The sequence below is a fragment of the Oenanthe melanoleuca genome, chromosome 4 (assembly GCF_029582105.1).
Source record: "Oenanthe melanoleuca isolate GR-GAL-2019-014 chromosome 4, OMel1.0, whole genome shotgun sequence".
Taxonomy (NCBI): domain Eukaryota; kingdom Metazoa; phylum Chordata; class Aves; order Passeriformes; family Muscicapidae; genus Oenanthe; species Oenanthe melanoleuca.
The window spans coordinates 52,220,380-52,322,898 of record NC_079337.1 but is presented as its reverse complement, the minus strand read 5'-3'; the positions used below and the strand labels follow the sequence as shown (position 1 = coordinate 52,322,898).

At 38.9% G+C, this 102,519-nt stretch overlaps 2 protein-coding genes across 5 annotated transcripts; one reads left to right on the top strand and one right to left on the bottom strand.

Moving 5' to 3' along the window:
- The first annotated feature begins 37,870 nt into the window (after positions 1-37,870).
- Positions 37,871-39,312, top strand: SOD3 (superoxide dismutase 3). Its single transcript, XM_056490037.1, has 2 exons — positions 37,871-38,030; positions 38,404-39,312. Exon 2 carries the CDS (start codon positions 38,420-38,422, stop codon positions 39,143-39,145), a length of 726 nt encoding a protein of 241 aa, XP_056346012.1. The 5' UTR covers positions 37,871-38,030; positions 38,404-38,419; the 3' UTR covers positions 39,146-39,312.
- A 679-nt stretch (positions 39,313-39,991) lies between these two features.
- Positions 39,992-91,367, bottom strand: CCDC149 (coiled-coil domain containing 149). Of its 4 annotated transcripts, XM_056490035.1 has the most exons (15): positions 91,209-91,294; positions 90,419-90,466; positions 90,209-90,295; positions 82,866-83,027; positions 82,305-82,343; positions 71,463-71,570; positions 65,992-66,108; positions 64,536-64,708; positions 63,018-63,090; positions 61,658-61,742; positions 60,318-60,462; positions 53,775-53,851; positions 48,637-48,744; positions 43,494-44,078; positions 39,992-42,872 (listed from the first exon to the last, which is right to left on the bottom strand). In XM_056490035.1, the coding sequence occupies exons 3-14, from the start codon at positions 90,239-90,241 to the stop codon at positions 43,495-43,497; spliced, it is 1,704 nt and encodes a 567-aa protein (XP_056346010.1). In that variant the 5' UTR covers positions 90,242-90,295; positions 90,419-90,466; positions 91,209-91,294; the 3' UTR covers positions 39,992-42,872; position 43,494. The 4 variants fall into 4 exon arrangements, with proteins under 4 accessions (XP_056346010.1, XP_056346011.1, XP_056346008.1 ...); XM_056490036.1 differs by lacking the exon at positions 90,209-90,295; XM_056490033.1 differs by lacking the exons at positions 90,209-90,295; positions 90,419-90,466 and having other exon boundaries at positions 91,209-91,367.
- Between the last annotated feature and the right edge of the window lie 11,152 nt (positions 91,368-102,519).

The following is a 102,519-nucleotide window of genomic DNA, read 5'->3' as shown; positions in this document are numbered from 1 at the left end:
GCACCCTGACACTGAAAGATTTTTTCTGTATCTGATGTGAATCTGCCTTGTCTCGGCTTGAGCAGATTTCCTCTGGCTGTCCCGCTGCAGGCACAGACCAGGTCCCGCAATCTCCTGTCAGGAGCCGTGAGGAGCCGTGGGCTTCCCCCGGGCCTCCTCTGCCCCCGGCAGAGCCGCCCCAGCTCCCCGAGCCCTTCTCAGAAATCGTGTTCTCTACACCTTTCACAAGGTTTCTGCCCATCTCCCATCACACTCCAGCACCTCACACACTACTTGAGGTGCAGCCTCACCAATACTTGCTCCCTGTCCCTCTTCACAGTCCTTCTGCTCGAGAATCCAACTTTGGCTCGGCTACTTTGAATGAGCTCCTGCTACCTGTCTGTTGGAGCAAGAGTGCATTCGCATGAATGGCTCAGCTAACAAACACGAAATCAGTCAGGAAACATCACCCAGAAGCAGTGACCTGTTCTGCAAGTACAGCCAGCGCAGCAAGTGGGGCTTTGTCCATACATTCCCATTCCAAAGATTTGCTGAAATTACTTTAATATAGCTATTAAAATATTTAATGTAGGTCACTCCATAGGTTATTTTCTTTAACAGAAGAACATTTCTGTCCCTTGTTTTAGATAATATAACAAAATGGCACACACAGCTCTACTAGAGTTCTAGATGTTACTGTAATAAAAATAAGATTTTTCTGTTTAGTGTTATCAACCAAAACAAATATTCCTGGAAACTGGAGTTTGAACTTTTCCTGTGAAGCTGGAAGTAATTTTAAAAGTTACACTACAAAAAAAAACCTGGAATATCTATGGCAGCTGTTTCCAGAGGATAAACACTGCAGAGTAATTCTCTCTATCCCAAATATCAAGCTCACTTGTTATGTTGGGGTAGTCTACACAAAGCTGCATTGGCTGAATGCAGCTAAGGGAAGACTTTCTACACATCTTTGCAAGTGAGTTTTAAATTATGTGTATCTTAAACAAAAGCAAGTGTTTATTGAAATAGAGTACTTGAATAGGACACATTTAGGAAGGAAAAATAGCGGCTAGGTCACCCTGGAAGGTGGGAAGAATGGGAAGAATATAAATGCATTACATGCATTAGTTGGGATGAGAAGCTAGTGCTAGGATGTGCTAAGAAGGCAGTAAGGGTGCAACAATAAAGCCTGGAGAACTCTGCAGCTCTGTTTCAGATCTTTATTTCTGCTCCCTGTGCACACCAGCATAAATCTACTTATGGTCGTGCTCTAGATTACCCATCCTATGGCCAATATCAGGGAAGTTTCTGCTTTAGGACATAAGAAAAAAGTAGGTGTCTCAGCTGGTATGAAATCTGAGGCTATGGCTCAGCATCAAATGCAGAAAGGAGGGTAAGAAGATTGTGTGCTAGTTGGAGTGAACAACTGTGTGCTGTTCCCCAGGCATATCCCACAAACCAGTTCACTCTGTTAACAATTGTTAACTTCACAAACTTTTGAACTCATCTTCCACCCGACCGTGCTTTGAGCTATCTGCATAATAACTGATCTGGTCCCACCCCAAAGGGTTTACAATGTAAGAACTTCCTTCTGAAAGCACACACATGCCTTATTTTGCTAATGCAAATAATCCTTTTAACTTCAAAGGGATTAACAAGGAAGGAGTAGCAAAATTAAGCATGTAGGTAAGTGTTTGCAGGATCACAGCCTAAATATAAGATGAGACAAGAGAAGAAAAAAGACTGGTAAGCACAAATTGACATAATGGCAAAGTGATAACCATTACGTCAAAAGCCTAAAGGATGAAAGGAATATATAAAATAGGGCACATTTAAGCACATTTTCTGCCTTTTCAAAGGTATTTGTTAAAGAAGGTTTTTATTACCACCCCCCTTCAAAGCCTTTTATATTCATCTATAAAAGTAAAAATCTTAGGTTACTGAAACAGGACACATTTGTATGAGCTTCCACTTGATTATCTAATCTTCTACCCTCTATTTCTTACCCTAGTTTTAAAATCACTAGTATCAAAATTCTCTTAGCTAACTTCCAGTGAATACTTCTTTACATTTGGCATGGCCATATTTATTATGCTATTTGGGTTGAAAGGAGCATTAACAGTTAAAACTGAAACAATGGCTTAGGGGAATAACATAATGTCTATTTTTTCCCTGATTGTGCATTGCCTTCTCCCTTAAAGCATCAGGCTAGCTGTAATTCAAAGACCCTGGAACCCTCACCTGAGCGGTGTGAGGTTTCTGACAGAGAAGTCTAGTGTCACAGTGTCACAGTTTAGGTTATTATTGCCTGAGGCTAATTGCTTCACCCCTTTCTAGAGATTACTGAGTCTATAAAGCATGTGAGATCCATCCAGTCTAGCTTCTTAGTTAAAACTCACCTACTTCACCAGCTTAAGCTAAAACAGGGGATGGTGAAGTAAAACCACAAACCTCTGTTGCATGAAAGCCATAATACTGAGATATTGTTAAGACAGACAGCTAAAAAAGGTTAAATCTTCTAAAAATTGTGCATTAGAGCCCTAAAGTAGTATGTATTTCTTTTATGGCTGGCTGGCTTGCAGAATACCCTAATTTACAACCTACATATGTTTCCAATGCCATGGACACACTTGTGCTTCCACCTTTTTTAAAATTTTTTTAAATAGTTTCCTTTCTAAAAACAAGTGTAACTCCTTTTGTAAAGTAGATATATAAAACATTATATTAAAAAATTCCTGCAAATTAATTAAAAATATTAAAATGAAATACTTATGATCATTATAATTGCAATCACTGTTTAAAAAAATTATATGTATATAAAAATGGGTAATATCTTTAGAAAATTATCCAGGAGTCTTAAATACAAATGCTTATCTCAGACAAGCTCTCATTCTATCCTCCCCCACCAAGCCCATGTGAATAAATGGATATTATCCTCATGTTCTGTCATATCATCAGGGAAAGAATCCTTGAGACAAGAACCCACAATCAGAGCATGTTTAAGGAGTCAGACTTCCACATCCTTCCAATTAAAAATAAGAAGATGAATACATGAACTGATCTCAATTTCTGCAGTGAAGAAAAGAGGCAGCTTCTCTGTAATTACAGAAGCTAAACTTTGCAACACTTCAAGTATATATAAATCAGGGCTTTGAATTGCTCTGGGAAGTATGCTGTAGGAAGATAGCATGGCAACAGCACTATTGCCACGACAGCAAACTTTATCAGCCTTATAGACACACATCTGAATTTTGTGAGTGGTTATTAAATGTTATCCCATATAGAACACACCACTGTGACTGAATCTGCAGGTCAGAAAGGTCTGAATAACTTCAGTAAAGTTTCATGAAGAAGAAGAAAAAAGAGAAAGAGAGAGAGGAAGAGAGAGAAGAAGAGATATTGCAGCTTTTGTATCTACTAGAACATTAACTAGAGCAAAAAATCACTTTTTAAAACAAACCCCATTCTGTAGAAGGAAACATATTGTAGACAACCAGCTGCTATTCTGAGCCCCTCAGTCACCTGTTAAGGCCTTATTATCACCTTTAATCCCCTCAGAGAAACCCTGCAAGAGCAGGTATTCATTATGTGCTTTGAATAAAAATCAAAGAAATAGTGTAAAAGCAAACTATCACCCCCAAGCATTTAAATTATATGTCTAATTTATGTGAGTTACATAGAATTCAAGCACTGTTCTCACAACTTCCTGGCCTACATGGTTAAAGTGGCATTCTTTAATGCCTTCTGCATTCAGAAACACCTGAAATTAAAAGCTAATATGTTGCATGTAAGGGCAGTTGATCTTTTAAATTCCTTAAAATCGAATCATTTTCTACGGCAAGTCTGAAATCTCATGAGAAGCTCTCTAAATATAAGGTGGTTTTAGGAAGTAGTAGCTATTTCACAAAGAACTGTTTAAAGCCTGAGAAGAACATAATTTCAAGCATATTGTTTGATCTTGTGCTAGAATATTAAAAGAAGAGCCTATGCAATTTTTTCAGTTGGCACTTTTTTGCAAAGTTCTGATTCTTTCTTGAATTTTCTTTATAAATTTTTTACCTTAGCAGAAGGGAAAATGACTTCATTAGTATACATTTTTCATTCCTTTTGTGTTGAGTACAATGATCTCTTTCTTATTCACTATTTCATTAGCTCTTTAAGACTATTTTTTAAAAAGTTCTGTCTTTAATACAATCTGTAAAACATTCATGTTCATGTCTAAGATTAGCCATGCTGGATCTACTAGGGGTACCTGTTCACTATGAGTACGTGCTAAATTATTAGGAAATTTATATACTTAGTTCCTGCTATCTATGTAGAGCATTCACAGTTTCAACAAGCTAAGATTACAAAAACCTAATGAGCAGTGAGACAGGTGATCTAATCTCATAGGCTGCTAGCATCTAAAGTGGTAAATACTAATCCTTATTTTCAAAATTAGTTCCAGACTAAATTAAAAATAATAGCCATAGAAAATTAAGCACACTAAAAATCCATCATATCCTGGAACTGTAACAAACCTAAATATTAACAATCATACCTTAACCCAGCTGGGTGCAATTTTAAACAAATGGCCTTTACTTATTATTTTCCTATATGATGAAGTCTTTTTCTTCCTACTGTATTAAAAGTCCACTTTCAGAAACATCCTCAGCAGTGAGTGAGAACACTGAAAGTGCACTTCAACTTCTGCAGCTGTGTAACCTTCTTCTTTACAGCTTCTCATCATAAACCCCCAGCCTAGCAGAAGTGAGGTTATTTTATTAGTGTGCATTATTTTTCTACTGTCAGCTTCCATCTGGGAGTAACAACCTTAGTATCATCTGAAAAGCAGTGTAAGTCTCCTAAAGGAGCTGAAAGAAGACACTGAGATTTTGAGGCGAACATGGGGATTAATAAAATATTGCCTTGTGAATGTAATGATGTCCTCTCTAAGGAGCAAGACTGTTCCCAAAGGTGGAGAAGGAGAAGCAGCTGCTAGAGCTGCTCCTTGCAAACATGAAAGAACCAACACAATGCTCTGGTGAGCAATCTTTGTAGATGGAATAACTTGGTCTCTCAGCTGCAAAACCAGAGAATGCTATACCTGCAGCATTTACTAAAATTATAACAGTCATATCTAGGTTGAAAGAAGAATTTTCGTATGTGCCCTTAGGCTTACTTTTGTAATTAGAGTAGTGGTGACCTTGTCTTCTGCATATTCTGCCTTTGCAAAGGTAAGCTATATGCATGGTCTCTTTCTTCTTGAAACTGGGCCTCCCATAGGCACACAGGACAGCTGATCTATACATATCTATGTATACATATACATATCTATAGTCTATCCATATGCAGGCTGGATTTATTGTGTAAGTGTTGCTTCCTGCCCAGATCTGGAAAGTACCGGGAAAGAGGATGGTGGGGAATAGGTTGTTGCCAAAGTCTTGCTCAGACTCTTTGGACCTGGACTGCAAAGCAGATAATTCATTCTGAAGGCAGCACCTTGCTTCCAGACTTCATTTTCTTGGGTCCTATCTTGATCGTAAGTGAACATTTCCATATTGTAAGAGATTCCTCCGGAAAAGAGAACGGCTGGGACTCATCTGTGCTTCTTGGATGTTATTCAGACTACATGACCGAAATAAAGCAATGCTGACTCAAATTTGGTTTTGTGTTCCATGAATGTGTAATACCACTCTGTTGTGTATAGTCTCCTATAGCATCATGTGGAGTATTTTCATGTACTATATGAATGTGAAATTCCACTAAGATAGCAGCACTTTACTATTACTGTAATCCTACTGCAATCAGAAGGGAGGTAGAATTAAGGGTATCACAGGTAAAGAAGTGATTACTTTTGCAACTTAAACATTTTCTTTTAAGTACCTTTTGTCTATGCAACAGTATCTAACACACAGACCATTCTTACATTATCTTTAACATGAAGCAAGTAGTTCCCTGAGTAAATGAGGCTTTTCAAGATTGTGCTGTAGCATGATGTAATCAGACCCTGACCTTCCTGATGCTGACTGCTCTGCAGTACCCTCTCCCTTACTATGGGCACAGTTGTTTGGATAATCATGCAGTGCATCAGGCTGTGAAACCAATATGGCCAAAAAGCCAACCTAGCAACAGCAACATAGAGTTTCTTAGCCTGTTTGCTTTCCCAGCAAGGACAACAGATGGAGTAGCATGGGGACACAGACAAGCAACTGGAGACAGGACACTGTCAACTGCCAGATCACCTAAAAAAGTCCATGACATAGCAATCTGACACCACTTATAGTGAATAAAGTTCAGTACTTGAATATGTCTTTGGAGAATCAGGACCAAAGAACTGTATTTACAAATTTTTTTGTAAAAGCAATTTTTAATATGCATTTTTACGTACCAGAAGACTGGTCCTACGTTAAAGTGACATCTTGATTGATTTGGATACATTTACATAAATCAGATTAACTCCACTCATTTTTTGCAGAAATATTCAGATGTCTGACATTAGCTTAATTTTCATAGATTCCAGTGGAAACTAATAAATGGAAGCAAATTCATGCTGGAGAATACTAGAGAATGTAATTTCCTTTTAAAGAAGGCAGTGCTGCTTAGCACCATGTGTGGGAGAGTGATGGGGTAAGGACTGAATCTTCAGTACAAATATCCTCTGAAAAGTGTTCATGTTCTATGAAAATCATGCAGTATCCTAGTGAAGCATGTTGATCTGGGAACAGTAAAGTAGGAAAAAACAAATCCTCCAAGACATAGCTAAAACACTGTGGACCTTGTAGAGGATTTTAAAACAAATGAGACTCTATGCACTCATGTTTTTAACAGTGTATCTATTTGGACACTCAAAAAATCCCCTAAAATAAACAGAACAAGAACCAGATTGTCCATTGATAGATATTCATACTGAAGAAAGCTCTAATATCCCTCCTACACATCCTTTAACTCTAAAGTTCTCCCATAGGTGTAGTTTTTATAAGCTTTTTGACCTACTTTTGTCAAATAAACTGCATTAACACATACCTGATTTTTGCATTGGTTTAAGTTAACCTTTCTAATCTGGACAGAAATTACTTAGGAAACACTTACTTAAATTGCTTTCTTGGAAGATTATGGTAGCAGGAAACTATTAACAGTCCAGCAGAGGGACATTGCTAGGAAGCTGATGGTCATAATGTCTTCTAATCCCCAGGATGGGTCTAGAAGAGGTCTGCTGCTTTGTGATTTATGAATACCACTGCACAACAACCAGTATGGATTCTGCAGGTGGTCTGCTGTAGCTTTATTTGTAACCACTGCACCTACTGTCTCTATTGTGATTGAGAGTAAATGACAGCCTGCTTTAATGCCATGGTGATTAATACTTTTGAATTAAAATGTTCTCAGGAGCTAATACTAAGAAATAGCCAAGAGACATGTCCATAGTCTACTTTGTTCTATCTTAAAAACAGACCACATTCCTGTGCTAATTCCACAATAGTTAAGACTGAGATTGGTGTCACTGCTTCCAAAAATGTCTTCTGACTTGATCAAAAAATTGTGCTATTTCATAGGGTCAGTATGTGAAATCCTAATTTATTTCAGCAGGAAGTTGTAGTTTGTCCTATGCACACTTGCATTCACAAAATCATCCAGTTCTGTTCATGGCTATCATCTGGATGCTTCCCAGAGGAACACTACTTCTCTAGGTCTATCTCAGTTCCAATATTGTGTTCCCCCAGGGGGAAGGAAAAAGAGCAGAGTGTATAAAAGATGAGAATGCCAAGGGAAAAAACAGTAGTGGCAAAGAAAAAGAACATAAGAGATGAGGTGGACAAGAGAAGCAGGAAAAAAAAAAAGAAATCCAGCCTTCGGAACAAAGCCTCTTCTCAGATTTTCTAAAGGGATAAAGATTTAAAGTAAAGACAAAGAGTCACAAAAAGTAAGATTGAAAGACAAATCACTTAAGGAAAAGGAAAGCTAGCACCATTTTTTGGCTTAAAGCCCCCATCAAGTATTTAATGTGGAAGCTTGTGTGTTTTCACCTCTGATATGAAATTGCAAACCTCAGACAAATTTATTTTCCATTGTTTCTCTGTTATCCTAGTGTTCTAAAATACATATAGATGGTGGCTCTGCCTTGTCCTCAGCAGTCCTCCTCTCTGCTGTGCCCAGGCTGTGTAGGTACACCCACAAACCAGCATTTACTTTCAATTACAAGTAATTTGCAAGCTCCCAACTCTAAATGACACAGGAGGGAGGAACAGACTTAATATTTCATTGGATGGAAAAGAAGAATATAGAACAAATTTAGAAGGAAGGTAGCAGATGAAACTTTGGTCAGGGAAAGAGCAAAGTGGCCATATGTTCTAGGTACAACACCACAGATCTCCCAGGAGATGAGCCCAGATGCTATGTGGAATGCAGCTCTGACTTTGTCATTGAGGCAAGTGAGGATAAGAAAGAAAGAAGAAACAGGAAAAGAAAGACTCCTAGTCTTAAATGCCACCTAAATCTAATTGCTCTAAACTGAGGCAAGATCAGAAAGCACTATCCTGAACTCCAACCTTGCTGTTGTTCAGTGAATGCAGCTTTCTGAGTTTCATCATATTTTCTTTTGAGATGCCTGTGATGCAATAGATCCCAGTCTTCAGTAATGCTGCTCTTGGTGCTTCTTCCTTCCTGCCCATTTCTCAGTGTGGTGTGTCACACTGAGCTTCTGCACTGTATTTTTTATTTCTTCCATCAGCTTTCATCTCAGTTTAAATAGATCTGCTGCTGTTGTCAGCAGCTTCATAAACCAGGGCTATGCTGGAATATTACAGCACTTTTAATTATGAAGAGGAGATAAGTAGGGGTTTCTTATTACACTGGTTTTGTACCTGTGAGATTAAAGCTTCCTCCCAGCATGCATTCTGTATTTCTGGATAGGTCTCCAGTGAGAAAAATATGTTTTAAAAAATTGCCACGTAATTAAATTTAGGTCTTGCAACCAACATTACAAACAGCCCTTCCCACAAGAAAAATTACCCAAACTTTCAGCTCTTTCCCATCCCCATCAAAGAAGTTATTAAGGAAAACAAAAACTAGACTTTATATTTGCTTGATATTTATTTGAAATATGCTCAGCTGGTAGTGCCTTGGCCTGCAAATTGACTATATTACCTTCTTTGCTTAGCTTAGAGAACTGTGGACAATATATTCATAAACTTCCTACAGATAAACTTCCTACAGGAATGATCTTCCTGAAACAGTAAGCAGCCCCAATACAGTCCAACACAGTACTAAAAGTTATGCATTCCACAATAGTATGCTAAGAACTAAAGGTATTTATGTTTCAAAGTCCTAACACAGGAAAACTACTGCAGGAACTCATTAGCTAACAGTATTAAATAGTGCCAGTTCTCCTAAGCCAGCTGTGAAAAGTGTGATTCATTCAGACACTGTCAGTGAGGTACACTGGCCAGGGCATCTCTATAGTCTGTGTCCAGCTTTGAAGGGGAAGTGGACAAAGTAGAGAGGATCCATCCATCTGAGGGTCACCAAGACAGTTGTGGCATCACAGAGGAGTGCTCTGCCATTAGGAATGAGGGAGGTGGGCCTGCTCACTCTGCCAAGGAAGAGCTAAGCAGTAATCTATTAGCAGCCTACAATACCTGAAGGGGAGTCACAAGGGTGACGAGGCAAAACTGTCCTCCATATTAACAGACAGTGTAACAAGGATCTCAGCTAGGGAAGTTTGGACTTGGCTAGGAGGACACTACAGCACTGGAGCAGGTTCATACAATTATTTCCCCAGGGAGACTGTGAAATCTCCATCATTCAGGGGCTTTTCAAGACTTACACAGATAAAGCCACAACTAACCTAATCTAGCTCTGGCAAGAGTCCCAAGTCACACAGGAGGTTAGACCAGATGATCTCCAAAGGTCCCTTCTGACCAATATTTTTATGACTCTGTGAACTAAAAATAAAACAAAAAGTCAGGAGTGCTTCAAGATCAGTTCAGCAAATTAAGCAACATCATCGAATTATTGCTTGGCTGGTGTCACTGACATTTGTAGTGAAGTAACTATATTTGAATTGCATAATTCAGAATCTTCAATGGCAGTTTCAGTAAGAGTTCTAGTAATGTAAAGTACATGGATTTTAAATCACATTACCCTTTCAACTCTAGAGATGTAAATTGCCGAGGAGTACTAGTGGATAAATTCCATCAGTGATGTCCAGGCCAAGTTTCATTTATACAGAGACTGCATTCTTGATCAGTTTTATCATGCCAGCACTGTTCCTTAAAGCTAAATTTATTTTTAAATAAAAGCACCAAGCAGATTGAAAAATTTATCTCCTTCTAAAAACAAGGCTTTCCAAAGAAATTCTCCATAAGTGAACAGAAAGGAAAAGCAACCAAGGAAAAAAAAAAAGGAAAACACTGATTAATGAGATTTGTTTGTTCTGGGGTATGATCAAACAGGCCAGCACTACAGTGAGTGATAAAAGAAGGCAAAGTGCTGCACAGACTGCTATATTCATCTGCTTAAAATTCACATGGTCTGAGTTCTAGAATAATTTGCTCCACACCATCTGGCAGACATAAGAAGTATGAATATATAGTGGAGGGTGGGCATGAGGAAATTTTCTGCATTTCAGTAGCATGTAGAAATACTGTATTGGGATTTGCAATTTATGCTCAATACAATAAGTGCATAGATAAGCTGTAAACAGTCCAACAATCCTAATTTTTAAAACACTTAGAAACAAACTTACTACAGTAGTATAATTCCATTCTTTGTACCTTATATTTAGACTCAAAATGTACCACAAGCTCTGAAATGCAATGAAGCAAGTCAGTACAAGTATTACTCAGTGGTCAGTATGAATTGTACAATGTCATCCATACCCAAACCAGAGACTATGACTGTTGCAGCTCTCAGTTAAACCTCTTAGCTTCACTTGTAAGCTCAGATTTTAAAAACTTCTGCTTGCAACAGTGAAAACCTTCTGCATGGATCAGGGAGACACCACAGAAGAAAATACTACTGGTAGATTCAAGCTCCTGTGGGATAGAGATATGTAGAATGACCATGCAGGAAGAAAATATGAAAGCCACTTTTCTAAATGTGTTTCTGCATTGTCACTCCAGAGAGAATACTATTTTCATACATTTAATTTTCATAGTTTGCTGTGCAGGCTAGGTAGTTTTTTCTAGTTTTGCATAAGGACCAAACTGTTTTCAGCCAAAATGATGGCTGTTTGACAAGGGTATACAATTTATCCATCAGCTATTTCTTTTACACTGTAGAAACCATTTTATTGCTATATTTTTAATTATAATGATTTTTGTGACTGCATGCAAGTTTATTCCCATGGAATAGAATGTCAGTTGTCAGACTGAGCAGTTCCCAAAGTTTGTCCTGTCCTTTAGCCACCAAGGAATTCTTAGAGAGCACAGAAGCTCATATTGCATATGGATATGTACCTGTTGTTCTCAAATTTGTGCTTAAAAACCTGTAGCTAATAAGATGGAGAGGAGCAGCTGAGTAGCAGATTTCTCTAATGTGAAGTGTCTGTGGTGCTGAGATCCTGACAGAAGGGCTCAAGAGAATTCATTTGGGACAATTTTGGATGTTCCTGGTCTGCCAGCTTTTCCATCCCATCTAAGAGGCTGCTTATATCCCATGGGAATCCTCTGTATGTCTCTCCCACCCACCTGCCCCAGGTGTATTGTAGCTGCTGTCTTGACTATGTGATCCCATCCTACTGTCTCTGCCCTTGGAGTGTAACCACAGCACTGTAAGGAGAGGAACAGTCTCAACTGACTGAAGCTAGCTATCCTGAATCACTTACCAGACAGCTTTAAGAATTTCATCCTCCACAAATACAAAAAATTTGGACCAATAAAATGTACAAATCCAGTTGTTATATGAATACAAGCTTATTGGCTGAGCCATATGTGTGGGAGCTGATGCTGCCACATTCCAAAAAGAAAGAGTTAACCCTTATAAACATCTCTGTCCCAGGGTGATACTCAGCTGCACATCCAGAGTGTTTCTGTTTCTCCAGGCTGCTGTGAAGGGTATTTAATTACAGTGATACTGCTGTCCCAGTGCTATTACAGCATTGCAAGGCAGTCATAAAGGCTGAGAAAGCATTCTCCTTCCAAGCTTCTGATGTTAAGTGGCTTATAAAGTTTCCAAAATGTGACCTTTAGAGCTGAAATTTATTATGCTTGCATTATACCAAGACAAACTTAATTAGGCAGTTTAGAAGAAAACCTGTTTACCAAATGTTAAGTCATCCACGTGGTAAAGAAGTGTTTTTTAATTGCTAAAATAATTCTTCAAATGCAGGGGGAAATTGTACAAATATAATTTTTTTTCACTTTAGGCATGCTGCATGCTGAAGAGTAATTTCATTTTGTGCAACCCTTTTTCAGATTTCTCTGTGTTGCTTGCAGTCAGTTTTCTCTCTCAGAACAGTCTCTGATGGTAATTTCTACATGTTTGCTGTTACTGTTTCAAGCTAGTGTCTGCAACTTACTCTTGCTATGAAGAAGAACTATGACAACAGCAAGTGGTGGCCAAATAGCATTCTTGCAGTGAATAGCATTCACTTCAGCTTAGAGGTGGAAGAATGTCAATATCTCTGCAAGGTCAGCTTGTTTGTTCTTATTAGAAAGCTGGCTTAAGTTTTTTCTGTAGGGAAAGATGACATTTCAGTGCTTAATAAACTCTCCTTTAAAACCTATGTCAAGACAGTCATGCAGGAAACTAGTAATACACATAACCATGCTTTGATTTTTATTACTGATCAAGTAAAATAAAGAGTTCATGGCCTTTTTATGGCATTTTGTTGGCATGTGTGATACAGGCGTGTGCATTTAGCCAGTAGAAGCACTATTGCCTCCCAAGATGGCAAACAAGAAGGGAAAATGGAGCTGGGGAGAAACTGATTCTGCAGTGCCACAAGGCACGGCTAGCTGGACACTTGGGGTGAAGGACTAAAAGGCAGATGGAGGACATGGAGCAGTAGCTCCTGATGGTTTGAACAGGATAGGGCTGTGCCCATGAGCCTAAACATCACCTCTACTGATGGACCAAATGCCAAGAATGACAGGGAAGTTTATAGGAGAGGGGTGGCTGGTAACAGAGGTCCTGGAGACAAAGAACTCTGAGGGTAGTGCACTGTGGAGTCAAGATGAAACCTAGTCACTCAGCACATTTTTATCTGCAATTGTTATTAATAGTTTCTAGGCTGTTTTCAAAAGTCTTACAAAACAAAAACCTAGGGCCTGAAAAGCCTATTATGGCAAGACTTATTTACTTCTGAAATGCCATTCCTTATCACAGTACTGAGTGTCTGGGGACTGGTGTCCCACCCTTCTGTGAGATCAGGTGCAATAGCAGTTTCATTCAGTCTCTCTGTGAAAGCAAGGGACCACTACTGGAATGGCCAGCCAGGTTGTAAGACAACTGCTCAGGATCTGTACCTCGTGGAAGAGGATGGAGTTCAGTAAAATGAAGAAACAAGAGGGCAGATGAAGATTAAAAAAGGGAGTAAGAAAGCAAAGGAAAGAAAAAGGAGTAAGGAAAGCATGATAAAGGATAAGGATGTTTCTGTCAAGGAAAAAAGAGAATGGAGAAGGCTAAAATGAGTCAAAAGAAACATTAAAGATAACAAAGTGGGTCAGGGAAAGAAGATGCAGAATGTCAGGCTGTGTTTTGTGTAGCTCTGTGTGTATGTTATGCAAATAGACTTTTTTATATAAGAATAATTACAGACATCAGTTTAAAAATAAATTAGTATCAATTATAAGTATTAGCTAATAGCTCTTTGGAATTAAATCCTTTGTTTATCTACAAGGAAAGTTTTCCACAGATACAACTACGTCTGTATTGCTCCTCCCCAGTCTAAGAAGGATGTGCCTCCTGGGAACAACTGATTGGCCTCCAGGACTGATGCAATTTGCAGCCTTCTTGATGAGCTTGCAAATTATTCCATAGTATAATAACAGCATGATTTAGGAGCAGGAATAATTCAAGTAAGGGTTTCATGGATGGGTCTAATGGCTTATGTACACACAAACTTACACACAAAATTACTCCAGGACAGACTAAGGCACAAGCTTAAATAAAGAGCAGCTCTTGTACAATGATTCCTGGTATAAAAACATCCCCTCTAGCTGAAGCAATTCCTTTTCCAATTCTTAGTTTAAAGTGCTTCCAGAGTGTTTAGTGTAACAATACCTGTATTAGTCCCTTCACACAGGAGCGCTTAGAGATTAATTTTTAATCATTGTTCATTTGAGCTGGTTTTGGCTTGTGACCTTGTAGGTGGAAAAATCCGTGTCCAAAATGTCACACCTGCCTCAGCATATGTCACCAGACTTGCCTGGCTGGCATTGCTTTCAAACATGAATAGTTAGTGCAGGGGTAGAGAGAGTAGGGAGGACCAGAAAACTGGGATAAATTGAGGGAGCCAATGGTACACAGTGGAGAAGGAGGTGCAAGGAGCAGCTCTCAGAGATTTCTCTGCTGAAGGTTTGCATGTTTTTCAATTGCACCAAATTATAATCTTGAAACTCATGTGTTCTGGATTCCAGATATTTAAAGAAAAAAAATTAAGTGGTAAAGAACATAAGTTACTCACTTGGTGATTGCTTGGTAACTGGACTCTAATTACATATAGATTAAAGAAGCAAACAGCTCTGGTAACAGCACAGTAAGGTACCACAAAAAACAACTGTCTCAACACCCCCTATTGAGGTCTTGTACTGAAGGCTGTTGCATGATTGACCCCTAACTTGACATTTCCTGGAATTTAGTAGTCTTCCTACAATTTTAGCACTATTATTATGGATCTTTGATCTTTGGAACTATCTGTAACATATTTAACAGAGTTATCTTTTATTTAAATAATTTAAAAACCAACATGCAGCAGGACTCAAGGTCATTCTTTGGAATACTTCTAGGAGGTATTTTTAAGGGCAGCAGGCATATTTACCTATCCATGTAATACAGACAGATAAAGTATCCATGGCTGCAGTATTCACAGTTTACTGGTAAATTTGAAAGCAATTCATGTTGAACAAATATGTAATCCAATTTCTTTCCAACAGAAGCCCCTCAAAATTAAATAATGCTTTGTCTTTCCTCATAATTATTCACAATTTTACTATCTTTAGGTAGTTACAAGCTTATAGCATTGCTGGGATTTCTATTCCTATTATACTTAATAAAATTATCATTGACTGTAATGGATTTTTTCCTTGTCTCTTGTTTTTCTTGTTAATTTGTGTGCTTGTAACATTCAGTCTATTTGTATCACACTTCCCATTTGTTATGACTCCCAATGTTATTTATTATACTTGCAACTAATATATGTGATTTTTAATTGCTACATGTATTTTATTACTCAATCAGGATGGCTTTTAGCCAAATATTTTCTTGATTGTGAAAGTAATTTCTTTGATCTAATCCTGAAATATGCATCTATATTTAGAAGAGCAGCAGTAGGTTTTAAAGAAAACCTCATTTACACAAACAAAAATATTACAAAACGTTATCCAAGAATAAATAGAAGAAAAATGTATTTTCCTGTTTTGTACAATGTGTCTACATCCTGTTACATCAGAATACTACATCTAGAAAAATAAATTTATGGGTGAAAATATTTAATTGCATGTTAAATACAGTTTGTATTATTCTAAGTGTAAAATATGAAACCAAGTAATTAAGAATCATTAGTGATATGTGATAATTAAAGTCTAAATGTAGCTGAGGATTTATTATCTGCAAGTTTAATGTAGAGAGCTCATTGGATTTCTGAGACCAGTCGTCGGGGGCTGGACAAATGATATTTGCACTCTTAATTATCTGGTGAGATTAGAGTTTGTGGTCTCTGTAAGTAGGTCACAAACAGCAATGAAAATTAATTATGCTACAGAATAGCAATGATTCATATGTTTTCTAATAATATTTCTAGTAGTAATTTAAAGATAAGCCTCCTTAAATATTTGATTTTTGAGAAGATCCATTGACAACATTCAAAGGATACTTTCAAAACAGAACAAAACACCCCTCTCAGTGGAAGTAATTTCTCTGCATTTATCTGGTGTTGCTTTGCAGTACAATTACTTCAATTTTCAGAGATATGCAGAGTCAGCACTCCATCACTTGTGCTGTCTGTCAAAAATACACGTCCCCAACACAACTGTGTTACTTTTTAAATATAGCAAATGGGAAGATACAGTGTCACCAAGAAAAAAATTCTGAGCCTATTTTTTAAATCAGCTATGGTGCCAATTTCAATAGAAATATGCTGGGCTTTATGTACACATATGTAATTGTTTCTCACTATGCTTCAGAGCTCATTACTCTGTGATGTTCTTGCTCTTAGACACTCCTTATAACACTGCTGGCACAACATGAAGCTTTGCAAATGTCAGCAAAGACTCCTGCCACATGCTGTAGCTGCTGACTTTTTTCTTCATTTGCTCCATAAACTTTAGTCTCAAAATCACAACATTTTAAGGCATTACCAGCCTCCATGGGTTTATTCTTTCATTACACCCATTCGTTTTAGTTATTACATGAGTTCAATTTCCACAGTCATAGTTACACTAGTATATCAGCATTTCCCACTTCAGTTGTTTTCAGTGCATTAAAAATTAGTCATAAATACTTTTTCATGATCAAATTTGGCATAACTTGCTTTACAGGTCAAGCAAACACGTTTTTCTTTCACAGATTAAAAGCAAAATCTGTTTGATCATATTCAAGCCATTTCATTAGTTAGAAAACATTTAGGTTTATTAATTTGGAAACACCATGACAAGTTCTGCTGTTATTTAGACTACTTTAGTCCAGAGTAACTCAACTGTATTCAGTAGATTAGTCTGAATTTGTACCTGTTTTTATAAAAAGGGTCAGAAACTGGCCTCTTCTAACTTGTATAAATAATGGATAGGGGGAAAAAAATAAATGGAAGGAAAAGAAACAGATTGATTAGAAAAAAAATTGCCTGCTCATTGAATGGTCAAAATGAGTGGTGCTTTGATTGAAATACTTGCCCCAGGAAGGAAGGAAGGCAATTGCAAATGCAATAGTTCTTATAGTTCTGCATTTCCAGATCAGATGGGGATTCCATTTATTTTTACTAGAATTACTGGATACCAAGAGGAAACCAGTGTCTTGAGGAGCAAAGCTGCCTTTCCTGAATAAGCATTTACTTCTTTCATATATGGAAAGAGTGATCAATATACAAAGAGGGTTTCTGCACTATGTCTAGTCACAAACCATTCAGATCACCAGAAAACCTTGAAAGTAAATATTTTAAAGCTCAATAACTTTCATTGGTGCTAAAGGCATTTTATAAGATCAAGAGCTGCCATGGAGAATCTTCTCAAGTGCATCTATTGCTCACGAACACAATGCTGTGACAGCTACAATGACATTTTAGATAACTTTTGATCCAGGTTGCTTATTTTAAAGCTAAGTTTTCTGGAAAAGGTGGATCAGACTCCTCATGTTGGAATTGCTCCTCTGTAAGTTTTTAATGTGGCAAATATTGGAGTGCCATTTGTTACCAGGAGTGTCTCAGACCACTGCACATTACTCAGAGGATTTCAGAATTCCACAGCTGTATAAATCCTTGAATTAAAATTCCTGTAAGGTAGGCTATGGCAGTCTTGATGTAGGTGGATGGGTTAAATGTTCCTTCTATCTCCTAAAACCCAACAGCTTTGCCAGGGGACAGTAGCTACCTCTGCTACTGAGCTGCACTTCTTGGCACCTTTTGGAATTTCTGCACAGCCATATATCTCTCTGACAAGGATATACCTGCTGCCTTCTGTTTGATGGCTGTGCCACTGATGGATTCCTTCTCCAAAATCCAGCAAGGAAACCCTTCCAACCCAAATGAAGATCAATCGCACTGCATCTGAAGTTTTGATAAATACTTTGATCATCCAATAATGACTAATTGCTTTAGGGGAGTGCAGTAATTCTGATGACAGTCATTTATCAAACAAGGGAGAAGAGAAACTTGGACCTTTATAGTGAAGTTAGCCATCCCACTTTACTAACTGTGTTTTGTTTTATACAGTGTAGGGCAGCAAAGTGAGCCTCTCCTACCCTCTTCAAATTAATGAGTAAGCCTCTCTGAAGCCTAAGAAGGAGCACAGTTGCTGAAAATGATGTTCCTTGTCTACACAGTCTCTGTCCTTACCCAGTTTGTTTGATTTCTGAAGGAGATTATCAAAGTACATTAGTAAGAAATGGCCAAAGTGCATTGTCACTTACAGAAATGGTTTCCACATCTGTAAATGGTGAGCTCCTCCAGCTTTTTGCTGTCTTCTGAAACCCACCTGGCTAAAATAACCATGAGTACTTCATGTTATGCCCATGAGAAGATGAATCCAGATGTGAGGGATGCAGACCAGGAGCTGCACTTTCCTCCTGTGCTGAAATGGTTGTGTCTCACATATGGACCCTCTCACCAGCTGTCCCTGACTCTGGGGACCTTGCCAAAGTAAAGCCAGAGTTCTCCCTGCCTTCTGCTGGAAATATAGGATTTACCTGCTGCTTTGGCTAATTTTGCCACTAAGTGCAGGTCACACTTCAGCTGCAGTATCCAGGCTGACCTGCGGGTGGAAGTCCTGCAGAAGGAAAAGAGACACATGGAGGCAAGTTTCTGTAACACTGAAAATCCAAGAATGTTACCAAGACTCAAATACAGTGTCACTCTGGAGGATATTTTGGAGGAAATATTTTGCTGTCCTCTACAAGGACCTCTTCTAGTGGCAGCTGTGCTTCTGTCCTCTCTCGAGGCATCAGTGAATTCAAGAGTGACTGAGTATCAGCTGCACTTTGTGGTCTATGGAAAATGCCTGGCATCCCTCCCTTGGATGTGTGCAGTGGTGGCTGAAATTAATACATCAGTCCATAAGCTGCTCTTTCGTTCATGCTATGGGAGCTAAGGAGCAAATGCATTCCTATTCTGTCATATCCCTGCACCAGAAGGCATTGCAGACAGTGACAATAATATTCCAATTACCACAGGAAAACTGAGAAGGATGGGGGATAGGACCCATTGGACATAAGGGGCAATGAGTGAGTGTCTCTTTGGTCAGCTCACCATTGGATTCATGCTGTCTCCTTGCACATCCTTCTGTACCTTCTAGTCAGGAAGCAACTTAGCTGAAGCCCACAAGATTTCATGCTATGCATAGGCAAGGGTGAAATGTTTTCAGTTTTAGTGTGATAAGCATAGAGATTGGAAGCCTCAGAGAAAAACTGCATTGCTTTGAAAGGAGAAAAGATTGCACTTGATCTCTTCCTCTGCAAAGAAACTGCTTCTGGAGCCAGCTGGCCATAGTATCCAATACTCCATCTAGCAACCTCCATGGAGTTTTGAACTGCCACTTGTACTTAGAAAATCTAAGTCAGATTTCAAATGCTGTGGATTGTTTTCACCCTGGAGGTCACATACCTGGAACAGAGGAGCATCTATAGCAAGGATGTTTTAAAGCTGTATGCATACATCACATGCAAGGCTATCCTTGTTACACCCTGGTAATAGATTGGGCACTATATTCAGGCAGTAGCTGATGTGAATTTAACATGTCCCAAGACAGTCCTCAAATCAAGCATTATTTACATAGGAATATAAATCACTTGTTACCCCTAGCACAAGAAAGTGTACTCATGAACACATTCGGATTCCAAGCCTTGGTCTTTACTTTCTAAGGTTGCTGGTTGTTATTCTGGCATACTGTTCCTCAGAGATCAATCTATAACAGCTCCAACCTCGTTCTGGTTAACGAGGTGTTGATGCTATAGGAAATATAGTGGGGAACAAAGAAGGAAAAAAAAAGAAGTGCATGCATGAATATTCCTGTTATAATTCCTGTATAATTGTCATCATAATGATTGATAAGTGAATAGATAATACAGATAGAGCTAGCAAGGCAACAACTCTAATGGGTTCTTGTTAGACTGGCAACAGCCTTATCAGCCAGCTCTGAGTAACCACAGAGCTGAGTGGTGAGTCCCTTATTTGCCAGCCCTGTTCTCTGGACACAGATAGACATATCATACCCCTAGTTCTTTCTTAGTTTGGCCAGCATAAATGATTCCTGGTAAGTCAGAAAATAGGGCTGAAAAAGCCAGCTAAGGATTTTGGTGAGAACATGGTGTGAAGCCTCTTTCTTTCTTATGCTCTCCTTGCTTGCAAACTCTGGTTTTGCATTGGAAATCAACTTTTACATAGGATAGTTAAGGCACATAAATTGATTACATTATGAAGGGAATAGTCAATTCAGATTCTTGGATATAAACAAGAATCCTTTGTTTATGGCAAATGAAATGATGTGAAAACCATTGTCCGTGTGTCATGGTTTAGCTGAGCACCACACAGCCATTCACCCACTCCATCCACCAGTGGGATGGGGAGAGAATGAGAAGGGATAAAAGTGAAAAAGAAGCTTGTGGGTTGAGATAAGAACAGTTTAATAATCAGAATTATATAATATAATAATATAACATATATAATAGTAAAAATTTATGAAAAGTAAGGAAAAGATGGGAAAAAGAAAACAAAGACAGAGGAAGATAAAACCCCAGAAAGACTAATGATACAAATTAAAACAATCACTCACCACCAACCCACTGGTACCCAACCAAACCCTGAGCAGCAGCCCACACACCAAACTTCCTCCTCTCTCATTTTTATATGCTGAGTGTGATGCTGTCAGGTATGGAATGTCCTTTTGGGCAGTTGTCAGGTCTCACAGCCTTGTCTCCTTCCAATGCCTTGTGTACCTCCAGCCTGCTCACTGACAGGATGAGGCAAGACCAGGAAGGTCCTTTGACACTGTGTAAGCACTGCTCAGCAGTAACTAAAACATCTCCATGTCATCAACACTGCTCTCAGCACAAATCCAAAACACAGTCCCACATCACCTACAATAAAGAAAATTTAACTCTATTCCCACAAAAACAGAAACCTGCACAATCTGATGGATTGTCTAGAACCCTCCCCTTCTCCATCCTCCTGCCTCATAAACCTTCATGGACTGATGTTTGTGTGTCCTATTATCATAAACTTCCCAGAACCTGAAGGTCATGGAAAAGCATGTCATCTTTAGAAGGACAGGCTGAAAACAATACAAAGACTAGGCAAAAAACTCACAGGCTGAGAATATTAGTGTCTCACAGTCCTTTCCCTTTGGAAGAGGGAGATACAAAGATGAACAGCTCCTTCCTTTGTTATTTGTACTGAACCAAGATGTTCTTGGTACATCTTGGCAGAGACTACCTGTTTGGACTGCAGTCTGATAATGATGGTCAGCAGCATATGAGTAAGGAGAAATTGCAGGAACAGAACAAATATATCATCAAACATTCCTGAGAACGTTCTCAAAGCTGCAGTCAGCAGCCTGTTTCTTGAGACAACCACAGAGCTTGCATTCTCCACATTTTATCACACACCTTTGTTCACAGTGTGATGTGATACAATCTCACAGAGCCAGCATAGTCACCTCTGTGCAGCACATCCTCCCCAGGCCACAGTGGTTTGTCTTTCTACTGTTTCAGTCCCCCTAACAGCAAGCTTTTGTGAAATGGCTTTTTTCTTACAGATACAGGGTGGAAGAGAAGTGCTTAGCACTGTGGTTGTCTTCAGTCTGCATGTATGCCCCTTGCATAATCAGTTTATGTATCAAAACTTCGTTGTGCATGTTTATATGGATTTGAGACTGTCCAATAAGACTGCCTAAGACTATTTCCATGGTTTGGCTCTCTGATGGACAGAAGTAAAGGCCTTAGAAGCAAATATGCCAAGTTCTGCCTCATTCTCTTATAAACAGAGCTAAAGACAAATATACAATGAGTCTGGATTTCAGGGGCATTGCAGCACCCTGAATCACATCTCTTGAAGGGCCAGGCATCCTCCCACTCACTGCTACCTGTTCTGCAGCTAGTCCTACTTCCATCTTTAACATCATGTACAAATAAAGAACAGAAAAGTAAAATACAGGAAGGTACATCACACTTAAGAATACTTTATTTCTTAAATAAAGCTGTGTAATCTGCCATCTCCAGACATTTCCAATGCTGATGCCTATCAGCAGCATTAGACATTAAACCATTGATATTCCTATAATAAAAACCAGCAAACTAAAACTCAAACCAACCAAACCCAAAACCAACCAACCAAAACCAAATCATCAACAACCAAAAAACCACCCAAAACAAGCAAACAACAAACAAAAACAAACAAAAAATGCACTAAGGAAAAAATGAAAAGCAGCTCAGTATTGTGGTGCAGTAATCAGCAGTTTGGTTTTTTTTTAACTCAGTAGATAAGGAAGAAAAAGGGCACATAGCTAATGTACACCTCAGTTTTCCATTCTGCAAAATGTGATTTGAAAAACTGTAATTCATGCAGATTAATTTATGAATATAGAAGAGGGAAACTGGGTGCCAGCACTACATAATCTACACTGTCACTAACATTACATTTCTGTTTCACAGCATATTTAGTAGAACACTTCTGTCACACTTAGTAGTATATAAATGCATAATAAGAAGAGAGTCCAAGCCTTTCCAGAGCTGTTGCTCACAGTTGTTTAGAGCAAGGAGTAAAGAATGGTATTCCCTGATCCTCTCTGTCACCAGCTCTTGCTGGACTGGATGACATACTTTCCTATGAAACCCTTTCTCTGCTTTTTCTATAGATCTTGGTATGTTTTGCAGTTACTATACTTATTCAAAAGATCAATTTCTAAGATTCCTGTGACCCAGTTATAATGGTAAAATGTCCACTCCTCAACTTACCAAGGGAATATGCTGAGAATTCAATTTGCAGGATGCAAAGGTTTGATTTGAGTAAGAGCCTGCATGAGTGCAGTTAGAAGCAGCCAAGGCAAAAGTAAATTCTCTCTGCTCTGTATTCTGATATGGAAAAGTTTAGGAAAAGAGAATGATACAAGGAGAAAGCTATGATAAATTATCTTTAAGTTCCCACTCTCACTCTGCATTCTACATAGCCCTCAGGAGCATAAGTTAATGTTCCAGTAAGATGAAAAAGAGAGAGAGTTCTGGGAGCTGGTGCCACCTACATACACACTGAATATCAATGTCATTTATTTCACCTGACATGCTTACACAAACATGTTAAACTTCTAGAAAATTAGCTTTTCATCATACTCTAGAAAGCTGAATTTAAGCTTTGGAAGGAAACCACAGAGCAATTCTTTATCTGTTAGAAAGCTGGCTGCTTTTTGAAATAGGGCACTTCTGAGAGCAGATACATTGATCGAAGTTATTTTGATCAGGGGACCAAAGGCTTTGTTTTTAGCATGGGTTTTCTATTTATGTTTTTCTTTTGGATTTTCCTTAGCTTGTTTTACATGCTTCTCTTCCTTCCCCTCCCTCCCACGTGCATTTTTTTTTTTTTTTTTGTTTTGCTTTTGGTTTTGGATTGTTTTTTTTCTTACTGCTGCATACAGCAGATGCTCCCCACTTTTTCCTTTTGAGACTGAGCATCAGGATGAGCTAGTGCTGCTGTGACAGTGCAGTTCAGCCTGGCTCTGCAGGCAGCACCAGGCACTGGCTCTCCAATCCTGCCTGCCTTCATCTCCTTGGTGCCAGGACACTTGCTAAAAGTGGTGCTGAGGATTTGCAACATGGTGCTTAAAACTCATGCTTGGACCAGTGTTTAAGTGAAAGTAGGATCAGATCTTTAATCCTTTTGGAACTGAACTCTGGTTTCCCGTTCACAAAAGCCAGCAAAGGATCAGTGCCTTGCATTCCTCACTAGCCTTGGTTGTGTGACTCACAAATGATGCCTCAGCAGCCTTAGTCTCAGCCCCCTGTGCCATCCCATCCCCATCTAGATAATATTTTTAAATCTAAGCACTTTTGTTCTCAGAAGCAGGTGAGATGCAAGATAACATAGCCATTTACAACCACCTTTCAAGTAATTGGAGAAATGCCTGCCAGTTAAGTTAATCCACTCTCTGCCCCTCACACAAGCACGTTGTATGAAAGTAAATTCTGCAATTAGTCCCCCAAACCCTGCAATCACACCTGCTGTGCTGTGAGTGCTGGCAGATGGCTCAGTGGCCTCATCTGTGGCTGCAGCTCCAGCTCCCAGGGGTGCCTGGCCACGGGCTTGGCAGCAAGGGAGGGTTTCTGTGCAGGTACAGAAATCTGCTGTGCAGGTACAGAAATCTGCTGTGCAGGTACAGCCTGTCAGAGCCTCCCACAGCTCCTGCCTGGCACCACCAGCCACGGTAAGGGAGCAGTTCTGCTTTTGAGAAACACACAGTTTGGTCCCCAGATGGAAACTGTCCCCCAGGTTCCCATTGCCTGGTGTCTTGGGGTGACTTTGTGATGCTTGTATCCTCAATTGTCTGTTCTGTTGATGCTGAATATTGAGTTTTGCAGCTTTAAGACTGGTTCCAGGAGTGCAGGGGGAGAGAAGAGGTGCAGGGTTTGTTATCAGAGGCTGCACTTGCTCCCCCACATCCTTCACACAGACTGTGCTGTCTGCTGTGGACAGCAGGACAGAGCTCTCCTTTGCTCTTGGTTAGTTTCTGGCTAGCTGACGCAGCCAGAAAAGGTTTTTCCCCTTTTCTTGGAATTTTTGAACCTGCTCTGGACTGAAAACCTAGAGGAGCACCAGGAGCTCACAACTGTGGCCTGGGCTGTGGCATTTCCCAGGCTGGAGGGACTGAGAACAGCCTGAGTGAGCTGGGCTGTGACCCACAGAGGGATGAGAACAGTCTGGTTTTGCTGTTTAGTATTGTTCATTTTTATGCTGGGGAGTGCTTTGCCTGTTAAATAAACAGGTTTTTTTTTCAATTTGTCTCCAAGGAACTATTTCTCCAAACCAGTTGGAGGAGGGATTGCTTGAATCTGTTTCCTAGAGGGACCCAATTCAGATGTTTCCTCCCAAATCTGCCCTAAAGCAGGACAGCTAGGAACAGAAATAGGGGTCAAACCCCTCTGTTAGGGACAGTTGTTAGCTGGCTGTTGTCTGGCACAGCTGGCACGGTGGCACTGGGATGCACAGCCATCTGTAAAATTAAGGCAGGCCTTCCCTGGACATGATGGAGGCAGCTGATCTGCTGTCTGCCTCAGACAGGAAGCAGTTAATACCAAGTGTTCATAATTAGACTTCATATTACCTCTCAATTTAAGTGAACCAGGAGCATTCTCACCTCTCTCAGTGCTATTATTTCAGCCTTGCTGGCTGGCAGACTCCACAAGACAGCAATGTATCCTTGTCAGAGGGACCAGCTGTCCCTGCTTAGGTGAAACAGTCCCTTTTTTGTCATTCTGTCCCATTAAAATAATTCATCAACTCTGATGCATTTTATTAGGGGCTAATGGTGCGACCCTGTTTTCCCTTCAAATGTCCCTATTAATTACTTTTACATATTGTTGTCTGTGTTATATGGTAAAATAATTTGCAACTTTTCTTCTTCTTAATTCTTGAAAATTGGGAGTAAAACATCTGAAAAAAAATCCACAACAAATAACAACACTGTTTTTCTAAGACAAACCCTTTCTGGAGGTGGTAAATGACCACTGAATTATTTTGTCTCTCTAAATACATTGCAGCTAATTGCTTTCTGGGCAGATGTCTATCACCACCTTCCTCTGTATGGAGTCCAAACAATCCACTCATATATCACAGTTTCTATGTTGGGAGCACCCTGCCTCCAGTTTCTTGGACAGCAGTTAAAGAGACAAAGAAAAAGAAAGTTAGGAATCAGTAACTTTTAAAATAAACCTTTTAAGGTGAATGTCACTTGTTGAAAATATCAAATAGCTTAAGACATAGAGTAAAGCTCTATAGGTAATGCCTGGAAGGGTCCATAATCATACCAAAGCAGGTAAAATGAAAGGCTAGACAAAATTTTCAGCTCACTGAAATAAATTTTTTAAAAGCTAGTGAGCTAAATTTGAAGAGACAAATTCTTTTCTGTGTTCATCCAGGTCTAGAAGAAATCCTCAAAAAAAGACATTCCCACTTGTTGCTTTGAGCACCACACAAGCTACTTACAAGATTTGTAATCACCTTGTGCAAAGTGGCCATCACAAAGCACAGGCTGGATCTGGCCCCTTAGATTAGAATTAATTATTGCCATGAAAGAAATGGCATGGCTTAAAAATCCATTTGATATATTTGTAGGTACATGTATCCCCTATATGTCAGACCAGACAGAAAAGGCAGCATGTGCTTTCAGTCCTCATGACTAGACTTCCTATCCCTAATGTGGGGATGAATGAAATGAAAGCCAATGAAATCAACGTGAAGAAGTGTCATTGTTAAATATTTATATTGCTCTCCTGTTACCACTCTCTCTTCTCTTGTAAGGTACAACCTTTGGGACATTTCCATTGTGTTAGAAGTTTCAAGTAGATAACACACTAAAAATGGGAAATAAATGGATTCCCTAAACCAGCCAGAATTAATCCCTGTTGGACAAGTACCTCAGCTCTCTGTGGCATTCCTGTTGATAAAACAGGGGGTTCAAGCCATGTAGGATTCACAAAGCCTGGGCTTGCTTTTCTGGAATAGCAAGGTTTTCCTTAAACCATCCTTCCTCACAAGGCAGCTCTTCCCTGCCTCCAGCAGAGAGGATGCTGATGGGACAGACATGGCTGGGTTTATAGCTGTTTTCCTCACATCCCATATGTTTCTCAGCAAGACAGAAGAAGTGGCTCATTATTTGTCATATTGAATGATGCCCAGATTCATCAGTCAGTTCTTCATGAAAGGCTTTATTATCTCTGCTGCTAAGGGGGTTAGGCTCTAACTTAATTCTTGTGTTTCTTTCAAGAGGACTGATCTTTCTATAATTATTTTAAATTCAAATGTGGGAGTCCAGTCAGCTTGATAACAATAAAATAGTGCATCTGCATCTATGAGAGGAGTTTGAAATTTGCCTTTCACATGAACTCTTGTGCCTCTTACTTGTGAGTGTCTACTGCAAAGAAACTGGTGTGAAACTACACAACTAAGATACAACAAGAGCCTGGTTTTCACTAAGTAGATAAAAATTTACTGAGACTCAGACTAAAGGCACAGCTTTAATGCAGCTATAAATGATACAAAATTATTGGTATTACACAAAAGAAGCTGAAAATTGACATGGACTTCCTAAAGTGAATTGCATGTGTACAGGCTGAGGTAAAGAATTTTTCCTGGCATATTTTCTGTTTGTCTCCAAGCCATTTCCTGTAAATTACACATGTAAAAGTGCAAGTCTAGTTATGTAAGCATAGACACCTGCAAACATATCACATATGACTTGGATTTGTTCTCCTTTACCACAATGAATACAAGCCATTTTTTCTGTGCTTTACACTCCCAAAATCCTAAAAGATTTTAAAAACCTACATTTATACCAGGCACACTCACTTTTCTCTTCACAAAACAAGAGAACTTTCCCCACTGCCCTCATGGATAGGAAAACTGGAATTTTCCTTGATGATATTCAACTCATACACAGTCTTGGCTATTCTAATTTTTAAATTTAATTTATTTATTTACTAGGAAAGTAATACTACTGAGGGCCAGAGATTTTCTGTGGTTTTAGTGAAATGCAATGGAGTCTTTAACTTCCACCTGAAGAGCCACCAAAGACAAACAGAAAGGACCTTGGGTTTAATGTCTCATCTAAAGGATATTCTAATGTGTTGGCCTCATTATTCACAGCAGAAAAGGCTTTGTCATGGTCAGATGGCTTTAATGTGTTTTGTATGCTACATAAATTCAAACTTGATGGCTCATTTATTTGTTGGATTGCAGCGTTATTCAACCTAAATGAAGCCTTGGTATTTACTAATAATTTGGGCTCTGGCTGCTGTTTACTTAAGCAAACAGTGTCCACTGTCTCCTCTGTTGTCTATATTAAGTTTGGACTCTACTAGCTCAAGGAATATTATAGAGAGGGCAAAAAATTTGCAGATAAAATAGCTTTTCATTTGGGGACAATTATTTATCTTAGCCTTGAAAGATTAGTATTCCAATATTGCAGTCCCTGACATCAATTTTCTCAGTGTCAGAAACAACTCAGACTTCATCTAAGCTTCAAAGTACCCCCATGAGGAAGTGAGTCATCATTATCAAATATTTTGAGGAAGGGCAAATTGGAGGTAAGAGGAGGCTAGACTCCTTATTCCATGTCAAGAAGAGACTAAAATGCTTCCAGAATCTGAATCTGTCTTTTAATCTTGGGACCTTATTTCCTTTTGTGATGTGACAATATTCTTTGATGAAGCTACATGCAGCAATTATCAAACTATGTAGTCACACCACAGCAGAAGTGTTCAGAACACAGAGATTCTCTTCTGCTGTCTGAAAAATGAGACTATAGGGCTATAATGAGGAACTATGTAACTATGTGATTACATATAGTACACATGCTATTGTACCTTGCAGAGAGATTTACCTTTTGATGTGAAGCTTCTTAAAATATAAATTTCATAGTGGAATTCTAGTTGAATTCTCCCAAAGTTGATTTTAAAGTCCTCGCCCATCTGGATATTGTGAGAGCAATCTTGACATTAACAAGTAAATGAAAAAGAAAACCCCTAAGAATGCTACTGTGCCATCTTAGATCCAGTCAAAAACATGAGTAAATATCCATAGCAAAGGCAAAAGATACTCTTACTTTATGGCAGAAACAGACAAGTGAATTTTAATAAACTGAATAGCCACACTCAGGGGAGACTTCATAGCCATCTCATAGGAGGTTTAGGTTGGATGTCAGGAAAAGATTCTTCACCCTGAGGATGGTTGGGCACTGAACAGGATGCACAGGCACAACCCTGCACAGGGAGGGAAAAGAGAAAATGGATTTGAATCATAGCTAATGTGGTTTGCAATTCCAAGAGAAAAGTGAAGAGTACTAAGGAATCTGTGTTGCACATTTCCTTCTGCTACAGGGCTGAATTACTGGTGCTGGGATAATAAAGTCCACTTGATTTATATGAGCAGACTCTTAATCACTTAATAAACCACTTGAAAAGGTTTTTGGTAGAGTGGAAAATTGTTAACTGGCTGAAGATCCAGCAAGCAGCAGCTGTTTCATAGTAAAAACTTAACTGGGAGAACTGGCCCAAGAATACCCATGTTCAACGCCAGAAAAATTAATTTTTCTAGTTTTAAAGTTATTCCCTACTGGGAAAGGGAAGATTCACATCCATGTATATAATTTGAAATTGTAATTAGTAGCATAAATGAACATTTGCTGTTTATACTATATTTCTGTATTTCTTACCTGTGAATTTGCCATAATCCTGTTCCACTCTGAATCCCATCATCAGTTTGAGTTTTTCACAGACTCATAGAATAACCTGTGTTGGAAGGGAGTCACAAGGATGGACAAAGTCCAACTCCTGGCCCTGCACAGGAAACTCCAAGAATCCCACCCTGTGCCTGAGAGCACTGTGCAAAGGTTCTGGAGCCCTGTCAGGTTTGGTGCTGTGACCACTGCCCTGGGGAGCCTGTTCAGTGCCCAACCATCCTGGTTGGATCAGATGTTTCATAACAAGCACAGCAGAGCTTCAGTAGAATTACTCAGGCGTACTCCTGTTAACAAAATTTGGTAATCCTCTAATAAAAACATCCATATCTGGCTTCTACCACATCCTACATAACCTTATAATCCTCAAATTTAATAACATCTGCAGGATTGGGGAATAAAGTCTTGCAAGTGACAACACAGATGACAACTCATGGGAGGGAGACCTGGAGGCTGAAGATGGAAAGAAGGTTTGTAACAAAATCAAAGGACAAAGAAAATAGATTTTTATCCTTTTTTTCCCCCTGCATCTATTAGAATAGTTTATGCTGCATTCAAAGGAGTTCCTTCCCTTCAAGAAGGCTACAGTAAAATATTTCTGTGTTTTTATTCTTCTTTTTTTGCAGGCATGCTAATGCTGAGAGTAGCGACAACAACCAATCCAAGGATTTCTTCGTGTGCCCTGGAAAACAGCTGGTTATCCTATTTAACTGGAACTGAAAGACTCCACATTCATAAAACACCCCAGCAGGAATCTTATTTTGTACAAATGCGTGCAAACTTCAGGGGGGAAGTCTGCACCAGCACACCTCATTATATCTAATGGAACACTATTAAGAGCTCCATGCCCTAGGAGTTGAAAGCCTTTCTGTAAGCAGGTGGCATCCTCAGTCCTGCCTGTTAATGCAGACATAGGAGCTGATAAAAACAGAGTGCCTTCATGTGTTTACCTCCTTTCTATCCTCTGTTTTTCTGGAGTCAAACATCCAGTTTCAGAGATGCTCGAATCCTTTGTGCTGCTGGGCTGGAACTAGTGAGATTCTCCTGGCTGGAAGTCAGAACACACAGAACCACCCTGCACCTCTGTGGAGATCCTAAAACCTGGCACCATTTGGGAAGGCTTTTGTTCCACTCCACACTTAAAAGAAAGAAAAAAAATAATGTAAATATAAACAATACTAAGAGCATCTTCAGCTAGAAGTGACCATTCCTACATGTTTTTACTCAGAATGGCCCCTGACTTTAATAGTTTATTTATTTGCAAATTAATCTTCCCAGGGGAGGAATTCAGGTGCAAATATTTACCTCAGATAAAACCTTCAGAGTTTTCAAAATATTTGTGTTAGCATTCTCAAGGTGAGTAATTTTGAATTTATTTCAATTTAGCAATCAAATCTTTTTATGTAATTTTCCTAAAAATGTCTCACTCATACTGTGGCCCATTTGGGAGTACAAGAAAACAAAGTTAATGACTTCCACTAAAATGTCAAAATGATTTTAAACAAGGCAAAACCGAGTTGTGTTCTTAATCCTGAACATCTGATCTCCAAAACCATTTGCCATGGGAGAATTTAAACATGTGCACAGACTTACAAAAGCTACACAAAACTAAGAGGTGTTCAGGTCAGATGAGGGCTGGAACCTCTGCAATTTCAGAGTGTAAATAGGATTTAGAAGTCTGTGTTTTCACTGAGAGAACAAAATTGGATATAATGAACACACATTGTTAAACTTCATCAGTCTCTCAGGGTTTCAGTTATTCTTACAAAAGTCAACCATTGGGATAAACATGGCTAAAAACGTGGGAAACCACTTTGCCATAAAAACTACTTTTACCCTGTAAAACGTTGTATTTTTCAAATTTTATAATTTCTGCTATTCTGAAAGATAAAAATTCAAAGGTTTTACAACAAACTGCTTTAAAAGTACTCAGAGGCTCAGATCCTGAACTACACACAATTTTCAATGGGGGTGGGTATCCAACATAGACAAGCCATATCTTTGTTTAAATTATTTTATTCTGTAGTAGCACACCACACCATCTGAGGTGAAATAGCTGCTCTGAGAAAGCCTCCAGGAGTTCAAGGGCTCTCCTGCACCTTGCTGAGCTCAAGGGTGAGGATGCTCCTGGATGCTGTGAGTGTTGACTCCAGCAAGAGTCCAAGGCTCTCCATCCAGGCTGCAGCGAGCAGCCCCTGCCTGCACACACAGAGCCCTTTGCTGGGCTCACCACAGCAGGAGCTGCTCTGCTGTTAAAGCCAGCTGGGCTTTTGTCCTCAGCTCCTGCTGGCTCCAGTGCAGAGCACAGCCTCAGTGCCTGCAGGGGCCACAGGACTTAAGCACTAATGGGGTCTCTGATATGGGCCATGGCAGCACCAAGACCCTGCTGAGTTTGTAAATAAAGCATCAAGGTATTTCACTTTATTCAGTGACTAGACAAGCACCTATGATTCTATATTTAAATGCAAATTTAAGAATGAATTTAGTTTCCCTGTTTTTGGCAAGGTGTGCCTTCAGTACTGGCAATTGTAATGAAGTGCTGGGGAACATGGGTGAACTGGGAGACTTTCACAAACTGGTGCTGCTTGCAAGAAATAAGAGGGTCAGAAATGGGAACCTCTGGAAATTTATTTTGTCTAGCTAGCATGAATTAACCTACTCCATGCTTCTATTGGCTCTTGGCAGAAGGGAGAAAGCAATGTGGGGATGTGCACTTAAATAGTGGCTTTTTGTTAGTTTTTGTTATTTTTGTATGCTTAAGGTTTCAGACACCACTTGGTGCCAGGCACAGCTCTTCAAAGACATTTTGCTTTTCCCAGGGTAATAACAGTAATGAAGATTCTTTGAGGTAGGGCCAGGTTCCTATGAAGTCTGAAAATTCTATAATGACAAGCGTGGCTTAATCCAGGATTCACAGCCACAGAAAAACCTCTAAAAGAGGTAAACTTCTTGCATTCACCTGAAAGGGATTGGATAGAATGTCAGAAAGGGAAATGGGAAAGGACATAAGGAATTTTTATTTCCTTTAGGTGATTATCTGAATGAACTTTACTAAATATCTTAACTACTACCTCACATGACATTCTTACATGCAAGCCAGTCTTGACCACACTTTTCTAAAGCAGGTATGGGGATGGAGGGAAACCTGTGCCAGTTTGGAAACCAGTCATTCCCAAGAGGGAGAGCAACCTGCCTTGGGTGCAGAATTGTCTATTCAGCTTTATTCAGCCCTCCTGTTAAGGACATGAATGACAGAACAAAAAGTGTACTGATTAAATTCACAGCTGTGAATTCACTGTGAGGAAGGATTAGAGTTCAAAATGTTCGTGACAAGCTGGAGAACTAAGAGGTGGGGAAAATAAAAATAGAGGAGGTAACTCTATTAAGACAAGAGTAAAATCTCATACATGGCAGAAATAGCAGCTACTGAAATATAAAATGGAAATAATTGCATAAGCAGCAGGTCTGCAGGAAAGGGTCAGGCAAAGATCACATTATGATGTAGAGAATAATATAGTCTGCATGATAAGCATGGTGGTAGTTCTTGCTGTTTGACAGACTGGGATGTTTGTGACTCCTCTTCCAGGAAGAACAGTCCATAGGAAAAGGTGGTTTACTTAACACAGGAACCTACAAAATTTAGGAGGAAAGCTTAAAATAACTGGAAATGTTTAGTGGAAAGATGGAAGAGCCATCAGTACAGAGTTAAACTCCCAAGTCTGACTGAGGCTGTTGCAAAGAAGAGAATAATCTGTCCCCATGTCTGTAGTGGGTACAACCAAAACTGCAGCTCCAATCTGCAGTGAGAACCAGGCTCCAGAGCTGGAAAACCAGAGGGAAGAGAAGGACAGTCAAGCCACAGCTGATGGCAGATTCTTCAGCAATGATGAGTTTTAAAAATAGAATAGAGAAGCCTAAGTCTTGATTTACTAAGTCTTGATTGGTAAGGTTTGGTCTGGTGCCCCTAAATCCCTTTCAGACCATAGCACAGATACAAACCAAAGGGTGATGACACAAACAGAAGGCAGAGTGGCCTCTTATCAATGGCTGTGTCTTTTCAGTACACTAAGGATAGAAATATCTGACAATCATGCTCAGGTAATCTGTGAGGATCATTAGACTACTGAGACAGCTGCTATTAAGTGTAATAAAAAGTGAAGTTTATTTGTATTTAGTTATTTGTGGGTAACCACTGCTCCTACATCTGACCTAATAGTCCAGTGTTCCTATGGCTCCTGAGCTGCAACTTGAAGTTACACACAGAGCTGAAGTTGTGCAAAGATGCACAATGTGTGCAATGTGCACTTTAAAATTAAAAAACCTCAAGATATTTCTATTTGTGGCCATTGGGCACTGAGCTTGAAAAAAATCTCGTGTTTATTTCTTGTCTCGTCTCAAAGAGCAAACCCCTCATCAGATTAATGCTACGAAGAGGAAAGGATAAACATTTTATAAAAGATCAGGGAATAAATGCAAACACAAATAATAACCTAAATTATCTAATAGCTGGGCTCCATCCCTACTTTTTACATTACAAATTTGTATTTTATACTCACATGTGAAGATGAAATTCTGTTAAATTAGATTGACAGACTTAGAATGAGTTTCTGAATGCAGCTTGTTCTGAAAGCTTATTTACAGATCATCTCTCCCTCACTCTCATAAAATGATTTCTTCACAAGCTATTAAAGAGGAAGAATTTCAAAAATTTTTCAAATTGGCTGACGCAGAGTAGTTTGACAGTTGCATGAGCTTCTATTTGGAAGAGAAATTATTCCCCAGAGAGAACAGCGCTATTTCCCTTTTGTTTATTTATTTAAGTTTTGTTATGGATAATGCCCTGAAAAGTTGAAAATGCTTATAGCTTTTTGTAAGAATATTATAAATAGATGCTTATCTCAGTCAGTAAATATTTTTATTGCTTTAAATAGAAATACCAACTCAAGGAACAGGATTAAACAGGAAGAATAAGTCATGACCAGCAACGCATTTTCCATTTGCTACAGCAAAATGTTTCATTTTATTTTATTTTTTTTTTCTCCATAGGAATTGCAAACCAGTTGCTCCATCATAATTCCTGCAGGATGTGGCACAGCCCAGAGCCAGTGCCAGCCCTGTCTTCCCCACACAGGTGAAAAGGCTGAAACAGCTCAGCCAGGCAGAGATCCCCCTGTAAGAACCAGAGAGAGCTCAGAAGAGGTTCAGGGACTGTGTGGGACAGCAGGAGAGGCAGGGACAGCCAAAGCCACAGCACATTCACAGCCACCCTGGCTGCACTGCTGCTTTCCATGCCCTGCAATCCTGGCTGCACTGCTGCTTTCCCTGTCCTGCAATCCTGGCTGCACTGCTGCTTTCCATGCCCTGCAATCCTGGCTGCACTGCTGCTTTCCATCCCCTGCAATCCTGGCTGCACTGCTGCTTTCCATGCCCTGCCCTCCCTGGCTGCCCTGCCTGCAGTGCTACAGATGAAAGCCAGCACTGCAGGCTTTGGTGCAGACCCTCATGCAGGTACCAGGACGTGCCAGATGTCACACAGGGCTGGGGCACACAGCACATTCAACACCTCTCCAAACCCAATTAATTCAAGTTTTGCTGCTTTTCAGTCTCTAACTCCATGCACCAACAAATGCTGCATGCACCTGCTGCTTGCCTGATGACCCACCAGCATAACTGGCTCCTGTGACTCAGAAATAACAGAAAGTGCCCAAAACCAAAGGAGCAGATCAGGTGCCCAAGGATCTTGACTGTTACCCTCAGACTACAAATGTCCCCTTACTTTCAGCTGCTCTGGCATGTGTGGAAGAAAACAGTCAGCTCCATCACTCACTCCCAAAGACATGGAATTTTCCTTCTATGGGTGCTCTTGTTATGGAGAACCATTCTATCAAAGAAACAATGGGAGCAGATCCCACTGCTGGAGAGAAAAAAGGCTACAGCTACAAAAGGATTCTCTCCTGTGCAGTGTTCTCCTCATCATGTTTAACTCTGCACTGGACAAATTGAACAACATTAAGTCAAAGAGCAAAGTAGTGCAATAGGAATGGTGTCATTGCAAAACAAGCCCACCAACCAAGCAACCCTGAAGGTCACAGCATGGACTGGGAACTTGTGAGCAGAGTCTGGTATAAAGCTCACTGTAAAACAAAATTCTTCCTATGCAGAGTCTAGAGAGCCTTGCAGAAGTTGTTTTGACTAGTCTGTGTTGTATAGCCCAGGAAACTTTAGGACATTGCTTGAAACTCAGGATACAAAAGATCTCGTAGAACTGCAACAAAAGCAGAGGTCTATTCTTTTAGAGCAGTGATTGTAACACAATTACATGGTCAGGTCACTGTGGACTTTCTTCCCAGTAACTGCTGTCTGCTCTAAAGGCTGTCAAGCCCATTTGCACCTCTTTGTAACCAGAAAATTAAAACACAGGCACTGGGCACCAACAGACTCTAATGATGCACCTGGTTAGTACTTAGCTACCATCTTTCAGACTCAAAATGAATGCCAAATCACCCTGGCAATTGCATTCCTTGTAGTTATCAGCCCTTCTCCTTTTTAAAATACATCTCTCTGACAGCGGCCCACAGCTACTATTTCCTTTTCATTCTCTGAAGTGCAGAGCACTACAAATACATCATTTCACTGTGCTGCAGTCCTTTCTGTCCCTTTGATCATCTCCTGTACACCTTCTGCATTTCTGCTTCCCTCCCTCATGGGCAGTACATCAAAAAACAGCAGGAACTGGGTTTTTCCAGGGACAGAATCCCATCTGGTGTAGACAGCACAAATGCCACTGAAGTTAGAAACATTACTGTATTTAAGCCAGCTAAAATTCTGTCCCTAGTATGTATTTCAAAATGCCTTATAATTCAATTAAAGCTTTACAATTCTCTTCTTGGACTACTGATTGTGGCTAAGGAAATTCCTTGTAAAAGTATTAAACTCAATTCAGTTTACTACTTAATTCAGTTCACTACTTTGAACTCAAAGAATAAACAATGAATGATGCTCCTTTCTTCCTTCCATTGGTTATGACCCCTTAAAAATGGTTTATGTTGCTAAGAAGTAATTTTTCTAATAGTACTTAGACTGGATGTTTGCTTCCTTAAACCCTTGCATTTTCTAGTCTTAGCTGAACATTTTTTGTGTCTATTTATAAAACTTGATTATAAACTTTCAAATGCTTTGAACCCAAGCAATTTCATAGTATCACCACACTGCAAGTATGGCTTTTCCCTGCTCAGAGACTGCCAGTGAATGAAGTTGGAAAACCTCAAAGGAGGCAGCATTAGGCTTGGGGTGATGGACAATCCTGGCACTCAGCTTCTCTGAGAGTTCAGCTCCCACTGAACACTGCACGGTGCCCAGCAGCACAGTGATCTGAAAAACTTGTAAATCCCTTGAAGAAATACCAATTGTCCTGTTTCACAGATTAGGAACTGAAACCCAGAGCTGAAGTAACTCATTCAATATCCAAATTATATTCAATAATATAATATTCAATAATGTTCAAAAATGAAGTTAGTTAATTCTGTATTTCCCTGGCTAATGATCCGAGTAGCTGACATTCCTTTAGCTCTACTCTACCTCATACATAAAGAAAAAAAGATTGTCTCTCTCACATAACTGAGTACCTTGGATTTGATGTAGTGCATGATACTGGTGAGATTAACACACACAATTTTACCATTGCAGAAGCTGACAACCCCATTCTTTACCTGACTGGCAGAAGACATGAACTGGGAAAAGGGATTTTCTTTGCAGCTTTCTTGCATTGAGAGCTGTTCCAGAGTAGCAAGAGCTACTCTTTTCTCTCCACAGAAATCTCACCCTGTGACAGACAAATCCACATTTCAGCTACATCAGTGGAAGTGCTGTGGGCAGGGCAATGCCCCTGAGAGAAGAGCATTTCTTAGCTCATGGGATGATCAAACACATGTGAACTCCCCATGCTCCAGCCAGCTTCTGAGCAATTTCCCAGCACCTCAGTCTGTTGTTGTACTGCCTCAGTACCACTTACTTCTCTCCTAGGAAAGAAATCACTGCTAGCTAAAAAAAACAAATGGGAAAGAAAAAAAAAAAAAAAAAAAAAAAAAAAAAAAAAAAAAAAAAGCTGCAGTGGAGCAGATATGTTGGTGAGTAAAGCAGTAGAGCAGATGCTAACTAACCCTAAAACTCATCATTGACATGTACCTCAACAATGACAGTTTAAACTGTTTCCAAATCCACAAAAACTTTATACATCCATATAGAACAGTTTATGTTGCTCAAGACCCAGTTTCCATTTTGATTAATGAAGATATAAAAATGCAAACTAGCTCCAGACAACCAGCACACAAGTGAGCCAATTGCCCAACTGTGCCTTAATAAAGCTCCTTCCTCTCCCCTCCCTGCCTGCTGAAGTTCACTTGTTTTAGATGAGTGCATGAAGTCCCCAAAAGGCAGATTAATTTCGAAGTTTCATGGCCTTTTTCCTTTTTTTTTTTTTTTTTTCTGAAATGCCGATGAGGACCGAAAGTCACCGGGAAAAGACAAAGTACTCACCCTGCCAAAACAAAAGTGCCTAGAACTTTCTCCCCTCCCTTCCTTCTCGCTCGGTCCCCGCCTCCCTCCCCTCCCACCGTTCTCCCTCCTCCCCGAGCCAGCGTTACCTAATTTCTACACAAGCACGCAGTTTCTATAAGCATCACCTTCCAGCAGCTCTGGCCTTCTGTCCGATCACATCTTGGTTTAGGGGAGCACAGGCGAAGAGCTTCTACTGAGGGGTTCTGCAAGGTAATCAGCTTGTTGGATTTTTACTTTTTGTTTCTAATGCCTAACTAGTGCTTAAGTAGATGGACCAAGAAAAAAACTCCTGGCAAACTTGTCTTGCTGGAATTTGTTGAAGTAGAAAAGCCTATTTTTCTACAATACAAAAATACAAACTTGGAAATAGATTTTAAAACATTTTGGCTTGCTTGCTTGCTTCCTGCAGGGAAACAGAGGTGGTTTTTGAGATCAAGTTCTAATTTAAAATATATAATCACTAGAATTTCTTTTAGTCAGGGGTGCTAGTTGTATGTGTTTAAATACACATATTCTGACCGTTTCAGTTCATCACATTAGACAGGTTTAGCAGTCCACTGATACTAATCTGTATCTTTTGCAGGCTCGAAATTGCCAAGATGTTTCTGATTCTTTCTCTGGTCACTGGGCTCGCCCTGTCTGCCTCTGGTGTCACCACAGACAAGGAAACTGACCCACTCCAGGAATCATTGCATGAAATACAGAAACAAGTGAACGACCTCTGGCAGAATTTGCTCTACCCAGTAGCACGTGGTAACGAGACTGATGGGATGATTTATGCCACTTGTGAAATGAAGCCCAGCTCCAAAATAGATGCTGACAAGCCACAAGTGACTGGACAAGTCTTATTCAGGCAGCTTTACTCATATGGAAAGCTGGAAGCCATTTTTTACTTGGATGGGTTTCCATTGGATAGCAATCAGTCCAGCAGAGCTATCCACATCCACGAGCTTGGAGACCTCAGCAATGGCTGTGATTCTACAGGGGGACACTACAACCCTTTCAGAGTGAATCACCCTCGTCACCCAGGAGATTTTGGCAACTTTCTTCCCAAAGAAGGCAAAATCAGAAAATACAAAACCAACCTCTTTGCCACGGTCTTTGGTCCATATTCCATCATGGGCAGATCTGTTGTGATCCACGAGCAGGAAGATGACATGGGCAAGGGCAATAATAAGGCCAGTTTGGAAAATGGAAATGCTGGGAAACGCCTGGCTTGCTGTGTGATTGGGATAAGCAACAAGAACTTGTGGGAAGAGAAACTGCCTGAGGTTATGGACAAGAAGAAGAGAGGGCTCAACAAAAGAATGTACAGCCAGGCTTAGGTGAAATCCCAAACAGCCTGGGCAGCACAAAGTAACTCAGGCTGGGCTATTGCCCACTGAAGATATATGGCTAAAGGATTCCCATTTCCTTGCTCCTCTATGCAATGCATATCACTTTTGTAGAGCTTCCTTTATATAAGCCCATCAATAAAACAGCATCAGTTCAACATTGTGAGTGTTTCTTGAAGGAAAAAGATTCCCTTTTATGCAGTTTGGGAGTTGAATGCATGTAAGCAAGATGGATAGGGTGCATGGGCTAAAGAATCTGTGCACTGCAAGGGTCTTTTAAGGGATCGTTAGATACTAAAGGAAAAAAGTAAGAATTTGCCTCTCATGAGACACTATTCTCTAGTTAGGTGCCAACTTGAAAAGCAGAAAGGTCTCTATACTGTTAACAGTTTTGGGTTTTGTGTTGCAAGACCTTGGTAGTGAACATCCTCTAGAAGTAAAGGAAAGTACAGAAATGTCTGTGTTAAACTTCAGATCCATTATGTTATTCTACTTGTATAACTCTCCAGTCTGTGCCTGTTAGTAACAAAGTCATATACAAAAGTTACAATGCTGCTTAGACTATGATGATAAAGTTAGCAGATCAGACAGAAATACTATTTTCAGAGCAAAAAAATACTGACTGTGTTACTTCATACAATACTGTGGGAACAAAGTCAGTTTGGGCTGGGAGAAGTGACAGTGAAAAGATTTAAGTAAGATAATTTTCAGGCTTAAAACTCTCACTTAATAAGGCTTTACTTTTTGAATTTAACACAACTCAGAATACTAAAACACTACCCCATGGCTATCATTCATCTATTAAGAAGAGAAAAGGAAACAACCAGGTAGAACAAGTATATCAGGAAATGCTTTTATTAAAGACAACAAAATTTATTAATATAGTTTAACCACGTTGTGCTGTTAATCCAAGCAGCAACAAAAGGCTGGTTTGCAAATAAATTAAACTGCATAATTTAGAAAGCAAACTACAAAACAGAAGCTGGTAAACAAAATGCTATCTTTTAGAAATGTAGCAGGTTTTCTACTTAATCTCAGTTAAGATTTTGAAATACATTCCTGAGCTCATAGGGATTAAAGAAATTCCACTGTCTTTTCTATACAAATTCCCATATGCTTAAAAATAGTCTCACTTAGAAAAGAAGCAGCATTCTAAAAGATGCTTCTTAATCTTTCATTTTCACACACTTATTTTACAAATTCAGTGAACATTATTTTTCCAATAACCACATCATCATACATTCAAATTAAATCCTTCTCACAGATAATGCACCTTTAGGTATGACAACTTCCTTAAAATCAGTTTGTGAAATGCAGCTTCTCCATACTCTTGCCACAAAATTCCCTTCCCAGTATGCTTCCCCAAATCCCAACACCAAAAAGGATAACATGTCTGGTTGTGGTTTCTGCACTTCTAAAGTAGTAGAAAAAGGGAACACAGGTCTTAAAACACAAAACAAAAACAAAACCACCCTTCCAAATCTAAGGTAGAGTCCACAAAAACCACAAGTTAAATTTACTGGGGGAAAAAAAATCATAATAGCACAAAAATCAATATCAATTAAAGCAATATCCAAGGAAGATACTGACAAGAATATTTAATTACTTATCACCTAGTGCAGCAGCAATGTTTGTTTTTTTTACAAGTCTCCTTGCTTTGAAGTCTTGTGCTCCTGAGAGAAAGCTAAAAATGTAGCTAGAATACACATTTGCTGAAACAGAAAGGAGAGGGCCAGTATTGCAGCAGTGGCATCACACTGGAAATGAGGTTTTAAGAGATCTATGTATCTTACTGGAATTTAGTGATTGCAAAAATTGCATCTAAGGGAGAATGGTGTGAGAACAATTACCAAGATGTCCTAATTGTTGGGTTGTATATCAGTATGCTCTCAAAGAAAAGACATACTGAAAATAATCAGTAAATGAGGCACTAAAAAGCTGTTGATCCAGCACTGCTTCAACATTACACCAGCTCTTCATTAACTAATAGCATTAACTGGATCTTAAGGGACTGTGAGCACAAAGCTCATTCTTACATCTCTGGGTCAGGAAAGACACAGGACAGGGAAATAGTAAAAGACCCTCAACATTTCTGAGCTCAACACATGAAATCTTGACCTTCTTATTTGCTTGCCTTGGTTCTGACTGCATTGATATTTAGCTCTGTGCAGGATCAGTCTGTGAAAACTGAAAAAAATACATATCCAACAAAATGCTACTCCATGTGATATTCAGGCATTAGAGGAAAAAATCCTGCACATTCTCCTGGAGATTTTAGTTTTTACAGCTATTTTTCTTCTGACTGTCACAAAAATGAGTCAGTAATGCAGTCAGTTACAATTACTAAGAACAGCTTAACACTCTTTCAAACTCTTAAACTCTTGGGTTTTTTTCAGGTAATGAGGAATTTTGCTGGTGAGCAAAATACCAAAATAAAAATTTTTGCTGCTTCATGTCCCTAATACACTTAACTATTTATATAACTTTTGTTCCTAAGGACTGCTGCTTAACATCAGTGGAATGTTGCAATGTCCAATTACCCTTAAAGACAAAGTACACATATTTGAAGAGCACTGTAAGTATGGCTTTACATCCTGCAGACAGACACTGAAAGGGTTACACAGATGCACCTGCAAGGGAAAACACATGAGAACAGAGACAAGCCACATTTTTCACCTTCTGACTATCACTCCTTATATTTTTATATGTAATAATTTACATACAGCCTTCCTTCTGCTGAATACAAACCATTCAAGGGCTCTGACACCTTGATTATGGCAGCACCTGCTAGCTCATCTTACACATACAGAAGAGTTTGTCAGTACTGCTAATATAAACTCTCTTTATTCAGCAGCTGACAAGTGGGCTGTAAAAACTTGCAGCTGGCAGTTATTTGTCAAAGAAGTACTCAATCTGGGAGGGATTTTCCTTTTTATTAGTAGTATTTTATTAAATTTGCTTTAATTCTCTCTGATTGGTTTCAAGTTCTAGGAGTGAGAAATGAACATTTACAGACAATTAGGTCCCAAGCCAGCAGAAAAATTGCCTTGACGGCTGCTGGCCCATAGAAGCTCCACAGCTGCAGAGACTATTCCTTATGCTGCAAACAGGAGAGGGAAGACCTGCCTCCCCTTCCCCAGCAGCTGCTAACTTCAACGTTAAGTATTCCCTCGTTGCTGCCTTCCTAGAGGCAGAGTGGCACAGCTCCAGCATCAGGACCAAGCTAGGGAATGACACAGCAGCCCCTTTTCCCCCAGTTATTATAGGAATGTTTTTCTGTGACTAAACCTCTTCAAGAGAAGAAGTTTAAAAAAGTGGCAACAATGCAAATAATCCTTCAATCATACCACAGACTGGTGAAATGAGGAGGAAAGGAAGAGTTATCCTTAATTCCAAGTAATAAGAAAATTAAAAAGACACAAAATTCCTTTAGAAAGGAGAGCACAGATGGAGTAGGCTGAAACCTATCATCCCTTAACTAAGCCCAAGGGCCTGTTCCAGCTTCTGTAAGCAGACGAATGCAATTCCAGAAACTGACAGCCAAGTAGCTGGACAGGACATCCCTGGTTCTTCTTGTGCTGTTTTCTTTGCTTTAGAACAGCATTGCTGTTTCTCACAGTAAGACTTCTGGCTTCTCTGATGATATTTCCTTCAGAGCTTCATTAAATTGGGCTCTCAGTATCTGGTGAAGTAACTTGCTTCATTTTCATGAGATGAGCTGAGGGAGGAAAGGAAAAATTTTGTACAATTGACAAAATAAAAAGGTGTACAGGTAATGAGAGAACTATATACATGCAGGGATGGTTTTCAGAGACCTCCATTAAAGGAATAGTGATCTTATTCTAAGGATGTACTGACAGTCACTATATGTAAAGAGAAACAGAACCCAGTCTGAGAAAGATGCAAAAGCTCGCAGCCTTAAGGTGCTTCTCAATTTAACACTCCAAATTCTTCATCCTTGAGAGACATGTCTCAACATTTAAATACAGTCCAGCACTAGGACCATACATGTTTCAGGAGCCTAGTGATAAAAAGATAAATCATTATCACTGGCCTCCTTACTACACTAATGTAAATTACATCAACCTATATAGAAACTTCAAATCATTACGAAAAACCAACATGACTGAACCTCATCACTAATTCTTTCCCTTAGGTAATTTACAGTTTTGGTACATTACAGCCAGAACTAACAGAAAAACATCTCTTTTAAAGAATTATTAACAGTTCAGTATAAAATAATCAACCCTACAGCACAGTATTTTACTGATCATATCTGCAACAGCACAGACACTGCACAAGGATTACAGTGAGAAGCTTGAGGGCCTGGATTTCATACCTCAAGCCAAACTGTTATCCAAATATTCATGGTTTTCAGCAGCATCAGATGGTTTCTTGTTTTCAGATCCAGAGAGCTCCTCAAAGATGTTATTTGTGTCTGCAGTTTTAACACAGAGCCCTCCATGCCTTCCAGCATCTTCGGTATGCACCACATCCATGGTGCTGCTATTTTGATCCCCTCTTTCATTTGGAATGTCACAATCTCTCTCTAAGGTTTTGTCATTGTCTTTCAGGGCTTCAGTTTCACCTGTTTGTTCATTCTCAGAGTTTGAGGGATCTGCTGGGTCAGATGGATCAGGGCTGGAAAGTGGCAACTCTGCCTCTGATGAATCATTAAGCTCTGCTCCAACTCCCACGTTTTGCTCCCCCCCAGGAGTGCCTCCTCTTTTTCCTTCCAGTTCTGCAACTGTCAGTTTAATTATCTGACTTCCAAGCTTGTTTATGTCTTCTTCCTCAGAAGGTAGCTGGGGTAATGAAGGGTAAAAATGTTTATTTTGGATTCTGTTATTTAAGTTTGTTCCCTCTGGAGCCAGGGAATCACTTGCAACAGTGTAAGTTTCATCTCTTTCTCCCTTTTGTTCTGCTGAAAGAGAAATGGAACAGCAAGACACTCAAGTCAGTTGGAGGCATTTGTTATATATCTGATCTGAAGAATATTACTACCAGTGCTGGACCACAGAGATGTTTATCTCTGTTTATGTTTATGTTTAGTAAGGAATTCTTAAGAGTGCTTCCCCATCCCTCCCAGGTCTATTTCTTAAACAATAAACAATCAACACTAGGTTTCTTGCTGGATTTGGCCCTGTTTTGGATCCTGTCTTTCCCTAATACCAACAATTCTAAGAGTCAGACAGTACCATACTGTAGAACACCAAGGTCAGGAAAACTTTTCCAGAGGAATATCAACTCCAAGCAAGGTACTTGGCTATGGAAATTTTTGGCACAGCTTACCATTAATCTCCCCATCACTATCAGTTTCAGGGGTTAACATGAGCTCCATTTATTTGGAGCTTTTCACAGGCTTTCATCCAATAATGAAGTTTTGTTATTGGTCCTGCAACATTTCTCAGAACATAAAGGATTATTTTGATTAGGGTAACAGCATATAACAAAGCAGCAGTATAAGAGTTTTAAGTATAACATTATACTAAAAGGCAAACACTGAAGAAAGTGTCAAAATAGAGAAAAAAAATCAATGTGCAAACAAACATCCTTGTGAAAGTGTCCTTTAATGTGTACATTAAAGGACAGGAAGCCTAATTGAAAATAAGCTTGCAAAGTAAAGTAAGAAAAATTAGGAAATGCCAAAAATAAGTCTGCCTTGAAGAGCTTAAAATTACTCTTGTTATGCAGATGCATTACCTTTTAGTATGTAAGAATTTACTCCATTTCTCTCACAAGAATCCTGCCTCACACAAGGATGGGACTGCCTGGCTGCAGAGGACCAGCTCTATCATACCTGCCTCATTTGGAATTTGGGAGCTACTGAGTGAATGAGACCACATTGGGTTGGCACAAAGCAAACAAGACACTCTTATTGCTATTAACAAAGCTAGGGATGCAACTCTGAAGAGCTGGAATCTAAGTCTGTGGAAAAGGCAGCAATAAATTAACTTTCAAAAGGTGATCACCCACTGGATCTAAGCCTCATTATCTGAGAAGTCAGCTGGAAAACTAGGAGCTTGATGTGCAATACTGCTCTGCTTGTGCTGTATATCAAAGTGCTCCAAATGAGCCAAAATGTATGTACCTCAAACCTCGAGATTAGCAGGGACTCTACCTTCCTCTTTGCATGCCTCAGTTTCCTCCCTCTTACAGTGGAATAACACCAACCTATCATCCTGCTGCTATCTTCTGAAGATAAATTGTCTCAAAGCACTAAATCACCAGAGAAAAGTTCATAGAAGAACAGCACTGTTTTCTTCAGGGAATGCCTGAAATAGCACCCAAGCAGTACAGCAAGAACAAGGCATTCAACAACAGAGCAGAAAACCCCCAAGTAGCTGCTCATTAGCAGCTGTGATGCTCAAGCACAACCCATCCCATGACACTGCTCATCCTGTGCATTGGATAAAGTGAGATTTCATGGCACAAGACAGGCTTTAATTCATATGATTGTACTCTGTCATTTTGTATGTTGTTCACAGAGGAACCACACAGTAGATCCTGCAGACATCCACCATCCAGCTTAACTGAAACAATGATAACAAGTGCAGATTAAAGGAGGCTTTGATGAGACCAGGGTAAGCAGATAGACTGGATAAAAAAAGCCTGCAAAAGCCCTCTGATTATCTACAGCTCTAGCTAGAGCAACACTTACTGCATTATAAAAAGTTCTGATGAAGAATAAATGTTTATTCAAAAGCTAAGATATCTTGGGTCAAAGAGGCACCAAATATCCATGCTACTCTTTAAAAGACCATAGCTGACCAATGTGACATGAGGTCTAACATATAACAATAAGTAAGAATTTCATTGCTATTCTGGTTATCAACTGTTTTCACTCAACTGATCATTCAGTGGATAGGAAAATAAGAGTGGTTTTGTTTTTATTTCATTAATACTTTAACCAAGAGCACACTTGTCTGGTGAATGACAGCAGATAAGCACACTCCTGTGATCTTCCCAGTTGCCAAGGTTGCCCATATTTTGGAGGTACCATAGTATAGATATAAAATTGCAATATGCACCAAGTTCCTAAATCTCAACAGCAGTCATTCTCTGTGCAGAGCAGTACAAAAGGTACCCATGTATCATTCCCATACAGATGATGACTGCAGAGGAGTTGTGGGACTCCAAGTACAAGGTTATGCCTCACAGCTGAAAACACACTGCTTCCTTTTCAGGCTTTAAAGAAAAAACGCAGCCCTAAACATCCTTCAGAAAAAGTATTTGGAGTAACAGAACAGGTAATTGTTGTGCCAACTACTGCTAGAAACAATGGTGTCCCCTGCACAGCTGGTCGTAGATACACGCTCATCTATGTCACCAAAAGGTTGGCTCAGTTTAATTACCACAGAGGTAAATTTTGTCTTAGCTCTCACTGCAGGTTATCAGATATATTGGGACATAGGCAAGCGAAAATCCAAGCAGTTTGTGCAGGCAGAACCAGTTTTTAACCTGTTTTAACTCAATTTCTTAACCTGCTCCCGTTTAATGACAGAATTTCTGTGATTAACCTTGGTTCTCATTATGGTCATGGGAGGGAGAGGAGAAAAGGAGGAGATGACCTACTGGGAGCTGATTCTTCCCATGACTGCCACAGGTCTGACCCTTGTCTGTCCTTTCTTATCCAGGGCTTTCTTCTGCTCTTCTCTTCCCCTACCTACCTTTCTGCTCCTGGTCCACATCCCTTTGTTTATACAGTTCCTACACTCACTGTGCCCATTTCTCATCCACATTTCAGTATTTTTTAGTCACATCTTGCTTTCACTTGCCAGCGTTCTGATTCCTCTCCTCTGTGCTCTGACCTCTGCTCAGCCACATGCAGGTCCCTCCTCACTCAGACTTCCATCAACTCTGTCAAACCCCATCTACTCTAGTCTTCCCACCACTTGAGAGTCCTGATCTTGGCCTTTCTTCCCTCTCTGCTCCAGGGTTTATTTCCAAGTTTACTTTATCTCAAAGGAATGGTGCATACAAAGTCTTACCAGCACTGGTGGCACAAAGTAAGTTCAACAGAATAATTTGTTTGTTTTTAGAAGAGGAGATTTGTAAATGAATCATGCAGAATCAGGTGGAAACTTCAGACTACTTCCTCAGACTGGAAACCTTTTCACTAGATTACAAATTCCATAATTCTAGATACAGTAAATGCTTGCATATTTGAAAACAAAATAAACCAAAACAAAATGAACAACAACAACAAAAAAAACCCAACCAAAATTCAAATTCAAACATACAAAAGACAAAAAGCCCCACCAAAAAATCCATGTGGTCATCAGTATTTAACACAAAAAGAAGTTACTTGGCCGTCTTAAAAAAAAATAACAGCTGACGTAGAAAACACAGCATGGAAAGCTTCAGCTCAGAGCAAAGCTTTGGCAGTGTTACAAAGCAACAGCAAGAGGGTGTGATGAGATGTGACAGGCAGATCAGACTGCCTGTCTGATCAGCCTGTAAACACAATTGTAATACCAGCTTCACCTAGGACACATATGGAAAGAAAAGAGCATAATGCCACGAAGTAAATACTTTCAGTAACTGCAGATTTAATTAAAAATCAACAATTAAGTAGGTGAAAGAATGCATATTTATGAGTTATTATTACTCACCAGAGAACTATTCATTACATTTTCACTTCTTATTTTTAGCAAAAATATCAGCTGATCAAGATTATAAAAAATGATCAGCCTCACTGTCACATTTTATCAGATAATGACATGGACTATAAAGTCAAAATTAAGCCACAATCTATTTTGTTTCAGGACTAACAAATAAATTGTTTATGATGCTTCATGGTTAGCTAAGAAAGATCTGGGCATATCATAATGTTATGCTCATTAAAGACTTTATCCAAATTTAATAATCCATCTCCCATCCATTAAGAAGAAGCAAGAAAAAACAAATCAAGGTTACCAGCAACTGTCAAATAAAGTTAAGCTTGACTTTGAAGAGTCTTAAAGCTTGGTATTGGCGAAAGATTTTTAACAAAACACAGTAAATTTAACAAAAAGCAGTAAATTTCTCTGGGAAAATGAGTTGGGTATTTCAATTTACCATGTGCAATCAGGAAGCCATTCATCCAGACATCACCTATAATGCAGGAAAGTGCTAAACCAGTTCCACAGACTGCTTCCTACTGCGCATTTTAACTGAGGGGGAAAGTGCAGGAATCAGTTAACTGTAATGCAGACAGCATGAATAACTTCACACAGAGTCACATTATCTGGCAGGAAAATTCTTTGAGGTGTAAGACCTGAGCCCTAGCCTCATGCAATCCATTCAATAGTAACTTTTCAGTCATTCCTTTGCTATTTGTACTGGGGCCATCTATCTGTTTTACTTGTGGATGATGTATTCAATCTCTGCGATCACTGAAACTTTGCCTTCTGCTATCCCAGTGTGAAAATTGATTACATTTTATTTGGAAAGAAATGAATGCTCAGCTCTCATCACGTTGCTACGTTTCAGGTGCTCACCTTGTACTTCAGCTCTCTGTGGCTTATCAGCAAATGCTAACAACGGTGACCTGGCCCGCTGTATCACAGGCAGGGTTGGGTCGCTGAATGTTATCGTATCCTTCCCACCTGGAACAACCACAGTGTTACAACTGCTGGTTCACCACTTACAACCATTGTGCATCAATGATATTCAAACATGCCCTACAAATTTTTAACAGTGTTATTGAAAAGTACGGAACAGGAAAAGCATCTCAAATGATCCTTTCACAGCATGGAAAAAAATACTCTGTACCAGAGTCACAATATGCAAGGCAAAGGCAGAAAAGCTGCATGTTTTTATCTGCAGAACTCAGTAAAGGCCAGATTTTGAAAGACCAGGTGCTGTATGCAGCAAATTGAACTAGCAATTAGAATTCAATTAAAACCAGTAATAATTAGATCATACCAAAGTAATGGATCAATTGCATGTTATTACCAGCAAATGTTCAGCACTGACTTTTTACTCTCTATTATTCTGTCTCATGTGATATAAGCAGGTTCATCATTATGTAGCTTTACACTTCAGATTTACATATTATCCTACAATGCTTCCTTTAAAAAAAACCCTAAAAACTTTGCATAATTAAGAACTGAGGGAACAAACAAGTACACATTTCTGGGGAACAGGAGGGATTTTAATTTTCAAATTCCCAAAACATTTCCGAGCATTTTTGTTTTAAACCAAATGGAAAAAGGCAATTTTCCAGTTCTTTTGCAGACAAAATAGTGCAAGAAACCCTTCATCTGAGGACTCTGCTGTAGATGCTTAGTCTTTACATATTTTAGCAATGCAGAAAGCAACACCTGCAGATCCTTTAGGAAGTGCTCCATTATTCAGGATGCTCATGCTTATAGTGACTGACACTACCTTAAACCTAGAGGGGAAATGGCAGGAAATGTGCAAGATCAGCTAAGCGTGGTGTTTGTGTGGCCTCCAGAAGAAGTGCCAACTGATAAATAATGGCTGGGGAGGCAGCAAGATACTGCTCTATTTATCTCCATGAGAACCGACATTTATGTAACAACCACTTCGCCCCTCTGAATCTGTTTGTATGTTTCACCTTAAGGCAACATCCTAAATCTAATCACCCATCCAAGACAAAGACTTTCAAGAGAACACCAGGTCAAGAGATAGCTGGAATAAATCCAGCTAGAGAAAGTTCTGTTGCATGCTAAGGAATAATGAAAGTCAAGCTGCTCTCATGGAGTCTAACTGGACCACTCCAATCCCTAATTCCTTTTAAGGGCACTGCAGATACCTTGATCCTGAAGGCAGTAATGATCTTTTTATATCCTTGCCATGTTGGGCAATACACTGCAGCAATATGAATGCAATTAATGCTTTTGAAGCATGGATCTTGTCAAAATTTGATCCCCCTGTCAAGTATATATCAGAATTCTGCCTTTGCCACACTCAGTAATAAAAAATAGCATTAACTAACAGCAAAGAGGACAACCCTCCCACTGGAAGACAAAATTAATTAAAACATTAAAAAAGGCAAAACAAATCCAAACAATATTTCAAAATACAAAAGCTCCTAAATGAATGTACTTTCCTATAACGATGGAATTTTGTGTTGGAAGAACCAAATCACACAGGGAACTTGTAATATGAAAATACCCAACAGATATTCACACAGAGTCAGAAGCAACCACATATCCCAGAAGATACAAAAGAATCCAACGGAGGAAGTAAAAAGATGATTAATTTAAAAAATGCATAGAGGTTTTAATACCAAAGTAGAAAGCAGAGGTTTTTTAGTTTATTAAATAAAAAAAGTAAAGCCTGAGCTGAAGTCCCTGAAGATTGCAAGACAAGCTTCACAAAAGATACTCCTTGACTTCCAGCCAGCATTTACATGGTAAACACATTTACCTTCACATTTTTCTCTGAAAACCAGCCTGGTTACAGGAAATAAAGCTAAGCTCAGTATCCATACATCTCAACAATAGATGTGGCCCAAAGAGTCTGATGAATATTTATTTATTAACAGCCATTCACATCCATTCATGAAGGAGGCAAACAGGGGTACTGCTGCACTGCATTCTGTGAATCATGATCTGAAGTTGGATTACACACAAAGAATTTCAACTAGCTGCTGTGTAAGCTCAATTTCATAACTTATATACCTTCATGTTCCTCTAATGAATTTTTCAAGGACTATAGTGAAAAGTATACAGATCTCAAAATACATATAAGTTTTCAGTAATAGTAAATTTTTCATTTTCTTCTCCAGGGTTGGGTATTTTCTTATAACCTCTGCTGCACCCTGCACTCTGCTACAGCCACAGCAGCTGCAGAGCCCTTTAATTCTACCCTGCCTCTGCTCTGAGCTGATTACTGCAGGGCAAGAGGCAGCACTGAAACTCTCTTATCATCCCACACAGGAAAAGGCTGAGTCATAGTTGGCTCTTTCTTAGAGGTTTTTTTCAGTGGAAATCTGGAATTTTCAGGAAATGATAGGTAATTCTGTATTTTTTAAAATCTATCCAAATGCCTAGTGACATCAGATTGCAAAAAGAATAAGATGGCTTTATTATGTAATGTTATTGAATACATTTAACTTATTTGCGTGTATATTTCAACCACAATGTAGCCAAGACAAAGTAAAGAATTAAATGTTTCTGTGAACATCACATTTGCTGCTTCCTTCTCAAGAGAAGTAGAATCATAAAAAGAAAATCAAAGCCAAATCTATGCCCAAACTTGCTTTCTTTTCAGCAATGAAAACAAACCTCACAAGAGATTCATTTAACTAAAGCCCATTTTCTAAGCAGGGCAATATAAAGTCTGGAGCAGAACTTCCACAGGGAATGAAATTTTACCTTCTCAAAAATTAAATATGCACTTCCTGTTGATTAGCTTCCCCATAGTTCATTCATGACTTTCTCAAAAAGCAGATGACAAATATGTCATCTATGACATATGACACCTATGTGTGAAAACCAGAAGCATTCAAAATCTTTCTTCAATAGGATCATATATTATATATTAGGAGCATTTGGAAGATATTATTATCATGGTGACAGTGTATGTTACAAATGTTATATAAACAATGATGACTAAGTAGGAACATCAGATTAAAATCCTGCAATTTGTAATGTGCATTTCTTTCAGTGCTAGAATGAGCATCAGCTTTTATCTGCTTTTTTTTTTTCCAATGACAAAAAATTCCACTCACAACCAAATAATATTTTTTCACTCTGGATTTAAGACTGACTAGATGAGATACTCTCCATGTTCTGCTCCTCACCCAAGCCAACACTCAGCTGCAGAATCCATTATGGCATTCTCACACTAATTGTTACACACTGCTGTTTTATGGAGCAGAAACTTTACATGCTCTGAAAAGAAAACTGGTGACCCACCAGGTGTTGCAAAGCTCTTTTTGACCATCTCAGGATTAGAGTGCACTTGGAAATAAAAGTGCACTCCTGATTTAAAAGGCATGCAAAAAAATCAACAAAACCGCAGCGCTCAACAGAACTCACAATCCAGTATAAAATTCCTTTAAAAAGATTTATCCCCTCTTAGTATTTTCCCTAACACAAATGAATTTTCATGGAGAGCAGCCTCTATTTCTCCTGTGGTCATCTAACTCATTTGACTGAACATCCTAATCTCGTGGATATAAAAATGTTCAGGTAACATTTCCATTTATTTACATGCAATGACAATATTTAAAGTACTGCTAGGATCAGTTACTAAAAAAATATGTTAAGCAGAACCTACTCCCAAATCCCACTGAGACATTGTAGCTCAGGCCTTCAGGCAGCAAAAGAAAGGAAGGAAAGAGACAGTTGTTATTGTATAAACAGTAATTTGATACTTTACCTACATAGATCAATACAGCATAAGAAGTTCCCACTTCCATTTTTCAAAATACATTTTGCAAATATGAGAAGTACTGCATTTATTAGTGTAAAAAATTCATGGAACACTAGTTTTGAAAAACAAAACAAAATAAACAAACCCCTACAGTACCTTGAACTGGTACTGGTACCTTGAGAGACGTGTTTGTAGTAATGTACTAAACTGCATTAGCAAGGTCTTAGACAAACATAGCACCTTCATCTCTTGGAGAATGTGGGGAGGCACAAATGCACACTACACATGTTAGGTGACTAACTGTGGAGAAATCCATGGAAACAGATTTGGACCTCTGGTTCTGGAAAGCATCAAGCAGGACTGAGAAAGCCCAAACAAGCAAGCTGAAGTGGAAATACACCACATCAGCCCAAACAGCTGAACAGCATAGATTTATTACTATGGCTCTTCAGCTCTGTCAAATGTTTTCTTCTAGATGTACAGATTAGGTGGAAAAAGCAGAGACAAAAAACCAGAAGCCCACTCTTTCCCACTCTTACTAGTACTGATAAGAATCTGTAAACAACAATGCCTAATGATGCAAACACCACCAACAAAGTAGCATGATTTACAGTGGTTGCAGAAGACACAATTAGGTGCAAAGGGAAAAAAAAAGAAGTAAAAAAGTAAATGTAAATTAAATGTTGCACATTTTCCTAACAACAATGTCTATTAGGAAGCAGATTAATCTCCCATTACTTGAGTAATTTAAAACCAAATACAATACTTAAGGCACTATAGGGAATAAGCCTGTTCTGGAGAGATGGACTAGAAAATTTAGGACTATTTACATTTCCAATTTCTAGGAGTTTATGATTCTGCAGAAAAGCATTTGAAAACAGTAAAAAATAAATCCATGGTTACAAGAAGTACAAAATTAATAAATAAAATTGGTTGAAAAACATAATGACCAATAAACCTGTATATCATTTTATGCAATGTTTAAATAAAATAGTTCACTTTTTTTTTACCTGCTGTCTATGGAAAGAATTTGATTACTTCAATATTTAAACCTTTTTTAACACTTTTCATGTTATTTTCAATACATATTTGACTTAAGAGTTTACAAAGTCTAGTGATTTTTGCTTTCCACTTAATATTTATTAGACATTCCTAGTTTTGCAGATGTGCTGAATAGAACATTCACAAAATAACTGTCATTTAAAAAAATTATGGCCAAACTTCTCTTAAATGGAACATACCCTTGAAAATTAAATAATGCAAGCTATTTACTTGAAATTTTACTAACCTGGAAGACTCCACAAACCAGCAATTTCCAAGGTTCTTAATTTCTTTTCTAGTTCTGCCACTCGATTACCTAGAATTCTTTGGAACAAGAATAGTTGTTATACCAAGGTAACCAAAGCCCAATTACTTATATGACTACAGGTTAATTTTTAAATTGCTACTTAACTAGTGCAGTAAACCTGTATACAGTTATCTTTTTTCACTAATAGCAATGAACAACCTCTCCCAGAGTTAAAAGAAAATTAAATATATTTGTCTAATCTATACCATGCTTTTAATAAAGCAAAAGGCCTAGGATGTACTGGACATTCAATCTTTGCAGTAAAGAAAAAGAAAAGCAACTCACAATATTTCTATCTTCTTGCCTGCAAATATCACTTTATTTTCTTTATAGCTAAAACCAGAAGGCAAAAGCTACACAGACAAAATATGGAAAACTCAAGACAGCATCTAGATTGACTTTGAAGTTCCAAGACAAAACTTTTGCTAGTCCTTTATTCAGGGAGTTTTCTCTATCACTAAGATTGCTTAAAATGGCAAGGAATATTTTTTCTATTACACCTTTTTTTTTTTTTTTTAAGCACTGAACTGCTTTCTATTTTACTAAAAAGCTTCAAGCTCTTTAATGCCTTTATCACCCACTCAGTATTCACTGTATTTCTCGGGTCACGTCTTCTTTTGTATCTGAGTTCATACACAAATACTATTTGCAGTTAGCTTTCCTGCAGGATTTAACTCTTAGTCTTAATTCTCTCCCCAGATCAAATGAGAGATTTCTATCTTGCAAAGAAGGCTCATTTCTCCAATGAATTTTTGCAAGTGTTTCACAGGCACAGCAAGTCTGCTAGAGTCAAAATCTTTAAATAAATCCCAAACAATACTCACTAGACTGAGAAACCTAGACAAGGCAGCAATTCTAAACATGACAGCAGAGATCATGGACAGCAAGTTTTACTCATCAAATTACAGCAACAGGGTAAGTCAGTTAAATTTGAACTGAATGCTGAGAAGCAGCATATCCCAGCCCAGCATGGCAATAGTATCTTCCTGTGCATACCAGAGCTGTGTAATACTGCACTGAGACCTCCTCAGCAAGGGCTTTATGTGCAGACATTTTAGCACACTGGGAATGTCATTACTGACAAGATGGCAGATTCTGGAAGGACATGAAGAACAGCACACCCAGAAAATATCAAATGGGCTAGAAAAATTCATTAACAAAGACTAAGCATTTTTGAAATCTCTACAGTGAGGGCTTTGCAATGACACCATGAAAGCCTATAAGTATTTTAAAGATTAGAAAAATATCAAGATAAGAGACAGAATGTAAAACAGAAAGAGGAAGCTTGCAATAAACATCAAAGAAAGCACTGAGAGGTACAGGGGTGTCTCAACTAAAAAGAGCAGTCCGTCACATTCAAAAGCAGAGGAGAAAAGACAAAGCAGTTATGTTTATTTCCCCATTGAAACACAGTATTTCAGTAGTTTAAAAAGGTTATGATGGATCTTATACTGTCTTCTCCAATTAAATGCAAAATTATTTAAGTCTAGACTTCACTTTCAGAATGCTTCCATCTGGTATGAGAAACTCAGCCTTAATAACACTATTTTCATAATCCTGACATCCAGCAATTGGGCTCTGCAGTACAACACAACAGCTGACAGCAAAAGGCAAGGAGCAGCTTTCAGGAACTCCAGTTTGGACACTGGGAGCCCATTCCCACCTTCCTGCCTAAGGCCTCACCAAGGGTCAGCTAAAGAACGAGGAATTCCCCAGGCTTAGAGGGGAACAGAGAGACATGATCTAAGACTTCTTCCACATCATGTTACTTCTGGCAGGGAGCTGACAAAACAATGTTAATTTGGCTAATGATTGTCACCACAAAGGAGTCAGAAGTTTAGCAGTTCTAATCCTTACTATTTTTGTCAGTTCACCACTAGTTCCTGCCAGCTAGCCGTACCATAACAGAAGGAAATTCAAAACTCTGCAATAAGTTATTGCTACTGCTCTTGTTATTCAGGTAACAACAGCAAAGTCACTTTTCTCTTGCTTCTCTTAAATTTTAAAATTTATTTATCAGCTGTACCACACTATTTCTAATGGTTCTGGAGATAATACATCATGGTAATACCTGAATACTGAATAATGAATCCTCAGAAGAGGAACCAAGGTTTTTTTAACCTTTGTTGCAGGTTCTGATATAGAAAGATCATTTTGTGTCTCAGAACAATGCTCGGCAACAGCATTTAACCCCACTCCTTTCATTCAGGAAGAGAGCAAAATACATTCAGTGATGAGTATCATTCTAGTTTGCTTAAAAAAACCCATTATCCAAAGATAGGTATGGGAGAAATAAACCCTAAATAAAGCCGCAAGTTCTTATAGCAATAGATTTTTCAAAGATAAATGTATAAGCTATTCTGAACACAATGTGGTTTATTACATTTCTTCCTCCCCCCTGAGACCTCCACATGCTGTGGGAAGACTGAGCTGTGGTGGCCTGGGTACCTACCGGGGTGGGTATTTTTAAAGAGGCTGCATTGGTTGGTAGCTGACGCTGTTATCCTGTGTCTTTTTCCTAATTACTTAAGATCAGACACAGTATCGCATCATGGATGGAGAAGGATACAAAGAGGCTCTTTCAGTCCCAGTTTATTGCATGGCGATGGTATGGCCGGAAAGAGCCCGAGTTTCTCTGGGGCACAGGTATTCAGGAGAGGGGAATGGGAGTGGCCTTGGCTAGCTGCCAATGGGATGAAGACACAGACGGGACAGGGGCCGGAATACCCGACCCCCGGTGGGTACAAGGACACAGGGGAAGGTCACAGGACTGGAAAGGGAGACAGGACCTGGGGTTTGCAGGAAGGAGGTTACAGGATCCTGATTTCAGTTCTTATACCTCATATACCGAATTACAACAGGTAGCACCCAATTCCCTAATCTCTTTTTTTACCTGTGGACACAGTGAACCAGATCCTTCAACTAAAACAGAAGGATCATTTCACAGACACAGGTGCTGATAGCTATTTCCTTTGTTCTCTGGTCCTGTGCCTATTGCAACAGGGGAGTTAGTATAAACCTCCCTCCAGGATAAGGTTTTACAGGAACTGTTGTTTATGCAACATCAGTAATGCTCCCACCTGACTTCAGAAGCCTCCTTCTGGCTCTCTCATGCTTTTCAACACACACAGCCATGATCTGAAGGGAGCTGTGCTAATTTAAAGCACCTGAGCTCCCTTCATCTCACTTTGGTTTAGATCTTACTATAGAAGACATACACCCTCATAGAGATACCATAACCTAAATACCTGTAAATAGGTTTGTCACAGTCCCATATCTGGCTCTAAACATTGCATGGAAATATGTGCTCAAGTTACAGACTGACACAAACCTTTTTGTAATTTTGGACATGACTGAACTTGCCCAAGTTAGAAATGTTAAAATTAGTCCAATATATCTAACCACCAGAGCAGCTTTTACGCTGATCCAGCTTCACAAGTGCTGGCAATTTCAGGAACAAATTGCACTAAAAAGAACATCTAATAAATGGTTTATTGCTGGTAGAATAAAAAAGGATGTTTATCCATTTGCTAAGCAGAGTTCGGACCATTTGGTTTTGCAATTATGTAACTGTTTAATCTTGCAACACGCTGCTGCGTAGAGAATTAATTTACAACTGCCTCTTCAAATTAAGCTGAGAGGCTTGTGAAGAAAAACACAGGACATTACTGGAACTTAGCATTAGTAGATACCAACCACCTTGGAAAAACAATCCGTTTTTTTTCCCAACAACTTCTTTTTTTCTGAAAACTGGGGATAAAAAATAAAGGCTAGATTTAGCCTACTTGTTCCCAGGCATATCCTCCCACAGTTCCTTTTATCATGCCACATCTTTAGGAGAGTGGCAGTAATAGCAGTGTGTCTTTTCCAAGACCGTGTGGCAATGGATTTTTTTAACAACAGCGTAAGAACAGAAAGTAAACTTCAACAGAACATCCAAATTCCAATCTACACTAAAAAAAATCCATTTGTTATTGCTTCAGTTATTCAGAAAGCAAACCCACCATTCTGCTATTACAAACTTATACAGCCAAGCTACCAAAGAGATCTAGACCTTAGAGTAGGTTAACTGTATGGGGAAAGTAAGTTCATATTGTCTGAAAAATCTCATTTACTGATAGTGAGAGAACCACTACTAGGTCATTCACCCATCAAATATCAAATGCAGAATTTCCTCCATGAAATGAAACAACTGCCCCAAAATCTCATGTTCGTTACCCAATAAATCTTACTTTCTTCAAACAATCTGAAAGAGTAAATGTGTCCTCCAAACATGCCCTCTGCACAGGGTAAGACTGCTACCTTGTAATTTATGTAAAACTTCTTGTCACTACAATTCTCTCTAGCCTCATATCCTTCTCAACTTCCTATTTTGAATGGAGAAATGTCTTCAACAAAAGAGTGCATCTTCTACTAGTACCAGTTTATGAACCTGTCTGTTTAACTTGTGCACTGACTGTACTCTCACACCTAACCTTCTCCAACAGGTGGGCAATTTCTTTTCCATTTTCACAAGTCAGCAGACTTTTAACTTTTTACATGGCAAATAAGTGCCCTCACTTATTTGCATCTCAAATAAAGGATGTTTTTCCTTGATGTCCTACCTGCATTTCCCTTTTTCACATTAAATTTTTATGTCTTAGGTATTTCCACTTTTACTGGTTCCCATTCCTCCTAGCTCCTCAATAGCTTCTTGAATCCACCTAAAGCCAAAAGTGACAAAAAGAATGAGAATACTCATAGGAGTGTTCTTGAGGCTCTTCACTCAACTTGGTCAGGACTTATCTTTCTTTTTTTTCCCTCTGAACCACCCTGAACTGAATGTAATACTACAGTTCTGAGAACACTCCTGACCCTGGACTGATATGGACTGTCACTTCCCTCTAAGACCTGATCTGTTGGCCATAGAACAGAACTTTTTGCATATATTCAATCTCTACTCTGGTAGTTATATGTGATCAGCTGGGCACACAGACATAAGAATTGTATCTCCTTGTGTGGGTTATCTCAAGACAACCCATATTCAGTAGTTGAAAGCAGAAAGAGTAGTATCAGAAAACAGTCATTGCAGTGATATTTGAGAGATGCATGAGACTTCATATCACCAAAGAGAAATGCAAAACTAAGAGACAACCTTGCAAAAAAAGAAAAATTATGAAAAATAAAACACTGGGTAGTGATACAGTATCAGGATGTAAAAGGCAAGGATTGGTTACACCTGGAACAACAAAAATATTTCTCTGGATTCCTTCTGAGACTCTGTTACATTAGCAGTAAGAAGGGAGTAAGCAGGTGTTAGCCGTTCCTTAGCACTGCTCTGTGCAGCAGCTCCTCTTGCATCACAGGACAAGAATTGACTGAGTTGCCATCACTTAGATCTGGACTACATTTTCACCATTTTAATCTCCTTTTAGCTGTTCAGATATTTGTTGTCTCAAAAGTATTAAAAGTGGCTATTAACTGCCCCTCCACTTCTGTTGCCACGACTCAGAATTATGCCATGGAGTCTGCCTAGTATCTAAGTTATCAATTTTCAAAGTGAATCATCCATTCTAGTGTAATGCAGTTTACTTCAGTACGAATTCCTTTCAGGAAAGATGTCTGGCTGTTGCTGACATCTGGTCCTGATGTGCTTTTGAGAAGCCTGAACAACCTCTGATTACCAGTAGTGACTCAGGGTTAAAAAAAAACAAAACAAAACAAAAAACCCAGCAACAAAAAAAGAGAGGGGGTGAAATTGAGCACAAAATCAAGCTCTGATTTTTATACACTGTATATGGACAATAATATCAGAATGTCACAAAATGTGTCCAAATTTTTTATTTTCCCCCATGACAGGAACTGTAATGTGGCTTCTTTGTAAGCCATGAAGAATTTTACTGATGAGCAGAACAGCTAAGACTAAACAAATTCTCCTTTAAAGTTCAGCTCAGATTTTATAAAAAACTCATATAGTAGCAATACAGCTGTGTTTATATCCTTCAACTTTTAGCAACAGGTATCATCTGTATGACATAGGCCACTGAGCATGGGTCAAATATTATATTAACCCTTTCAGACTCTTTTCTAGGAGCAACACTTACTAACCCCACCAGTGCTTATTAGAAAATTCCTACATTGACAACCAATTACCACATATCTTCTCTCCAGTTCAAGGGTGTCCTTCCTCCCAAAAGCTTTTCTTTAGCTGTCCCTACAGACTTCCTGCTAGAAGTCTGCTTTGTGTTATTACAGTTAGTAATAACCTGAGCAGCAAACCAATCCTTGCCTAGCAGAGGCAGACAGGTCTCGGTCCCCAGAATTTAAGATGACAATATAAGTTTGCTCAAATCACAAATCTGGTCTTAAAAACTAAAGAATCTACCACACAACCATGACGATGAATTTTCTGTGAAAATGAATCTTCCTTCCCATTTCCTTTAATATTTCCCCAAACTGAATTTCCCATAGCTTGATATTTTACTTAGAAGTCATGCCACCTACTTGTTGGTTTGTCTTTGGTGTTGTATGACCATGTTTTTTTCATGGATGGTTTCCAGTAATGCAGTGGCCAGTGATTTGAGATCTGAAATGGATTGTGGTGTGGCTGGTAGACTACATCCATGATCTTCCGACAACAACTCTTGGACTATAATGTTAAAAACACAAATGAGTTTGGGCTTCTCAAGCACAGAGATGCAACACAAACATTTACTTAGCATTAAGAAACTACTTTGATTACTTAAATGAATACATATATTTTCAAAAAGTGAAAAGATGAGAACTGTAATTTCTAGCTGGCATAAATATGGTGGCTTTCCAAGTTGATTGTTATTCACAGTAATAGCCAGAACAAGTACAGGCAGACACATCTTACATTAATTCTGCTTTTGGAAAATTCTTTGTGTCCAGAAGTATACAAAATCAATATTCTACAAATTAGTCATTTAACCCAAAACCTCCAAGGAATATTTATATTCATTTTTAGAACCATTGTATCCTACAGGTTATTTAAGACTGGTGTGAAAATACAGTCATCCACAAACTCTTCCTCTGCAACATGAAGCCTGTACCTTCAACCCAAATCAGGACGTTCACTAGGTATCATTAAAATCTGTAACTAGAATCTTGCTCTGCTTCTTTACATAAATATATATACAGGTATGCAAGTAGATGGAGAGGAGTAAAAAAGAGAAGTCAAAACCAGAAAAATTAGTTTTGACTTACTATGACACTTACTACTGATCTCATGTATGTGTATGAATATACCTACATTTAAACAGTAGGGTGGCAAGCTACACTGTTTGCTTCACATAATTTTCTCACTCCTTCCTTTCCTAATCTTGATATTTTCTTTGAAACCGGGAAAAGAGATTATTCTGTTTTGCTACCCATGAGGAAACATGGGACACAAAGATTTCTTGTAAAACATCTGAATGTAAAAGCTTCCAAGAACAGTAGCAGAAAACCCGACTTAGTGCCCCTCCTCTACCACCCAGTCTATTTTTTATTGGAATGCAAACTGTGACTGCCATTGTTAGCAGAGCAAAGAGATGAATAAAGAAATGATTTGTCAGGGTCTAGAGAGTAAAGAAATATTTGATAAAACTAATGGGGGAGAGAATGAATGGCAAAAGAATTAACAAAAAAAGAAGCAGTAATCCAGAGGCAAATTTTATGTTGTCAAGTCAACTGAGAAGAGGACAGAATTAGCACACAGTAATAAATAGGGAATGAGAAGAGACCTTTTGGTTTGGTGGGTAAGGAAAGGGTTACTAAAATTAAGAGGTTAGATTATAGGAATTCAATGAGATAAGCAACACCATGCTGCATTTATGCAATACCTTGCTTTGCAGAAAGGACTCCAGTCAGAGCACTGCTACTGGATCTACTATGAGTCTTTGAATTTTTTCGTCTCTCTAGTGCATTCTAGGGAAACAACAAATACCTTATTCAGAAAAACAGTAGCCAACAAATCCTGTCATTAGGAAGAAAGAATCTGGAACTCTGGATTTTGGTCTCAGAGCAACACTGCAAGGCCTGGACCTTACACCCATAGTAAACTATGGGGGTGTAAGTTTAAAATATTATTATTCTCCCACCTAAAGTCTTTGTAATATTATAAAAACTCATCTGTCTCATCATAATCACTTTACTGCAGTCTCTCCCACCCACTCACTGCAATGTATATTTAAGACTTGCCTATTTTTTAATGATCTGCTGACTGACAGTGAAGATACTGCAGTATCCTGTAGATAACAACAACAACTGGAAGCAAAAGCAGACTTTTCCCAGAATTTCTCTGGATAGGTTTCAAAGGCAAAGTTCCAACTCCTCTACCAGAGTTTCTAAAAGCCCTTTTAGTACCAAATACTGACTTTCAGGAATTAGAAGTCCAGCTCTTTCAATTACAGTTCTGTGAAACCCACCAGACCACCAAGATCTCAGTTCTCACCAATAAATTAACTCACACTCCAAGAGACCCAAGCTGCAAGTGGGAACAGACACTGAAATGAGGTTGGTAGTTTGAGGAGCTTTGCTCATGCACAAAAAACAATCAGGGCTGTGACTACTTTATAGTGACCTAAATGAAGAAGTCCTACTGACAATCCTAAGATTACCCTTCTCATGGTCTGACAAGCAGCCCTCCTCTCCCACTCCCCAAAATAACTTGTGGAAAGAAATAAAAGTGCATAGCTTCTGGGAAGGGCAAAAATCAGTCCTGAAGGTTTTATGTAAAACAGAATATACTTTAACTTAGGAAAAGAAGAACAATGAAAGCTTAGTGACCATTAAGCTACATGAAGAAATAGCACAGCCACCAGACAACAGGGAGACAAGATATTTTTGTGACAGCAACACAGCTGCAGTCACTCACCATTGCATGATCTGCTACTTTTCACCTACTAGCTGGCTAGAAGGCTGATCACCTGGCCCCCAGCAGAGCAATTGTTCTCCCACAGAACTTAAAAAACGTCATTTCAATAATTTTTCAAAATACTCTTAACAGCTATCCCTCAGCTAAGAAGCCTAAAAGGAAGAATGAGCATGTAATATGTACACATACTAATATTGTCAGAATGTCAATGGTGGATTTTTCTAGCAAGAACAAATTTGTTCTTCAAACACATTTAACATGAAAATGAACAGTAACTTCCATGAACAAAGAAGCACAGTTTAGATGATACACTGAGAGGATCTCACCTTATATTTAGTAATACTAGACTTCAGAAGGTTGACTTCCTCTTGAAGTTGCTTTAATCTCTCTTGAAGATACCTGAAAAGAAATGTAATCCTTTACTTCACGTTACCTTCCAACACTGCCTCAAGCAGTCTTCTTTACTACTTGGCATGTCCTCTCTTTGGACTATTGAGAGTTCTTTTCCCTCTGCAGTTCTGTGAGGGATGAAATAACAAAATCTTACTGTTCTTGACCCCATAAACCTTTAAGTAGGGGAACAAATTGCATCAGAACAGGAGGCTGCCCTCCTGTTACATTTGTCAAGCATGCTGCACAACTATTTTGTATTGGTCGTCAGGTTACTAGGGAAGAAAGCTAAAAGAATATATTTATGTCTAGAGGAAATAGTCAGGAAGCATTTATGTGTGCCCTCTGTATTTGAAGGTCTGTGAGATGGACACATGAAGATTTGTATATATGTCAACACAAAACTCAGCTATGCAGAACTTTTGCATTGCAATATCCATCACTTACTTGGCACTTCTCATTAGCAATCACAAAGTAGAAAATTTAACTGTATAGTTGAAAAATGGTACACAGTTAAATGAAACAGTACAGTTCTTCCGAATAGAGTTTATGCACTTGGATGAGACAGTTATTTCCAAATAGGAAAATACCCTTTTTAGGTATAAAGGGTTTAAAGATATTTTTTTTCATGTAGTACAACTGCAGCTGTATGTTCGTGACAATTATTCATCTTTCACAGAAAAAACTCACATCACTGTCACAGGAGCAGGGAGCTTAAATTGCTACAGAATACTGTAGGACACACAAAACAGAAAAAAACCCTGAAGTTGCTGGGAAGAAGTAATGCCTTTGGTAGTAAACTTTCTTGTCTAAAGCATAAGTTTTTGTAAATGGAAACTGTCTTACAAGTTCCATTTCACTTTAAGGTAATTGTTGACATTACGGGAGATACCTGCTATAGCTCTGTCAGTGACTCCTCTCTATCATCCTTAGTAGAGACCATAAAACACATTCTTCTTCCAAGAAACCAGCAAGACTATCTACATGGGTGATTTTACCAGCAGCTTTTGTTGCCAAATCACTCCATGCTGACAACCTCTCCCTGTGGAGAAAATTATGTCTGTAACTGTTAACTCAGGGTACTCAAAGTTCCTGTTTCCAATTCAAGATTAGTCCATTACAACTCACTGGGAGTTTCTGAACACACAAATTTTTAATATTCTTGCTTTTGGTGCCATGCAGTGATGGGTCTTCTCTTCCTTTTCCTTGTTTAGCTTTATTTGGGAACATCACTGGCATCTCTGTAGCCAACCATTGGTAATTTCCTGTAGCCTAGATTTCTCAATCTTATTTAACGCTTAGTTACAGGATAAACAAAACAATCAAAACAAATTACCAAAATCTCTTAGCTTTCATTCTTGGATATATTTTCTTTAAAGATTTGTTGTGACTGACTTCCTGACATTCCTATTAAACAACACACTGTTTTTCTAGGGAAACAGTAATGCGCTCACCTGTTCTCCATACACAGAGCATCTATGTCAATGATACGGTTTTCATGCCCTCCTAAGACATGATTCAACTCTTGGTTTAGTCTGTCAGACTTATCTTGGTAAACAGAGCGTTCCTCTTTCACATCCTGTAACTCATCCAGAGCAGCCTGAAGATCATACCTCAGAGTCTCAATCTGAAAAGAAAGGAGAGTTGTATCAGTTTAAATTTAAACAATAGCTAACATAGGACCCAGCCTGAAAACAGAAACAAGCATGTTTGAACAGTATTGATTTTGAACAATCAAAAGTCTTTTCAAAGCTCACAATCCCAGGTATTTTTACTCAATTTCAGTAATATTTCATTAATTTGGAGTTAAGTAACTTTACCGGTTAGATTTGACAAAATCTCAAGAAAACAATTAAAATGTAACAGCAAAAGAGGCCTCAATCCCTACTGTAATTTTGCTCTACAAACATATTAAGGTGGTTTTATCATATAATTTCTAGGACTCCAAAAATTAAGTCAGCTGAATAAGAACTTGTCAAAAAGCCTGTAAGTGTTTAGATTTAGACTAATCATGGGACTTGAGCAATAAGGTTCCACCGAATAAGAACTGAGAAACTATAAAATAAGCCAACATGCAGGCAACAGGATGAGCTTGAGTGAAGCAAAAGAGTGAAGAAGTCCAGTATGAAAGATACTCAAGGACAAAGAGCTTCAAACTTCCAAGGAGATGAAACTGAGTGTAAGAAAAGTCTGCAGTGACAGAAGTCTCCAACCATACCCTAGAAAACACGGATAAGCCGGGAAGGACAACAGACCACCATTTAAAAGAGGCTGGAAGACCAACAGACTTTCCAGTAAGGTACAGTAATGCTGCAATTGAGGGAAGACTGAAAAACTAGAAATGTCTGGATCACAGAATGGCTAATTCAGGTTGGAACTGACACTGGTGGAATAAGTGTGGGAAAAACTGAGAATGCAGACCTGCAAAACTATCCAAAAACCCATGTATCAATATTAGGGAAAAAGTCTGCATGGCAAAGAGCATTCAGACAGACTTGAGGAAGGGGAAATAGGTCTGATGTGAGAATTTATTAGAAGAGGGGAAGAAACAGCTTGGAGGCAGGAGGAATAGGACACTAATAACACTTCTACAGAAAATTTGATTTAAAGGGTATCTTTAGGAGGTAAATCAGCCACTGTACACTGTGTTGAATGCTTGTAACAGCCTTCACTAAAGGTACCTTTCATTGACATTTATTGACCATATTCAATTGTCACAAGCTGCTGCTGGACATTAAAAAGAAAAGGAGAATCAATAATCTAAAGAAAAAATTCCTGAGATTAGGAATTCACTATAACCACTACTTCCAGTATCAGTCAGCTACCAGTCTTCAAACAGAACAGAAATTATTTACTTGCTACTGCAATAGCTCTGTAAAAAATGACACTATATGCCCATTTAATTGTCACCTGCTCTCGAGCCTTCTCCAACTGTTGAACAAGGTCCTCCCGTTCATGTGCTGCAAAGTGACGAGCCCCAACTTCATCATCTCCCAGTCTTTGCTTTGCTATGGTCATTCGAAGGAGCTGCCATGACAAAAACAGAATTTGGTAAGCAAGAGAACATGGGCTGTTGCAACAGAGTATATCTGTATTAGAAAGAGTAAAGCTGTCATAGATTTCAGCTCTTCCAGGCCAAACAGCTGCTATTATTTACATCAGCAGGAGGCTTCTGAGCTGAGGGTCAAATCCAGTTTTTAGTGAAAAAATCCAGTTGAACAGTCAAAGCATTGACTGTTGAATCAGACCCTGCAACAGTCATCAGAGTATACAAATAGGAAAGACCAAGAAAACACAGACACGTAGTTAATGTTTTTTAGGAGTGACAGGGACAAATTCCACTCAGACTAAAACTAGAGAATTAGCAGAAAGCCTTTTTGTAAATATGTAAATATGTAAATATTAAAATTCTCTGCAGCAGAGAAGTCTTCCTAGTTAATAAAAAGGAACAAAGTGGCTTGTCCAGCTTCATTTTACTGGCACTACTTAAAACTCCCTGTGCTACATCAGTGCAGATTTGCATTAACAGCTGCTAATACATTTGCTTATGCATTATTTTTTTAGTCTACTCACAAAAGCTAATTCATGTCAAAAACAAAAGAATGGACCAACAACCAAAAGATTCAGCCAAAATGCTCAAGCAGCTAACAAACTCCTGAGCTTGTGACTGTTGAAAACAGTCTGACTTGAATAATACACATTTACATTCAATATCCAAAGCAAAAAGCAATGACCTTTCAAGGACCATGGAGTATTAAATACTAATCTATAAGGCATTCAGCATTTACAGTTGTTTATACTCAGTACAACTAGGCCTCATCTTTAGGAGCTCCTCAGAGACCAGGGAAACCCACCACAGTCTGACTTTCCCTGTATCTCTGACTGAACCAAGGAATTAATGCACATCATTATATTGCAGCATTAGGGAAAAAAAAAAAAATCAATCTTCTGAAGTAGAAGATTGTACATTGAAATCTATCTTTGGTATTTATGGGATGCCAGTCACCATAGCTACAATGTGCCAATTAAAATCCTGCTGATGCAAGACAGACTACCAAAATCATCCTCCCTGCTTATTTCAGCTCCAGTTCAGTGCAAGTCACTGAAGCTGGTACAATGTGTGCTGATAAGAGGTTCACTTTTTTAGGGAAAACTGTGGCTGCAAAAGTAACGGGTTTTGGCAAACTACATTTCTCTATCCCCACAGGTAAAGTGCAAACCACTGCACAGTTAGTAAGGCTGAGTGGATACTAAGAGATATAGCTCCTCTTAATTTCTTTATCAAAACAAGTAAGTCAAAAAGGCAACTAGCAAATCCTAGAATGGCTCCATACCTATTGGATTTTTTGAAAATGCTAAAGTGCTCATGAACAAAAGGTGTGGTCAGGTCATGTCATTTAATTTCTAGAATCTCTCTCCAGTAACAAAGACCACACAAAACAAATATAACATTTTGAGGTTTCAATCTTGTTTAAAAAAACCTGGACATGGAAAGAGGAATAACACTTTATTAATGCCTCCAAAGCATGCAGCAGAACAAAACTTCTGCGTAACGTTTGGCACCAGGCTGGGAACTGGACCAAAGCTGTCACTCATGCACTATGACCAACTCTCCTCCAGCCCAGGAGAGGGTGAGGCATAAGATATAACTGCAAGCAACTCTAACTTGCAAGGTCAAACAGTGTGTCAATAAAAGGAGAACTCTTTATTTACTACCAATTTCGAGGCAAAAAAGCCCCAAAATTATGAAGTCTTATGAAAAGAATGCTTCAGACATCCAAATTAATCCAGTAAAAGCAGCATTATTAACATACACAAAAAACAGTGAAATATCAATCCATAAAACAACAGAGTGCTTCTTCCAGACAGTTGGCCAATCAGAGAGTTGACAGGGCAGAACAAGACAAGTCGTTTAATTCTGCATTGCGAATGTCTCATGAGGCAGCACCACCTGCTATAAAATTCTTCCCTGAAAATGCTGTGACCCAAAGAGACACTGTTATGCCAGAGGTTTAAGGGTTTATTTTATATATTAGTGCTTTGTTATAAACTTTATACACTTGCCCTCTAGGTGCTGTATTTTTGTTTCTGTCATTCAGAAATCACCAAGGAAAAGACCACTCAACTTCATTTAGGTTAACACTACCCCTCAGGATTCAGTGAACAGCATTCACTGCTGAATGGATTTAAATTAATGGCACCTTACCAGAGAAAACTCCTGTTTATCAAGAGCCCATAAATCGTTAACCAAAACAATCCACTGCTGCATCACTGTCTTTTTTATTTTAATATCACAGCTTTTTTTTTACATCACATTCAGCTAAGAAAACCATTTACAAATTAGCAACACTGTATCAGCCCCACAATGCCTAAAAACAGCATCACTGGGATAGCTGCTGTGCAGGCTAGGAGTCTATAGACAATGCCTGCACCAAAGCTGGACACTCCTGATTATCAATAAAACATGCAGAAGGAAAATGGACAACCAACTCTTCATGGAAGGCAGAAACCATCATGTTTAGCCACAGTCACAGCAATTGTCCTCACCATGTTATCTTACAAAATCTCAAAATGGGGACCAGAATTTGCAAATATGCTACCTGAAGACCCAGTTCTGCCCAAACACACACGCTCCATTTAACACTTCTCCCTGTTGCTGCATTACTGATTGTCTGCCTGGCAATAAGGGACTGACAGTAACACCGCAGCCATTGTTCCCCATGCACCTTCCTCTTGCTCAGCACTGCTCTTGGCAGCTCACAAAAGCAATTCTTTGTGTGGGTAGGGGTTCAGGTAAAGGCAACTGAGTCATCTTGTCTTGCAGAAGTCTCCAGTTTCTCTTAAGCTTTCCATTTTCACCCTTTCACATGAGAGAATTAGATTTTCTTAAATATCTCCTTCTGTGTTTTAGTAATTGTTTCTGCCAAAACATAAGGAAGGAAAAAGATTTACAAATAACTACCATAAAGATAGAAGAGTTTTCATGTGTCAGAACTTGTGAGATTGTGATCAATCATAAAAACAAATAGCTTTAGATATCTGTCGCTGGAATGCTGCAGTCTAACTATTGCTGTATTTTTCAAACTGCAGCAACAAATCCTTCCAGAGACTGTCTGAAGAAGTTTTATTATTTGTGCCAACAAAATTCTACTTGAAATGAGAGGAAAAAATTATTCCAGTTTAACCAAATACAAGTAATTTGTTATTGCCTGATGACGTGTTTAACATGATTTCAACAAGTACAATATCTCCGGTTCAAGGTTTTCTTGCTAATCCAAGTGACTGTATCCTACTTGTAGCAAACATTAAAGTGATGAAAAACAAGTCAAGCCATCAAAACATTTCTTTATCAATAGAGCTAATGTGTGATATTTAAAGAGGTTTTTTTTTTCTTTTTTAGTCCTGCAAAGCTCTTGCCACTCAGTGACAAAGCCTGCATGAGTCACCCCTGCTCAGACACAGGCAGAATTGTTCATCCATAAGCAGCTTCACTTGCTGCAAAAGCAGCTGTTTGTTCATCTCTTGCCAGAAGTAAGGCTGACGTAGACCAGCTGGGCAGGATGCCCTCCCTCACTTCGGAAAAAGCAGTGAGAAGAATACAGGGGAAAAATGTAAGAACAAGCAAATTATTATAGTTTTTTTGTTTTCTGTATATACCATGCATTATCTGGACTCTAGTGCCTGAGGTAGCCCAGCTGCCAGTACAGAAAAACTGATGAGCAGAAGAGAATGGCTTTGTGAACAAGCCTGGAATTTTATCACTGAAGCTTGTAGGGAGAGAAATCTGACACAGGAGAAGTGTGTTAAATCCCTCAGAGAGATGGCAATGCTTTTCTAGGCACTTTGAAAACCAGCAACCTGACTCTAAAATAAGCTCCATTTCTCATTTACTAGGAAAGCAAAGAATGTGTGCCAAAAATGAAAATCCTAGTCTAAATTAATCCGTGTCTGATGCAGCTCTTTCCTCCCACTCTTTATTTAGTGATGCAGTATTTTGCACCTTTCAGAGAAAAGCACACTGAGCAGAATAGCTCCCTTTGTACTTTTCCATTAATTTTGAGGATCATGAATTTAAATTCATGCTGAGAATACAGATGTCACAAAGATAACTATCTAATACCAAGTTAACGCACAAGTGTGAACCTAAACAGTGCCAGTTCAGGCACAAAGAAGTAGGTTCTGTGTTACCAAGATCATATATTGTCATAAGGTACATAACCTTGATATTTAAATATGTTGTAGTTTTCCTACTTTTGTTTTCTGTTTGTACTTACAAACCCTTGCTGTCTGTTCAGGACTAGCTTGGGAAAGGCTGTGTGGCATATTGGTACTGGAGAACTGAAAGGCACTGACTTGTACACTGTAATACAGTTCAAACAGTTAGCATGCAAATGAAAATAAACAGAGGGAAACCTGGTCTTTGAAGCATTGAGCAACTTATGCTGAATGCTATGCATACTACAAATTCAGGTTTCACTTGACCCTTTCCCAGCTCTATGAACACCTTCAAGGGAGGTCTTTGGGACAAATAGTAAAAAAATCTGCATTATCCCAATATACTTATGTTTAAAAGAAAATAAATAAACCTAAATGGAAAGACACAAACTTCATCTGGATAATTAAAAGCCGTGTCATTTTTATTCAAATTCTTAAATCCCATATTTTTAAAACTGTAGTTGAGGGAGAGAAATTATCACTATTTGTTTCAATTTTTTCCTTTGTTAACCACCTCCATTCTCCAACTCAACCTCTCACTAGTTTGATCTCTGAATGTACTTTTGCATAAAGCTCCAGCTGTGAATGTTACACACATTTGGCTTGAGTTTAAATATTTCAATTAATGGAGACAACAGGAGTTTGATTAATACCAAATGGCAGATTTTGAGCAATGTTCCATATAACTTACTAAATTTAGCAATGAAATAAATTGGTTATGTAAGTGTAATGGGATGAGGGCTTAATAGAAAACTCACCATACATATTTTTTTAAGGGAAAAATTATGTTCCTCCAGCATCTACTAAAATTTTGCATTTCTGTGCACAAACCTGAAAATTATCACATGCTTATCTGTACTTGTTGTAAGAGGAAATACAATAATAAAGTATGTTGGTTTTTTTTTAAAGAAAGGAACATAGAAAGTCTGAGAGCATTAAAGCAAGGCTAAATACAAAACACATACTTAAGGACAATAGAGCAAAAGCAGCATACAAAAATACATAATAAGATGCACTTACTGGTATCCTTTACAGCTTTTGTGGTTTTACTGTTCTAAGCACTTTTGTTCTCTAACCCATTATTTTATTTGTTTTCCTAAGAAGTAAATGCAAACTGTAGCCCAGTTTACAAATTCCATGCCATTTACTTTGTAGCTTTGTAATACCTTATTGTCCCCTTGTACTTCTCCCAGTCTCTGTTGAAGCTCTCCAATCTCTTCTCCAAGATGTTTATTTCGATCTTGAGCTTCACTCAGTAGTTGAACAAGATTTGCCTAGAAAAGGAGTAAATATCAGTCAGAAGTCAGTGTCTGTGGAGAGAAGTGTAAGTAGTGCTTGAAAAGAAACACTTGAATCACTCCTTATCCTCCAACAATCTTTACCTTTATTGTTGGTGGTACCCAGACTTCATGCTTCATAAGAGAGATAACAAGAAAAGTCACCTGGGTTCCTTTATCTTTCATAGTAGAAAATACATACAGCATGAGTGCATACAGACTCCCAGAACAGCACACAAACCCCAAACAAGACAAAGTGAAAACACTGAAAACAGCTCTGCTAGTTCCAGGACCGTGGTTCATGGGAAGAATTAAATTCAGAATACTTTGACAATATTTATACAAAGTTGCCAAAATAATAGTATTAAACTTGTGTATAATTTGACAAAAGGCACAGCTGAGAAAGAATTATGATACAATTAAAGTCCTTCATAGCATGTAGAATAGATTTACAGCCAGTAAAGAAGTTGTTAGCCAAAGTCCCTGCCCCTGTATGGAGCTATACCATGGACATCTACTAGTGCAAAACTTCAAACATGACCTGATTTTTGTTGTTAGGTATCACCTTGATTCTAGAAAAATAGAGGTGAAAATAGTTTAAAGTTTAAACTATTTTAAAGCCCAACTAATCCCTTCCCCACCCAATAATCTAAGTTAAAAGGAGTCATTCTCATTAACCTACTAGGTTAGCAGGGCAAGCAGTCTGGTCTATGATCTTACAATTAAATTCCACCAGCTTGATCACTAACCAAGAAATAAATGCAATCTCCTCTTTTTCTATATATGCTATCTGAAAATGAGCAAATGCTACAGGTAAATTTATTCCATTTTTAACCTAAAAATGTCTCATGAATACACAAACATTGACTCAACACAGGAAAAGCCTACCAATGACAGCTTTTCTAACAGAGTTAGAATCATAGTGGCTAAGGTGCAGCCTTTTAGACATTTCTCATGGACAGCTTGGTGTGTCATCCACTGCCATAAATCTCAAGAGTATGAAAAGAAATGAAAAAAGAAATTTTGGATCTTCTAAGCATGACTTAGTAAAGCCTCATGAGTCAGTATCTCTGAGCCAGTCTCAGACATGCTCCCTGGATTTGAGGCCAATGCATTAACTGACTGTAATTCATCAAGCAACTGTTCCTAGTCCTCTCTTGGTATTTTAGGTTTAGTTTTAGGTTCCCTACCTGCTGTGCTTCTCTTTCAAGTTCCCCATTTCTCTATTCTGACATCCCTCTTTTTCAATCTTACTCTTTTACCAAGTGACTCTACTACCACTCAAGTCTCATGGGATGGTTTCATTAATTTTATCTTTACAACCCATACACTGTCAAATCAACAAGGTATCTGATAGCCATTACTGCAATCTTGCTCCTTGCTCACTAACAACTGCTATTTCCACATGTCCTGCTTTACATTTAAGAGAGCCATTAAGAGGAATGTATGAATGTGAATAGTAACAGGACTAGACTATTAAGCTACCATCAAGCAGAACTTTTGTACATAACTATTGAAGAAGATAACTCCAAATTCCAATTGGCCAAAATTAGCAATAGTTTCAAACTTTTAAACAGGAAAAATAACTCAAGAAACAGATAACATCCTACTTGATGAACAAGAAGCCTAAGTCACTGCTACAGCTTCTGTACTTCTGATGCTTTGAGACCAAAAGTTCGTAAGAAAAGTAAATTTCACACTGTTTTGGAAGAGATTAAAGCATTTTTTAAACTACTGACAAACCTGAAGACTGCAATAAGTAATTTGGGGGAAGAGTGTAATAGCAAAAGAGCCCCTATAAATAGCCAATTTATAGCCAATACAGTACTAAAATTAAGCTGCTTCTAATTTAATTTTCAAGAAAACCACCATTGAAGCAATGCAAAAGAGTCCTCATGTATGCTTTTGTGGACTGGCTTTTTTTCCTAGATCTTAAACAAATAGTGTAATACTCATTCACAGGATGAATGAGGCAAGGAGCTTCAGAACTCATTCAATCAATGGTTTTGAGAAATAATTCTTAATGGCCATTTAAAAGAAAGAAAACAAAGAACCCATGTTTTCAGGAAATATTATTTAAGCTGAAGTATCTATGGCTACTGCTTAGATGCTATTTTTTATATTTTTAAATGAAGTTGACTTTCAATAAAACTTGCATTAGTTAAAAGGAATATGATTTGCACAAATGTCTCTGAAACACCTCTATTTATAAAGTTCTTTTTTATGATGAATTGGAACAACTCCTAACACTGCAATCGCACATGTAATTTCAACACCTGGAAAGAACTCAATCTCACTAATCAGTGTTTACAACCATAACACCAGGATTTCAGCAGTCTGTAGTTAAAACCTGGCTCCCAGTAACGGCAGGAAAGGCATTACCATGCCTATACTAAATCTTCCTGCTCAGATTTATTTCCTTTAAAACCATTTCTCTGGAGTTGCAGTTCTATGCTGAATTTTACTTGTCAATCATATAAATGACTTAACGCGACAAAAACCATTATATTCATGACAGAGATTTTGGAAGGAACTTGAAACAAAGAATTTTAGACACCAAAATAAACCAGCCTTGTTTGACCATGCCAAGAGTATTACAATGAGCTAAGTATAGATTTGCTCCTTCCTGCAAGCCTTGTATTGTACTTCTGTTAAACTGAAACAACCAAGCTATGTCACAGAAGTAGTCCCCAGCAATTACTCATTTCCCTGGCTAGAGGTTCCATACAAATGTATAATTTAGACTATTATGAGTTTCAAAGGTTTTGGCAAGACCTTATTAAAGCTCTTGGTTAAATGTGGATAGAAGGAGAAATATTTGATTTTCAAAAGTGCTCCACTAGGCCTAAGGACAGCCAGCCAAGCAATATACTGATTGATACCTGGACTTGCAACCATTTCTTTGGCACATACAAAAAAACATACCATATGCTTTAAAGATGATAAAACTAACAATGGAGGACTGCCTTTGTGAACCTGCAAGCACATATTTTTTGAGGAAAGGGGAAAAATCTATGCAAAGGCAAAGGCAATTCATTTTTCCATTTGGCAACTTCTTTTCAATATTCATAGAAAAACCACAGAATTCACTCAGAAATCCAAGATTAGTTACTTCAACAGACAATAACGCTCATATCATTTACCACTGCAACAGAGAACAACTCCCTGTAAATTAGCCAAATTCAGCTTCTCTAGACTCAATTTCTTCAACAGTTTCTTTTGCCTTTAGGTGAAGCCTTAAAAAGACTCCTGAAACTGTGAAAGATTTTACTTCTTTTACTTACACTACACAAAAGTAACTCCAAAGTACTGATGAAGAGAGGTTTCTGAGCCATGAATAAAGAAGGGAAAGATGTAGAGGTACCCTTTCTGCTGCCTGATCTTGCCTTCCCTCTATAACAACCTGCAGAAGTGGATATGTTTCTACTGCCCTCTTCTCAATGCAGCTGTTTCTAATACAAAATAACAAGTATTGCTTCAGCCCTGCCTCAGTAACTGGCCAGTATCAGACAAGTTTCCAGAGCACTAGCCACATTCCTTTTCTGGCAGGTTCTCTGGAGCCTCTGCAGCACAAGCTATTTGTTTTATATGCATCTGTTATGGGAAGCTTGCATGTATCACAGACTCAAAGAATAGCAGGAAGGGGTTCATAAAGACCATCAAGTCCAACTCCCTCCACCTCACAGGACTACCCCAAAACAAAGCCATACACGAAGTAGGAGTGCTATCCAGATGGTGCCTGAACTCTGGCAGGCTGGGTGCTGAGGCCACTTCCCCGGGAAGCCTGTTCAAGTGCCCAACCACCTTCTCAGATTTGAGCACAGTCTCAACCCCCACTGCAGCGCTAGACGTAAGGCACTGTCCCCATATTCCTTCTTCTTCTGACCAAATGCAAGGGCAACCACAGCCAACAGTCCCATCAGAAGCTATGAAGAAAGGAGAAAAAGATGTCTCTGAGAGTGTCAAGTGGGTAGTGCCTACCTTTACTACATAGAGGGAAAAAGGCATTATAGATCAGAACAGACCAGAGAGCAAAAGATTCAGTGTGATGGAATAATAGGCCTTCTCCTTTTCCACTTAGGCTTTGTTAAAATTAGGACATTTTTTGGGATAAAAACTGGAAAATAACTCCACTTTTAGCTACAGATGAGCATCAAAAATTACTCACAAAAATATCTATAAATACTTAATAACAAAAGCCAGTAAATATCTGTCAGGCAGCAACAGATCTTTGCTCACTAGTGACCAATGGCCTGATGAGAAAAAAACAGTAACTACAACTAGTCATCCCTGGCATTATGCACTACACTGGAGTTTGGCTCCTTTACTATTTTGCAAATCTAGCAACACATACACACAGTGTTATTTTTTTTCACAGCACCTTAAAAATGATGGATAGTAACAGTCTTTAATATAGCTCTCAATTCTCTTGCACATAACTTGAAAAAAAAAAAAAAAAAAAAAAGAACTTTTTGCCTTTAGGGTACTACCTAAAAAAGTAATATGGGAAGGGGGAAGAGGAGGAAACTTCCAACGTGCCTTTACAGTTTGAAAGTATTTTTAAATACAAACATTCCTATACTGCAATTTACAGCCTTTTATGTTTGTTCCAGCCACACCTTCAAACAAAGAAGAACACTGAAATTATAGGTCTGACAGAAAAATTTTGATGAAACATTCAGCGCACTTGATGGGTGTGACTGATCAAACTTACGTGATGTTTCTCCTCCAATGAATTCCTATGATTGCAGTGGCTGAATTAATACAGTAAAACCTGTTTTACTTACCAACTACCACTGTTCACTCCAAGATACGGAACTGGTGCCCCACCTTAGCAGTAGCTTCCTTACAATAAAACCCCAAAATTATTGTATTTTTTTCTTTAAGATGAAAATTCAGAGAAGACTCTGAGTACACAAAACAAAATACATTTCATATGGGTTGTATTTTCACGCCAAAAAACAACACCAAAAAGCAAAGCAGTAGTCTTTGACTAAGCAGTCACTTGACATAAAACAAAAGAAGAAAATCCTCTCCTAAACATTTTGAGCTCCTGAAGACATCTTAAACTTTGAGATAATAAAAAGAATCAAAATCCCTTTAACATTTTGAGAGTTGTAATTAATTGATGGAATTTTTATTGAGAGTACTCAGGTGCAGAGGTTTGCACAAGTGTCTCTCAATTCCATTAAGATAAGACAGAGCAACCAGAGATGAAGTTGTTGTACATATCAGGCCTGAGGGACTATCACATCTATTAGAATGAGCATTTCTTCTCTCCTAGATTTCACTGGTGGACTTGGCAGCATTAGGTTAATGGTTGTACTCAATCTTAGAGATCTTTTGCAATCTAAATGATTCTATGATTCTGTGTTAGTGCAAAACCTATTTGTTGAAGAAACAATGGTGTCATTTCATAAAGCAATGACTCCTAGTGTGGCTAACAAGTTCTAGATTTTACATACTACTACGTGCTCTGACCAATGGAATAGAAGATTTCAGTGTCCAGAAACAAAAGTCTCTCTACTGGCTCTGCTCTTGGAGCCAGTACATTTTGAAATCCATGGGAACATTGCTTTCTATGTGTTGCAAGGACAAACAATGTCACTGTTTTCCAACTGCTACCTCATGCTATGGGAGTCAAACACATGTACCTACAAACCAAAGCAAAGTGCACTGGTTCACATTCAGCACATGCATTATGTTTTTCATCCTCAAACCCCTTGTAGAGAGGAAGAAATCAAATTAATCTCCACAGCATTACGGTGAGATAAATACAGAATTATTCCTTACCCTGTAGTGTATTTTATCCACAGATTTTATCACACAGGACTCTGATTGCAGCTTTTGCACCTTAACACAAGGCAAGCAAAACTTAGTGAATTCATTAATTAACAAGAAATAGCCACATTAGTCATTATTTATGATGATGTCATGAACAGTCATAAGGTAATCCCTGAAGCTTGTTTCCGAAGTGAATTGTGATAGCCGAGTACATTGAGCTAGAATCTGGCAGTGAAAGGCATCAAAATGGGTCTATTTGTGGTATGTCACAGCATAATCCTGTCTGGAACCCCTGGTCTTTCTGATGTTATGCCTGCCCCAAAAAGTCAGGCCCACAAACATATTCACTAGCAGAAGATAAGCTGTCCGACCAACATCTCAGTGAGTACCATGCTGCTGTGATACCAATGGTCCTTGAAGCAGTCAGAATCTTGGTTTGAATGAATCACCTTGGGATACCTATGGATAACTGTAACAGCACTAAGGGCCGTGACTTCAGGCTCTTTGGTGGGACTTTTTGGCTGGCAGGAAGATTAACCATCAAGTTGTGTTCTGTACTAGGAATATGCCATCATCATGTTATGGGATTCAGTACTGGAAACCCCAAAGACTATTCTATGACCATGGGATCCTCTCTAAGGCTCAACAGCTGCTTGGGAGACACAGGATCCACTTGACTACACAAAGCAAAAGTATCTTTGTCAGTAGGCTGGAGAACTTCAAAAGGAGAGCTTTACTCTTGAAATTATGTGGGAGGGGATAAGGAAGCTCAGGATAGGGTAGGCAAGTCAAGAGGCTGGGATGATGGGAAGAGAAAGGACATAGCAATTCACAAAGCAACTGAGCTGAAGTCCAAATCCTTTGACCATAGGCATGTAGAGAAGGAGACTAACATAGAACAGCCTTGCAGGAAAGCTCTAAGCCTGTACCACAGAACCAGCACACCTGAATGCCCCTCTGAGGTCTCTAACACATGCAGCAAGGAGAATAAACAGGAGGAGTTTGAAGACTGTGTGCAGTTACAGGCTTACAAACTCTGAGATCATGGAGAATCAGTGGGATAGCTCACACAACTGGAGTGCTGTGATGAAGGAATACAGGCTCCTCAGAAAGGACAACAAGGGAAGGAAGGATCTTTCCCCTTCACCCTGTTTTCTGTGAGGGCACTCAAGCACTGGAACAGGTTGCCCAGAGAGGCTGTGGAGTCACGGAGAATCAAAAATGAGCAACCTGCTCTAAGTGGTCATGTTTGAGCAAGAAGATCGGACTAGTCGACCTCAAGAGCTGTCTTCCCACCTCAACTATTCTGTGGTCTTGTGGTGTTCAGTTCCATTTAATTTGATTCCTCATACATTTAAAATACAAATCTAAGGCCTCCCCAGTGACATATGCATTGCAGCTTTATTCTTGATACAGAGCCCCCATGCAAACCCATTATCTCCAACTGAGTGGTCTCACTGAGATGAAATTAAGGAAAGCCTATTTAGAACTATGGCCCAGCACAGTTTCCTAACCATGCATTTTACTTCATCTTTGTTTATTCAAAGGATCTCATTTGTATTAAAAGAACATCTATTTCATATAGAAGGTCAAAGGATTCACTGATTTTTTATTTTAATGGCAAAGCTTCTCCCAAACTGAAGCTAAACTGAAAATTTAAGCAATGTAGATAAAAATAATAGGCAGTATATATTAAGCTAGAAACGCAATCTATGTTTTTTAAGTTTCCCAGTGCAGCAACACTGGGCAACAGACACCTAGTAAACTTCCATTATAATGTCCTGTATCACAGTTAATGCATAGAAATACATATCATTGCAGAACTGTAGAATGGTAGAATTTCTACTTATATAGGATGCTCAGCAGAGGCTATGTAGACAGAGAAATATTTTAACATGTCTTTTAAAACAGGAGTGTTTACTGTTTACCATTGTGCTGGTTTCAGCTGAGGTAGGGTTAATTTTCTTCACAGTGGCTGATATGGGGCTCTGCTTTATATTTGAGCTGAACACAGGACTGATAATATGGAGATGTTTTTGTTACTGCTGAGCAGGACTTATAAGAGCCAAGGCCTTTTCTGCTTTTTGTACTGCTGTGCTGGCAAGGGAAGTTGGGGGTGCAACTCCAAGGTTGGGAGGAGACACAGCCAGGACAGGTGACCCAAACTGACCCAAGGGATATTCCAGACCATGTGAGATCATGCTCAGTATATAAAGTGTTTGGAGTGATGGCATTTGTCTTCTTAAATCACCATTATGCTTGAAAGGGCCCCGTTCTCCCAGGGATGGATGAACACCATGCCTGCCCATGGATGTAGTGAACAAATTCCTTGTTTTGTTTTGCTTTGCTTGTGTCAGCAGCTTTTGCTTTTCCTATAAAACTGTCTTTATTTCAATCCACAAGTTCCATAGCCTTTATCCTTCTGATTCTCTCTCTGATTGCCCTGGTGAGGCAGTGAGTGAGGGGCTGCCTGGGCCTTGGCTGCTGGCTGGGATTAAACCACTGCAACCATGTCTGGATAAATTTTAACATAAAACACACTCTTCCTAATTCCTATTGTCCTGAAACATTTGGCCCCTCCACCACTTATCCAAAAATTACTCAGCACCTGACACCAGAAGACACTGTAAAACTACCTTCAACCACACCATTTGAGAGTGTTAGGCATGAGGGGACAGGAAAGCACTGACAGTTCACAAAGCTCTGAACAACACTAATGGTGGAACATCTACAGCAGAAATAGAGATTTCCATAGCACCATTTCTTATTTTCTGCTTGTTGGCAAAAGGCAATACACAGAGAACAATCTTTGGACAGAATCATCATCGTATCGTAGAATTGTTTCGTTTGGAAAAGATCCGAGATGCAAACACAGCTTTGAGAGGGAAAATACTACAGAGGACTGCATGTTAAGATACCTTTAAGTAACTATGTTATTAAAGCAGACTTTGAGTTAGCTGCTTGCTGAAAGAAAATGCCCAGTTATATGATATTTCCATAAAAAACATGAAAATCCTGTGCTGGAAAACAGGATGAGAAGGCATGGTGGAAAACAAGAAATTTTAAGTAATCACAAAACATAATTGATAATACAGGGGAAAAATGAAGACAAGGAGAGGACAGTAGCAATTCCAACTAACCTATTACATTTAAGGTTCTAGACTGAAATTTCAATAATAAGCAATAATTCTCAGTTGTGGCAAACCAATGCAACAGATAGCAAATTGTTAAGGATTTATGCACTTTTGTGTCATGTAGAATTCATTGGAAGATCAGGGTCTTCTTTTATAAAGTGACTGAGGTCACAAACTTCTCCCAGCACACATCCAGGGTTCCAGGAAAAAAGGGAATGGAAGAAGCACAAAAGAAAGAGAGAACTTCACTCTTTCTTAGGTGAGAAAATGTTAAGAAATGTATGTATGGTAATAATGGAAAAATATTCATAACTTTCTTTTACTATTCTCTGATGCATTTCTCAAAGCAAAACTATACTTTCCTTCAGAAAGGTTGCACTAACTACTCTAGGTTATCCACCTTGTATGCTACAGACACTTCTCAGGAAAAAGAAAACTCAAGAAGTACACTAACAGTCTACTACTGTACGACCTAACATATATATTGTTCTAGGGGGGAACCTATCACCGACCCCATTTTCTTTCTTTCACTGCCACCTAGCATGAATATATCACTTCCTCAGAAGAAAAATAACCCCTAGGTAGATTATTAAAGGTTTTCCAGGCACTTGCCCTGGTAAGACAAGCCATCAAAACTTAATACAATCACAGCTTCTGAATTTAGACTGAATTTGGCTAGTATTTTAGCAACAACTGTCAGCTTTACTTGTTTTGAAAGAAGAAAGATGAATTAGAAAAGCTATGGGATGACAAATCTCCCTTCCTACTTATCTCTGTAATGATCCATACACTGCTTTGGATTTTTCTTTCAACTGGATATTCCTCAGCAACACTCAGAATGCACAAACTTATATCTGGTCATAAAGTTTTATTAGAATTCTGTTGAAATAACAGAATTGCAAATAAATTATGCTAAATAATGAGGAAGCTAAAAGATTCTACACTGAGCCACTGACTTCTTGGCAGCTATTTGTTTAAGTGCCTGAAGGAGTAATTATATTGCCTCTGGAAGTTTAGTTTAAAGCAACCAAAACCCTAAGCCGTAAAATTTTAAGCAAATAGCGAGAACTGCATGCAAACTGTCAGGGAAAGGGTGATGAATAAAAACTTCTGATCCATTAACAGAATGACCATGTTTTAAACATGGTCCAAAAATAGCAATTACAGCAACAATTTTTGTTCTTTTAGGTTCTCCTCATCTCCCTGCTCCACACATTGAGTTTTGGGTGCCATTTTTCTCTAAAAATTAAGATAATTTTAAGATGTGACAACCAACATTCCACAACAGGGACACACTATGTGGATATCCAGGAACAAAAATGCATGCGAGCAGGCAAAAAGTTTTTCAGGGGAATCATAAAATGCAATTATAATTGTTTTACTATTTATAACTCATAGAGTCCAAGTGGCCTGGGAGAATACTTAATGGAGAACTGCACTCACAACAATAAATTAACAATTATGGAAAGCAGGCAAAGCATTCCCAGCTTACTTTTAAGTATGAGAAGTCTTGTCACAAATCCATTTTAGGACTCAATAAGGAAGAATAAACAACAAGGAGAACAACCTCAAGTCTCTGTACACTGACCAATTTCAGTCTCAGATGAACATGAAAGCACTAGCCATATATTCTACAGTTCAGCTATTTCATAGTGAAATGTGTAGACAAAAGCAAAATTTCACAATTTAAAGACTGAGTTTTTCAATATTCAAAAATGCTTGCTTTCTTACCACATTTCTTAATTAATATTTTTATTCTTTTGCAAAGTACTTTTGTAGCAGATAAATAACATCAGCTGAAAAAAATTCCTACCTGTTTCCTCTTTTCAGGTGGAAGTGATGGATCCCCATCCTACAAATAAACAGACATATTTTATTGGCAGCTTATTTCTGAAACTAGAAACTATATCAATTCTGTGAATCTAATTGTCTAACATGTATTTTAACTAATTTTTTTTTAAATACTGCTGATTAATACCGGTAATACTAACTTCAACTTTAAAACATTTCTAAAGTTGAAGATTTGTTTACAGTTTAAGAACACCAGTTCATTACAAATTTGTGTTGCATTAATTTTCATACTGGTACATTAAGTTGCTGTGGAATAATAATACCACAGTCATTTTTTAAATGAAATTATCAATGAAACAAATTTCCTCAGAGCATGCACTGCATTTCTGTGTCCTATATAACAAGCACTGCCTCATCAATGCAGAACAAATGAGTAATAATATGATCAGGGCTGTGCAACTGCAGGACTACTGCAAACAAGTACCTAAACATTTTTACAGCAGCCGTTATGGGCTTCTTCCCAATTTTTTTTGAGGTTCACCTTTATCCCCCAGTTATACAGTCTTCATAAAGAACAACCTACAATCAGCTCCCGATACTTCTTTTTCAGAGACTGGTGTCGTTCCCGCAGCTGGTTGGCCATAAGTTTGTACTGGTCTCTTTCTTGTTGACAGGTGTCCAGCTCTTTGGAAAGGATTAACAATGCCTCCTTTTTACTTTCAAGTTTCCTTTTGCACACCAGATACTGCAGAAGAGAAAAAACCCATACATTTAACAAGCCATTTCTACCCAAGCCACTCCTGCGTATAAGAGGCTCAAGTTCTCCTCTGAAAAGTTGGAGGAAGACTGCACAAGATCAAAGTCTGCCACAAGTCAACTCATTAATAACAATCATGGGGAAGATATCTCATGTTGAAAGCTTGAAATCCATTGGTAATGTCACATGTTCACCTAACCATGGGGACTTACAAAAATTTACCAATTTGAGTTTCTCATTCTTTTACTTATATACAGTAGCATGAAGAACCTTGCAATTTGCCCAGCAGCCCTGACAAAGCTGCTAGAAGGAAGAAGCATTTGCAAAATCCCTTTTCTACATATGTTCACAATGCCCAGCTCCCAGGTAGCAACCAATTGTTCCAGCTTCACCTCCCACTGCAATCCTTCTCCCCACTACCAGCCACATCCTCTGGCTCAGCCTCCCAACTGGACACTGAAATGGGACCATGTTGCAGCAGAAGGGGCTGCATGAATGATAACCAACATTTACCTTGACTATGAAATAATTACAGTGTGATGCCCTAATGTCACATAAAAGAAACTTAATTATGCTGTGATACTACAGGCACATGCTCATTTGAGGCATAAAAAAAAGGAAATAATGCAGGAATGCTGCGAACACCTAAAAGGGGCAGGAAGACAGGGATGAGCCTTCCCTGCAGCCATCATTTCTCATGTGAAGGGCTCATGCACTAAGCAAAGCAGAACTCGCAAATCTTAGCTGTTCTGCATTAGTCTGATCTGCTTCATTGCCTTTCCCCATTGAAAGGAAGAGTAACGTCCATGCCATCCTCAATGTCACCTATCAGAACTTTCAGGTAACTTTTCTCACTTAACATGATGTTCAATCAGCAAATTCTTATTACCCATCACCTGACACTGCACATGCTAAAGTATGTATTTCTATTTCTGATGTTACTGACATAAGACGTGGCTCTAAATACTTTCTGAATGTGATCTGCAAGAGACCAAATACCACAGCAGTCATGAAAACAATTTATAGTTTCATTATATCTCCTGACAAGAATACTTCGTCATTATGGGCTCTTGCACAAAGCAAGAACATCAGCACTTCCATACTGTTCAAGTCAGTGCTGCTCTTTGGGACAAAAATCATTCTTTGTATGTACTACTTGCTTGGGATTAACTTTGTTAACCTCAATTTCAGACCAATGAGGAAAGAAAAACTGAGTTTGGTATATTAGTATAGACAACCTTTTCCAAAAATGGTAAATGCTTAGTTGCAAAAAAGTGGGAAGGAAATTAGAAAAGTAGTTCCAAGAAGCATCTGAACTCTCAAAAAGGACACTTCCACCTTGGATTAATTTTATTTCTGGCAATACCGAAGTTGAAATCCTGCCATAAATTTTCTGGATTATGATGCCTTGGCATCAACAAAGTGTACCTATGTACTTATGTCCTTACTGATACCTTACACAAATGTCAAATCCCCTGATAAAGAACTGAAAGGTATGAGAAGCTAAACTTTAATATTGTCAGTAAGTGATTATAGTAAATTGCTTCAAACTTGCTTACAGTGAAACACTTGTCAATCTCTCTTCTTTTTTTCCCCTGCTTCATCCCCTAAGTAATTCTAAAATAAGCCTTTGCTAAATTGCTTTTAAATACTAACAATCTGATAGAGTAGTTGCAAATAAAAATGAGTAAAAGCAAACCTCACAATCACTTTAAAAAAAAAACAAAAACAAAACAACCCAAATAGCCTAAAGCCCTGAACAAAGTAGCCTATCCTATCCTTTAACAGGTAGAATCCCAGGAAGAATGAAGCTGGCCCATCCAGCCCACACCTGTGTAGAGTAGAGCAGCCTATACCATGCACATGATGGGAGTGGAAAGAAGCCAAACTCTTGCCTTATACACCCACAGTACCTGCAGGTGCCTACAAGCCTTGCTTCAAGTGCTGCTGGATGATACCATGTATGAGAGTCAGGAGTGAACCAGAGCATGTGGATTAGACTCTAAAACCCAGTACTTACCCAGCAGGAAATACAGACCTAGCAGTAAACAATTCTTGCTTCTGCCATGAGTCACAGCTCCCTACAAAGGACACACTCAGAGCATATGAGAAGGCTTCACCTTTTACAGCAGCACTGGCAGGGGCTGGGGAATTCTCCACTACCTATTAGCCTGAGGACAACAAACCATAAACAGATTGTGGGGACAGTAATGTTCAGGGTCTAAATGAAAAGGGATAATGATGGCCTCCTTGTTTAAAATCTGTTTCAACTAGATGATCTATATACTGATGGTGTCTGCATCTCTCCTCAATGTACTATTTGGATTTTACTACAAAAATGACCACATAAAAGACTTTTTGAAGTAATTTTTGCCTTTTACACATATTGACTTTCCCAAATAAACAGAATAAAACCAGTAATAAAGTAATCATTTGTTTCCATGGGCTTATGGTACAAGAAACAATAAAGCCAAAGCATTTCTGTGGAATGTGATTATTCAACAGGGCTATGTTTGCAGTTCTCATTACCATTACTGAAAAAAAACCAAATTTCACAAAGACAGACCTCAAAGAGGTTATTCAATACATTTGTTTCTGAATGTTAAAAAACAAGGTAGCAATAATGGCCATAAAATGACCTAACAACCGCATGCCAGAAATGGGTCCTAGTCAGGGAAATAACTGAGTCCCATCAGCAATTTCCCTTATATGGACAAATAAGTGCAACAAAATTGGTATGCTGTCAAAAAGAACATAGGAGAGTGACAAGTTGCTTTGGAGCAATGAAAGCAATAAGGCAAATTTTCTCAAACAGTCTGAAAAAAGGAATTCAGTCGAAGCTTCTGGCATTCACTCACAAAGAGATTTCTGCCCCTGCAACTGAAGGAAAGCCCACATCTCAGGTGCTGTCTATCAGTGAAACAAGTGAACTCTGTTATGCAGTATAGTTACTATAAAATATTGTTATTGTTTTTTGTTTCTTTTTAATTATTGGTACAAAATAATCTATTAATTTAAAAAACAAGTTAAATGACAATCAGCTGCTATACATTCAATCTAAAAGTTACAATGTACAACTTTTCATATCTGTCTAGTGACTTATCTACCAATGTGCTGTTATCTGCAATAAAGTAAATTATAATTGCTACAAGGAAGATCATAATAATTAAAGAAATATATACGACATTCTACATTACTGTCTGAACTGCTTTACAGCCAGATGACTACTTCAGTGAAATTGAGTAAAAAGAGACAGACATTACAGGAGAATGTAACTGCTCCAAGGTGACCCTCTACATCGAACACTTACTATTTGTCCATTGCTATTTTTAGTGACAAATCTGGGTAGATCTCATTAATGACGCTGTAGACACGGTCTAATAATCTGATGAAGCTGGAACACAGTCAAGGTTTTAAACTTTCTTTTTTTAAACCAACAAACACACTGAATTCCTATCAGCTTGTTTTGGTTTTTTAATTATTATTTTTTAATTTGTACATATTACTGGCCTATATTTTGGTATTTAATGACAATGTCATGGAAAGCATCTAATCTTCTGAGAGTAGAAACAGAGATACTATCTCCAATCTGTGCTTTGGAATCACTGTGGATCATATTCTGTCTCCTCTTGACACTTGTGGGCTTTGTATCCTCAAATGCTGAAGGGCTACTACATTACATTGGGCCTTGAAACCTATCATCTACCATGCTGAGAAACCATGAAGTCTACTCACCAACTTTTAACAAGAGATCCAATTGCTACCATAGTGCCTTAAGTTTTATCAAATTTCTCCTAACTGTACTCTTGGAGGCAATGTTGTAGAAACTGAAGGGTCCCAAAATGCACTGCAATCTCGTAGTTTGGGATGTTTGTTGACTGTGTTTCTATAATGTTGCTCCCCTTGACTTCAGATTAAACTGTTAACTTATCTGAAAGAGTCAAGCACTCAGACACCCAGAGAAATACAAAATTACTGGCCATTTGCTTGCCATCTCACTTCCTGATATGATTTCTCTCTGATAAAACCTGAAATAATGCAGTGACCTTGGTTTTATCCCACCATATCAATTCTGCTTTTCCTGCTGCCCAGCTCTTGCTTTACTGGCTGCCTCCCAGCTGCTGAAACACAAAGCAGGCTGGTATCATTCACTGATGATAGAAGTGATATAAGCAGCTCCTCAGAACACCATGTCTTGTCTTGATGGCAATACTACACCACATCATATTCACTGGCCATTCAGGAATACCACAATTTAGTAGTTAACACTACTGTGCCATGTGGCCCAGCCCTCAGAAGTTTTGCATGCAGTGCATCGGACAATATTATTAATTTTCTCTGTTTGTTTCACAGCATCTCTGAGGGTTTCTTAGCCAACCTGAAACATGGAAACATGAAAAGCAAACACTTGTTTTGTTGCTCCAAAGTCCAACATGCAGGTCTTCACAGTACTCCCACAGCTCCAGAGAATTTTGGAGCGCACTAAAACACAATGCCAGCTCTCTCAGCATTTTTATCTCATTTTCCAAATGTCAAAGTCATTACAATTCCAACCCAACCAACCAGAGACCTTAGAGTACCTGCTCCATTTTGTTCTTCCCTACAGCCCCTGCATTTGTCCACGTTAAGAAAAGCTGTTAAACTAGTGGCTCCAAAGCCTGTTAGAGACTCTTTGTTAAAGACTCATAGAGATTTGGCAAATTACATTTCACACTTTGTTTGAGAAGGAAACATGACTGAATGTTACAGAGATAATATGAACATTAAAATCTCACCAGTTTTCCTTCCTTTTCTCTCTTGCCCACATAAAAAATTGTGCAACCAATGGGAAAGGTATGCTCTGCCAATTACAAGCAGGCTAGGTATCTCTTCAGAACTCATGTCTAGAAATCATTTTGAAATCTCGATATTTCAACTAGAACCACTGCTCAACAGTCTGATAAATCCAAAATTACTAGGCAAGGAGGCTCAAGTGACAAGCATATCACCTCCCTCTGTGCTGCTGACCATACACAATCAATAACCAAGAAATAGACCCTTGTGAATGAAAATTTAAACAGAAATTATATCTCTTCAAACTAACTTTAGGAGGCACAGTCACATACGAGTAGCTGTAAACAGCATACACTAAACACTCTAATGTGAGGGAAGTGATGAAAGAAAGAGAAGCATTTTGACATTGGATTTAATTCTAGAAATTGGCAAATCTGAGAGACCTTGAGATCATCTAGTTCCAAATCTGCTGCCATGGGCAGGGACACCTTCAACTAGAGCAGGTTGCTCAGACTCCCATCCAAACTGGCCTTGAACAACTCCAGACATGGGGATGAGGAATGGAATGTACTTTTGGGATAGTATTTTGACATTTATGAAGATCACTGGTTTACGGAGGACTTGGGCCACCAGCAAGAAAGTTCTTGCTACAGCTCAGTCTCTTGTGTCAAACCAGCAGTTACTGACCAGGTCTTCATCCTACAACTTTACATAGCTTTTAAATACTCTAAACGTGGGTCACTGAGTGACATAAATGTTAGATGAAAACCAGGAGACCAAGCAGAAAAATTACATGGTAACTCAAGAGAGTAATTGATCTTTCATCTATCTATCTATCTATCTATCTATCTATCTATCTATCTATCTACCTATCTATCTATCTATCTCTCCCCACACATTCATCCCCAATACATGAACTTAGCTCAAGAACAGGTAAAATTTATGCGGATTCTTGCTTCTGAAGTGAGTTCTTCTGCATCCAGCTTGTAAGATTATCAATGGAAATAATGACTCTTTTATGCTACTTCAGTGTTTGCTAAGTTGGCTTTGTCCCAGTATCTTACCTACGTCATCCTATTCAGTTAGTTTAAAGAATGCTCAAGGTACATGTGGTGCAAAGATTGTTCAGAGTACCAGGTGCACACTAGGCCTGAAATATATGTGGCTGTAAGGTAAGTGGAAAAATACATAAATATGGAGCAAAAGAACAAGAAAGGAGTTAATGGAAACAGAGAAAGATATGTGAAAGGGTACAAAGCAAAAGGCACTGAAATGGAACTAAAGACAAAAGGACAAGGAAGAGTACACATAGAAAAAGACTGAAACAGACAAAAAAAAACTTTTTTCTAATGAAAAGGCAAACTACAAAAAAAAAAAAAAAAAAAAAGCTGTGTGTACAAGTGTTTGTGCATAAGGACCAAACATACATCCTTACCACTTTTCTTAACACCTGTTACACCACAGTTTTAAAAGTTACAGTTGCTTTGAAAAGTATTCATTTACTCCTACCTTTCAACCTGGAGGATTTGGCTTATGCAAATGATAAAGTATGTGACCACAGGTCTGAATACATCAGTTTCTGGTCTTTTACACCAAGATTTTTAACCCCATCTTATGTTTCAACTGTCTACCACCTGCAATGGGAGAGTTTTTGTTTAGAGCTACCATGTAACCTTGTATTTTGAAAGCCATTTCAAGATTTTAATGAAACACACAGGGGGGAAAAATTATCCAGCAGACACTGAAAGTAGGAGGCCTTGAGAAAATTACTGAGGGATACGGTAAATTCAAAAAATTTATTACAAGTTACTTCAGAAGTCTGAGCTGCTTTCTCACAGACCCATTAGGGTATTGGAGTTAATGGGTAAAACACACGGAGTGAATTATAACAGCCAAAGGAAGAGGAAGGCAAAAGAGGAAAACCTGTATCTTGACAGCACATACTACAGACTTCACCCAGAAAAACAGGCTGTAAGCCTGCTGTGAAAACAGAGAGAAAGGAGGGAAAGGTAGAATACAAGTCACTATGCCTCTATTTTTTCCTGAAAAAAAGAAATTAAGTGTATGTTTAAGTACCTACAAAAATTTATCTTAGCACAGTCATTAAACTTTACTACAATCAAGAAGCCCTTAAATTGAAGTAAGTGTTCAATTTTAGGATTTTAGTTTTTAGATTAAACTATATAAAAAGTAAAAAAGTTCCAAAGTAATTCTAAGTACTGTGTCCACAGACAGTCTCCAATTCTGTATCTACTGTACACAGATCTGGGCTATAAAAACTCCCATTGAAATCACCAGGAGTAGTGACAGGTTCAACACCCTAAACTCAAATATCTTCTTGACAGGTCAGGGCCTTAGGCCTTATATTCAGTTAACATAATGGAGGCAAAGCCTACCTGAAAAAAGGGTAATTCACCTGTGTGCATCATAGACAGTAGACTCAGTCAGGCCAATGCCATTTGCACAGAAGTTTTATCTGCTAGCTGTAAGCATAAACATATTATTTTTACAGCAATGCAATGTAAAAATCCGCATGCCAACTTATTTCAAGAGTTTGGCTAATAAACAGATTTGTCTTCAATAATACTCCTTTAAATGATACTGACCTCAAGTTGGCTTGAGTTTGGTAAGTTATCCTACGTGAAAATGTGTACCTGTAAACGATGTGGATGCTTTAATGGGGATGCAGTGCACAATAAAGTTTCTATTCATGTAACTGGAAAATCCTCCACCTGTTGAGGCTCATGGGCACGGTGCTATTACATGCTTTTCTCCCATAGTATAAATGTCACCATGGGTCTCAAAATCCTTTCCTATGCGGTTCAAGCGAAGGAAGAACACAAGGCAGGGGGCACAGGGGCAGCCCGGTCACCCAGGCCGGTGCCGCAGCTGGGCTGCGCTGCTCCGGGCCCGAGGCCTCGGCCATCCCCGGGAATCCTCGGCGGCGTCAAACCAGCCACAGCAGCAGCGCCTACAACCGCTCTGTACACACGGAGAGGTTCGCAGGCCCTTGCTGCCGGTGCTCCGCAGCAGCGCAGGGCCGCGGCGGCGGCCCGAGCAGGGCAGGGCAGGGCAGTGCAGGGCAGGGCCAGCGGCAGACGTGGCCCACAGCGCAGCCGTGTCCGGCACGGCTCGGCACCGATCGGCACAGTGCGGCCCGGCACGGCTCGGTACGGCTCGGAACAGCTCGGCACAGCTCGGCACGGCTCGGCACGGCTCGGCACGGCTCCGCACAGCCCGGCGCCCGCCGCTGCCGCCCGCTCGGGCCGGGTCCGCAGCCGGCGCTGTGTCCCTCTCCGCGGCATTTATTTCCCCGAGGCGCGGGGAGCAGCCGGGCCCGCCCGCCGCTCTGCCTCGCCGCCCGAGGCCCCGGCCCGTGGCCCCCCGCCGCCTCACCTCGCTCAGCAGCCCCTGCCAGTCGCTCTCGCTGCGGTGGGAGCCCATGGCTCCGGCGGGCCGCGGCGCCGGTGAGCGGCTCCTCCCGGCCCGGCCTTCGCCGAGCAACCCGCGGGAGAGGCGGGGACTGCGGGCACCTCTGCCGGCCCGCCCTGCCGCCCGAGCGCCGCCGGGACCGGGCCGGGCCGCGGGGCCGAGCGGCGGCTGCCGAGGGCTGTGCGCGAAGGGCCGTGCTGGCTGCGTGTCCAGGGAAGGGCCCTCCTCTCCCTGCGGCGCTCCTGCATAACCGCTGGCACTGCTGCCATCCCAGGCTCTGGACAGCCAGGCTTCCGTGAGGACTCGATGAGGGGAGCGGCATCAGGGCGGCTTTAGTATTATATATATGCGTAACATATGTACATATATACAACTTCTGTTGTGTGTGTGTAATGTAAGGCACAGCGGGAGGAACAAGGCAACCACTTTCTCTAAACATGAGAGTGGAACGCTGCCCACATTGGGCACAGATATCCGCTGTTGCTCAATTCACGGAGATGTAAAAATCGAATGACCCAGCACTTGATCTGGCTTCTTTATTCCCCTGTTGGCTCAGACGCTCCTGCATCAGCACGGCACCCACACAGCGCTGCTCGCCCCTCCTGGTGCCTCCGCTCCAGCCGTGCCCTCCGCAGTTCCCGTGGGTACAGCATCCCCATAGACCGGGTCTGCCATGAGCGCATCATGTGCAATCCTTGTTGTACTCCTAACACGGCGAGTCTCCCCAGGACTTATGTTTTCCAGGCAGTGCCCAAGCATAATCGCTTGTGTTTGAGCAGTTTAACCCACAAGTACTCTTTGTTTTCAGTAACACCACAAACAGCACGAAACAACATGATAAAATATGCATGCCTTGTTCCTTACCACAATTTCCCCATTGTTAAAATTTGTTTATGTTTTGGTGTCTAGGCACAGTGTCCTCCTGTTCTCTAAAATGGCTTAGAGAGCTCTGTTTGACAATTTCACATCCCTTTGAGCAGCTGATGCCTTGGCCTTGCCACCAAGAACATTTCTGTTCCAGGTGCTTAATTAATGGCATATATGGAAAGAAACATAGGCCATATCTAAACTCAGCAGGAACTCTCTTTGAATGGAAGATTATGAATTTTAATAAATGCCTGTGGTTATCTCCATATTAAAAAGAAAATAAAAAATGTCCAGGAGAACAGCTAGTTTTAGTATGGAATTTTAGTTGGATAGTTACAAAATTCATACATTTCACCTGCAAATTATTAACTTAGACAAATTCTCTTATATTAGCTGTTCCTCATCTCTAGGCATTCTGTAACTCTAATGCTGGAGAGGGTACATTTCTCTTTGCTATTTGTCCATATTTTTCTGTGGTTTACCTTGTCATGTGTGTTATACATCCTAATCCTGCATCTCCTTGCAGGCTTCTCAGCAAACTGTTTCTGAAAACAGCACCTTATTTGCACAGGCAAATAGCAAATAATGAAAATGAAATTAAAAAGAACTATAATTTAAACCACTGCTTAAAAGAATTGTTAATTATATTAGAAATGCAGTAATCTTCTTCATGTTGTTAATAATTAAAGTTATACAACTGCTAGTGCAGATGAACCAAACAGAATCTTTTTTCTAGTTATGCTTCTCATTTACAGAATTTCTCTCCTTTGTTTTCTTGGTTGTGTAGCATGCTGGATTCAGAATACTCTTGCAGAAAGAGCACTGTTTTAAGAAAGATAACCCTTCAAAAGCCCTTATTTTTGAGGGATGTCACTCATTTTAATCCCAAATATGCTCACACTCCTCACAAACATAGGGTTTTAATTTTTATTGATGATAAGTATTCAAATGAGAAGTAAATATTCGAGAAAGAGAGGTTATTAAAACAAAAGGAACTCTCAATGTTTTCAGCTCTTATGATTTTATCAAAAGGCTGATGAGAGCTGGTGTTTTTCAGAAAGCCCAAGCTCTTGTATGAGAATAACCACTTTCTTTTGAAGTAAAAGTAAGATTCAAGGGAATAAATTAAAAATAAGTTGAAATGTGCCTTGAGTACATTTGATAGGATCAGAAAGAAAATAAAAGAACCCAAATATGTATTTTTAAGTAATTACTTTTAGTTCCTGATATCAAGACTTCTGTAATTTTCTTTGGCTTTTTCTGTTCCTCTCTGCCTTACCTACTCGTGGTTACTGCAAAACTCCAATGTAGCAGTCCCAGTGGAAGCCAGGCTATTTTGCCAGCCTCTAGGCAGGAACAGATTGAGATCCAGGCCCTGTCCTAACTCAGACAGTTATGTTAAGTTGAGAAGAAGGTGACAGGAAAGAAATACTATCACCCTAGTTTATAAATAGGAAACTGAAGAGCGTAGTGATTACCTTGCCCAAGAAAACTGAAGTTTCAAGCAAAACCAGGAAGCAAAAATTGCAGGTTTCAGGAGTACTAGTCTGCTGTTTTATTGCAAAACTAACAGGGTGTCTTCTTTCTTTTTCCTGCCTGCTGCAATAACTGCTTTTGCACCATTGCCCTGCCAGTATTAGAAGAACACTGAACGCCTGAGACAAAAAAATCATCTCTCAACCTTCCTCTTCAGCTACCATCCCTCTGTCTTTGTCTCTAGATCTGTTATCTTCTCTGCTTTCTTCCTCTATACATTCACTAGATAAACTTATCTGCTTCTAGTGTTTCATCTTCCTCCTCTGCAATTCTGCTTTGTGATCAATCTTTCCCTTAGTATCTTGATTTCATCTGTCTTTTCACCAGATTACCCTCCACTTCTCTAAGCATTTTCTACATTTCATTAAGAAAGCTCCAAACTTTCTAAAAAACTTTTTTTTTTTGCTTGAACAAATTACACATTCAGAATCAGATCTAAGCTACTGTGGCTCATTGATGCAAGTATTCTGGTAAACATGTAAGAGATTTAAACAAAAGTTTTCATTTGTAGGAGGTTTAATCAACATTTCTAAAACACAGCTTTCAGCATCTTTGTCATAAATTAAGAAAGAAAATAGCCTGAGTTTGTATCCATAGGTAAGCCAATGAAGGGATTGCTTCAAGTTTTGCTGCCTCTTTTTGTCAACATTTGTCTGCTGTACTAACATCATTATTATATCTATGTTCAGCTGTAAGGAAATATATGAGCAAAAACACAGTGTAAATCCTTAAGATCTGGACAGGCTACATAATTGAAGTGTGATGAAAACATGTAGTGCTTGTCTCCTGAATGTTGATTCAATCTGACTCTCCATGGATGTTTCAGGGTTCAATTTAATTGGGGTTTAAATACCTCTGAATGAAGATATAAGCTATCAAAGATAAAACATTCATTTTAGTACTCTTGGTAATTTATATTTGCATTATTCTATTTCATGTTCTTGTTAATCTGATGATAACCACATGCTCAAAACTTTGAGCACACATTCTGGAGGAGGTATACTGTATTTGGGTTACCATTACATTTAACTTTTGTCTGTTCCCATATTTATTTTCTTTCCATTACTTTTGCTTTTCCTTTTCTAGAGGCTGTGTTTTGTCCATTTATATTCCAGCTGCACCTTCTCAATTTTCTTAGGTTCATTGCTGGTTTCACTATCCTGTATCAGCTCTTCTGCTTCACCGTGCATGATCTGTCAGCAGGACAACATGATCTGCAGATCAGAAGCAGTTATTAATTTGTGTTGAATCCTTTTGTGGCCAGTCAAGTCTGTGAAGGACACATCTTAGGCAAACAACAAAGAAATGATGGTGTTTCTCTTTTCCTCTTCAATGGTTTCAGACCTTCAATATATTGCTTTCTTTTGTGTATTTGATGCTTCCTGTAGCATTAAAATTGGAGGCAGTCTTTATTTTCTTCTTATTTTTTGCTTTTTTAAAGCTATCTTATGACTGTTAGTTGGTGCAACTAAATACTGGAATTCAGAGTAGAGTATCTCTTTTAGAGAGAGAGTAGAAAAAAGAATTTTAGGGAAGAGACAGGAATGATCTGCACAAACCCACTCCAGGAGGAAACTTGGTGGTGAGGCCAAAGGGGAGAAAACCAAGGCAAAGCAGCAGTTAAGAGCAGGGAGTGCAGGTAGTGGGCAGGATACTCATGGAAAGAATTGAGGGGAAAGCTGTAAGACGGCAGGGCAGAGACTGCAAGCTTGGAAACAAAATTGCTTTGGAAATGAACAAACACATATAACCAAGAAAACTGTCCTAATTTTGAGATTTTCTGAGTGACTGTCTAGAGTGTTCTGTTGTATAGATTTCTAGTAGTAATATTTTATGCATAAGTTTATATGCAAGTGCTTTGAATCATTTTGTTTAAAAGCCTGGTTTCTCCAAAGCCCTGTGATGTTGCAGCATCTAACTGTTAGGCACACTTCTGTCTAGAGAAACCTCTGGACTCCAAATACCAAAGTCTTCATTGGAAAACAGCTGATTGGGTTCTTCCTAGCTTACCTAGGGTGGAAGTGCTCAAAAAATGGGTTGGATGGTGGACACAGGTGTTAGAGCAGGAAACCAGCCCCTAAAAATTGCTAGCGAGCACCCATTACATGGAACCGTTCAGTTCAAACATTCTCTTTTGTGGACATACTTAGCCTGACACCAAGTATGGTCTTCACTGAAACTCCCCAGGAACACCAGGCTGTGGATGAGGCTCTGCAAGATGCTGGTGGCATCAAACTCAACTTGGACAAGAGGTCTCTAAGTTCTCTAAAAGCATCTGTAAAATTAGCTGGTTTGATCTAGGCTGTATTGGAAAAGTTTGGCACTGTTGTCTATCCTAGTAATAGCAAATAACTGTGTAGGAATTAATAACAATTTATGTTCACCAGCAGAATTTGTGGCTCTTCCTGCATCATAAGAATAAGAAAAACTCCGTAGGAATGAAAAGATAGCAGTAAAGAAAACAAGTACGTCTCAGAGCCTGTTTTAAGGCTTGTCATTACAGTTGAATAGAGTTAGTGTAAATGAATTCTGTTTTCCCAGAGGCATCAGATTCCTCCTGTCAAGACAGTCTCTCAAGAGAGTCTTGAAAGTCTCTCACTGCCCTCCTGCATTATTATTATCTTCCTTTAAATTTTCTTGCTATGGATGTAACTAAAAATCGAGTATAAGATCAGAGAAAATATTTTGTCAAGTGATTCAGACAGGCACAACTGATGGATACTAAGCAAACATGTATTGCATTTTATGTTCCTCTGAGTACACTAGAAAAATATAAAAATAGTTCATTTTACTAAAAATCCAGGTGGGAAATTCACGCTACTTTCTGCTACTGTGAAATTGAAGAGTGACCCAGTACTGCCATCAAATCCGACATGTGAATGATTTTTCAGACTTGTAGGTTCAATTTTCAACTGGTGGAATATGTCAAATCCCTGAAAACTGTCAGACCATTGTAGAAATGTTTATTGCTGTGGCCATCCCAGACTCTTCAGCACGAAGACCATCACTTTCCATATGTGGTCAATACTCAGCAGACTGTAAGCAGAGAGCGAGATGGGATACATAAAGTGCAGCCAGCTTGATCCTGTTCTTTCTAGTCAATTTAGAGAGCATAAAGAAAGAAAGCCCACTGGCAAAGAGCAAAAAAATGGAATTGAAACAAAACTTACTGAGGATATCATAGCAAAATAATTTTTCATTTGAAAATGTCTGTCTGGAAACAAAACAAAATCTTTCAGCTTTGGCGTGCAGTTTCTCTGGGTTCTTGAGGAAATTTCCCATCAAACCCTGACAACACGCTTCAGAATGGCAATGGCACTGAGCTAAGCTTGCCTGGTTCATGTCCAAATTACACAGGCTTTTGGGACTTCAGACTCTGCCTTTTTTAAGTGAAGTTTGGTGAGCATTCTGTTATCTCCCTGGAAACTTGTCCAGTTAGTAAAAGCAGTTGAATCAAGAGCTGAAGCTTTATTTCTCATCCCAGATAAGAGTGTTATAGAAAGGATATAACTTCTCCCTCTCTTCACATCAATACTTAGTTATAAAAGTGCAACAGATTTAACAGAAATAATTAAGATGTTTGTATGCTCTAGGTTTGAATCAAATGGAAAGAAACAGAACCTTCTAATTATCACAAGAGCCATTGGAGTAGATGCTGTCTCTTTTCTTTGCCCCTACTGCTCTCTTGTATGGGGACACCACTTGCTTCCTTTCCTGTGTGAATTCTAGTTGTTCAGTGTCAGATTATTGCTCTTATACCTAGTATTACCAGGTTGCTTAGGAGCATTTTGTAAGTATATGCTTTCCCTTTAACTGCTCTGGACAAGATGTAGGTACTATGTAAAAGTTGTAATGTTCCTCCAGAATCTCACTTGGTTTATCCATTTAACTTATCAGATAATGATCTTATTAAGTTATTATTCCAGTGAAAATAGGTCTCTAAATTTAATTTATTTAATACTGCTTGATCTACCTTTGAACTTCATACCTTTTTCCTTATTGTTCTTAGTTTGTTACTGTTTATTTTAAAAATAAATTCTTTCTGAGACAATTTGGGTTTTTTTTTCATCATGCTTGTTTGTCATTGAATCAATTTAAAACATAATCTCCTGGTCCTAGTGAGAGGTCATATGTGGACAGTATATTTACTTATTCAACTCTGACAAATTGTGGAGGTATCAAACAGTCAGTACCAAGAAGAGCTCCATAAAACTAGATGAAGTAGTGGTTGAGGGCTCCGAATTGTATTCAGCAGTGGGCAGAAATCACAGGCTGAAGTGTCTCTCCCTGGCCCTTGACTTGTTCTCCAGAGACTGCTTAGAGGGCCAAATAAAAGTTATGAAACAGTTTCTGAATCACAATTTAAGCCAAACATACTGAAATGAATGAAAAAAATTGATTTCAATCTATTTGTACATGTCATGTGTATCTCTTGTACTTTCTTTAGCCATCTGGTTTACATCTACTGTCTTTTAAAAGTGAGATTCCTGAAACCTGCCAGCAGAGCACGAGAAGTGGTTTTGTGGCTATGTACTAGCAATTCGGTGTGGTATCCAAAAGTAAGGAGACAAAGACTCAGATCTCAGCTGAATAGGTCAAACTCTACATGTTTTCCCAAAACTATTTCCTCATGAAGAGTTTTCTCTGTCACACACTTCAGAATTTAAATCAACGTTCTCATTAAGTAGAAGTATCTTTGTTTTTAGAAGTGCATACATTTAAAGGGTGGAATAAATACAATTAATTAACACTTTCATTGTTGGAGGTGTGGTCCAAAAGCATCACACTGTTCAAGTAACTTCTTTAGGCTAGAAGCTAAGTTCCATGGCAGAACTTTAAATGCAATAAGGTGCCTAATTTCCATCAAAACTTTAAGATGTGTAGCCTTTCTCCCTTGAAAGAAACAATAACATATCATCTAACAGAGTGTATTGAGTTATGTGGTCTTACAGTAAAGCAGACAGGACTCAGTTTCTTCATGTAGAAAAGTCCAATTCTTTATTCTCATAACCCATTTTTATACAGTTTCTACAGATTTTTGTTTAAGTCCAATTGGCTAGCAGTGTTTTTGCTACTCAATTCATTGGTCAGTAAATGGCTAGGGTGTATATCTTCAAATCTCTATTTTTGTTAGTTTACATATTTTATTCACTGATTCTCATGGGACAGATCTCTTGTTATTACAGGTGCAGCCTGTTTTTCACCCAGGAATAGATTATTATGCAAACTGATTTTCATTCTCTCAATTCCTTCCCATGGGAACTTAACTAGCTGCTTAGCTGCACTTAGCTGCACTTAGCTGCACAGAAGTAACAAGCCTAAGCCCTGATTTTATAAAGCTTTTATTTTATAAGATTTGTACCTGCGTGCAACAATGTGGCCCCTCATTTCGTGTTTCAGCCAATCTGTGTACACAGAGAATGAGCATTTGTTTTAGCATTGCTAGTTTTTAGGACCTCCCCTATGAGCTTGCTGTTCTGAGCCATATTTGTACTCAATTCTAGGCTGTTTCTCAATCTATTCCTAGAACAAGGAGAAAAGAATCCACTCTGTAAGAAGAAGTTATTAAGCCTGGTTATTAAGGTTCTTGCTTGGATTTGCTGATGGAAAGTGCACACTACACTTCCTATTCTGCATTGTGCATGGGTTTCACTAACAGCACAATGTCATTTTTTTCAAATTTAGTGGTTGGGTAGATTCTGACACACCAGGAAAATGTATCTGTTTCAATTTGGTATTTAACAAGTTGCACAGATGGTGTTAAAAAGCAGGTAGAAGTGGTTAATCACCTGTGAATTTTGGGCATTTTTCTACTGCCCATAGAGGGCTTGAGAAGTGCATTTACTGCATGGGTTTCTCCACCATGATTTGCATTTTCATGGTTGTTTTCAATCAATCACCCCAGAGTGGTTTGCAAGTCTCTTCATTCCAAAGCATTGAAGACCTGCCCATGCCCACATTCCTAGCGCAACAAATGATTTGGGACCTGAATCGTGTGGTAGTTGGTATTCACATTCCGGCAAATCCGTACCTCATCACACCCTGAATTGTTTCATTTTACTGACACCATCTGTTTCTTGTGCCTCAACCAATTTGTATTCCATTTCAAGAGTTGTCCCCTATGCTCAGCTTCCTGACCTTGTAAATTGATCTCCTGTACAGTCTGTAACAAATACATTCCTGAAATCTGGATGAATTATGTCAACGATTTCATCTTTATCAACTCAGAACTGCTTTGAAATCACCCTAATACATTTGTCATACATGATCCTCTTTTAGCAGAACCAGGCAGCTTTCCCTTTACTAAATCACATTCCTAAATGAATTGTAATCTGCCTTATAAATGTTTCCATTATCTTGCTCATTACTACAGTCTTACAAGTCTGTATTTCTCTGGGTCTTCCCAGTGTCTCTTTTTGACAGCTATTGAAGACACTCAACAATGAAGTGCATTTCAGGTAAATATTAATGCTTCTCAAAATAAGAAGAAAAAAATTAAAACCTAGTAAGATGTACTCCTGGTATTCAATAGTAGTTTTTGAGATTCACTTAAATGAGTGGAGAATAAAGAAGAATTTCTTTATTGCTGGCAGTTAGTGGCAGTGATGGATCATAGCATAGACATTCTCAGTGTGGCTAAACAATTTCAGTGTATGGAATTTTATATAGCTACAGCTAAAATTCAATGAAGTGATTCAGAAGGTTCAGGATAAACTATAACAATAAGTTAAACCCTTAAATCGATTGGTATTTTATAAAGATAGGGAGCAGCAAGATGTCATCTTCCTTCACAGATCTAACTTTAACTGGAACTGTAAATCCAGAGCAGAGTATTGGTGGATAAGAGTATATAATGTGTGATTTAAGACCCATCCTGGAAATCAGTGAGGATTTGAGTACACCAACTCTAAAACATTATCAGAGCATTATAAGGGTCCATCCAGAAAGTTAGGCGGATTTTTTTTTTTTTTTTTTTAAGAATAAAGATAAATTTCATGTCTTAAAGAGGCTATTTTTGAAGAGTGCCAGGCAAGATGAGAGAAGAAAATGACTGTGAAAGAAGAAGCAGAGTAGCAGAGGCATAGATAACCACTCATCCTACTATCCTCTCAAGATATGAGCTGAAGATGATTTCTATCAATGACTTCCAAATATAACATTATTAAGCTTTCATTATGTTGTCGATCTAATTTGAATGTAAGTTATTCAGAGCACATGGCTATTTTGCCTTTGTGTTTGTCTGTAAAGCACTGCTCCCCAGCAGCCAGGAAAAAAGAGAATTCTCAGATTAAGAGGAGATAATATCTTCATCGAAAGTCCTGTGTACAAATGGTTGTTTTCTAACCACCTTTGTGAAACCTACCCCTGCTATGCTACACAGAGAAATTCTTCTTTTTACTAACTCTGGAGCAGCCTCTCTGCTTTATGAGGAATGGGAGAAAATCCTGCCAACTTACATTAGCTTCTAGGGAAAAAAACACCTGAATCCCAAGATTTGGCATTGGTGATGACCTGAAGTTCACAGAACTCTCAATATTGAACAACCTTTATGTCTGAGATGAAATCCTGAGTTCTCATTGAAGTGAAATAGAATTTTTTTCATTGACCTTAGAAAAGCCAGGGTTTCAATTCTTCTTTTTGATACAGGAGTTATTAAAGTTTTTGCATTCTGTGACATGGTTACATAGAATTGAGTGCTATAGAGCACTCAAGCAGTACAGGAAATATTACCCCTAGATCTGCAATATCTAAAAGAAAAGCCAAAAAAATATAGCTTGTTATGTGCTGGCAAGTCCACCTTCCTTATCTTAATTCCAAATAAAAGCATAGGAGTTTAACTGAAGGACAATTTAAATCAGAGAACATGCTCTTTATTAGCCTACTGAGTAATTTTCTAGATTTCAGCTTCCCTTTCCTATTCTCTCCCTCTTTACAATGAATCTACTCTAAATCTCCCTGGTTTTGTTGCATTATATTTTTCTCCCCCTCTTTGTGTTTCTTTTTCTTTCTGCTGTCTGACTCTAGATGGGCCCTTTTTCTATCTGACTTTGTATTTATTTATTTGTTTAATTTATTTATTTGTCTGCCTTTGAGCAGGGCCTGACTGAGGAACTAGTTCATAACTAAAAAACCCCAGACTGGAGAGGCTTTCCTTGCCTGAATCCCCAGATCCTCCAGTGGCCAGCCCATGGTTCCAATCTCTCAAATGAGGGTAGTGAGGATCACTGTGTCTTGTGTACAGAGACAGTTGCTTTTGAGCCTGAGCTACATGTGCAGCTGGACCAGAAGCCATTGCAGAGCACTTGTGAGGCACTACAGCACATCCTACATGAGTGTCCAGCAACACAAGCCAAGGATAAAGACTGTAAGAGCAGCTACTGGCAGTAGACTGGGGTGTAAGCACAGGCTATGTGTGTCAAACATGGGTCTCTCAGGGTGCTGTTAGACCATCACCTCAGGAGAGATACACAAGAGCTGGGTCCGGCAGATCAATCTGTGGTTCTCACAGAGAATTCACTCTGCTCCCTGTGAGTGTGGCTCATGTGTGTGACACAGGACTTCAAAGAATGTCAGCTAATGCCAGCAGAAGAATTGACCAAACAAGATGAGTACCTACCATAAAAAGCCAGGGATGTAGAAGGTATAGGCTTGAGCTAAGCCAAGTGCATTCAACATCCATCTGAGAATATAATGGGAACAGTAGAATATATGAAGACAAACACTGGCTCCACCTCAACAGATTAAAAAAAAAAAAAAAATTAAAGGAAAAATTAAAGGACTAAAAAGAAAAGGAAGTTTCTACTTGGGGAAAAGCTAGGGAGTGGTTCTAGCCTTTATACACCAGGATGAACATGGTGGTGGTGTGTTTTGT

What these genes read in the sequence shown, in the direction of transcription:
- SOD3 (XM_056490037.1), top strand. Translation starts at nt 38,420, where the DNA reads ATGTTTCTGATTCTTTCTCTGGTCACTGGGCTCGCCCTGTCTGCCTCT.
- CCDC149 (XM_056490033.1), bottom strand. Translation starts at nt 91,256, where the DNA reads ATGGGCTCCCACCGCAGCGAGAGCGACTGGCAGGGGCTGCTGAGCGAG. An exon ending in GGCAGGGGCTGCTGAGCGAG is followed by an intron (nt 83,028 to 91,208) that starts GTGAGGCGGCGG and finishes TCTCTTCTGCAG; the next exon opens with TATCTGGTGTGCAAAAGGAA. An exon ending in ACAGAGAGCTGAAGTACAAG is followed by an intron (nt 44,079 to 48,636) that starts GTGAGCACCTGA and finishes TTTCTCTTTCAG; the next exon opens with CAGAACAAAAGGGAGAAAGA.